This window comes from Vulpes vulpes, chromosome X (assembly GCF_048418805.1).
Source record: "Vulpes vulpes isolate BD-2025 chromosome X, VulVul3, whole genome shotgun sequence".
Classification (NCBI taxonomy): domain Eukaryota; kingdom Metazoa; phylum Chordata; class Mammalia; order Carnivora; family Canidae; genus Vulpes; species Vulpes vulpes.
The window spans coordinates 120,361,880-120,485,458 of record NC_132796.1 but is presented as its reverse complement, the minus strand read 5'-3'; the positions used below and the strand labels follow the sequence as shown (position 1 = coordinate 120,485,458).

The 123,579-nt window shown below is 54.7% G+C and overlaps 5 protein-coding genes, 2 long non-coding RNA genes and 1 pseudogene across 19 annotated transcripts; 4 read left to right on the top strand and 4 right to left on the bottom strand.

Annotated features, from left to right (window-relative positions):
• Nucleotides 1–48,746: 48,746 nt before the first annotated feature.
• LOC112911460 (small ribosomal subunit protein uS14-like) lies at nucleotides 48,747–48,910 on the bottom strand (annotated as a pseudogene).
• Nucleotides 48,911–55,108: 6,198 nt separating this feature from the next.
• Nucleotides 55,109–85,331, top strand: PDZD4 (PDZ domain containing 4). 3 transcript variants are annotated; one of them, XM_072744916.1, is made up of 8 exons: nucleotides 55,109–55,609; nucleotides 78,785–79,038; nucleotides 80,005–80,095; nucleotides 80,603–80,701; nucleotides 81,611–81,673; nucleotides 82,171–82,272; nucleotides 82,579–82,689; nucleotides 82,799–85,331. In XM_072744916.1, exons 1-8 carry the CDS (start codon nucleotides 55,550–55,552, stop codon nucleotides 84,323–84,325), a joined length of 2,307 nt encoding a protein of 768 aa, XP_072601017.1. In that variant the 5' UTR covers nucleotides 55,109–55,549; the 3' UTR covers nucleotides 84,326–85,331. The 3 variants fall into 3 exon arrangements, with proteins under 3 accessions (XP_072601017.1, XP_072601018.1, XP_072601016.1); XM_072744915.1 differs by having other exon boundaries at nucleotides 55,277–55,609; nucleotides 78,785–79,020; XM_072744917.1 differs by lacking the exons at nucleotides 78,785–79,038; nucleotides 80,005–80,095 and having other exon boundaries at nucleotides 55,216–55,609.
• Nucleotides 85,332–87,633: 2,302 nt separating this feature from the next.
• On the bottom strand, nucleotides 87,634–92,137 carry SSR4 (signal sequence receptor subunit 4). Of its 2 annotated transcripts, none has more exons than XM_025988014.2 (6): nucleotides 92,003–92,137; nucleotides 89,990–90,105; nucleotides 88,622–88,696; nucleotides 88,341–88,430; nucleotides 87,988–88,053; nucleotides 87,634–87,808 (listed from the first exon to the last, which is right to left on the bottom strand). In XM_025988014.2, exons 1-6 carry the CDS (start codon nucleotides 92,067–92,069, stop codon nucleotides 87,704–87,706), a joined length of 519 nt encoding a protein of 172 aa, XP_025843799.1. In that variant the 5' UTR covers nucleotides 92,070–92,137; the 3' UTR covers nucleotides 87,634–87,703. The 2 variants fall into 2 exon arrangements, with proteins under 2 accessions (XP_025843799.1, XP_025843798.1); XM_025988013.2 differs by having other exon boundaries at nucleotides 89,990–90,108; nucleotides 92,003–92,136.
• A 121-nt stretch (nucleotides 92,138–92,258) lies between these two features.
• Nucleotides 92,259–101,698, top strand: IDH3G (isocitrate dehydrogenase (NAD(+)) 3 non-catalytic subunit gamma). Of its 2 annotated transcripts, XM_025988012.2 has the most exons (13): nucleotides 92,259–92,513; nucleotides 96,188–96,226; nucleotides 96,511–96,522; nucleotides 96,735–96,832; nucleotides 97,205–97,317; nucleotides 98,767–98,827; nucleotides 98,928–99,060; nucleotides 99,202–99,335; nucleotides 99,670–99,772; nucleotides 99,864–100,010; nucleotides 100,968–101,062; nucleotides 101,147–101,207; nucleotides 101,493–101,698. In XM_025988012.2, exons 1-13 carry the CDS (start codon nucleotides 92,259–92,261, stop codon nucleotides 101,592–101,594), a joined length of 1,353 nt encoding a protein of 450 aa, XP_025843797.1. In that variant the 3' UTR covers nucleotides 101,595–101,698. The 2 variants fall into 2 exon arrangements, with proteins under 2 accessions (XP_025843797.1, XP_072601022.1); XM_072744921.1 differs by lacking the exon at nucleotides 96,511–96,522.
• Nucleotides 101,699–101,727: 29 nt separating this feature from the next.
• Nucleotides 101,728–106,243, bottom strand: SRPK3 (SRSF protein kinase 3). 2 transcript variants are annotated; one of them, XM_072744920.1, is made up of 15 exons: nucleotides 106,068–106,243; nucleotides 105,856–105,986; nucleotides 105,639–105,747; nucleotides 105,464–105,551; nucleotides 105,178–105,265; nucleotides 104,657–104,763; nucleotides 104,411–104,576; nucleotides 104,239–104,264; nucleotides 103,622–103,751; nucleotides 103,292–103,531; nucleotides 103,082–103,182; nucleotides 102,615–102,722; nucleotides 102,477–102,546; nucleotides 102,304–102,396; nucleotides 101,728–102,165 (listed from the first exon to the last, which is right to left on the bottom strand). In XM_072744920.1, exons 1-15 carry the CDS (start codon nucleotides 106,112–106,114, stop codon nucleotides 101,981–101,983), a joined length of 1,689 nt encoding a protein of 562 aa, XP_072601021.1. In that variant the 5' UTR covers nucleotides 106,115–106,243; the 3' UTR covers nucleotides 101,728–101,980. The 2 variants fall into 2 exon arrangements, with proteins under 2 accessions (XP_072601021.1, XP_072601020.1); XM_072744919.1 differs by having other exon boundaries at nucleotides 102,304–102,546.
• A 1,437-nt stretch (nucleotides 106,244–107,680) lies between these two features.
• On the bottom strand, nucleotides 107,681–123,371 carry PLXNB3 (plexin B3). 8 transcript variants are annotated; one of them, XM_072744908.1, is made up of 36 exons: nucleotides 123,246–123,371; nucleotides 121,668–121,791; nucleotides 119,087–120,127; nucleotides 118,569–118,748; nucleotides 117,815–117,943; nucleotides 117,629–117,729; nucleotides 117,039–117,168; nucleotides 116,722–116,878; nucleotides 116,518–116,626; nucleotides 116,321–116,435; nucleotides 116,096–116,221; nucleotides 115,910–116,026; nucleotides 115,533–115,626; nucleotides 115,280–115,449; nucleotides 114,922–115,073; nucleotides 114,557–114,662; nucleotides 113,768–113,898; nucleotides 113,341–113,517; nucleotides 113,039–113,234; nucleotides 112,667–112,906; nucleotides 112,422–112,583; nucleotides 112,179–112,330; nucleotides 111,918–112,018; nucleotides 111,616–111,839; nucleotides 111,323–111,501; nucleotides 111,090–111,156; nucleotides 110,526–110,853; nucleotides 110,293–110,396; nucleotides 110,110–110,203; nucleotides 109,590–109,768; nucleotides 109,318–109,478; nucleotides 108,987–109,134; nucleotides 108,729–108,814; nucleotides 108,586–108,661; nucleotides 108,394–108,468; nucleotides 107,681–108,094 (listed from the first exon to the last, which is right to left on the bottom strand). In XM_072744908.1, the coding sequence occupies exons 2-36, from the start codon at nucleotides 121,725–121,727 to the stop codon at nucleotides 107,990–107,992; spliced, it is 5,772 nt and encodes a 1,923-aa protein (XP_072601009.1). In that variant the 5' UTR covers nucleotides 121,728–121,791; nucleotides 123,246–123,371; the 3' UTR covers nucleotides 107,681–107,989. The 8 variants fall into 8 exon arrangements, 7 of the variants coding, with proteins under 7 accessions (XP_072601009.1, XP_072601011.1, XP_072601012.1 ...); XM_072744910.1 differs by having other exon boundaries at nucleotides 108,729–108,793; XM_072744911.1 differs by having other exon boundaries at nucleotides 110,526–110,808.
• On the top strand, nucleotides 112,853–114,922 carry LOC112911466 (uncharacterized). The gene is made up of 3 exons (XR_003233381.2): nucleotides 112,853–112,938; nucleotides 114,457–114,559; nucleotides 114,839–114,922. It is a non-coding gene; the product is annotated as an uncharacterized lncRNA (long non-coding RNA).
• On the top strand, nucleotides 118,059–118,434 carry LOC140596293 (uncharacterized). The gene is made up of 2 exons (XR_011998331.1): nucleotides 118,059–118,152; nucleotides 118,311–118,434. It is a non-coding gene; the product is annotated as an uncharacterized lncRNA (long non-coding RNA).
• Nucleotides 123,372–123,579: the final 208 nt, after the last annotated feature.

The window sequence follows — 123,579 nt, the reverse complement described above, 5'->3', positions numbered from 1 at the left end:
AGCACCGCCTGCAGCCCAGGGCGTGATCCTGGAGACCCTGGATCGAGTCCCACGTCAGGTTCTCTGTATGATGCCTGCTTCTCCCTCTGCCTGGGTCTCTGCCTCTCTCTCTCTCTGTCTTTATGAATAAATAAATAAAATCTTTAAAAAAATAAAGAAGAGTTAGTACCTACTCTTCTCAAACTATTCCAAAAAATATAAGAAGAAGGAAAACTTCCAAATTCATTCTATGAGACCAGTATCACCCTGACACCAAAACCAGATAAAGATACCACAAAAAAAAAAAAAAAAAAAAAAGATACCACAAAAAAGAGAACCACAGGCGAAAATCTCTGATTAACAGAGATGTAAAAACACTCAATAAAATACTGGCAAGCCAAATCAACAATACATTAAAAAGATCATTCGCCACAATCAAGTGGAATTTATTCCTGGGATGCAAGTGTGGTTCAATAGTCACCAATCAATCAGCATGATACATCACATTAATAAGAAAAGGATACAAACCGCATGATATTTTCAAGAGTTGCAGAAAAAGCATTTGACAAAATACAACATCCATTCATGATTTAAAAAAACTCAACAAGGTAGGTTTATTTTTTTTAAGATTGTTTTCAAATTTTGATTTATTTATTCATGAGAGACACAGAGAGAGGCAGAGACGCTGGCAGAGGGCGAAGCAGGATCCTTGAGGAGAGCCCGATGCGGGACTTGATCCCAGAGCCCAGGGATCACTCCCTGTGCCAGAGGCAGATGCTCAACCACTGAGCCACCCAGGCGTCCCTTATTTATTTATTTATTTATTTATTTATTTATTCATTCATTCATTCATTCATTCATTTATTTATTTCAGGCGTCCCTTTTTAAAAGATTATTTATTAATGAGAGATACAGAGAGACAGAGAGGCAGAGACACAGGCAGAGGGAGAAGCAGGCTCCATGCAGGGAGCCCGACATGGGGGCAGCCCGGGTGGCTCAGCGGTTTAACGCCGCCTTCAGCCCAGGGCATGATCCTGTACCCCTGGATCGAGTCCCACATCAGGCTTCCTGCATGGAGCCTGCTTCTCCTCTTTCTGTGTCTCTCATGAATAAATAAATAAAATCTTAAAAAAATAGAATGAAATTGGACAAGTTTCTGACACCAGGCACAAAAATAAACTCAAAATGGGTTAAAAACCTAAATGTGAAATCTGAAAACATAAAAATCCTAGAAGAGAGCACAAGTAGTTATTTCTCTAACATCAGCCATAGCAACATTTTTCTAGATGCCTCCTGAGGCAAGGGGAAAAAAAGCAAAAATCAAAACTATTGGGATTGCATCAAAATTAAAAGCTTCTGGGACACCTGGGTGGCTCAGTGGTTGAGCGTCTGCTTTCAGCTCAGGGCATGATCCCAGGGTCTGGGGATTGAGTGCCACATGGGGGTCCCCGCAGGGAGCCTGCTTTTCCCTCTGCCTGTGTCTCTGCCCCTCTCTCTGTGTCTCTTGTGAATAAATTAATAAAATCTTAAAAAAAAATAAAAGCTTCTGCACAGGGAAGGAAATAACCAACAAAACTAAAAGACAACCTACTGGTTGGGAGAAGGTATTTGCAAATGATGTATCTGGTAAAGGATTAGTATCCAAAAAATATAAAGAACTTATAAAAATCCAACACCCCAAACACAAATAATCCAATTTAAGATGGACAGAATGGGGTGCCTGGGTGGGTCAGTAGGTTAAGTGCCTGCCTTTGAATCAGGTCATGATCTCGAGGTCCTGGGATTGAGCCCCATGTCAGGCTCCCTGCTCAATGGGGAGTCTGCTTCTCCCTCTCCCTCTGCCCCTCCCCCTGCTCATGCTCTCTCTCTCTCTCTCTCTCTCTCCTAAACAAATAATAAAATCTTTTTATTTTTTTATTTATTTATTCATGAGAGACACAGTGAGAGGCAGAGAGAGAGGCAGGCTCCATGCAGGGAGACTGATGTGGGACTCGATCCTGGGACTCCAGGATCACACCCCAGCCCGAAAGCAGATGTTCAACCACTGAGCCACCCAGGTGTCCCAAAATAAAATCTTTGTTAAAAATGCACAGAAGACATGAGCAGACATTTCTCCAAAAGACATCCAAATGGCCAACAGATGCATGAAAAGATGCTCAACATCACCAATCAGCAGGGAAATGCAAATCAAAACTACAGTGATGGGCAGCCCGGGTGGCTCAGTGGTTGAGCACCTGCCTTTGGCCCAGGGTGTGATCCTGGAGTCCCGGGATTGAGTCTCACATCAGGCTTCCTGCATGGAGCCTGCTTCTCCTCTTTCTGTGTCTCTCATGAATAAATAAATAAAATCTTTAAAAAAAAATAGAATGAAATTGGACAAGTTTCTGACACCAGGCACAAAAATAAACTCAAAATGGGTTAAAAACCTAAATGTGAAATCTGAAAACATAAAAATCTTAGAAGAGAGCACAAGTAGTTATTTCTCTAACATCAGCCATAGCAACATTTTTCTAGATGCCTCCTGAGGCAAGGGAAATAAAAGCAAAAATCAAAACTTTTAAGATTGCATCAAAATTAAAAGCTTCTGGGACACCTGGGTGGCTCAGTGGTTGAGCGTCTGCTTTCAGCTCAGGGCATGATCCCAGGGTCTGGGGATTGAGTGCCACATGGGGGTCCCCGCAGGGAGCCTGCTTTTCCCTCTGCCTGTGCCTCTGCCCCTCTCTCTGTGTCTCTCGTGAATAAATTAATAAAATCTTAAAAAAAAAATAAAAGCTTCTGCACAGGGAAGGAAATAACCAACAAAACTAAAAGACAACCTACTGGTTGGGAGAAGGTATTTGCAAATGATGTATCTGGTAAAGGATTAGTATCCAAAAAATATAAAGAACTTATAAAAATCCAACACCCCAAACACAAATAATCCAATTTAAGATGGACAGAATGGGGTGCCTGGGTGGGTCAGTAGGTTAAGTGCCTGCCTTTGAATCAGGTCATGATCTCGAGGTCCTGGGATTGAGCCCCATGTCAGGCTCCCTGCTCAATGGGGAGTCTGCTTCTCCCTCTCCCTCTGCCCCTCCCCCTGCTCATGCTCTCTCTCTCTCTCTCTCTTAAACAAATAATAAAATCTTTTTATTTATTTATTTATTTATTTATTTATTTATTTATTTATTCATGAGAGACACAGTGAGAGGCAGAGAGAGAAGCAGGCTCCATGCAGGGAGACTGATGTGGGACTCGATCCTGGGACTCCAGGATCACACCCCAGCCCGAAAGCAGATGTTCAACCACTGAGCCACCCAGGTGTCCCAAAATAAAATCTTTGTTAAAAATGCACAGAAGACATGAGCAGACATTTCTCTAAAAGACATCCAAATGGCCAACAGATGCATGAAAAGATGCTCAACATCACCAATCAGCAGGGAAATGCAAATCAAAACTACAGTGATGGGCAGCCTGGGTCCCTCAGCGGTTTAGCGCCACCTTCGGCCCAGGGCATGATCCTGGGGACCCTGGATCGAGTCCCACGTCGCCGGGCTCCTGGCATGGGGCCTGCTTCTCCCTCTGCCTGTGTCTCTGCCTCTCTCTCTCTCTCTCTCTCTCTCTCTCTCTGTGTCTTTCATGAGTAAATAAATAAAAATCTTTAAAAAGAAGAAATAACTGAGAAAAAGACAAATACCGTATGATTTCACTCACATGTGGGGTTTAAGAAACAAAACAAATGAGCAAAGGAAAAGAGAGAGAGAAGGGCAAACCAAGAGACAGCCTCTTAACTATAGAGAACAAAGTGATGGTTACTGGGGCCAGGGAGTGCGGGGGTGGGTCAGGGTGAAATAGGTGATGGGAATTAAGGAGTGCACCCGTGATGCGCACTGGGTGATGGATGGGAACTGTCGAATCACTATATTATATACCTGAAACCAATATAACGCTGTATGTTAACTGTACTGGGATTAAAAAACAAATAAAGGGGACGCCTGGGTGGCTCAGTGGTTGAGCGTCTGCCTTTGGCCCAGGGCGTGATCCTGGAGTCCCGGGATCGAGTCCCACATCGGGTTTCCTGCGTGGAGCCTGCTTCTCCCTCTGCCTGGGTCTCTGCCTCTCTCTCTCTATGTCTCTCTTGAATAAATAAATAAAATCTTTTTTTAAAAAAAAACAAATAGGGGATCCCTGGGTGGCGCAGCGGTTTGGCGCCTGCCTTTTGCCCAGGGCGCGATCCTGGAGACCCGGGATCGAATCCCACGTCGGGCTCCCGGTGCATGGAGCCTGCTTGTTCCTCTGCCTGTGTATCTGCCTCTCTCTCTCTCTCTATGTCTATCATAAATAAATAAATAAATCTTTAAAAAAAAAATAAAAAAACAAAAAAACAAAAAAACAAATAAAACCAAAGGAGTTGATGCAAAAAGTCCAAACAACACCCCCCCCCCCAAAAAAAACCCCAAAGATGTCAGAACATCCCTGGCTTGATATAGAGACAGGACCCCAAAGGTATAATTCCTAGGGGCAATTACAAAGATTAGTGCCTTGAACCTGGACTGCACTTGTGATGATGTATCTCCATTGGTCTCCTTGACCCTGTGCAGAAGGTGGATGGATCTTGGAGAATGACTGTGAATTAACGCAAACTTAATCAGGCAGTGACTCCAGCTGCAGCTGCTGTCCCAGATGTAGTCTCTCCACCGAGACAGAGCATCACAACTCGTGGCTCGTAGTCTGCCCTGATAGCCTTTGCCCTATCCGACAATTTACCCCATACCAATGCGCGAAGTCCACCGGAAGCACTTTATTTTCACCTGGTAGGGCCAAAGGTGCATTTTACCAGTGCTGCCCAAGTTACCTTTCCTCTCTGACGCAGTACTTAGGGACTTCGATGGTCTTACCATTTCTCACAATATCCACTGGTCCAGTACATTGATGACATCATCCTGATAAAAGCTGATGAGTAAGAAGCAGAAAATACTATAGATGTCTTAGGGGGACATGGACAAACTAGAAGGTGGGAGATAAACCCCATGAACGTTTAGGGTAGTAAAACCTTCGTAGAGTTTCTGGAAATTTAGTGCTCTAAAGCACATAACGATATCCTCTTCGAGGTGAAAGGCTAGATGCTACGCCTGCACCAACTACCTCTAAAAATAATGTCCGGTGGACCCTTTGGGATTGTGGAATATATATCACAAGTGAGTGTGATACGATGACTCATTTACTGTGTAGTTCAAGGCTACCAGTTTGGCGTGGGGGAGCAAGAGACAACTCTGTGAGTCCAGACTTCAGGGCAAGCTACTCTTCCAACTGGACTTTGTGACCCAGCAGATCTCGTAATAATTGAAACGCCTGTGGAAAGTAGTGATATCGCACGGAGCCTCTGGCTAACACCAACAGTGGGATCACTGCGCAGACGTCTGGGGTTCTGTAGAAAGTCCACGCCTTTTTCGGACAACCACTGTCCTTCAGAGGAACGGATTTGGCTTCCTCCTGGGGCCTGGTAGAGAATGAATTCTTAAAAGTATGGGTGACCATGTGCCCTGAGTTTTCCATCAGGAAGGAGCTAGGTGTTTGCCTAAGGCATCCAGCCGTAGGTTGAGCATGTGCAGCAGCGAACCGCAGTGAGCAGAAATGGAATTTTAGAGACGGAAACTCAGGTGGTTTCAGAAAGTACAAAAAGCTGCATGAGCGAGGGCTTCTGATTCCCTTGGCAACCACCTGGAGCAGCATGACTTCCTCGCCCCTTCCATGTCTATACTTCAAAAGGAAGAAGTGTTGCTTTTTTAAAAAAAAGATTTTATTTATTTATCCATGAGAGACACACAGAGAGAGAGGCAGAGACACAGGCAGAGGGAGAAGCAGGCTCCATGCAGGGAGCCCGACGCGGGACTCGATCCCAGGACCCTGGGGTCACTCCCTGAGCTGAAGGCAGATGCTCAGCCACTGAGCCCCCCGGGCGCCCCTGAAATGATTCGTATGATCAGCGCACTGAGGAGGAAAGAAATTCAAACCTGGTTTATAGATGGTTCTGCACAATCTGCTGAAAGTAGATGGCTGCAGTGTTACAGCACCACTCATGGTGACCCGAAGGACAGTGGCAAAGGACAATTCTCCACATGGACAGACTCTTGAGCAATAGAGCACCTTGTCCATTCTTTTTTAAAAATTGTTTTCCAGGGACGCCAGGGTGGCTCAGTGGTCGAACGCCTGCCTTGGGCCCAGGGTGTGATCCTGGGGACCCGGGACCGAGTCCCACGTCGGGCTCCCTGCATGGGGCCTGCTTCTCCCTCTGCCTGTGTCTCTGCCTCTCTCTCTCTCTCTCTCTCTCTCTCTCTCTGTCTCTCATGAATAAATAAATAAAATCTTAAAAAAAAAAAAACTGTTTTCCAGAGGCTCCTGGGCCGCTCAGTTGGTTGAGCATCTGCCTTTGGCTCAGGTCATTATCCCAGGGTACTAGGATCAAGCCCTGACTCAGGCTTCCTATTCAGCAGTGGGTCTGTTTCTCCCTCTCTCTCTGCCCCTCCATCTGCTTGTGTGCATCTCTTTCTCAAATAAAAAAATAAAAACTTAAAAAAATTGTTTTCCAGGGGATAGAAGGTAGGCATGAATCAATCAATCTTTGCCAGCCTTATTGAGATATAATTGACATATACCATTGTGTAAATTTAAAATGTACGGGCAGCCCGGGTGGCTCAGCGGTTTAGCGCCCCTTCAGCCCAGGGTGGGATCCTGGGGACCCTGGATTCAGTCCCACGTCGGGCCCCCTGCGTGGAGCCTGCTTCTCCCTCTGCCTGGGTCTCTGCCTCTCTCTGTCTCTCATGGATAAATAAATAAAATCTTAAAAAAGTTTAAGATGTACAATGTGATAATTTGGTACATGCATATGTGCCAAATTTGCAGAATGTTTATCACACTAAGGTAACATAGCCTTTATTTCCTAAAATTACCATTTTGGGGTGCTTGGGTGGCTCAGATGGTTAAGCATCTGCCTTCAACTCAGGTCATAATCAACAGGTCCTGGGATTGAGCCTCACATCAGGCTCCCAGCTCAGCGGGGAGGTTCCTTCTCCTTCTCCCTCTGCCCTTCCTCCTCCTGGTGCTCTGTCTCTCTCTCTCTCAAATGAATAAGTAAAAATTCTTAAAAAAAATAAAATTACCATGTTGTTATTATGAAAACATTTAAAATTTATCGTCATAGCAACTTTCAAGTATACAAGAATGGGGAAAATTAACAAGGCAGGAAACAACACTTGTTGGAGAGGATGGGGAGGAAGGGGAACCCTCCTGCACTGTTGGTGGGAAGGTGACCTGGTGCAGCCGCTCTGGAAAACTGTGTGGAGGTTCCTCAAAGAGTTAAAAATAGACCTGCCCTACGACCCAGCAATTGCACTGCTGGGGATTTACCCCAACCATGCAGATGCAATGAAACGCCGGGACACCTGCACCCCGATGTTTCTAGCAGCAATGTCCACAGTAGCCACACTGTGGAAGGAGCCTCGGTGTCCATCGAAAGATGATGGATCAAGAAGCTGTGGTCTGTGTATACACTGGAATATTCCTCAGCCATTAGAAATGACAAATACCCACCATTTGCTTCGACGTGGATGGACCTGGAGGGTATTTTGCTGAGTGAAGTAAGTCAATCGGAGAAGGACAAACATTATATGGTTTCACTCATTCAGGGAATATAAGAAATAGTGACAGGGATTATAAGGGAAAGGAGGGGAACTGAGTGGGAAAAATTAGAGAGGGAGACAAACCATGAGAGGCTCCTAACTCTAGGAAACACACTAAGGGTAGTGGAAGGGGAGGTGGGCGGGGGGTGGGGGTGACTGGGTGACGGGCACTGAGGAGGGCACTTGATGGGATGAGAACTGGGTGTTATGCTATATGTTGGCAAATTAAATTTTAAAAAACTTTGAAGTATACAACACAGTATTTTTTTAAGATTGATTGATTTATTTATTTATTTATTTATTTATTTATTTATTTATGATAGACATAGAGAGAGAGAGAGAGAGAGGCAGAGACACAGGAGGAGGGAGAAGCAGGCTCCATGCAGGGAGCCCGACGCGAAACTCGATCCTGGGTCCCCAGGATCACACCCTGGGCCAAAGGCAGGCGCTAAACCACTGAGCCACCCAGGGATCCCACAACACAGTATTTTTAACCATAGTCACCACATTGTGCGTTCGAGTCCCAGAACTTATTATCTTATAACTGGAAGTTTGTACTCTTGACCAGCATCTCCTCAGTACTTGTCCCCCAGGCCCTGACAACCATCATTCTATTCTCTGCCTCTATGAGTTCAGCTTTTTAAGATTCCACATGCAAATAAGGTCATACAAAAATAAAAAATAAAAAATAAAAAATAAAATAAAAAAAAATAAATAAAAATAAAATAAATAAGGTCATACAGTATTTGTCTTTCTGTGACTTATTTCATTTAACATGATGTTCTCAAGGTCCATCCATGTTGTCTGAAATGACAGCATTTCCTTCTTTTTATGGCTGAATAATATATGAATACACACACACACACACACATAATATCATCTTTATCCGACCATTCATTAACAAACACTTAGGTTGTTTCCATGTCTTGGCTACTGTGAATAGTGCTGCAACGAACACGAGAGCGCAGTTGTCTCTTTCATTTTTTTTTAAAGATTTTATTTACTTATTCACGAGAGACAGAGAGAGAGAGAGAGGCAGAGAGAGAAGCAGGCTCCTCGCAGAGAGCCCGATGTGGGACTCGATCCCAGATTCTGGGATCGCGCCCTGAGCTGAAGGCAGACCCTCAACCGCTGAGCCATCCAGGTGTTCCCAGTTGTCTCTTTCAAATAGTGATTTCACATTCTCTGGGTATATACCCAGAAGTGGTATATCCATATATCCATATAGTAGGTTTAGTTTAGTTTAGTTTTGTTTTGTTTTGTTTTGTTTAGTTTTGTTTTTTTGAGGAACCTCCATACTGTTTTCCACAGGGACAGCACCAATTTGCATTTCTACAGAGAGTGTAAGAGGGTTCCCTTTTCTCTAGATCCTTGCCAACTCTTGTTATCTCTTGTCGTTTGGATGATACCTATTCTTTTTTTTTTAAGAATTTATTTATTTGTACCATCAATAAAGTATACTATACCCAGCCAAAAAAAAAAAAAGAATTTATTTATTTATTTGAGATAGAGAATGCATGAGCAGGGGGGAGGGACAGTAGGAGAGGGAGAAGCACACTCCCCACTGAGCAGGGAGCCTGACCTGGGGCTTGATCCCAGGGCCCTGGGATCATGACATGAGCAGAAGGCAGATGCTTAACCCACTGAGCCGCACAGGCCCCCCTTATTTTTTTTAAGTGTATCTTTTTTAGTAATCTCTACACCCAATGTGGCACTCAAACTCATAACCCTGAGATCAAGAGTCCCACGCTCTTCTGACTGAGCCAGCCAGGTGCCCCCCCATGATACCTATTCTAATGTGTGTGAGGTGATATCTCATTGTGATTTTGATTTGCATTCCCCTGATGATGAGCGGTGTTGAGCGTCTTTACATGTGTCTGGTCGCCATCTGTATGTCTTCTTCAGGAAAATGTCCATTGAGATGCTCTGCCCATTTTTAAATTGGATTATTTGGGGGTTTTGCTATTGAGTTGTGGGGGTTTTTCCAAAAAATATATTTTGGATACTAACTGTTTATCTTATATATGGTTTGCAAATATTTTCTTCCATTTTGTAGGTTGCTTTTTGGTTGTGTTGATTGTTTCCTTGGCTGTGCAGTAGCTATTCATTAATTAATTAATTCATTCGTTTAAAAGTAGGCTCCATGCCCAAACATGAGGCTTGAACTCACAACCCTGACACCAAGAGTTACATGCTCTACCAACTGAGCCAGTCAGGTGCCCCATGCAGTAGCTATTTATTTATTTTTAAAAATAATTATTTGAAAAAAAAAAAGAATTATTTGGGCAGCCCTGGTGGTGCAGTGGTTTAGCACCGCCTGTGGCCCAGGGCCTGATCCTGAAGACCCGGGATCGAGTCCCACATCGGGCTCCCTGCATGGAGCCTGCTTCTCCCTCTGCCTGTGTCTCTGCCTCTCTGTGTGTGTGTGTCTCTATGAATAAATAAAATCTTTTTTTAAAAAAAGAATTTATTTATTTGAGAGAGAACGCAAGCATGCAGGAGCAGGGATGGGGGGGCAGAGGCAGAAGCAGACTCCCCACTGAGCAGGGAGGCTGACTGGGCTCATGACGTGAGTCCCAAGCAGATGCTTCACCAACTGAGCCACCCACGTGCCCCTGCAGTAAGTATTGAGTTTGCTGTAGTTGATTGCTCATTCTGACGGCCTGAGAGAAGGCTAGAAGTGTGGGTCCACACTGGAAACTGCTAATGATTTGGGTGAACGATCACGACTTGGAAAGAATAGGGTTGGAAATTTGGTGACAGAGGTTTGGGGAAGAGGAATGTGGATGGACCTCTCAGAGGGCATCCACTGCGGAGGAGACTCTCAATACCCAGATGGCTTTGTGAATGCCAGCCAACCAGTCCCCCAGCCACCCCAGTATTTTCTCAATGGGCCCATGAACAAAGTGACCATGGTGACTGGAGGGCTTATGTATAGGACTTCAACAATATAGACTCTCCCTTGCCAAGGCCAACCTGGCCCTCACTGCTGCCGGGGCCCTAATCCACTAACAGCAGAGGCTCACACCGCCCCATTCGTGGCACCATTTGAGAGCAGCCGACTTCTGGTGGAGACAGCAGTCTGAAAGGTGTTCAGACCCTCAGGAATTAAAGTTGGAGAAACTCCACATATAGAACTGCAAGCAGCCAAAGTGCCAGCTGATAGTAAGAGAAATATGAAAAAGCAGAAGAAGGAAGTTATAAAAATCATAAAATCTTAAAAAAAAAATTGGGGCAGCCCGGGTGGCTCAGCGGTTTAGCACCTGCCTTCGGCCCAGGGCATGATCCTGGAGTCTCCGGATCGAGTCCCACGTCAGGCTCCTTGCGGGAACCTGCTTCTCCCTCCTCCTGTGTCTCTGCCTCTCTCTCTCTCTATGTCTCTCATGAATAAAGAAATAAAATATTAAAAAAAATCAATTTTGGACTGACCATTGATAGAAATAAGTGTTACAGCTGTGCACAATTTCTTCCTCTATTATATTATAATATAGTATGGTATAGACTAATCTCTTTTCTGCTTCCTCTCCTTTCCCTTTAGTACTTTATATGGCAATTGTTTTGATGAGTAATTTTACAATTTAATCTATGGGTCACAGAATATTCAAGCAGGGCTCTGACTTACTTTGAGCAGAAATCAACATCATCAATACTGTGGCTGTGATTGGGAGATGATTGCAAAGGCAGTCAGGACTTTGTGTCTGTCGACCTTGAAGACAGGGTGTGAGCATATTTTCATCAACAATGCTGGCATTTGGGGATCCCTGGGTGGCGCAGCGGTTTGGCGCCTGCCTTTGGCCCAGGGCCTGATCCTGGAGACCCGGGATCGAATCCCACGTCGGGCTCCCGGTGCATGGAGCCTGCTTCTCCCTCTGCCTGTGTCTCTGCCTCTCTCTCTCTCTGTGTGTGACTATCATAAATAAATAAAAATTAAAAAACATAATAATGCTGGCATTTTGTCAGACAGAAACAAAAAGTTCTCACCATTGCTGATAGAAGTTCAAACACACATAGAAGGGTTTGTACTGATGCTGAGATGCCAAAGGGGGTTGGGGATGGCAAATACACCACATTTGGCTTTGTGATGCTCGCACTGGAACTCAGCAACCACATGTCTTCCTTGTCTTCTGACTCTCTGTTAGGTTCCACCAGCAGGGACAGGAGAGGAAGACGGCAAGCCCGGAGAAAGGGGACAAGGATCTGTTCCTTCCTATTTGCTCTCTGTTCCTGTTGCTGTCCCCCAGCCTTGGTCCTCAGCCTGGGAGCATCAGTTGATTGCCAGCTAATTTCAGCATTCTCAGAACTAGTCAGAGGTCACCCTCCTTAGAGGTTGAAGTCCCAAACCTATGCGGCCCTTCCCCTAAGCCTCGGCAGGACAGGCAGCACCCATTCAGCACTCTCCCTCAGAGTCTGATTTCCTTTTTTTTTTTTTTTTAAAGATTTTATTTATTTAAAAAAAGATTTTATTTATTTATTCATGAGAGATACACAGAGAGACTGATAGAGACACAGGCAGAGGGAGAAGCAGGCCCCACGCAGGGAGCCCGACGCAGGACTCGATCCCGGGTCTCCAGGATCACAGCCTGGGCTGAGGACGGTGCTAAACCGCTGAGCCACCCGGGCTGCCCAGAGATGTCACTTTATACCCATTAGTTGGCAAATGCACCTCCACACCTAGAAACATATCTGACACTAAATGCTGGCAGAGATATAGGGATAGAGGAGCACTTGTACAGTGCTGCTGGGAATGTAGACGGGCACAGCCATTCTGGAGAACAACTTAGGAGTATTTAGTGAAGCATCTACCTGGCCTGTATATCTAATAATTCCACTTTCGGGTATACATCACAAAGTAATTTTTACACAAGATGTAAGGTGGCATGTGTGAGAAAGCTCATTGCAGCTTCATTTGCAGCGACTGGGAAGTACAGGCAATCTGGACATCCATCACTGAGGAAGCAAATAGGACATTAGGGAGCACTATGCAGTATTTGCAAGCAATATTATATGTAGATCCAGCAATCTAAAGAAAGCCTAAAAGCGTGGTGCTGAATAACTCCTGTGGCCAGTAAGGACAGAGTAAGTAATTTGAGCTAACAGTTCTCACTGAGAACAACATTTGTTTAAAAATATCCAAGTGATAGGGGTACCCAACTGGCTCTGTTGATAGAGCATGTGACTCTTGATTCGGGGTTGTGAGTTCGAGCCCCACATTGGGTGTAGGGATTACTTTAAAAATCTTAAAAAAGAAAACAAATCTTAAAGAGAGAGAGAGAGAGAGAGAGAAAATATTCAAGTAATATCAGGTAGTGAAGCATTATGGGGCCAACATATGGGAGAAAGGGGACACAGAGAAAGGTGAGCTTACCTACTGATTCCAGAAGACGTGGCTGAGAGCACGAGAAGCTGAGCAGTTGACTTCTGTGGCAAGGGATCAAGACTTGGAGTTCAGGGCCCACCAAAAAGGTGGCATCTCTTGCTTTAGGTTGAAAACCCAAAGGTCTAGGAGTAAGCATAAAGTATAAATAGATAAGCCCTCTGAAAGGACTGTAGCCTGTCCCTTATGGGACTGTAGTCAAGATCTGAGCCCTTTCAATACCTGGAAACTGGATTAAGGAAATCCAGGATTTCCATTGTCCTAGTTGCCTGCTGGAAGCAAATATAATATAATATAATATAATATAATATAATATAATATAATATCTTTTCTGGAGGAAGATAGTATCATCCTTGGCCTCAATTTATTGATGCAGTTTCCCATAGACAATATCCAACACTCACTTAAAAACAACCAGGCTATAGGGAGGGAAGAAATTGTAATAAAAATAAAGTTAGAAAAGCAGCAGATAAGAGTAGCAGAGGGGCACTTGGCTGGCTCAGAAAGTAGAGTGTGCAACTCTTGATCTTGGGGTTGTGAGTTCAAGCCCCACATTGGGTGTAGTGCTCATTAAAACAAACAGGGACGCCTGGGTGGCTCAGCGGTTAAGCATCTGCCTTTGGCTCAGGGCATGATCCTGGAGTTCCAGGATCGAGTCCCACATCAGACTTCATGCCAGGGGCCTGCTTCTCCCTCTGCTTCTGTCTCTGCGTGTCTCTCATGAATAAATAAATAAAATCTTCAAAAGGAAAAAAAAACCAGACAAACAAAATCACGGTAACAGAGCTACAGAGACTCCAATCATGGAATCATCCGATGCAGACTGTAAAATAATGAAATGCAATACATTCAAGGAAATAAAAAGACAAAATTGAGAAACTAGTAGACAGTTTGAAACTACGAAAAGAATAAAATAAAAATTCTAGAAATGTAGAGTACAACCACCAACATTAAGAGTTCGATGGGGGGCGCCTGGGTGGCTCAGGTGGTTAAGCATCTGCCTTCGGCTCAGGTCATGATCCCAGGGTCAAGCCCCGCATCAGCTCCCTGCTCAGAGGGGAGTCTGCTTCTCCCTCTCCCTCTGCCCATCCCCCCACCCCCTTGTTCATGCTTGCTCTGTCATTCTCTCAAATAAATAAATAAAATCTTAAAAAAAAAAAAAAAAAAGAGTTCAATGGGTGGTTAAACATGGTCTGGAGAGAAAATCCGTGAACCGGAGGCTATGTGAGAAGAAAACAGCCAGAACAAAGCCCGGTGAGGTATAAGGATAGTAAAAGACAAGGTAAAAGGAGGTGAGAGACGGAGGGTACCCCGAAAGTCTGCTGTATGTTTAATTGGAGTCCTGGAATGAAAGGAGAGGAAAAATGGGGCATAAACCACATTTCCAAAATTGACGACAGACATCCACTTACAGTTTCTAGAAATCCTATGAATCCGGAGCAAGATAAAACAAAACAAAACCACACCCAGGGACATCAGAGTAAAGTCTAGGAAAAGCGAAGACAAAGAGAAAATAGGCAGAGCAGTAGGAGAGGGGGAGCCGGATCACCTTTACAGTCATGCCATTAGCCTGACGCCAACTTCTCAGTACAAACTACAGAAGCCAGAGAGCAAAGCAAGGTAACGGGACGCTCGATTTGCTGACAAAAATGACTACGCGAGTGAGAGAAAATATCTGTGATGGATCACGAAAATTCTTCTTATTCCGTCTTTATACCCTTTTGTGCCATGACTTTGCAGCTCCTCCCTTTAAGACATGGAGTCCATTCCCGCAGGTTCGAATATGGCCTTGGCCATGTGACGTGCTTTGGTCAACGGGACACTAACGAGTGGGAAGCTTCAAAAGTGTTTGTACGTCAGGACCTTCTCCCTTGCTGCTCTCTGGGACGCTGTGCCCGCTACCACGTGAATATGCCTGGGCTGCTCCAGTGGAGACGCAGGCCCCAGTCACCCCACCGCTCCGGCCGCCCTGTCAGCTGGCTGTCACCACACCCGTGAGCCTGGGGGACACAAAGGAGGAAGCACGCAGCCGAGCCTGCCCTAAATCGCCGACACACAGTTGTGAGTGGATAGATGATTGTTCGTAGCAGAGCTGGCCGGCCAACTCTGAGGGACACCTAGGGGCCTCAGTCAGCGCGGCGGCGACGCGTCATGATTTCATGGGTCATGAAATCAACCCCTGACTCAGGCTCTGCACTGGAGGGGGGAGGCCGCCTGAAGACTCTCTCCCTCTGCCCCTCCCCCCTTTCTGTCTGTCTCTCTCAAATAAATAAATAAATCTTTTTTTTTTAAATAAATAAATCTTGGGATCCCTGGATGGCGCAGCGGTTTAGCACCTGCCTTTGGCCCGGGGTGTGATCCTGGAGACCCGGGATCGAATCCCACGTCAGGCTCCCGGTGCATGGACCCTGCTTCTCCCTCTGCCTATGTCTCTGCCTCTCTCTCTCTCTCTGTGACTATCATAAATAAATTAAAATTAAAAATAAATAAATAAATAAATCTTAAAAAAATAAACTTTGAGGAGGAAGTGAAATGGACACTTTCAGGAAGAAAACACCTGAGTGAATTCCTTATTAGTACAACTTTGCTAAGGAAAATCCTATGCTTTTTTTTTTTATAAAGATTTTATTTCTTTATTCATGAGAGACACAGGGAGAGAGACAGGCAGAGGGAGAAAGAGGCCCCAAGCAGGGAGCCCGACATGGGACCCGATCCCAGGAATCCAGGATCACGCCCCGGGCTGAAGGCAGGCGCTCAACCGCTGAGCCACCCAGGGATCCCCAATCCTAAGCTTTTGAAACATTAACGGCAACTCAGCAATGCTGAGACATCGAAATAGCATGATCAGTGGCCTTGCCTTGTGGGATAGGATGTGGGTCAGTTGTGATGCTGTCCAACTCGGTGGTGAATCCCATGCGGAATGTTAGGGATGCACAGCAGGACCAAGTTACAAGGTGCGTCTTAATATACTTTGTCAACTGTAAACCTTAAAGTATATAAAATCTGAATTCTAGGGGCGCCTGGGTGGCTCAGTGGTTGAGCGTCTGCCTTCAGCTCAGGGTGTGATCCTGGGGACCCGGGATCGAGTCCCACATCGGGCTCCCTGCATGGAGCCTGCTTCTCCCTCTGCCTAGGTCTCTGCCTCTCTCTCTGTGTCTCTTATGAATAAATAAATAAAATCTTTAAAAAATAAATAAATAAACAAAATATTAGTATTTTTGGTATTCATTCCACCATGGAAGGGGGGTGGTTTGTCTTTACTGGAACACACGCTGCTCAGGACATGGACGTGCCTCCCCAGCACACAATGCTCCTACCCCAAGCACCACCTGTGGACGTACAGAGTGCCTTATCCCCCCTCGTGGTCCTCCACACAGCATTGCTTCTGATCCAGGAAGTCACTTCACGGCCAAAGAAGTGTGTCCCTGGGCCTGTGCTCCCCGAACTCACAGGCCTTACCATGTTCCCCACCATCCTGAGGCAGCTGCGTTATTGCAGAGTGGCACGGGCTTCCGAAGACTGCGGTCCAGGCCTGGCTACGTGGCCACACCTTGCAGGGCTGGAGCCAGGTTCCCCAGAGAGCTGGACGTGCTGTGAGTCAACATCCAGTAACCGGCGCTCTTTGTCTCACAGCCAGGATTCACGGGTCCAGGAATTAAGAGGTGGAGATGGAAGTGGCACCAACGACCCACCAACCCCTAGCAAACCCCTAGGGGGGTACCCCTAGCGACCCACTGGCAAAACTTTTGCTTCTTGTTCCTGTGACCTTATGCTCTGCTGTCCCAGAAGTTCCAAAGGGAGGAAGGTCTTATTTCCAACAGGAAGCACAACACTGATCCCATTGAACTGGAAGCTAAGACTGCCACCCGGCCACTTGGACTCCTGGTGCCTGCGACTCAACAGGCCGAGAAGGGGGTTCCTGCGCTGGCTGGGGTGATGGACCTTGACTACCAAGGGGAAATTGGACTGCTGCTCCACAGGGGAGGTGAAAAAGACTGTGTCTACAATACAGGCGATTTTATACATTCCATGACATTTATTATAAGAAATTGGCTCCTGCAATTATAGAGGCTGAGAAATCCCATGATTTGAGGTCAGCAAGCTGGAGACGCAGGAAAGCGAGCGCTATATATTCCAGTCTGGCGTCAAAGGCCGAGAACCAGGGCAGCAGATGGTGTAAATCCCAGGCCAGGGGCAGGAGAAGACCATCGGTCGTCCAGCTTCCACAGTCAGGCAGAGAGAGCAGATTCTCCTTTCTCCGTCTTTTGGTTTTGTGCAGCCCCTCAAGGGATTGAACCATGGGTGCCCACATCGGGGAGGGCAATCTGCTTTCCTTTTTTTTTCTTCTTAAAGATTTTATTTATTTATTCATGAGAGACACAGAGAGAGAAGGGCAGAGACACAGGCAGAGGGAGAAGCAGGCTCCATGTGGGGAGCCCGACGCAGGACTCGATCCCGGGGCTCCAGGATCACGCCCTGGGCTGCAGGCGCCCAACCGCTGAGCCACCCAGGGGTCCCTCCTTGTGTTTTTAAATTGTGTTTTCCTGGAAAAAAAAAATAAATAAATAAATAGTGTTTTCCTAAGGATAAATAAGATGAGCCTCTTTATGTGCTTATTTTTCATTCCTAGATTTTCTTTGGTGAAATGTCTATTTAAATCTCCTGTTCATTTTTTTTAATTTTTAAATTTAAAACATTTCTTTAAACATTTTATTTATTTCTTTTTAAGTGATCTCTACACCCAGTGTTCGGTTCAGATCTACAACGCGGAGATCAAGGGTTCCATGTTCTTCTGACTGAGCCAGCCAGCCCCGTGCCCCTTTTATTCACTTTTTTTTTTTAAGATTTATTTATTTATGAGAGACACAGTCTGAGAGAGAGCCAGAGACATAGGCAGAGGGAGAAGCAGGCTCCTCGCAGGGATCCTGACACGGGACTCGATCCCAGATCCCAGGATCACGACCTGAGCCAAAGGCAGGAGCCCAACCGCTGAGCCACCCAGGTGACCCTCATTCACTTTTTATTTTTTTTATTTTTTAAATTTCTTTTTTTAAAAGATTTTTTATTTATTTATTCAGAGAGAGAGAGAGAGGCAGAGACACAGGCAGAGGGAGAAGCAGGCTCCATGCAGAGAGCCTGATGTGGGACTCGATCCCGGGTCTCCAGGATCACACCCCCGGCTGCAGGAGGCACTAAACCTCTGCGCCACTGGGGCTGCCCCCTCATTCACTTTTTAAGTTGAATTTTTTTAGTTTGAGATAATTGATGATTTATATGCATTACTAAGAAACAATACCAAGAGATCTCCTGTCTCCTGTATCCAGCTCCTCAATGGTAACATCCTACAAAACTGGAGTATTTTATTACAACCAGGTACTGACATAGATGCAGCCAACTATATTTCTCTCACCGTAAGGCTTCCTTCTATTGCACTTTTTAAAAAAGATTTTTAAAATTTATTTATTGATGAGAGACACAAACAGAGAGAGAGAGAGAGGCAGAGACCCAGGCAGAGGGAGAAGCAGGCTCCATGCAGGGAGCCCGATGTGGGACTCGATGCCGGGTCTCCAGGATCGCGCCCTGGGCCAAAGGCAGGCGCACAACCGCTGACCCACCCAGGGATCCCCCCCCCCCCCCCCACAGACTTCTGTGTGAACGTAACACTTCATTTGTCTAGGCTAAATGTCCCAGATTACAATCGCTGGGTCATGTGGTGGATCCATGCTTAGTTCTGAAACTGTCAAACTGTTTCCAGAGGAGCAGCTCAATTTTGTATTCCCACCAAACGATAGAAGAGTGACCCAGGTCTCTGCATCCTCACCAACATTTCGTGTTATCACTATTTTTTATTTTAGCCATTTTGATGCCTCATTACGTTTTTAGTTTGCATTTCCCAAGTGGATAATAACGTTGAACATCTCTTTATGTGCTTCTTGGCCAACCGTGTATCTTCTTGGATGAAATGTCTGTTCATCTGTTTTGCCCATTTCCTAATTGGATCATTTGTTTTTTATTGTCGGGTTTTGAGTTCTTTATGTATTCAAGATACCAGTCCTTTCTCAGATATGTGACTTGTTAGTACTTTCACCCAGCCTGTAGCTTGTCTTTTCATCTTCCTACTTAGCAGAATCTTTCAGAAAGCAAAAGCTTTTAATTCTAATGGAGTCTTTTTGTTTTGTTTTGTTTTGTTTTGTTTTTTTTTAAATTCTAATGGAGTCTAATTTATCAGTGTTTCCTTGTATGGATCATGGTTATGGGTCAAACCTAGGAACACTTTGCCTAGCCCTATGTTCCGAAAGTTTTCTATTTTTTTCTAAAAGTTTTACATTTATGTCCGTGATCCATTTGGAGTTAAAATTTTAAGATTTTATTTATTTATTTGAGAGAGAAAGAGACAGAACCAGTGGAGGGAGGGACAGAGGGAGAGGGAGGAGTAGACTCCCTGCTGAGCAGGGAGCCCAATGAGGGGCTCGATCCCACGACCCTAAGATCATAAGAACTGAAGGCAAACACTTAACCAACTGAGCCACCCAGGTGTCCTGAGTTAATTTTTGTAGGATGTGTGAGACTTAGATCAACGTTCGTTTTTTGGCTTGTGGATACGCAGTTGCTCAAGGACAATTCCTTGAAAGTCTATCCTTACTCCATGGAATTGCTTTTGCATCTTGATCAAAAATCATTTGGGAATATTTGTGTGTGTCTATTTCTGGGTTCTCCATTCTGTTTCTTTTTTTCTTTTTTTTTCTCCATTCTGTTTCATTGATTTGTGTGTCTTTCCTGTACCAATAACAAACCATCTCAACTGGTGTAAATATAGTAAATCTTTAAATTGGGAAAACTGATTCTTCCCACTTTATTCTTTTAAAAAATTGTTTTAGTTATTTTAATTTCTTTGGCTTTCAATATAGATTTTAGAATAATATTCTCTATATCTATAAAAATTTTGCTAGGATTTTTATAGGAACTGCATTAAATCTGCATGTCGATTTGAGGAGAATTGATCTTTTCTATGTTACGTCTTCCAACCCATGAATAGGTTATGTCTCTACATTTGTTTAGATCTTTCCTAAGCTTTTTATAATTTTCAGCATAAAAGTCCTATACATATTTTGTTAGATTTACACCTAGTATTTTTTGGGCTCTTGTAAATGATATTGTATTTTAATTTTGGTGTCCATATGTTCATTTGTAGTATACTGATTTTTGTATACTGAGCTTGTATACTGCAGCCTTGATGAATTCCTGTAATAGTCCTAGGAGTTTTTTGTAGTCTTTGAAATTTCCACATAAACATGCCATCTACAAATACATCTGTTATCTACAAATACAGACAGTTTTATTTCTTCCTTTCTGATCTGTGTGCCTTTTATTTCCTTTTCTTGCCTTAATGCATTGGCTAGAACTTCTAGCACTATTTTGAATAAGAGCAGACATCCTTGATTTGTTCCCTCTAGATCTTAAGGGGAAAGCAGTCTTTCACTTTTTTTTTTAATTGGAGTTCAATTTGCCAACATATAGCATAACATCCAGTGCCCATCTCATCAAGTGCCCCCCTCAGTGCCCGTCACCCAGTCACCCCCACACCCTGGCCACCTCCCTTTCCACCACCACTTGTTCGTTTCCCAGAGTTAAGAGTCTCTCATGTTGTCTCCGTCACTAATATTTCTAACTCATTTTCTCTCCTTTCCCCTTTATTCTCTTTCATTATTTTTTATATTCCCCAAATGAATGAGAACATATGTTTGTCCTTCCCCGATTGACTTACTTCATTCAGCATCATACCCTCCAGTTCCATCCATGTTGAAGCAAATGGTGGGTATTTGTCGTTTCTAATGGCTGAGGGATATCCCATTGTATACATAAACCACATCTTCATTATCCATCATCTGTCGATGGACACTGAGGCTCCTTCCACAGTGTGGCTATTGTGGACATTGCTGCTAGAAACATCGGGGTGCAGGTGTCCCGGCATTTCACTGCATCTGTATCTTGGGGGTAAATCTCCAGCAGTGCAATTGCTGGGTCATAGGGCAGGTCTATTTTTAACTCTTTGAGGAACCTCCACACAGTTTTCCAGAGTGGCTGCACCAGGTCACCTTCCCACCAACAGTGCAGGAGGGTTCCCCTTTCTCCGCATCCTCTCCAACATGTGTGGTTTCCTGCTTTGTTAATTTTCCCCATTCTCACTGGTGTGAGGTGGGATCTCATTGTGGTTTTGATTTGTATTTCCCTGATGGCCCGTGATGCAGAGCATTTTCTCATGTGCGTGTTGGCCATGTCTGTGTCTTCCTCTGTGAGATTTCTCTTCATGTCTTTTGCCCATTTCATGATTGGATTGTTTGTTTCTTTGGTGTTGAGTTGAATAAGTTCTTTATAGATCTTGGAAACTAGCCCTTTATCTGATACGTCATTTGCAAATATCTTCTCCCATTCTGTAGGTTGTCTTTGAGTTTTGTTGACTGTATCCTTTGCTATGCAGAAGCTTTTTATCTTGATTAAGTCCCAATAATTCATTTTTCCTTTTGTTTCTCTTGCCTTCATGGATGTATCTTACAAGAAGTTACTGTGGCCAAGTTGAAAAAGGGTGTTGCCTGTGTTCTCCTCTAGGATTTTGATGGAATCTTGTCTCACATTTAGATCTTTCATCCATTTTGAGTTTATCTTTTTTTTTAAGATTTTATTTATTTATTCATAAGAGACACACACACACACACAGAGGCAGAGACACAGGCAGAGGGAGAAGCAGGCTCCATGCAGGGAGCCCGATGTGGGACTCGATCCCCAGTCTCCAGGATCACACCCTGAGCCGCAGGCGGCGCTAAACCACTGTGCCACTGGGGCTGCCCCATTTTGAGTTTATCTTTGTGTATGGTGAAAGAGAGTGGTCTAGTTTCATTCTTCTGCATGTGGCTGGCCAATTTTCCCAGCACCGTTTATTGAAGAGACTGTCCTTTTTCCAGTGGAGAGTCTTTCCTGCTTTGTCGAATATTAGTTGACCATACAGTTGAGGGCCCATTTCTGGATTCTCTATTCTGTTCCATTGATCTATGTGTCTGTTTTTGTGCCAGTACCACACTGTCTTGATGACCACAGCTTTGTAGCACAACCTGAAACCTGGCATTGTGATGCCCCCAGTTCTGGTTTTCTTTTTTAATATTCCCCCGGCTATTCGGGGTCTTTTCTGATTCCACACAAATCTTAAGATGATTTGTTCCAACTCTCTGAAGAAAGTCCATGGTATTTTGATAGGGATTGCACTAAACATGTAGATTGCCCTGGGTAACATTGACATTTTCACAATATTAATTCTGCCAATCCATGAGAATGGAATATTTTTCCATCTCTTTGTGTCTTCCACCATTTCTTTCAGAAGTGTTCTATAGTTTTTAGGGTATAGATCTTTTACCTCTTTGGTTAGGTTTATTCCTAGGTATCTTATGCTTTTGGGTGCAATTGTAAATGGGATTGACTCCTTAATTTCTCTTTCTTCAGTCTCATTGTTAGTGTGTAGAAATGCCATTGATTTCTGGGCATTGATTTTATATCCTGCCACGCTACCAAATTGCTGTATGAGTTCTAGCAATCTTGGGGTGGAGGCTTTTGGGTTTTCTATGTAGAGTATCATGTCATCGGCGAAGAGGGAGAGTTTGACTTTGTTGCCAATTTGAATGCCTTTTATTTCTTTTTGTTGTCTGATTGCTGAGGCGAGGACTTCCAGTACTATGTTGAATAGCAGTGGTGAGAGTGGACATCCCTGTCTTGTTCCTGATCTTAGGGGAAAGGCTCCCAGTGCTTCCCCACTGAGAATGATATTTGCTGTGGGCTTTTCGTAGATGGCTTTTAAGATGTCGAGGAAAGTTCCCTCTATCCCAACGCTCTGAAGTGTTTTGATCAGGAATGGATGCTGTGTTTTGTCAAATGCTTTCTCTGCATCTATTGAGAGGATCTTATGGTTCTTATTTTTTCTCTTGTTGATATGATCTATCAGTCTTTCACTTTTAAGTATAATGTAAACAGTAGAATTTTTGTAGATGCTTGTAATTAAGTTGAGGTGTTCCCCCTCTGTTCCTATTTTTCTAAGAGTTTTTAATCATGAATAGGTGTTGAATTTTGTCAAATATTTTGTATCAATTAATACTATTATGTGGTTTTTATTTTTTTTAAGCTCTTAATATGGTGGATGGCATTGATTAATTTTCAAATATTGAACCAGCCTGCATCACTGGAATAGACCCTCTTTGGTCTTGGTGTATAATTCTATATTTTGCTGAATTCTATACATTAATATTTCTTTTTTACACTAATATTTCATTAAAGATTTCTATTTTGGGATGCCTAGGTGGCTCAGTGCTTTAGCACCTGCCTTTGGCCCAGGGCGTGATCCTGGAGTCCCGGGATCAAGTCCCACGTTGGGCTCCTTGCATGGAGCCTGCTTCTCTCTCTGCCTCTCTCCCTCAGTGTAAGTCTCTCATGAATAAATAAATAAAATCTTTAAAAAAAATTTTCTGGGTCTAGTCTAGAAGTTTCTTTTTTTTTTGGTGGATAGAGATTTTAAATCAACTCTATTTCCTTAATAGTTATTGGGTTATTCAAATTATTTTATATTGGGTGAATTATGGTAGTCATTTTTGAGGAATGAGTCCATTTCCATTTTTTTTTTTTGTCAAATATATGTGTATGAGTTTTTGGTAGAATTCTTTATTATCCTTTTGATGCGTGGAGGGTCTGCGTTGACATCCCCTATTTCATTCTTGATATTGGTCATTTGTGTCTTCTCTTCTTTCTTTGCTAGTCTTCTAGAGGTTTATCAATTTTATTGATCTTTTAAAACAACCAGCTCTTTGTCTTATTGATTTTCTCTTGTTTTTTATTGCTTTGGGTATCCTCTTTTTTTATTTTTTATTTTATTTTTTAAGCTGTATACCCAATGTGGGGCTTGAACTTGCAATCCTGAGATCAGGAGTTGCATGCGTTACTGACTGAGCCAGCAAGGCACCATGGATGTCCTCTCATCTTTACTGTTTCCTTCAGCTTGCCCTAGGTTCATTCTGCTCTTCTTTTTCGTTTTTTTTTTTATTTAAGATTTATTTATTTATTTATTTGTGATAGACATAGAGAGAGAAAGAGAGAGGCAGAGACACAGGAGGAGGGAGAGGCAGGCTCCATGCCAGGAGCCCGACGTGGGACTCGATCCCGAGTCTCCAGGATCACGTCCTGAGTGGAAGGCAGACGCTTAACCGCTAAGCCACCCAGGGATCCCCTGCTCTTCTTTTTCTAGTTCTTTGAGGTGGGAGCTCAAGTTATTGATTTGAGACTTACCTTTTTTCTAATGTGTGCATTTAGTATATAAATTTCCCTCTCAGCACTGCTTTAGTTGTTTCCCACACATTTTGCTATGCTCCATTTTCATTTTCATTCAGTTCAGTGTATTTTAAAAAATTTCCTTGACACTTCTTCTTTGACGTATGGATTGTTTAGAAGTGTGTGATTTAGTTTCTATGTGTTTGGAGGTTTTCCTGTTGTTTCTCTGTTATTAAAAAAAAAGTGTTAAGCTGATGGGTGTCAATACTGGAAAGGAGACCAAAATGCCATACTATCCTACATTTTTCTTGCCTCAATGCAAGGAAAACCAGCCTTTCCTATTTGGATGGCCAGAAAGCTGATGTCATTGAATAGCTACTTGGTACTCTGAGGTCATCCACTTGCCTTTTTTGTCATCTGATATTACCCGTTTAAAGCCTTCTTCTGGGGGCACCTGGGTGGGTCAGTGGGTTAAGCATTCAACTCTTGATTTTGGCTCAGGTCATGATTTCAGGGTTGTGAGATCAAGCCCCCCACCAGGCTCTGTGCTGGGCATGGAGCCTGCTTAAGATTTTCTCTCTGCCTCTCCCTATGCCCCTCCCCCCTATAAAAAAAATAAAGCCTTGGGGTGCCTGAGTGTCTCAATCAGTTAAGCCTCTGACTCTTACTTTCAGCTTAGATCATGATCTTAAAGTCCTGAGATCAAGCCCTGCATTGAGATCCATGCTGGGCGTGAAGCTTGCTTAGGATTCTTTCTCTCCCTCTGCCCCTCCCTTCCTTGCTTGCTCTCTCTCTCTCTCAAAAAAAAAAAAAAAAAAGAAAAGAAAAGAAAAGAAAAGAATGGTGAAAAAAGTAAATCCCTCTTTTTACTGTGCCCCAGAAGTTTGCAAAAGCACTTAGTAGTGTGTTTTCAATTTACAACCCCACACGTGGATTCTGCAACCAGAAGATGTTGCTCATTTGATGGAACAAGCATGTTAGCTTCTGGGCACCACATCAAGGGGTGTAGTGAGCAGGGGAAGCCAACTAGCAACCACTCCCTATAACTCTGGAAGAACTAAAGGCATTCAGAGACCCATTGAGAGGGGTTGCTGACAACCATACGTAAAAAGTGAGGTAAGAGAAGCTGCAGTAGCATACTCAGAAGATAGTGAGTCCCTTGTTTATTTTTGTCTCTCAAAATTAATTTTTATTTATTTATTTTATTTATTTCTAAAAAGATTTCATTTATTCACTTGAGAGAGAGAGTGTGTGCACAAGCAGGAGAGGAGGGACAGAGGGAGAGGGAGAAGCAGACTCCCTGTGGAACAGGAAGCCTGCCACAGGATAGACCCCAGGACCCTGGGGTCATGACCTGAGCCCAAGGCAAATTCCCAACCTACTGAACCACCAGGGGCCCCTGTTTCTCAAAATTTATTGTCATGGTTCCAAGGGTAAGTCAAAATCACTCTCTGGCCCTGACCACCTTTGTCTTGACTCTTGAAACTCAAATTGAGAAGACAAAGAAGAAAAAAGAAACTAAAAACTGCTGTTGCTCAGCTGGAACTCTTCTAAAGACAGTGACTTCTACTTTGGCCGACCTATAAGGAGGAAAAAGGAAGAAAGACACTGCATGTTCTTATCTGAAGAAACAAGGATGCTGGAAGAGGGATTGTAGAAGGAGACCGGAGGAGGCAGGAATCACAAGGACAGGAGATCAGGAGCCTACAGGGACAAGAGGCTCAGCTAAGAAACAAAAGGCTCCACACTCGGGCACCTGGCTGGCTTAGCCGGTGGAGCATGCAACTGTTGACTCTCTGGGTTGTGAGTTTGAGCCCCACATTGGGTGTAGAGATCACTTTAAAGTAAAATCTAAAACAAAAAACAAAAACAACAACGAAAACAGCTGAAAACTCAAAGGGTGAGGGAATCTCAGAGGTGAGAGCTGAGGAATCTATGTTTCAACAGAGCTTCCTAGGGTAATTCATCCTTGCCTTTTTGGTTAGGTACAGGTTGCTGGTATCTTTTTTGTAAGATTTATTTATTCATGAGAGATAGACACACAGAGACACAGGCAGAGGGAGAAGCAGGCTCCTCCCAGGGAGCCCGCTGTGGGACTCCATCCTGGAATCACACCCTGAGTTGAAGGCAGACGCTCAACGGCTGAGCCACCCAGGCACCCCAGGTTGCTGGTATCTTGAATTAGCTTTCTACTCTTCCTCTTCCTCTCTGTTTCCCACAAGATAGGTTCTCTGACTGGGGTTGTGTGTTCTTACTTTCTTCCCAATTGCCCAGAAACTTGCTGGGGAGAGGCTGCCCTACTCTCCTCCCAGAGGGGATGTCTGAAGAGCTCCTAGGGGAAGACACTTGCTTGGTTACTCTGCGCCTTCTGAAGGAAAAAGGGGATGGTAGAGAGTGGCCACCTCACACCACGCTGGAAAAGCTCCCCACGCTTAAACAAATTATTGCATCCTTTTGGGCCTTTGGTGGTTGACTTTGAGATACAGAACCAATAAAAAAAATACTTTACTGAAGAGATGAGCCATAATCATGTGTGAAACAATATCCTTTGTCAAAATCTCAAATAAAAGAAATAAAATCCATTATAAAAGAATTACAGGGCAGCCTGGGTGGCTCAGCGGTTTAGCGCCGCCTTCAGCCCAGGGCATGATCTTGGGGACCCAGGATCGAGTCCCACATCGGGCTCCCTGCATGGAGCCTGCTTCTCCCTCTGCCTGTGTCTCTGCCTCTCTCTCTGTGTGTGTCTCTCATGAATAAGTAAATAAAATCTTTTTAAAAAAAGAATTACAAAAACAAGAGAACATTTTGAAAAGACACTCACCCCCTAATACGTCCACACTTCCAATAAAAAAAGAAAAACATGCTTTAATCAGCTTCGGCTGCTATGAAAAAATACCAAAGACTGGGGGATTTTTTAACAACAGACATTTATTTCTCACAATTTGGGAGGTTGGAAGTCCAAGATCAAGGTGCTGGCAGATTCAGTTCCTAGTGAGAGCCCCAGTTCCTGTAGACAGCTGCCTTCTTGCTGTGTGCCCCAACAGCCCTTCCTGCAGATGGAAAGAACCGGATCTCTGTCTTCCTCTTCTCATAATAGTGTTAATCCCTTCTAAGGGCTCACTCTCCTGACCGCTTCTAAACTTAATTATCTGCCAATGTCCCCACCTCTAAATATCATCCCACTGGGGATTAGAGCTTCACCATATTGCTTCTTTTTTTTTTTTTTTTTACCATATTGTTAAAGCAGAAAAATTCAACTGAGTAAATTCGAGGGTGCACTTGGCTTTATTGATTCATGATTTGGGCAGCATCCTGTCTAGCCAGTAGAGGCTCTAAGGAACTGTACAAAATGGAAAGTTTTTGTAGGAAGGAAGGTAGGCCCCAAAAGTTATTAGCAAAAGAAAAGAAAGATTATTCCAGATAGGGTCACCTTCCCTTAGGTGGAAGGACAAGGAGTCTTATTAGGTGGATTGCCTAGTCTTCCTTCCAAGGAAGGAGAAACCCCACGGACGGACTCCCTTATAGGCACTGGTGAGAAAATTCCCCACTGACTGTTAAGACTAACATTTCTAGGGGAGGTTGAAACTGCAATTAGATAACGTATTAAGCCCTGGTTTGGTTACTTGGCCTAAGTAATGCCATTTGGGGCCTGTGGTTTTAAACAATTCTCCCCTTTTGATGAACTCAGCTTATCTGAGAGATGTGATTGAAATCTAAGGCATGGGATGTCTGGGTGGATCCATGGTTGAGCGTCTTCCTTTGGCTCAGGTCATGATCCTGGGGTCCTGGGATCGAGTCCCGCATCAGGCTCCCTGCATGGAGCCTGCTCCTCCCTCTGCCTGTGTCTCTGCCTGTCTCTCTGGGTCTCTCATGAATAAATAAATAACATCTTTAAAAAATTAAAAGAAAAAGAAAGAAATGTAAGTCGTTAGCGCTTCTTTCAACTATGGCTCTGTAGCTCTTCGAGCTTTCACTGAGCCTCTGTGTGACACTCAGAGGTTTGGGTTGTTGCTAAACCCCTGTGATGTTCACAGGCCACGAGTTCGGGTCGACAACCCTTTAGTCAGCCATTCTCTTCACTTTTCCTCTGAGGTTTCAGTCTCAGGGAGATCATTTGCTTGGTAGTTACTAGCAGTGGACAGGCATTTACCGCTTTTGAGAGGATACAATACACCAGGGAGATTATGGTAACTATAAGCAGGATAATTCCTAACGTTTGGAGTGCACTTCAGAGCCACGGTCTGCAAGACCCAAACCAATCAAAGAAAAACTCACTGAAGGAATCACATTTTTAAGCCAAGTGGCTTGCTCAGTGATTGTACGTAACTGGATTTCAGCTTCCCTGGAAGTGTTAATCCAGATATAACAGGTGACGTTAGCCACAGTACAGACACCTCCTTGCTCAGCTGAAAAATAATGAAAGGCTATCCTAGTAACAACAACTACTTGGGCTAGAGAATCTAAGGATCCTTAGCACCAGGTTCTTTTTAAAAATATTTATTTAAAGATTTTATTTATTTGTTCAAGAGAGACACACAGAGATAGAGAGAGAGAGGCAGAGACACAGGCAGAGGGAGAAGCAGGCTCCATGCAGGGAGCCCGACGTGGGACTTGATCCCGGGACTCCAGGATCACGCCTGGGCAGACGACGGGTGCTAAACTGCTGAGCCACCCAGGGATCCCCTAAATATTTATTTATTTACTCACAAGAGACACACACAGAGAGGCAGAGACACAGGCAGAGGGAAAAGCAGGCTCCCCACAGGGAGCCCAACATGGAACTGGATCCCAGGTCCCCAGGATCACGCCCTGAGCCGAGGGCAGGTGCTCAACCATTGAGCCTCCCAAGGTGTCCATTTAGCAGCAGATTCTGCAATAATTTCAAGAATTAAGGAAAAACCCCTGATTACAGCCTCATTTACATTTATCCCTACTTAGGGAAGTCGGGATAGGCCAAAGCAATGAATCCTAGTTCACGAAGAACACCTCCTGGTAGGTCCTTTCTAACTCAACAATGTAAATTCAGGGGAGTCAACCAATGAGATCTCATTTTGCTTGTGAAAAGTTGGGGGACATCTGGGTGGCTCAGCCGGTTAAGCTCTGCCTTCAACTCAGGTCCTGATCCCAGGGTCCTGGGATTGAGCCCTGCTCGGCAGGGAGCCTCCTTCTCCCTCTCCCCCTGCTGAGCCCCTTGCTTGTGCTCTCGATTTCAAATAAATAAATAACACCCTTAGAAAAAATTTGGGACAGTTACAATTTCTCTTCGGTTGAAATAAAAGGTTGGTCTAATTTCCAGAATTGACTTTCCCACTTAGCAATGGCCTGGGAGATACATATTAGGACATTATCTTTCTCCACTAATGCTAGAGTAAAGGAGAGGAAAAGGAGAAAGGGTTTCATTTTTTTTTAAGATTTATTTATTTGAGCGAGAGCGAGAGCGATCACAGAGGGAGAGCTTTGCAGCAGCAGAAAGCTTCCACCTGTCTGGAAAACACAGATATAAGAACAAGAACATATTGACAACCCAGGTTAAGTGGCAGCTGAATGAAGTCCAGCTGCAGGTGTTTTAAGGGGCCAGAAGGAGACCTGAAGCCTCAGACAACAAAACCAGCTTTTCCCGGATGATGGGCCTAACAGTTCAGACACAGCTGGTAGATTGTTTTTATGACTTTATAGAAGTCTTTCCACTACTATCTTTATAAAATCTTTAAAAAAAAGAAAAGAAAAAGTCAGGCAGGGATCCCTGGGGGGCTCAGCAGTTTAGTGCCTGCCTTTGACTCGGGGTGTGATCCTGGAGACTCGGGATGGAGTCCCACATTGGGCTCCCTGCACGGAGCCTGCTTCTCTCTGCCTCTGTGTGTGTGTGTCTTTCATGAATGAATAAATAAAATATAAAAAAAAAATTCAGGCAGTGAAGAGCCATGTTTTTTTTAAACAGATGTGTCTTCATGTAACCAAACCAACATGAGTCCACTCCTTGGGCCGTCACAGACACACCAGGTGTAGCTGTGGCATTAAAGGAAACTTTACTGGTAAGAAATAAGGAGTTGAAGGGGAAGACCTTCCAAAGCCAGGATTCCCCAAGCAAGGGTGAGTGGGTTCCTTTCCTTTAGGGGTTAGGATGAATATTTAGATGGGGAAGCCTTGGCACCGTGTGTAGAGATGGGCAAAAAAGCTGCTTGTGGGGAGCCTGGGTAGCTCAGCTGGTTAAGAGTCTGACTCTTTTTTTTTTGTTCAATATTTTATTTATATATTCATGAGAGACACACACATAGAGAGGCAGAGACACAGGCAGAGGGAGAAGCAGGCTCCATGCAGGGAGCCCGATGCAAGACTCGATCTCAGGACTCTGGGATCATGACCTGAGCTGAAGGCAGATGCTCAATCTCGGAGCCACCCAGGCGCCCCTGACTCTTTTTTTTTTTTTTTTAAGATTATTTATCTTTTTGGGAGTGGGGGGACTCGAGTGGGGTAGGGCAGAGGAAGGAGAGAGAGAAATATTCCTCAAGCCGACTCTGCACTGAGCGGGGGCCCATCATGGGGCTGATTCCAGGATCCTGAGACCACAACCCAAGCTCAATACAAGAGCCAGAGCTTAACCGACTGAGCCACCCAGGAGACCCCTAAGTGACTGATTCTTGATTGTGGCTCAGGTCAGGATCTCAGGATTGTGAGATTAAGCCCCAGGTTAGGCTCCCCTCTCAGCAAGGAATCTGCTCCAAATTCTCTCCATTTCCCTCTGTCCCTCCCCCTGCTTGGGCCCTCTTTCTCTCAAATAAATAAATAATAAATAAATAAATAAATAATAAATAAATAAATAAATAAATGCTTTAAAAAAGGTATAGGCTTCTAAAAATCATAAGATGTACTCAAACTTGCAAATCAAAAGAATCCTGGTGTATTTCACGATACTTTCTTGTTTTCACTAGAAATCAAGGTTTCTAAGATTTAAGAATTCTAAGTAATATAAGTAACTAAAGCTACTAGAAATAATAAGGGAAACAGCTTTGAATGCTACGAGAGTAGATATGCTTTTGGTAAGAGAAGGTATAAGGAATGGAGATGTATATATTTTTTATTGAGGGAAAAGAAAGCGATTTTGTCCTAAAGTGAGATTGATTGTTTAAGGAAGAAAAAACAAGGGTACCCAACTGGCTCAGTGGGTATAGACCATATGACTCGATCTCAGGGTTTTAAGGTCAGGCCCCACATTGAGTATAGAGATTACTTAAAAAAAAATCTAAAATAATAAAATGAAGAAGAAAACATAGGGTGCAATCAGAATGTGGAAAGGAATCTTTGACAGGGAATTTTATTTTTTATTTTTATTATTTATTATTTTTAAATTTTTTTTGACAGGGAATTTTAATGTGTGATCAAGTCGACTAAGTGTAAAATGAATTTATTTAAAAATGTGTATTAATATCAAATGTAGGTGGGGAGTTAGGGCCCCAGAAATCTGTACAAACAAACCTTGTTAAACTCACCTTTACCCATGTCTTGTCAATTTTTCAGGTGCATTTTTTTTCTTTGTATATAAGGTAGAAAAAGCTGCTTGCTCCGGTCACTTCCTCGGGTCTTCATGCTTCCCTGGGTACCTTCAAAAATTCAACAAAATCGGTGCTTTCTCTCCTGTGCATCTGCCTTACATCAGTTTCTTTTGTAGGCCCAGCTAGAGACCCAAGGAGAGTAGAACACAATCCCCTACGCACTCCCATCCGGGTCACCACCCCTTCCGAAGGGCACAGATGCATTTGCAAAAGCCCCTTCCAGGAGCCGCAGGAAAGGTGGGTGAGAAGGGTGGAAAAAACTGGGTGACGGGCACTGAGGGGGGCACTTGATGGGATGAGCACTGGGTGTTATGCTATATGTTGGCAAATTGAACTCCAATAAAAAAAAATAAAAATAAAAATAAAAATAAAAAATAAAAAATAAAGGAAGTAAATACAGAAAGTTGTTCTCGGAGGCCACAGCCAGGTCTGTGCGGAGCTGGTGGGGCCCGAGGCACAGAGGAGAGGATGGGCCCGTGGGAGAACTGGCAGCGGGATCTACTCACAACATCCCCTCCGCAGGAACTCACAGGATGCCTGTGTTTCAGGAAGCAACCGAGACCTGGCCCTGAGAACTTCCAGGGGCCCCCTTACAATTTAAAAGTAGCCCAGACCCGGTATGGATAAGCAAATGCCTCTGCCCTCAAGGGGACTTGCATTTCAATGAACTTTGGTTTTTAAGAGGAGTGGAAGGTTGCAAGAGAGAGAGAGAAAGGACAACATCCCCCCCGGCGGGACCTCGTTTGCATTTACTCCTGGAGGCAATTGTGATCTGACCCTAAGAATTTCCAAGAGCTTCTCTTAAAATTTAAACGTACCTAAGACCCTCGTGGAGAAGCAAATGCCCCCAGGTCCCCAAAGGGACTTGCATCTCCTTGCAACGTCCTTTTAAAGGAAGGGAGTACTTTGGTTGGCTTCCGGGCATTGTTAAAACAACAATCCAAACAGCCACCCTGGGCCTGGTGACGAGACCCTATAGAGCCCTCCTGAGCATCTTCAGCCTGGGAAAGTCTTTTTCTCTCCTTTCCTTTCTTTCTTAAAAAAAAAAAAAAAAAAAAAAAAAAAAAAAAAAAAAAACACTTGACTGCTGCCTGACACTATACACGAAATCAATTCCAATTGTATTGAAAATCAAAAAAAAAAGAAAAAAAAAAGAAAAAAAAAAGGACACAACAACAACGCTTGTAGAAGACGAAGAGAGAACATCTTAGAGATCTCGGGGTTGGGAGACATGTCTTAAGACACCGAAAGCACTAGCCCCAGGGAAAATGTTGATAATTTAGCGTCTTCTGAGCTCCGCAAGCACTGGGCCAACTCGGTGCTCCTCGGTGTAGACTGCCCCCCACCCCGCAGTGTGGATTCTCCGTCTCCATCCTCTCTGCCTCAGTTCTCCAAGCTGCTGTTTTCTGCAAGACATGGAGATTTCCCACCTCGGGGCGAGTCCCTCAGTACAGAAGTGTACTTCATTTCTGGTGTTTTCTTTTCTTTTCTTTTTTTAAATTTCTGGTGTTTTCTGAGAAGTGTTGCCCCTTGGCTGTTTTGCTATATTCTTTTTTTTTTTTTTTAAGTTGGGAGGGAGGGATCCCTGGGTGGCTCAGCGGTTTGGAGCCTGCCTTCAGCCCAGAGTGTGATCTTGGAGTCCAAGGATCGAGTCCCACGTCGGGCTCCCTGCATGGAACCTGCTTCTCCCTCTGCCTGTGTCTCTGCCTCTCTCTGTCTCTGTCTCTCATGAATAAATAAATAAAATCTTAAAAAAAATAAAGATGGGAGGGAGGGGCAGAGGGAGAGAGAATCTCAGGCACCACGCCCACCATGGAGCCTAACTTGGGGCTCGATCTCACTGACGAGGGGGCAGAAGGCGAGCTGAGGACAAAGCACAGGCTGACACCCCACCGCCTCCCCTCCCACACTCCTGGGTGCGACGCGTGTGACATTCCTCCAGGAAGCTCCCAACCGTCTCAACGTTAATGCCCCGCTAGAGGGAAAAACAACCTCACCCTGACAAAGGCAAGGCCCCCAGCATCTCGCAGGTCCTCGTTAGCATATGAAAGTTGTTTTGAAAACCTCGCTTGACCTTACGTGTCCCCACCCCCGAGTATATAATCAGCCACCACTCACAACCCCAGTGCAGCAGCTCTTTCTGCCCAGGGGTCCTGTCCCCGAGCTTTAATAGGAACCACCTTTGTGCACCAAAGATGTGGCAACAGTTCTTTCATGGGCATCGGCTCCGGAACTCACCCCACCAAGCCTCACCTGTGTTCCAAAACTACGTCGTAAGGCGCTCGAACTCGGGGCTTTGAGTCTTTAAATCTGGACTCTGAACTTCGGTGCAAAGCTGGTGAGTCTTTCCTTCCCTCTTTCTTTACTTTCATTCCAGGGGCTTTTCAAGGAGCACAGTCTTATTGGAGCACTTGATGCCAGTGGCTCGGGCTGCAATTCTCCAGCCTGTGGCTACTCTACGGGGAGGAGAAGGCCTCCCTTTTGGCTGGAAGTTAGTACCCTGGTTGGAATGGTAATAAGACCTACAGACTCAAAAAAAAAAAAAAAAAAAAAAAAGACCTACAGACTCTCTTTATTCCTGTCCCCCCTACAAAGCTGTCTGTCTTGGGCACAGGACAGCCACCTAAGTCACCAGGACGGCTGCCAATCTTAGGACCTCCGCGTGAGCTTTCCTCCTCACTGGTCTAGTATGATCCCCTCTACATCCCTGGTCTGGCCACTTCTGGCCCTGGCCGAGAGACCTCCACTGGGAGCCATCCCAAACCAGTACCCAATGGAATTAAAACCCAACTGGGGACCGTTTAGACCGTGATGGATTCCCTATCCTTACTGCTTTCCTCTGCTAACTACTTAAATTGCAAAATTCGGTCATTTCCCCTTGTAAAGCTTTTCTAGTGTTTTCTGTGGGTTAAAAATGGCAAGGTGATGTCGCAACCTGCAAGGCATAGGAAATAAGGCGTGATCCTCGTGGCAGGGTGATAATGTGGCTTTCAGGGAACGGGACAGCCCAGTATGGTATTTTATTTTATTATCTTTAAAATATTTTATTTATTTCTTTATTCATGAGAGACACAGAGAGAGGCAGAGACACAGGCCGAGGGAGAAGCAGGCTCCATGCAGGGAGCCCGAAGTGGGGCTCCATCCCGGGTCTCCAGGATCAGGCTCTGGGCTGAACCTCTGAGCCACCCAGGGATCCCAGAGCCACCCAGGGATCCCCCAGTGTGGTATTTTAATCCATTCCCCAGGCACCCATCTGTAGCCTAGGCCGTGATGGGGCAGTGGAGGGAAGCTGGCATCCCTCCCACGGGGCCTTTACCTTAGGAATGCCTTCATGGTAAGGTAGGATGGTGATCAACAGCGATTTTTCGTTTGAGGGACACTTCCAGTTGCTTTTGACACGCAGAACCTCTGACATACCCTGCGCGCGACGCCACTCGGGAGTGGGGGGGGATGGATTTAGGTAATGGGCCTTCTCTCCTTTTCTAGGACTATGGTCTCAGTAGGCTTCTTCAGTCCCCAAGGACTGTCCCTTGGAATGTCTTTTTCACCCACTGGAAACCATTTGGATTGCAAAATGTAGGAAAAGACTGAGCTCCTGTAAGGGGCATGGCCTCAGTGGGATCTATCTGCTAGATCTCTTCTGCAGGAAACAGGGCAAATGGACCTAGGGTACGTTCATTGCTCATCCCCAGGGCCTCCTTACTCTACACCAGGACCCCAACCTAAGGGCCTCTTGCAGAACACGTTTGCTGGTAACTGACCAGTAGACGCCCCTCCTGGAACATTGGATGATAACAAACCCAGGTTACTCGAGGAACCGTAGGCCCTCCCTAGCAAGGGGGATGCTGACTGCCTCTCTCTCGCTGTTCCTCCTCCTAATAGATGTGGGGCTTCTTCCTCACTTATCTCCCGGGTTAATGGCTATAATTGGAGCCAACTGAGGTTAGTCTGCTCGGGATGGGGACTTTAAGGAATATATCCAAGCAGCCGCCGCAACTCCCTTTGTTTTGGGGCAATTCCCTGTCTTCTGGGGCCTGACCTGGACGGCCCAATTCCCCCTTGCTGGTGGGAAAACATGGCATCGGATCCTCTGTTGGAGCTGATGAGCTCTGGAACTGGGAACCCTTGCTCTGCCTTCTGGCAGCACCTCCCCTCTTCTGTCCCCTCTCCCCCTGTTCCTGTTCTGGCACCACCTTGGGTGCGGCCTGCATAGCTGGCTTCTAGACCATTCTCAGTGCTTCTAGCGCCATTGACTCCTCCTATCCTCTCTATCAAGCAGCAAAGAACAGCACCCAAGGCAGAAAAAGAAATCATTAAATTTCCTTACTCCCTAGAGCCCATTGACAAGTCCTTGAAACGGGCAGTAACCTTCCTCTAGGAACCCAACTGCCTCAATGTTTATACTTTATACTTTGCTAAGGGCAAAAGGCAATCTTAGCCCAACCCCCAGGATCCTGTGGGTCCACTTTAACATATAAAAATTCCTTTAGAAGTTCCCTCATCTCTAAACCCCCCAAGATACATGTTGGCAGTCATCTCCCAAGCATATGACCCGCCCATACACATCTGAAGGGTCTCGTCCCAACACTAGCTAACCCCTCAAGGTCCTGGAAACCTGCCTTCCAGATTCCTTAGAGACTTAAGCTCTCCCTAACCCCCTCCCAACTTGAAAGAATGTAACGGGCCACTTCTCATGACCCCAGTGCAGCTCTTTCTGTCCACTAGTCCTGTCCCGGTGCTCTAATAACACGACCTTTTAGCCTCAAAGACATCTCAAAAATTATTTCTTGGCCATTGGCTTCAAACCCTAACTTTCCTATATCACCCTGGATTTAACACAGCCGCCTGCCCACCAGTGTCTCAGGCAAAAAAAATGACAATGGGGTTAAACAAATTGAGTTTTTTTTTTAATTTTTTATTTATTTATGATAGTCACAGAGAGAGAGAGAGAGGCAGAGACACAGGCGGAGGGAGAAGCAGGCTCCATGCACCGGGAGCCTGATGTGGGATTCGATCCCGGGTCTCCAGGATCGCGCCCTGGGCCAAAGGCAGGCGCCAAACCGCTGCGCCACCCAGGGATCCCAACAAATTGAGTTTTAAGTGGACCCAGCCGGAACATAATTCAGTATTTAAACTAAGTTAACTTCGTTGGCTTAAGGTAGACATGTTCTTTACAGTTCTTGGGATTAAACGTGAAACTTCCTCTACCAAGATTTGCTAAAGGTCAAATAAGCTCATGTTACCTCTGTAGCAATTTGTTAGTAAAAAGATGACTCAAATTATGTTAATTTTCCGTCTCAAAGTTTCCATGGATAACTGCCTTTTTTTTTTTTTAAATCTTATAATCTTATTTATTTATTTATGAGAGACACAGGCAGAGGGAGAAGCAAGCTCCATGCAGGGAGCCCGATGCGGGAGTCGATCCCCGGTCCCCAGGATCACACCCTGGGCCGGAGGCAGGTGCTAAACTGCTGAGCCACCCATGGGTAATTGTTAAGACAGCTTTCAAAGTCTTCAGTAGCCTGAAATTTTAAAGTTTTGCTTGGATGATAAATGGGATTTGATTCATTGGACATCTAGGTCTTTTCTAATAGGATAAAGTGCTAATCATTGATTACTAGACATAGACTTGTGCTTTTGACTTCTTATTGCAAAAAAGAAACTAAGAATACTTAGGCCTTTTGGTAAACATGCTTTGTGCTTAATCAGTTCATAAGTCTGCCATCTAAAGAATTCTGGTGCAACAGTTCAAAATCGCTTACTACTTAGCTTTCGCTGGAGATTAAGGTTTCCTTTTTTTAAAGATTTTATTTATTTATTCATGAGAGACCCAGAGAGAGAGGCAGGGACACAGGCAGAGGGAGAAGCAGGCTCCCTGTGGGGAGCCCGATGCGGGGACTGGATCCCAGGACCCGGGGGCACGCCCTGAGCCAAAGGCACACGCTCACCCGCTGAGCCACCCGGGCGTCCTGAGATTAAGGTTTCTAAGGAGTTAATATTTCTGCTAAATGTTATTAAGACTGATGGAAATAAAGGAAGCAACTCTATGTGGAAGACAGACATAAGGAACGGGAATGCATTTTTGTTGAAGGTAAAAAAAGGTAATTTTGTCCTAAATGAGACTGGTGGGTTGGAGAGACATGGCTTGGGACAAAATGTGAATGCAAAAAAAAAAAAAAAAGGTTGTAGTAGGTTTGTGAAGGGAAATCCTTGGAAAGGAATTTTAGATGTGGTCAGGACAGACTAAAATTGAAATGAAGGGATTTTTTAAAAAGTACATTGGTTAAGATTGAAATTATGCTTTTCTCTGTGTTCAAAAGAAAGTTTTCTTGGATCCTTGATCTGCTCCTGATAAGAAGATGTAAACAAAGTTGTTTTTTTTTTTTTTTTTTCCTGCCCAGAAAACCAGTTTCTCAGTTTTGTCAATTATCAGGTCTTCCATTGGCTAAAACTATTAAAGGAGCTAAGTTTTGCTTGCAACTATATAAGCGAACACATTTGCCTTTGGAGTCTCTTATTGTCACCCTGATTAAGCACATTTTGAGTTTTGTAATTATCTGTAATCCTATTTAGGTGTGTGCTATAACTTTCTGAGTTTAAAAAACAAAAAAACAAAAAAACAAAAAACCACAAACATCCCAAGATTTAAATTGTAAATGAAGTCTCTGACACATTAGGCCTTTTATTTGGTGTGTTAAGTTAGTCTAGAAGCACTGTAAAATAGTAAGCCTTCAGTTACCTTTGGGTAAATGCTAGAAGTATTCTAGAGGTCATATGCAATTCCTAAGGTTTTAGTGTTTTATTTTTTTAAAGATTTTATTTATTTATTCATGAGGGACACACACAGAGAGAGGCAGAGACACAGGCAGAGGGAGGAGCAGGCTCCCCGGGGAGGGAGGGGAGCCCCATACAGGACTTGATCCCAGGACCCCAAGATCACACCCTGAGCCAAAGGCAGATGCTCAACCACTGAGCCACCCAGGTGTCCCTATCATGTTTCTATAAGTCAGAGATACCTTAAGAGAAAGTTTCCTTAGTCTGGAAAAGCGAACATTACAAAACCAGCGATGTTTTAAACAAAAGTACAGAACTCTAATCATCTTCCTCAGTTCATGCCATGTTACTAATTCTTGTTCAGTTTGAATGCAACTTTAGTTAGTTCTGGAAATTCTTACCCATTTCAGTTTTAGGATTTTAAAGATATCAAAAACTTGTATTTGTCCTAAAAGTCCTTTTAATGAATCTCCTTGAAGATGAAACGTGGTTTTTTTTTTATTCTTTTAAAGATTTTATTTAGGGATCCCTGGGTGGCGCAGCGGTTTGGCGACCCGGGATCGAATCCCACGTCGGGCTCCCGGTGCATGGAGCCTGCTTCTCCCTCTGCCTGTGTCTCTGCCTCTCTCTCTCTCTCTGTGTGACTATCATAAATAAATAAAAAAAAATTTTTTTTAAATGTTTAAAAAAAATAATAAAGATTTTATTTTTTCATGAGAGACACAGAGAGAGAGGCAGGGACACAGGCAGAGGGAGAAGCAGGCTCCATGTGGGGAGCCCGACGCGGGACTCGATCCTGGGTCTCCAGGATCACGCCCCGGGCTAAAGGCAGTGCTCAACCACTGAGCCACCCAGGCGCCCCATTTATGGTTATTCTGATGTTCTTGAAAAGCTCCTTTCGGGATGCTGAGCTTCTGGCCTGGAGGGGCTGCTAAAAGTTCAACCTAGAGATTCCTTATAAAAAAAATTCCAGCAAAGCAGATTCTAAAAGATCTATATGATCAATCATTATTCTTGCTGAGCTTATGGAAGTCCTTAGGACCAGTTTGTTAAAACAGGACTTGTTAAAAAAAATAAATAAAACTGGACTTGTTTTACAAATGATTTAGCCCTAATTTGGCTATCTCTGATTTAATGAGAGGTTTTATAGAGAGAAAATGTTTCAAACACCCACCTGTGCTTTGCAATTGGCAACAGCACCTTGGCAGATGTTAAATCCTGGTTTGATTGCCCTTAAATGTTATTTACCTAAGTTAGACAACTGGGGTGAGTTTCAGAGAGATTGACACAATAGCTCACATAGGGACACATTTTGTGCTTTTTATTCTGCGGGGATAATAACAGGACCCCATGGGCATATAATTATTTGAACAGCTAAAAAAAAAATGGGATTGATTCCCCAACAATTGAATAACCTATAGTTCAGCCATCACCTTGGCCAAGTCTGTGTGGCTGGGATGACAAAATCGCTCCTTAAAAATCAGAGCATACCTCACCCCACTTCATGGGGTTAAATATGTACTTGTGGAGATAATGGATGACCCCACTTTCTTTATGATTGGATTGGATAATGCACTTTGGGGGTGCCCTTATCCCCTGAGACAAATCTCCCACTTGCCAATGAATCCTTGTAATTAGGATATTGTTAAGGCTGGACCGCTAACAAAAAGGGCTTCTTGATGGATGCATCCCTCATAGCCATATTTATCCTAGAAACCACCTCTCTCTCTCTTTCTTTCTTTTTTTTTTTTTTTTTTTTTTTTTGAAGCCACCTCTCTTGAGTTACAATTGCAGACAAAGGCTTTAGCCAAGCACACAACAGCCCTCCTGGTAAAAGCTCACCACAGAACAATCCCTGACTGTAATGACTTCACATCACGTCTGGAATGTTTTAGAGACCAGAGGCCACCAATGGATGATGGAAGGCCGACTTATTAAATGCCAGGCAACGCTTATAGATATACCTGAAAAATACTTAAAATCTGTCAAACTTCACTTTTTTAAACAATATTTTATTTCTTTATTTAGAGATAGAGACAGCACGAGAGAGCAATGGGAGGGAGGAACAGAGGGACAGAGAATCTGAAGCAAACTCCTCACTAAGTGCGGAGTCCAATGCGGGTCTCAATCTCACAACCCTGAGATCATGACCGGAGTCGAAATCAAGAATCAGATGCTTGCTTGGCTGAGCCACCCAGGAGCCGCCACCCCCCGCCCCCAGTCAAACTTTAAACCCACGTGCCCTTATGCCTGGGTAAGGGTACTTCCATAGAGCACAAGTGTTCAGAGATTATTGATCTTTATTCTAGTTGAGCAGATTTAAAAGATGTCCCTATTGAAAATGCAGATGACAGTTGGTTTACCAATGGCAGTAGTTTCGTGGAAAAGGGAGGAAGAAAAGCTGGGTAAGGGGCGCCTGGGTGGCTCAGCGGTTGAGCATCGGCCTTCAGCCCAGGGTGTGATCATGGGGTCCTGGGATCGAGTCCCGCATCAGGTCCCTGCATGGAGCCTGCTTCTCTCTGCCTGTGTCTCTGCCTCTTTCTCTCTGTGTCTCTCATGAATAAATAAATAAAATCTTGAAAAAAAAAAAAAAGAAAAGAAAAGCTGGGTATGCTAGTTAGTCTAACTCTGATTGTTGAGGCCAAAGCCCTGTCAGCAATCATGTCTGCCCCAAAAACAGAGTTCCTAGCACCCACCTGTGCTTTGCAATTGGCAATAGCCTTAAAAATTAACATTTATACTGACTCCAAATAGGCCTTCCTAGTCCTATATGCCCATGGAGCAATTTAAAGAAAAGGGGATTATTATCAAGCCATAACTCCCCAATCAAATATGGGCCTGAAATTAGGACCCAAATTCAAAGCCTGGCCCTCCAAAACCGTGTGGTCTTTGTTATCCTGAGTGCAGTTCAAGGAGACCCCAAGGATGGCTGTGTTCTGGCGGGGCCCCAGTGACACTGCGACTCTAACTTGTGTGCACGGCTCCCCCGGGCTGGATAGCCAGCCGCTGGACTCTGGGTTTGCCTGGATGCACGGTCGCATTATTAAAACCATCACCCACCCAGTCGGCCTTCCAAATTGAAAACCACAGTATCTCTGGGTGGCTGAGAGGTTTAGCGCCGCCTTCGGCCCAGGGCGTGATCCTGGAGTCCCGGGATCGAGTCCCACATGGGGCTCCCTGCGTGGCGCCTGCTTCTCCCTCTGCCTGTGTCTCTGCCTCTCTTTCTGTGTCTCTCATTAATAAATAAATAAAATCTTTAAAAAAAACAACAGTAGAGTCATTCTGTGTTTCATTGGTATGGCCACCTAGTTCCCTCTTTGGCCATCCTTATTCCCTCTTTGGCCATCCTTATTCCCTCTTTGAGATTGGACAATGGCATTTGGCACGCGGAAGCTCTTAATCAGTACCCAGTCAAAGCCCTAAGTGATACTCAAAGGAGCCTTTCCCTATTAAATGCTAAAGTAATACATATGCGTCAAGCAGTTTTACCAAATAGAGTGGCTTTCTCGATGTTTTAACAGTTACACAAGGTGGGCCTTGGGCTATCATAAAAAGAGAATGCTGTGCATACATTCCAGATTACCACAAAATACTTCTGGGTTTCCACCTTCCATCAATGCTCAGATTGGCCCTTTAAATGATCTCCTTTTCCTTTAATACTTGGTTGAAAGTCCTGGACTGGAGGAAATGTTCAAGCCTATTCAATTCCTATTTCTCATAATAATATTCATCTTTGTTGTCATTTCCCGTGTCTCCCTGCCTGGTGCCAAGACCTCTTCACTGCCATACCTTACAGCTGACAGATGATCTTTTCTTCTCAAGGACTTTGGTATATGTTGTCCGCTTTGGATTCAGCGGCCTGCCCTTTCATAACTCCCTTATATGTCCCCCAACTGACCAATACTGATGCATAAGTAGGGACAGCTCTATACCCCTGTGCAGCAGGAAGAAGCCACAGAAGATAAGACCTTCCATCCTCAGCAGCCTTAGAGATTTAAGGGTCAAAACTGCTCAGGGGAGAAATGACGAGGGGGCCAGCTGAGGACAAAGCACAGGCTGACACCCCACCGCCTCCCCTCCCACACTCCTGGGTACGACGCGTGTGACATTCCTCCAGGAAGCTCCCAACCGTCTCAATGTTAATGCCCCGCTAGAGGGAAAAACAACCTTACCTGGACAATGGCAAGCACCTCCCCCCCAGTATCTCGTAGGTGCTCGTTAGCATATGAAAGTTGTTTTGAAAACCTCCCTTTTCCTTACCTGTCCCCACCCCCAAGGATATAATCAGCCACCTCTCACAACCCCCAGTGCAGCAGCTTTTTCTGCCCAGGGGTCCTGTCCCCGAGCTTTAATAGAAACCACCTTTGTGCACCAAAGATGTCGCAAGAATTCTTTCATGGTCATCGGCTCCAGACCTCACCACCCCCCAACCTCACCTGTGTTCCAAAACTACATCATCACAACCGTGAGACCATGACCTGAGTTGAAATCAAGAGTCTGGACACTTAGCCAACTGAGCCACCCAAGCGCCCCTGGTTTGCTATGTTCTTTGCTCTTTAACTGCATATATCTCCTAAGTGGCTTCTGTTCTATCTCCTTCTAATGTTCCCGAGGTCCTATAGCTCTTGCTCTATGCAAGGGATTAGGTTTACCCCCCTTACAGTAAACCCTGTACTTAGACAAAGTGCGCTGGTCATATCTGGACTATGCTATCCTGAGACAGGCCCGCTCTTTCCTCGGCATCCCTGTCCCCTGTGGCTTCCATGCAAATTCTAGCTGCTTTGGGAAACCCTTACATTCTGCTTGGGGCTCCATTTTGCCGAAAATGGAGTTGGTAGGGGGTTTCCACACACCTCACTGGTTTTGTGACATCACCAGAAGAGTCAAAGCACTGTCTCTCTCCCCCACGTTCACGATTGTACTAGGTTTTAACCGAGTGAATGTTGAATTTTACGAAATGCTTTATCAGCACCTACTATTGTGATCAAATAGTTTCCTCTGTTTTCCTGAGTAATGACTTCCCAAGGTTGAACTATTCCTGTATTTATGAAGTAGACCCTACTTGGTCATATGTAGTATCTTATTTTGCTATATTGCTGAAGTCTTGCTTATCTTTAGAATGTTTGCATTTGTATTCAAAAGTGAGAGTTGTCCACAGGTTTTGTTTTGTACTCTCTCTTTTTTTTTTTTTGTACTCTCTTTTTAAAAAAGATTTATTTATTTATTTTTAAAGGTTTTATTAATTTATTCATGAGAGATACAGAGAGAGAAAGGCAGAGACACAGGCAGAGGGAAAAGCAGGCTCCATGCAGGGAGCCCGACGTGGGACTCGATTCTGGGACTCCAGGATCACGCCCCGGGCTGAAGGCAGACACCCAACCACTGAGCCACCCAGGTATCCCAGATTTATTTATTTTTATTAAAGACAGAGAATCCTCAAGCAGACTCCACACAGAGTGCAGAGCCTGTCTTAGGGCTTGATCCTAATACCCTCAAACATGACCTGAGCTGAAATCAAGAGTCACATGCTTAACCAACTGGGCCATCCATGCGTCCATGTTCTGAATCCTCTTTTTTTTTTTTAAAGATTTATTTATTTATTCAGAGCGAGAGAGAGAAGAGAGAGGCAGAGACACAGGCAGAGGGATTAGCAGGCTCCATGCAGGAAGCCTGATGCGGGACTCGATCCCGGGTCTCCAGGATCACACCCGGGGCTGCAGGTGGCACTAAACCACTGTGCCACCGGGGCTACCCTGTTCTGAACCCTCTTAAGTAGGTTTAAGTGTTACTTTTATTGTTGGCTTTATGGAAGAACAAAGGTCAAGACTAGGCAATACATGGGGCTCCCGGTTGGCTCAGTCAGAAGAGATCCTATTCTTGATCGTGGGCTCGTGGGTTCGAGCCCCATGTTGGGTTTAGAGATGACTTAAAAATAAGTAAATAGGGCAGCCCAGGTGGCTCAGCGGGTTAGTGCCTGCCTTCCGCCCAGGGCGTGATCCTGGAGACCTGAGATCGAGTCCTGCATTGGGTTCCCTGCGTGGGGCCTGCTTCTTCCTCTGCCTGTGTCTCTGCCTCTCTCTCTCTGTGTGTCTGTCATGAATAAATAAATAAAATCTTTAAAAAAAATAAGTAAATACGTAAACTTAAAAAAGGACTATGTAATATACCCCTGAGGAAGATGAATGAACAGAAGCTTGCCCAGCATATAACCTGACTTGTCATAAAGTCATAAAATTTGTATAAGAAAAGGTATCTTTCTGGCCTCGGGGTCAAGAAGATCTCTGAAACCAGACATAAAAGATAGTAATGCCCTAGAAAAGAAATTGGTACATTTAACTATGTTAGAATTGGGAACTTCTACTTACCAAAGATTTCTTAAGGTGAAAAGGCAAACCACAGACTGAGGGAATATTTGCAGTACCTGTAACTGGCAAGGGATTAGTATTCAGAGTATGTAAACAATTCCCACAAATCAATAAACAAAGGGAAGAAAATACAAAAACTGGAAGAAGACAAAGCCAGGTATAACACAGAACAGAAAACACATATGGCCAAGAAACCCCTGAAGAACCACTTGACTAGTAATCAGGGAAATGCAAGACTGTAGTGAGAGACCATTTCTACCCACCCACCCGGCAGAAACAGTCTGAAAATGCCAAGAGTTGAAGAAGATACAGATTCCAAAGCATGTTTTACCTCTTGCTAGGAGTACAAATTGGTAGGGCCACTTTGGGAAGCAACTGGGCCCCACCTATCACACTGAACACATGCAGGTTTTCCACTCCTGGGCATATATGGGAAGAAAAACTTCCCTCCGTTGCACTATGAGATGTGCAGACAAATGTTCACAGCATTGCAATAGCAACAAACTGGAAACAACTGAAATGCCCTTCAACAGGAAAATGGGTAAATAAATTATGGACTATTATGTATCAGTAAAAATGAATGAACTACGGCTACAAAAAAACATCATGGACAAAAATCTTAGTTATATAAGGTTGAGGAGAGAAAAGCAAGTCCCAGAAGACTACAGACAGAATTCTTTTTCCATAAAGTCCCAACATAGGTAACCAAGGGACACTTGGGTAGCTCAGTCTGTTGAGCGTCTGACTCTTGGTTTCGGCTCAGATCATGATCTCAGGGTTGTTGTTAGATTGAGCCCTGCATTGGGCTCCATGCTGGGTGTGGAGCCTGCTTGGGATTCTCTTCCTCTCCTTCTCCCCACTTCCCCTCAGCTCACTCTCTCTCTCTAAAAACAGAAATAAATGATAAAGGTATATTGAAAAAAAAAACAAGACAGAGAAAGATAAATGCCACGTAAGTTCACCTGTGCATGGAATCTAAGAAGCAAAACAGACAAACAGTAACAAGACTCATAAATACAGAAAAACTGGTGGTTGTCAGAGGGGAGGAGGTGGGGTGATGGGCAAAATAGGTTGGGGGGGGGGATGCCTGGGTGGCTCAGCGGTTGAGCGGCTGCCTTCAGCTCAGGGCGTGATCCTGGGGTCCTGGGATCGAGTCCCACATGGGGCTCCCTGCATGGAGCCTGCTTCTCCCTCTGCCTGTGTCTCCACCTCTCTGTGGGTCTCTCATGAATAAATCAATAAATAAAATATTAAAAAAATAGGTGAAGGGGATTGAGAGGCATAAATAAACTTCCAGTCATAAATAAGTCACAGGGTTGAAAAGTACAACGTAGGGAATACAGTCAATAATAATGTGATAATGTAGATGGTAACAACTACACTTAGTGAGCCTAGTGTGATGTACAGAATTGTCAAATGGCGATGTTGTATACCTGAAAGTAATATAACATTGTATGTCACTTTACTGCAGTTTAAAATTTTCTAAATAAATAAATAAATAAATAAATAAATAAATAATAAAATAAAATTTTCTTTTAGGGATGCCCGGGTGGCTCAGTGGTTGAGCATCTGCCTTTGGCCCAGGGTGTGATCCTGGGATGCTGGATGGAGTCCTGCATTGGGCTCTCTGCATAGGGCCTGCTTCTCCCTCTGCCTGGGTCTCTGCCTCTCTGTGTGTGTGAGTCTCTCATGAATAAATAAATAAAATCCTTAAAAATAAAATAAGGGGATCCCTGGGTAGCTCAGTGGTTTGGCGCCTGCCTTCGGCCCAGGGAGCAATCCTGGAGTCCCAGGATCGAGTCCCACATGGGGCTCCCGGCATGGAGCCTCCTCCCTCTGCCTGTGTCTCTGCCTCTCTCTCTCTCTCTCTCTCTCTCTCTGTGTGTGTGTGTGTGTGTCTCTCTCATGAATAAATAAATAAAATCTTTTAAAAATCATTTAAAAAATAAAATAAAAATAAATATTTCTTTTAAAAAATTAAAATTAAAAAATAAAACTAAAAGGTTGGGCAACATGGGTGAAAGGGAGTAGGAGGTACAGGCTCCCAGTTATGAGATAAGTAAGGTCATAAGAAGGCCACCTGGGTGGCTTAGTTGGTTAAGCATTTGACTCTTGATTTCTTTTTTTTTATTTTTAAAAAGATTTTATTTATTTATTCATGAGAGGCAGAGAGAGAGAGAGAGAGAGAGAGAGAGAGAGAGAGAGGCAGAGATACAGGCAGAGGGAGAAGCAGGCTCCATGCAGGGAGCGTGATGTGGGACTTGATCCTGGGTCTCCAGGATCACGCCCTGCACCCAAGGCAGGCGCTAAACCGCTGAGCCACCCAGGGATCCCCCGATGAGCTTATTTTTAAAATAAAATGGAAGTGCACCTTGAGTGAACAAATTTGATGCATAGTGAGTAATCAGATTCTGTGCATCTGGATTAAAAAAAAAGAAGAAGAAAAGGAAATACCCATGTTCCCATAAGCCAGGATATGTTCTCACACAGAACATGAGAAGCCCCCTGGGCCCCCCATTTGCTTCCTCCACGCTATCAACAGGGTTTTCAGTTTTGCCAAGTGGGATAGCAGGAATAGTCCCTTACAAATGTTGTCAACTTACCTTTGAGGAGCAAAAGCAATTCAGTGGAGAAAGGATAATCTGTTCAACAAATGCTTTGGGAACACCTTGGACATCCGCATGCAAATAAAATGAATCTAGACACAGACCCTTCACAAAAATAAACTCAAAATAGATTATAGACCAAAACACAGAATGCGAAAGAACAAAATCCCAAAAGATGATAACCAAGGGGAAGACCAAGACGACCTTGGGTTTGGTGATGACTTCTTTGGATACGAAGTTTCCGCTGCCTTTGGAGAGGGCACTTCTCACCACTTGAAGAGAAGCTGGACAGAGTTTCTGGGCTGGGGTCTGGCCTCAGCTTTCCTGAGAGTTCCCCTCCGGGGAAGCCAGTGGGCACGGTCATGAGTGACTACTGGGACACAGGGTGTCCCAGATGGGCATCTGGCACATTAGGGATGGGAACAGGAACCATATCTAGTGGGAAAATGATAAGTTAGCTCCTGACCCCCTTGCAGCAGTCAATGTTGGGTTTAAGTGGAACTCTTCTATAGGGTCATGTAGGGTGCTACAGTGTCCCCAGGAAATCCAAGCTTCAGGGCATGGAGGGAAAAGGGCACAGAGTCATGACAGGACCAGTCTGGATAAGAACTCAGGTAAGGCTCCCCTTGGCATTTGTATTCACACTAAGGAATGCGATAATGGCCATGACAGCCCTCCTGCTGTGCTGGGACGTCCCTCCACTCTCCTGCTTGCTGAGCACAGATCAAAGTAGCTACCCCTGGTTCAATCAACTGTCTCTTGATCTCTTCCTCCCCCACCGTCTTGGAAGGCTTTGTATTTGTTAGGATTTTGTTTTCTTTCTTTCTTTCTTTCTTTCTTTCTTTCTTTCTTTCTTTCTTTCTTTCTTCTTTTTTTAGTTGAAGCATTTTTATTTTAGGGACAACTGGGTGGCTCTGCCTTTGGTCCAGGGTGTGATCCTAGAGTCCTGGGATTGAGTCTCACATCCGGCTTCCCGCAGGGAGCCTGCTTCTCCCTCTGCCTGTGTCTCTGCCTCTCTCTCTGTGTCTCTCAGGAATAAATAAAATCTTGGGAAAAAAATAAGTATTTTTAATTTTATGTATAATGAGTTACTTAGCATTAAGGTAGGTATCTTGGATGACCCATTCAACGAAGCTCGCTTAATCCGACTTAATGAAGCCTGTATCCTTCGAGTATTGATGGAAACACTGGCGGCACGTATTGAGGCCTTATTTCTGGATCAGATCGTGCCAGGTTGAGCAGACACGGCAAGACCCTGGCCAAATTTCCTCAGATGGCTCCAGAAGAGCTGCCGGTGACCCATCTTGTTCTCGGATGCAAGGAGGAAAAAGGCTATAAGGATTTTCTGATTGCAAAAAGCAACCGACACTAACTCAAGAAAGAAAGGGGATGTACTTGGCATGATGCTGAGTAGATCCCTGAATTGATGGAATGTTTGATCAAGCAGGTCTTGGGGTGCGAAGACCTGTTTTGAGTGGGGCACAGAGCAAGAAAGGGTCCTGCAGAAGGTCTGGGCCGGGGTGCGGGGTGCTCAGCCATGACCCCCGCAAGACCTGTGGCGCGAGAGGACCTGTCCATGGTAGACCATGATGTTGTGGGGCGTCCGTGGGAAGCCTCCATGGAAGGATCCAAGCACAGACCCGTAGAGGTCTGGAGCTGGGCCCTGACTTCTGTGGCAGAGCTACTTACTATTCAAAAAGCAGCTGCTGTCACGCTACTGGGCTTTGGTGCAGGCTAAGAAGCCAACCGTGGGGCATCAAGGGTCCTTTTGACAGGAGCTGCCCATGAGCTAGGTATTGGCAGACTCACCAAGCCATGTGGCCAGGCAGGCACAGAAACAAGACAGTGAAGATGGCACCTTCAGGACCAGGCCCACCTGGAACCAGAGACTCAAGTCAGGTACATGGACAGGAAGTCCAGACCCCAGGTCACCTGTCCCCCTTGCACTGGTACTCCCTCTCCGGTAGCTCACACCTGTGGACTCCTCAGCGGTGGGAGGGGGAGTCACTGTCTGACAGGTGATGGGGAAACACTTCAACCTGGTTCATCCATGGGTCATCTTATGTCGGTACTAGTCAACACGGACTGCTGCCTTGCTACAGTGCACTCAGGGTGGCCCTGGGGACAGTGATGAGGAGAAACCCTCTCAGTGAGCAGTACACTTGGTTTTCCACTTGGTAGGGAGAGAGAAATGGCCTGAGATAAAGCTGTCCATGGAAAATGACTTGGAAGATTGGTCAGGGGCCCGGGAGGATTAAGAATGGAAGGTCATGGGACACCTGGGTGGCTCAGCTGGGTAAGTGTCTGCCTTCCACTCAGGTCAGGATCCCAAGGTCCTGGGACTGAGCCCCACATCGGGCTCCCTGCTCAGTGGGGAGTCTGCTTCTCCCTCTGCTGCTCCCCCTGCTTGTGCTCTCTCTCTCTCTCTCAAGCAAATAAATAAATAAAATTTTTATAAAAAAGATCCGAAGGTCAGTAAAAAGCCTCCTGCACCCAGTCCCAATGTGTGGTGGGAATTTTTCCAGGGCACCAAGCAATTCCTGGCCACCACGTGGTGCCCTATAATTTAGCTCAATTCTGCCTGGAGATAGCATCAGATCCCACAGGTTAAGCAGTCATTCTTTTAAGACCTCACCCCACTTCAGACACCCCACTTCATACTTTTAAGACCTCACCCCACTTCAGACACTTCAGTCTCAAATCCAGGTTTTTTTTTTTTTTAAGATTCTATTCATTTATTTGACACAGAGAAAGGGGCTTCCTGCTGAACAGAGAGCCTGACGCAAGGTTCCATCCCAGGACCCCGAGACCATGACCCAAGCCGAAGGCAGACGCTGAATTTACTGAACCACCCAGGCATCCCCCAAGTCCAGGTTGCTACCTGTACTTTTTACCGACTGGCCATAAATCAGAGGTTCCCAAGACCCCCTCTGCGGGTTGGATTAATTTGCTGGAGCAGCTCACAGGACGCAGAGACACTTACTCGATCACCAGTTTATTATAACTCGGTAACAGCCCGATTGAAGAGATAGGTAAGGGGCACCTGGTGGCTCAGTGGTTGAGCGGCTGCCTTTGGCTCAGGTCATGGTGCCAGGGTTCAGGAATCGAGTCCCGCATCAGGCTCCCTGTGGGGAGCCTGCTTCTCCCTCTGCCTGTCTCTGCCTCTCTGTGTCTCTCATGAATAAATAAATAAAATATTTAAAAATATTTTATTGATTTATTTTTTCATGAATGACACACAGAGAGAGAAAGGCAGAGAGAGAAGCAGGCTCCATGCAGGGATCCCGAATAAAATATTTTTTTTAAAAAAAGGAGATCTGCAAGACAAGGTATGGGGAAAAGGCACAGGGCTTCCATGTTCTTTTCAAGCAGGCCACTCTCCTGTACCAGCAATCCGGGTCTCTAAACCCTGCTCCCTTTGAATTTTAAAGGAGGCTTCGTTACAAAAGCATGATTGATCAGATCATTGGCCATAGATTCAACCTCCAGCCCCTCTTCCCTCCTTGGAGATCAGGGAAGGAGGCCCGAAAGTCCCAACCTTCTAATTATTCAGTTGCTTCTCCAGGCAACCATCCCCCATCCTTAGGTGTGGTCCCAAAGTCCCCTCATTCACATAACAAAAGACACCTTTATTGCTCTCATCACAGGAAATTCCAAGAGTTTTAGGATCTTTGGGACAAAACGGACAAAGACTAAATAATATATATTTTTTTCTTTATAAACCACAATGTTACAATCAGCGATCAGAAGGCTTGGAGGAGAGGTGTGCGGATATATCTAATGTACCTCGGGGAGTGCATAAGAAGGGTATGTGGAGGGACGCCCGGGTGGCTCAGTGGTTGAGCGTCTGCCTTCAGCTCAGGGCCTGATCCCAGGGTCCGGGATCGAGTCCTGCATGGGGCTCCCAGCAGGGAGCCCGCTTCTCCCTCTGCCTGTGCCTCTGCCTCTCTTTGTGTGTCTCTCATGAATAAATAAATAAAATCTTTAAAAAAAAGAAGGCTATGTGGGTTTCTGTGTCTCCACCAATGGCCCTCCGCACAGCAGGAACTCAAACTCCGCCACCAGGCAAATAGAGGGAACCCCATGGTGGAGGTCAACCAGCTTCTCTCCAAGGTGCAGTGGATCCATGAAGGCAGTGGCCTTGGTGGGAAGGGCTGGAGGTTCTGCACGGACCCAAAGGGAAGGGTTCTCTCTCAGCAAGGCTGATCCCCACACTGCCACTAGCAATGCCCAACCCAGCAGCAGCAGAGACCAATGCTGAGTTCTTGGTATGGCGCCATTCCTCAAGAGGACCAGCCAACCATTTGGTAGCAGGAAGGTTACCTCAGGATTCCTCTCCCCCCAGAGGGGGCAGTAATAATTCACGCGTTGGATTTGGATTTGCCTTCCCTGTGCACAACATCTTTGCTAGCAATCCATCCGAGGGCTTACACAACACCTGATCTAATGACATGGTATGCCACACAATACTTCGGAGCAGGGGACTCTTTCCAAGAACGATGGTGTGACAATAAGCACTTGTGCATGGGAGCCACTGGCCCTGCCCTATACTGCATCACCCAGAAGCACCCAGGGCCTATTGAAGGCTCGGCAAAGATTCTGGCTCAGGGAAAGCACCTTATGGCATTGGGGGACCTTACTCCACAAGGTGACAAAGGCAGTGAATTAATCATACATGGTGCTGTGAACCTAGGAGTGGCAGCAGGATTGGCTGCTCTCCCCATCATTTGCAGTGACCCACTTGAATTAGGGTTTCCCATTTCTGAAACCTTAGGCCTTCCTGGGCTTGAGGTCCTGCTTCTTGGGATAGGGGTACTGCTTCCATCAAGGGTCATGGTAAGGGCTCTGCTGAACTTGAAACAAAAGCTATAATCTGGGGGGGGGGGGGGCTGCCTGGGTGGCTCAGTGGTGGAGCGTCTGCCTTTGGCTTGAGTTGTGATCCCAGGGCCCTGGGATAGAGCCCAGCATCAGGCTCCTCGTGGTAAGCCTGCTTTTCCCTCTCCCTCTGCCTGTGTCTCTGCCTCTCCATGTCTTTCATGAATAAATAAATAAAATTCATGAGACACAGAGAGAGAGAGAGAGAGAGAGAGAGAGAGAGAGATCAGGCAGAGCGAGAAGCAGCCTCCATGCAGGAAACCTGAGGTGGGACTCGATCCCAGGACTCTAGGATCATGCCCTGGGCCGAAGGCAGATGCTCCACCATTGAGCCACCCAGGTGTCCCAATAAATAAAATCCTAACAACAACAAAAAAAGCTATTATCTGGTCAACATAGGTTCCTCATGCCCATGGACCATCCAGTCAAGGAAAGATTGTCATATTGGTGGGGCAGTTGGTCCCGTGTGCGTCAGGAGCTAGCCCTGCTGCTCTCTAGGGACAAGAAGTATGCCTGCCACTGAGGACATTCGATAGGGTGTCTCTGGGTGTTTTGTAAATAGACAATTGCACAACTGTGGCCCGCCAAGGAGGAAAGCAATGAAAGGTTCAGACCTACGTAGGATGAAGATCCAGTTCAGCCCTCCAGGAAAAAACCTAGCCTGGCAGTGAGGCTTTCCAGGGATGGGGGAATCTAGAACAGGTGATGCAGGTGCGGTCAATGGTAAAATGGCCACAAAGTCCTCCCATTCACGTGTTCGCAGACATTTACATTCCTATGCAACGTGGCTTCGTCCCTCCACTCATCAAGAAGCAGTCTGTGTAGTCCTTAAATCTCCCCTCTGCCCCGTGTGGTGGGTACAATTATGCCCTCCACAAAGTTCAAGTCCCAATCCCTGGTAGCTGTGAACGTGATCATATTTTGAATTAGAGCCCTTGAACATGTGATCAAGTTAGGAGGAGGTCATGCTGGAGTAGGGTGAGCCCTAAATGCAACCACCGGTGTCCTTATAAGAAAAGGGAAAGTTGGAGACGGGCACAGAGGAGACACGAGGGGAAGAAGGCCAGGTGAGGACAGATGCAAAGATTGGTGTGATGCCGCTACAAGCCAGGGAACAGCAAAGGTTGCTGGGAGCCACCAAGAAGGGAGGAAGGGGCAGGGAAGGACCCTCCGCTGAGCCTTCAGCGGGAGCATGGCCCTGCCCACACCTTGATTTTGGACTTGGGAACCTCCAGAACTGGAAAAACACATTTCTGTTGTTGTAAGCCACCAGGGTTGTGGTCCGTCCTAGCGCAGCAGTACGGTCTTTGGGTTTGGGGCCGAGAATTCTCAGATGCACTCTGTCCGCCCCCTGGCAGGGTCAAGTCCCGGCGGCTCTGAGCCCCTCCAACCTGAGTGTACCCTGTACCGGCTCTCGGCTCTCCTCCCCTAGGACCACCGTCAATGTAAGCACCGGTGCACCAGCCCTTGCCCCGGGGGCTGCTCTCCCCGACACTCCTTGCCCTTCTCCAGACCCCGCAGCAGGCCCGGCGTCCCGATTCCTAGCCTCTAACCCAGGAGTCGGCGAGGAAGAGGGCTTTGGAGGGGCCTTCCCCAACCGCTGCCGTCTAATTAAACGGCTCCGTGCGGTTAATGATCCCATCACTCGCCAAAGCCTGGAAATGAAGCGTGCGGCAATTTAATCAAGCGACCTTCCGCAGCCGGGGGCTCGGGCGCAGCGGCTCTGCCCGGGCACCCCTGGGAACGAGCCCCCAGTCCCACGCTGCTTCCCAGGCCAGGGCCTTCTCTCGGGCTGGTCCGAGGAGAGGGCAGGCAGTGGCAGAGAAGAGCAAGAGATGGGGGGACAGCCCGAGCGCGGGGCTGCGGCGGACACAGGTAGGCGGCGGACCGGGGGTGGGGGGCGGCCCCCCGCGCGCGGGGCTCCCAGGGCACCCCAAGCCATGTGGCGGGCTCTGCGCCCTCTCTTCCCCCCCTTCTTTTTATCTTATTTTAACAAAGGTGTCGGTGTAAAGGACAGCGAGGGAGGGCCGAGCGGAGGGAGGGAAGCAGTCACTGAAGGGAGGTCGGAGGGAGGGTAGAGGCACGCGGGCTGCGGCGTGGGGGCCCCGGGAAGCGGGCTGCGATCCGCCCCGAGCTCTCGGGGGACCCCGGAGGCGCCTTGCCGGGGCCAGGCCCCCCGCCTCCCGGGCCCGCCCCGCGGCGGCCGCGCGGCCGGGGCGGGGAGCCCGGAGAGCCGACGCCGTCGGGAGCGGGGAGCGGGGAGCGGGGCGCCGGAGCCCCTAGCACCCCGGCCGAGGCCCCGCCCCCGGCTTTCCGCGCCGGCTCCCGCGGCCCCCGCCGCTCGCGCTGCCACCCCGCCCCGCTCCCCTCCCCCGCGCGCGTGCGCCCCGTCCCCGCGCCCCTCCCCCCCGCCGCCGCCGCGCGCGTGCCCGTCGTCCCGGGCGGGAGCCGGAGACTGCGGGGCCGACTGCGGGGCCGACTGCGGGCCGGAGAGCGGGCGTCGGGAGCGCCGTGAGCGCGGCCGGGCGAGGCGGGAGCGTGGGCGCGGGCCTGGCCGCGGGCGGGGGCCGCCGCCGCGCCGCCGCCCCCCATTCGGCGGGCCGGGCCGCGGCGCCGAGCGCGAGGGCCGGGCTCCCGGGGCCGGTGGCCATGGGTGGGAGCCGGAGGCGGCAGCGGCAGCGGCAGCGGCAGCGGCAGCGGCGGGCCCCGCGGGCGGGGAGGCGCGCGGCCCACGGCCCCTGACGGCCCCCGGCGGCCCGGCGCGCCCCCGCGCCTCCTGGGGGGCCGTCGCCCAGCAACGCCCGGCGCGCCCGCCCATCCCCCGCTGCCCTTTTTCTCCTGGCCGGGTGCGAGGGAGCATGCCCGCGCCTGGCCTCCGCCGGCCGAGGTAACCGGAGGGGCGTGGAGCGGCCCCTCCCTGGGGGGCGTCCTCCCCTCCCCCGCTCGGCGGCCCGCCCCCTGCGCTAGGGTATGGCCCCCGGCCGCGGCCCGGGACCCGCGGTCCCGCGCTCCGGCCACTGAAAGGCGTCTTCCCGCGGCCGCCCTCCGCCCCTCGCTGGCCAGCACCATGGGATGTAATATGTGCGTGGTCCAGAAACCGGAGGAGCAGTACAAAGTGATGCTTCAGGTAGGGGCCGCCGCGGCGGGGGGCGTGGGCGCCACCTGGGGAGGCAGCCGGTCGCCGACCCGGGAGGGCTGGAGGGCGCGGAGACGAAGAGGTAGGGAGCCGTTCCCGCCCTCAATTCGGGGGGTGCTGGGTGTTGGCGCTCCGTGGGAACCGCGCACAAACGGGGGGAGCTGCGTGGGGATGGGGTGCTGCGCGCACCCCCCGGGCGCCCGGAGTAGACTGGGGGCCTGAACCCCGGGTCCGGATCGGCCTGGTTCGGGAAGTTGGGCTCGGCCCGGGGCCGGCGCGCTTGCACCCCGGCCGGGGAGCGGGGAGGCGCGGTGCTGCCGGCGCCGGCGCGGGATGGAGGTTGCATAGCAACGGGCTCCGTTCCCTGCACACGCTCGCCCCGCTGGACCCAGGGCGGGGGAGGGAGCTGGGCACCCGCGGCGCGGGCGGCGGCCAAATCCAGGGCCCCGCGGGCGAGGGGCGCAGGAGCGCGCGGGGGCGCTGGGGCCGGGGCGCTCGTCCTGGCAGCCGCTCCGCTCCGGCCCTGCCCAAACGGTGCGCGCCCAGGCCGGGTGCCGCGGGCTCCGCGACGGGGAGGCTGCCTGCGGGCAGCGGTGCCCCGCTCGCTCTCCGCCCTGCGGGGCCTCGGGTCCGGAGCCGCGCGGGGCGTGGGCCGGGGGGGCGCTCGGGCGGGCGGGCGGGAGGGGATCCGCCCGGCCGCGCGCGCGGAACCCAAGCCCAGCCCGGTGGCCCGGAGCGGGGCTTCCTTGCCTGTGCGTGGCGTGACTTCGTGAGTGCGTGCCTGTGCCCCGTCTGTGTGTGCGCGGAGGCTCCTCCGGCCCCGCGTGTGTGTACTTTCTGTGTGCGCTCAGAGAGGTGTCCAGGGAAATGTCCCGGATGGTGTGGCCTGAGACGCCCCCGGGGCCAAGTGGCGGGAGTTCAAGGTCGGAGGCAGTCGGGACCCAGGGGCGGACCGGGCGCAGACAGGTATGCACTTCAACTCCGGGTTTCTGGGTCACGACCGGGGAGCCGGCGCCGCTGGGCGCGGCGTGGGCCGGGGCAATGAGGTCTCCTTAGAAGAATGGGGGGAACTCCTGTAAGCATCCGCGGGGGCGCGGGGGGCGGGATCGGTGTCTGGGGGGGGGATGGGGAGGCCGCGGGAGCCCCGTTGAGGCCGCCGGGAGCGGGCGGGGGCAGGACGGGGAACCTTGCTCTGCCCTGGCCGCGCCACCCAGCTCCCCTGAAGCCCTGTCCCCGGGGCGCTCGCTGCCCCTCGCTGCCCCCCGCCTTTCTTCCATTCTCGCGGTGCGCCCCCGGGCTGTTCCTCTCGGCCTGTTCCCTGGAAATCTTGCCTGGCCATTGTCATTGCCCGCTCGTGGCCCCGGGCTCGGTGATGACCCGGGCCGGGACCGAAAGGCAGCCCGCGGGAATCCCAGTGGTGGGCACCCGGGCTGCACTGGTTGGTTGGTGCCGCCGTGGGATCCCACCCTCACCGCTTTCTTTCTTGGAATCTTCCACCCAACGGCCAGCGATTCCAAAGCTGTGCGCTCTTGACTTCCTCAGACAGGGATTGAGGTAGTATTTCGTGTAAGGCCGACCTCATGGGGATGCGTGGAGAGCGCCCCGCGCTCCCCTACAGGCTAGAAAGGAGCCTTCGTTGAGGGGCCACACTGAGGCGACCCTTGGGGCTCCCCCTGGCAGTGAGTTGGGGAGGCTGCCACAGTTGGGCTGGGACTGCCCTCAGGGAGGCTCCTTGTTGGAGGAGGGCTTGAGATGAACCCCCACACGAAGGTTCTTGAGAGAGAGCCCCAGGCTCTTGGGGACACATGCCAACTGCCCTCTGCAATTTCCTGCTCTGAGCCGCAGCCATCACAGGCCAGTGTCTGGGGACACCGCTCCCTTTTAAAGCTCCTGCTGAAGTTTGGGCAGAATCAGAGCCTGGGATGCAGTTTTAAAAGAGGGACTATCCGTGAAAATGAAGGGGAGGGGCGCCTGGGTGGCCCAGGCTCTTGATTTCAGCTCAGGTCCTGATCTCAGGGTGGTGACATTGAGCCCCACTTGGTGCCTGGGCATGGAGCCTGCTTAAGATTCTCTCCCTCTCCCTCTGCACCTCCCTCCCTCCCAAAATAAAATAAAATAAAATAAAATAAAATAAAATAAAATAAAAAAGGGGAGACAAAAGAAAGAGTGAATAAAAAGGAGCCGGAAAGCAGGGAAAACCATTAGTAGTCTGAGAAGACCCCGTTTCCGGGGGCTGGAGTCCCAGGCAGAGCAGGGAGGGGTTTCCTGGCCCAATCCGACCCTCTTCTCAGAGCAGAAAGAAGCTTTTGTCCCAAAAGACCAGTCGGACCCCTTGCCTGGCTCCCGTCCTCCCCTCAACACTGGTCCTCCCCTAGCGTCAGTGGTGCTTCTCCTGTCCGGTCTGTACGTGCCTGCGGCCTTGCACCCTGTGAGAGAAGGGGACCCCAGTGGGGTCCAGTGCAGCCCAGGGAAATGCACATGCACACCCGCATCACTTTGCCAGGGGACTTCCTTGTGCCAGGACCCGGACTCCCTGGGGCCTCTTCTTGGGTTCTCCACCCCCCACGTTAACGCCAGGTGTCTGTCCCAGCCTTGGGTTCCACGCCCTTTTCTCCTCAGGGCTCCCAGGCACAAAACAACCTACAGCTTTATTGAGCTAAAATTCGCACACCCCGGTAAAGTGTGCAGTCAGTGGTTTTTAATAGATTCAGAGACTTGTGCAGCCATCACCACTGTCTCATTCCAGAACATTCTCATTACCTTAAAAAGAAACCCCGCCTTTAGCACTCCCATACCCATTTCTCCCAACACCTCCCAGCCCCTGGCAACCACTCATCTACTTTCTATGGATTTACCTGTTCCAGACCTTTCATCTTAATGAACTGTATGAACCATACAATATATGATTTTTATGTGTGGCTTCTTTCTTTTATCATGTTTTTTAAAATGTTTTTGTAAAGTAATCTCTACACCCAACGTGGGGCTCAAACCCACAACCTGAGATCAAGAGTCAGATGCTTTTCCAACTGAGCCAGCCAGGCTCCCCCTAAAATTTCTTTTTATTGCCGGATAATACTCCATTGTGTGACTATACCACACAGTATCCATTCACCCGTTGGTGGACACGGGGTTTGCTTCCACCTTTTGACTATTGTGAATAATGCTGCTGTGAACATGAGTGTACAAATATCTGTTTGAGTCCCTGCTTTTATTTATTTTTTAAAAGATTTTTTAAAAGTAATCTCTATACCCAACGTGGGGCTCAGCCCCACAACCCTGAGATCAAGAGCAGTACACTTCACCGACTGAGCCAGCCAGGCACCCCGAGTCCCTGCTTTTAATTCTTTTGGGTATATAGCCTGAAATGGAATTGCTGGATCGTAGGGTAAATTCTGTTTCATTTTGAGAACCTGCCGAACCCTTTCCCACAGGGGCTAAGCTACTTCACACTCCTACCGGGAATGTCACACGGTTCCACTTTCCCCATATCCCCCCCAACGCACATTTTTTATTAGAGCCATCCTACTGTGCGTGAGGTGGTATCATTGTGGTTTTTTTTTTTCATTGTGGTTTTGATTTGCAGTTCCTGATGCCTAAGTGATGCTGAGTATTTTTTCATGCACCATTGGCCATTTGTTTATCTTTTCTGGAGAAATTCCTATCTTTATGCCAGTACCCCTCTGCTTTTACTGTGGATTTGTAAGTAAATTTTATTTTTAGGATCTTTAAAAAGATTTATTTATCTATTTGAGAGACAGACAGAGAGAGAGAGAGAATGAGAGCATGAGCAGGAGGAGGGGCAGAGGGAGAAGGAGAGAATCTCAAGCAGCCTCCATGCTGGGTGAGGAGCCTGATGCAGGGCTCCACCTCATGACCCTGAGCTCACCACCTGAGCACAAACCAAGAGTCCGATGCTTTAACCAACTGAGCCACCCACGTGCCCCAGTAAGTAAATTTTAAAATCAAGTGTGAGTCTTCCAATTTTGTATTCTTCAAGATTGTTCTGGTTATTCTGGGTCCCTTAAGTTTCTATATGAATTTTCGGGTCAGCTTGCCAGTTTCTCAAAAAAAGCCAGCTGCAATTTTGTAGGAATTGAATTCAATCTGTAGATCGATTTAGGTAGAGTATTACCCATGAACATGGAATATCTTTCCAAATGGGTCTTCAATTTCTTTAAACGAGTTTTTGTACTTTTGTTACATTTATTCCTTTTTTATTTTTTTATTTTTATTTATTTTTATAAAGATTTTTCTTTTTTAAAAGATTTTATTTATGTATTCATGAGAGACACAGAGAGTAGAGAGAAAGAGAGAGACACAGGCAGAGGGAGAAGCAGGCTCCATGCGGGGAGCCCGACGTGGGACTCCATCCCGGGACCCCAGGATCATGCCCTGGGCTGAAGGCGGCGCTAAACCGCTGAGCCACCTGGGCTGCTCACACTTATTCCTTTTTTAAAAAAATATTTTATTTATTTATTCATCAGAGACACACAGAGAGAAGCAGAGACACAGGCAGAGGGAGAAAGAGGCTCCATGCAGGGAGCTCGACTTGGGACTCGAGTATCATTGCCCTGAGCCAAAGGCAGGCGCTCAACCACTGAGCCACCCAGGCGTCCCTGTTACATTTATTCCTGAGTATTTTATTTTTTATGATGCTATTGTGAGTGGAATTGTTTTCTTTTTTTTAAAGATCTTATTTATTTATTTATTTATTTATTCATGAGAGACACACAGAGAGAGAGAGAGAGAGAGAGAGAGGCAGAGACACAGGCAGAGGGAGAAGCGGGCTCCTCGCATGGAGCCCGATGCAGAACTCGATCCCAGGACCCTGGGATCACACCTTGAGCCGAAGGTAGATGCTCAACCACTGAGCCACCCAGACACCCCTCTTTTTAAAAAATTTTTTAAAGGATTTTTATTTATTTATTCATGAGAGACACACACACACAGAGGCAGAGACACAGGCAGAGGGAGAAGCAGGCCCCACGCAGGGAGCCTAACGTGGGACTTGATCCTGGGACTCCAGGACTACACCTTGGGCCGAAAGTGGTGCTAAACTGCTGAGCCACCCAGGCTGCCCCCTTAAATTATTTTTAAAGATTTTTTTTTTAGAAGTTCATTTATTTAAGCAATCTCTTCACCCACCATGGGCTCAAACACATGATCCTGGTATCAAGAGCCGCATGCTCTTCTGAGCCAGTATTTTTTTTTTTAAGATTTGTTTCTTTATTTGGGGAGGGCACAAAGGGAAAAGGGAGAGAAACAGAGTCCTTGCTGAGTATGGAGCCCAAAGTGGGGCTCGATCCCAGGACCCTGAGATCGTGACCTGAGCTGAAACCAAGAGTCGGATGCTTACCTGACTGAGCCACCCAGTCGCCCTGGGAATCGGTTCAGCTTCCTTTCATCTTGCTCATTGGCACTGTGTAGAAGCGCAGTTGATTTTTATATATTGATCCTGTGTGCTGCAGCCTTACTCACCTCGCTTATTAGCTCTGATTGCTTCTTAGTGGATTCTTCAGGATCTTCTGTATGTGGGATTATGTCATGGGCAAATAGAGACCGTTTTACGTCTGCCTTTCCAATCCGGATGCCTTTTATTTCTTGCTCTTGCCTATTTGCTCGGGCTAAAATTTCCAGTACAGTGTTGAATAGAAGTGGTGAGAGCAGACATCCTTCCCTTGCTCCTGATCTAAGAGCGGGAGCCTCCAGTCTTTCACCAGTGAGTTGGAAGTTGGCTGTAGATTTCTCATAGATGCTCTTTATCAAGTCAAGGAAGACCCTTTTTTTATGTTTTATTTTATTTTATTTTTTAAGATTTTATTTATTTATTCATGAGAGACACAGAGAGAGAGGCAGAGACACAGGCAGAGGGAGAAGCAGGCTCCGTGCAGGGAGCCCGACACGGGACTGGATCCCAGGACCCCGGCATCATGCCCTGAGCCAAGGGCAGACGCTCAACTGCTGAGCCACCCGGCACCCCAAGGAAGACCCTCGTATTCCTAGTTTGAGTGTTTTTATGATATGCAGGGTTGTTAGACTTCGTCAGGTTTCTGGGTGGCTGTTGAGGCGCCCGCTGGTTTGGGCCCCTTATCCTGGTGAGCCGGCCTCCCGCAGGCGCCTCGCGCGGCTTGTCAGAGCTCCAGCTCCACTGGCATCGTGTCAGTCATGTCCTCCACCGGCTTTAGCCGGGCACAGGTGCCAGGCTGGGGGCGGGGGCGGCAGTGGGGCGACGCACTGACAAGCTTGCAAAAGGTAGAAAGATCCAGGGTGGGGGGCGGTCTTGCAAATTGAGTTAGGGAGAGGAAGGAACGGGCTTACGGAGGGTGGAAGGTGGGGAGGAAGGGGCGTCAGCACCAAGGCACCCAGTGCCTTCGGAGAGCCCTTCCCGGTGCCCTTGCTCGCCGGCATCCTTTCCTGGGGTCCCTCAACCCCTTTGTTGTGGATCTAGTGTTGCCCCACTCTGTTGGGCTTCTCTCTGCTTCTTCGTCTTTGCCCTGCCACCCTAGTCTTCTAGATCTTGGTCCCCCTCTCTGACATCGTCACGTGCTTGCTCGCAGGCCTGGTGCACAGGAGACCTATGTGACAAAGGCAACTAACTGGCCTCCGGCCCACTCCACCTGTTCCCAACAAGGTCCGGCCAGGCCTGTCCTCTTGTTTCAGCCTTGAGGCCGAGTGAGTCAGGACCACCATTGTCTCCTGTCTGTCTTCATCCAGAGAGGCCACACGACAGCCCCCCAGGTCTTCTTTCCTGCAGCTCCTGCCGGCTGAGCCCCACTGTGGCAGCCAGCATTCTGTGCGCTGAGGAGCCACAGACCCCTCCTTCCCTGGGGCCTTTTTATAATGGAAGAGACTGGCCAGGAACAAAGTGGCAACAGCTGGGGAGAGCAGGGCCCAGTGTGCTGCGAGAGCAGGGTGGGGGGCTGCGGGCCCACACTTGTCCCCTCTCTCCATCTTCCTCCGTCCTCCATGGAAGCCCCCCCCACATGCTCCCTGCCCCCCAAGTGGGGGCTTCCTGTGAGCAGGGGTTGGTTCTGTCGTTGTGCCTTGCTGCTGAGTGCCCTGCCTGTCCTGAAGTGGGCCCTCTGGAAATAATCGTGCCGTGGTGAATGGGCCCTGAATTCCAATAGCTATCATCTGCACCGGGTCACCACGTTTTCCCATTGTCTCAGAATTTTAAGATGCCCTTCCTTCCTTACCTCAGTTCCAAGTACTGGCTGAGGCATCAGTAGAAAATTCTAGAAAATGCAAACTAATGCATGCGATGGAAAGCAGATCAGCATTTGCAGGGATGGGCCGAAGGCAGTGATGACAAAGGGGGCATGAGGATCCTCGAGGACGATGGAAATGGTCACTGTCCTGATGGTGATGATGGTTGCACAGACATATTTACAAAACCTTAAAGTGTTTGCTCTAAATATGTTCATTTGATCATATGGCAATTACACCTCAGTAAAGCTTTAACAACGAGAAATACGAGAAATACGTGTAACACGCACATCAAAGGAAAAACACATCAGAGCACTTAGCCCAGCATGGGGGCCTTAGTAGGGTTGGGTGGGTCTTTCTTTCTTTCTTTCTTTCTTTCTTTCTTTCTTTCTTTCTTTCTTTCTTTCTTTCTTTCAAGATTTTATTTATTTACTCATGAGAGACACAGGCAGAGGGGAAGCAGGCTCCCTGTGGGGAGCCGGGTGGGGGACTTGATCCCAGGATCCTGAAAGCAGATGCTCAACCCCTGAGCCACCCAGGCGCCCCTGGGTGGGTCTTCCCTTGCTTGTACTTCGGGGTCCCCACAGGGGAAGACAGTGCCACGTGGGAATAAAGAGTGCCTGCCCCCCAGGGTCGCTGCTGGGGGAAATCAGCAAACTTTGCTCCTGGCACTTGGTCCCCTGGGGTCTCATTTGGCTAGAGGGTGGAGTTGCTGCCATTTGGTGGGTGGCCAAGGCGTGGCGGTGGATGGAGACAGCCTCACTCACGGACTGGACACACTTAATGTCCAGTGACGGAAGACCAGTATGATTCCGAGGGTTTCTGTAACGTGAAAGGGGAGAAAACACCCAGGAAGGAGAGCCCTGAGTTGCAAAGGAACGTCAGGCCTCAGACTAGTTAGGAGCCAGAGGGGGAAAGACTGAGGAGCTGGGGCAGCCTGCCTCTTGCTCGGCTTGCTTTGAGCGGCGGGGACGAAGGGCACCTCACAGAGACTCTCATCCTGATGACTCCTAGACTCGCTCGGCTCATGCCCTCGGGCCAGTCGGGTTAGCCCAGAGGTGGGCGGGTGATGTTTTCACTCGGGAGCTTACACCCCGAGGTGGATGTTTTTTTAAAAAACATTTTATTCATTTATTTGAGAGACACAGAGAGTGAACCCAAGCAAGGGAAGCAGCAGAAGGAGGAGAAGCAGGCTCCCCGCTGAGCAGGGAGCCCGATGCGGGGCTCAATCCCAGGACCCCGAGATCACGACCTAAGCCAAAGGCAGACGCTTCACCGACTGAGCCCCCCAGGCGCCCCCCTTCTACCCTGAAGGTTGATTTTGATGATGATCTTAGGAATTGCTTCGCTTTTTCACACAGGCCCTCTGGGGTGCCATTCCTTGTCAGCCACTTCCAGGCAGGACGTCAGGCCTGCCCTCACCTAGAAAGGCAGGGGACCAGGGCACTTGGACCAGATTTCAGCAGACCCTGGGTGGGCAGCACCATCCACTCAGCAGCTTTGGGGAGGGAAGGGTTGAGAGGGAAGGAAAAACCCTTTGAATCACTTGTCTGGTGTCTGAACCCCATTCAGGTATGTGTGTGTCCTTCCTGGTTCGTTGAGGGGGTGCTCTGGGCCAGCGCACCTCCACCCTAAGGCCCTTGTTAAACTGCAGAGTTGGGGCAGGTCCAGGGCCTGAGAGTCTGAGTTTCTCACAAGCTCCCAGGCGGTGTCCATGCTGCTGGTCCTTGGACCCCCCGCACCAGGGGCAAGGACGTCAGGAGGGATCTTGGGATGAAGAAGTGCAGCCTTGAATCACATCAACATCACCTAGGAAGTGAGTTTCCTACAAATAAGAGGCAAGGCATCACCTGGGACCTACCGATTCGATTTCCAGGGGTCATTGCACCAGTAAGGTCCCAAGGGACAAAGTGTGTTCCAGCTAAGCAAAGCTCCTTTCCCGCCACCCCCGCCCTCGCCGACATGCAGACAGCTCACCTGGGTACCCGGACCAGCATACCACTCCCAGACTACTTAAAAAGGCTTTGGAGATGAAGCCCTCCCATGCTTCCTTTTATTTCTCCTGCCCCTGGGCAAGAAGGGGTGGGCACAGTTCTGGGGTTGGATGCGTAGTTTGTCCAGGCAGACACCGCTCGGGCCAAGCCATTGGCTGGGCCAGTCTAGTGATGATGGAATAGACTGTGGTGGCCCTGCTACAATTCTTACAAATTAAGGCATTTTGTAGCCACCGATGCAATTCATTTAGGCAAGGATCATTGTGGGATGGTAAAACCATTACGTAGAGGTTGTTAGGGAACAAGATAGTCGCAGGGTCTCAAGGTGTTACCCCAGGTGTCTTGTAAATTAGGAAGGCAGAAGGAGAGACCTGGCAGCCATGACTTGGACCATGTGACCAAACCAAATCAAGGTCCCCAGCAGTGGGATGGCCTGATCCTGGTGTCTCCTGATGTTGTTCGTGGGGAGGGGGTAGGACCCAGCAATTTGTTAAAGCACTTGAGCTAAATCTAATGAGGGCAGATCCAGACTTGGGCATTCTGCAAGGCAGGTGCCCTGGACTCTGCCAAGAGGTCAGTGCCATGAAAGTCAAAGAAAAAAAAAAAGTGGGTTGTTTTAAAGGATAGTAGAGACCTAGCAAGCACGCGTGATGTGTGTGGTCCTCGATTGCATCCTGGGTGCAGAAAGAAAAACAAGCTGTAAGGGCCTTAGTGGTACATTTGTGGAGGGGTGGGGGGGCTGATGATGGCATCAGTGCTGAGTCCACGAGCATGTCAGGGTGGTGTGGTTTGCCCCCGAATGGGAGCCCTGGTATTGGCATCTTGCTTCCAACGTGTGTGTAGAAAGGAGAGAACAGGTGAGAGCATGCGCCCTCCGGGGGAGATCTGCCTGAAGGGCATGCAGGTATCCCCTGTCCCATGTTGCAAGGGCCCTGTGCGTTGACCCTTTCCAGAATCCAGGGTGGGCAAAATAGGAGCGACGACCGTGCTGGGCCATTGTAAAGGGCTGCAGAGAGCCGGCCCTTGGCTGCGGCTTCCCTTCTCTGCTTTCTCTGCCCCTATGGGTGTGGGGGCTCCCTGACACTTGGCTGAGCCCGGCAGCCGGACAGAGGTACGTCCAAGGTGTCCCTTGGACACGCCCGTCAGCGGAGCTGAGAGCCGTGGATCAGGACCTGGGCGCCAGGGCAGAGGGCAACTTCCAGTTTCGGTTGTGTCCTCGGTGTGTTTGTCCGTCCGCAGAGTGGGGTTAGGACGGTTGTGCTGTGGCAGCCGTGGGCCCCACTAGACGGTTTTTTTTTTTAAGATTTTATTTATTTATTCATGGGAGACACACAGAGAGAGCGAGAGGCAGAGACCCAGGCAGAGGGAGGAGCAGGCTCCACACAGGGATCCTGACGCGGGACTCGATCCCAGGACCCCAGGATCCTGTCCTGGGCCGAAGGCGGCGCTAAACCGCCAAGCCACCCGGGGATCCCCCACTAGACGTTTGTGGAGTTGACCCCCTCGTGGCCGCGTGGGCTCGAGCGAAGGGGCCTTCCGCGCGCGTCCGTGGGGCGCAGGCCCCGCCCGGACGGCCAGGGCTCTCTTCTCAGCCCCTTGCTCCCGCCTCCCCGGAGCCCCCACCCGCTGCAACCGCCTCCGCGGGTCGGAGGGTGGGCGAGGACTGGCGCCCACGGCCCGCCCTGCCCACGCTGCCGCCACCGCCACCGCCGTCGCCTTTGTCTGCGGCTCCGGGCCGGGAGGGGGCGGGGCGAGCGCGCCGGGGCTCCGCCCTCCGCCACCCGGGGTGCCGCCGCCTCGCGGGGGAGGGGGGAGGCGGGAGGAGGGGGCGCCACCGGGCCGCGCCTCCGCCCCACCCCCGCCCGAGATCGCGGCCCGCCGCGGGCTCCCCGCGATGCCGCTGTGTCCCCCACCCTGCCGCGGGGGTTCTCCGCCCCCGCGCCCGCTGCCAGCGCCGCCCACGGGCTCCGTGCCGGCCTCGGTGCCTGCCCAGCCTCTCCCGGTAGAGCCCCAAGACGGCGTTGTCCCCCGCCCCCGCCGCCGCGCCGGTGCTCTGCGGAAGCTCCCGAAGGCGAAGGCCGCGTCTATGCGGGCCGAGCCGCACTCCCCGCCCAGCCCCCCCGGGCCCTGTGCCCGGGTCCACCCCCGAACAGATGCCCACGCGTGCTGGCTGCCGCGCCCCCGTCCGTCCCCGCGATGCTCTGTCTCGTTCAGCCCTTCTCCCCAGCATCTCTCTGCCTGAGAAACTCTGGGTCTCGCTCTCCTGCGACTCAGTCGGCGGCCTCGTGGGCTCCGTGGGCCTCTTCGGGGACATTCCATCCCCCATTATCTCCTCCATCTCACGATTTTATTTACATTTTTTTTATATTAATGTAAACCCTAGGCCCAGCGTGGGGCTCGAACCTACCACCCTGACATCAAGGTTCGCGTGCTCTACCCGCACACACGGCCAGGCGCCTGGTCTCCTGCTTGCCTGCGTGCTTGCTTATTTTTTAATTACTTATTTTGGGACTCTGGGGTGGCTCGGTGGTTGAGCGTCTGCCTTTGGCCCAGATCATGATCCCAGGGTCCTAGGATCGAGTCCCACCTTGGGCTCCCCACGTTCTCCCTCTGCCTGTGTCTCTGCCTCTGTGTGTGTCTCTCTCATGAATACATAAGTTAAATCTTAAAGAAAAATAAGATTATTTATCTCGGAGAGAGAGAGATAGGGGCAGAGGAAGACGGAGAGAGAAACCCAAACAGATTCCGTGCTGAGTGCACAGCCCATCTCAGAGCTGGTTCCTCCGACCCTGAGATCAGACCTGACGCAAAACCAGTAGTAGTGTCTCAACCTCCTGCACCACCCAGACACCCCGCTACCCCCCAATCTCATGCTTTACAATCAAGAACAATCCCTAGTGGAATTCGGTGACAATGGTCACATGACAGGTGATTTGGTGGCGTGTGTTTGGGACACATTTAAGTGCAGTGGTGCATTGGAGGTGTTTGTTTTGGGAACTTCAAATTGGAAGGAAAAAAATTCCATTAATAAAGCATGCCCAAGGCCCATGTTTACCCCAACCCCTGCCTCGTCCCCACTGACCCGGACCTTGGTGGTCTCTGTGGATCGGCACGGCAGCCCTATATTTTTATTGAGGGGGAAAAGTATATGACATTAGATTTACCATTAGTGACATGTGCGTTCTCAGTGCTGTGCAACCATCACCACTATTTCCAGAACATGTTCATTACCCCGACAAGGGAACCTGACAGCCATTAAGTAGGCATTCCCCATCCTCCCTACCCCCAACCCCTGACAACCACCCCTCTGCTTTCTTTCCCTGTGCATTTGCTTGTTCTGGAATCATACAGTACGTGGCCTTCTGGGCCTGCCTTTCACTTGGCTACACTGTCTTCACGCATGTTCTTAGCATGTGTCGGGCCTCCGTCCCCGTCCCTTTATGCGGTGGAATGATCCACCTTGTGGATGTTACCACATTGCGTCTCTCCATCTGTTGGTGGACACTGACGTGCCTTCCAAACTGGGGTGTGATGGATAGTGCTGCCACGAACTGGTGTGTGCACGGTTTTGTGTGGATGCCCGTTTTCAATTCCTGCGGCATTGCTGGGTCTTGCGGGACCTCTAGGCTTTTCCGTACCCACTGCCACCTCTTGCACCTGCACACGCACATCAGCACTTCTCTTCCACTTGGTCATCCCAGCCATTCCTAGTACGTGTGTGTGGGCGTCTCGCCGTGGTGTTCACGTGCGCTTTCCTGATGGTGAGTGATGTCGGGCGTCCGCTCTGTGCTCGTCAGGCATCCTTCCTCCCTCCCTAGTCCTTGTCCCTGGCCCAGCAGCAGGTCCTGGCGGTCCCCATCTCCGCTGCCACCTCCATCCCGGACCAGGCCACCATGATCTCTGGTCCGGTCCACGGGTTGCCTGCTGCTCTTTCCTCTGTCTCCTCTTGGTCCCCTCCTCCACGTTCTTCATAGAGGCCGGGGTGAAGGCCGGCCTCTTCCGTGTGTGCACATTCTTCCCCAGCGGGCACCAAGGGCTCAGCGCTGGCTGGAATGTTCTTCAGAGTCCCTACCGTGGCGGGCTCCTTGTCATCACTTAGGTCTTAGGTCAAGTATCCCCTGGGAGTCCCCACTTTCACATTTTCCACCACGTAACCCAGGGCTCTAATGCGATCCGAAACGGCTCGTGACTTGTCTGGGTCCCGCTCCTGGCACTAGCCTCCCCGAGCACAAGGATCACGTCTGTCTTTTTTTTTTTTTTTTTAAAGATTTTATGTATTTATTCATGAGAGACAGAGAGAGGGGCAGAGACACAGGCAGAGGGAGATGCAGGCTCCCTGTGGGGAACCCGATGCGGGACTTGATCCCAGGACCCCGGGGTCACGACCTGAGCCGGAGGCAGCCGCCCAACCGCCCAGCCACCCGGGTGCCCACGTCTGTCTTACTTATGGCTGTTCTTCCCGTTTTTCCAGCACTCAGCTGGAGAAGGCAGTGGGCCTGCCATGTTCAGGAGCCTGTGCCTTCTGCCTTCCAGTGGTTCCCCACTGACCGGGGACACAGAGGGTCACCTGCGCACCCATCGCCCACATCACCTCTTCTGCTGGGCTCTCTGCCAACCCGGCTTCTGAAATGCAGCTTTGGCCCCTCCCCCTTGCACCTTCTGACCAGGCTTGGAGGAGTCTGCCTCTCAGCTTCCAGAAGGGTGCCCTGGGGCAGAGGGAGCCCTCCCTGAGCGGGCTCGTCCTCCACTGTCCCCCTGCATCCTGGGGAAGCCACATGGAGACCAGACACGTTTGTCCCAGGAGTCCCTTGTCTTCAGCTCGCTGGGAACAAGAGAGACCAGTGGGCAGTGGCCCGGTCGCCCAGGTCCATCCCTACTACAGCCTCTGACACCCCATCTCACCTTCCTTGCTCACCCTCAACACCTCTGATTGCTAGAAAGTTCTTCCCGCTCCTATTACAACTTCCTCTCCACCTTGCTTTAGAGCCTGGGTTGAGGTAGGTCCCTGCCCTAGCTTGTGTCTTGTCTCCTCAGCCCACTACCAGATTGGCTTGTCTGTTCGCTGGTGGGGAGGGGTCCCACCTCTGCGACCTGGCTTGCATTGAGGGGCCGGGGTGGGCACGGGCTCCTTCTGAAGGCAGGCCTGGGCATGTCCGCTCTGCCTCCCTGCCTCATTGGCTGGTGCTTATGGGGTCAGTGCTCCCCGACCCTAGGGGTCTCCTGTCCCCTGCTCACACGCTGGGGCCTACACCTTGATCACACACAGAAGGCCTTCTGGAGGGCAGCCTGGGTGGCTCAGTGGTTTAGCGCCACCTTCGGCCCAGGGTGTGATCCTGGAGACCCCGGATCGAGTCCCACGCTGGGCTCCCTGCATGGAGCCTGCTTCTCCCTGTGCCTGGGTCCCTGCACCTCTCTCTCCCTTTCTCTGTGTGTCTCTCATGAATAAATAAATAAAATCTTTTTTTAAAAAGAAGGCCTTCTGGAAATCCCACCTCCCACGGAGCAGTAGGAGGCAGGTAGAGGAGCTACGCTGGGGGCAGGAGGGTGTCAGCTACATGGTCGGGCCCTTCTTCCGTCTCCCAGAGCCAGTCTCCCAGTGGCCCCGGGGATGGGCGTGGGGCCCGCGTGGCCACCTCCTCTAGGGATGGGTGACTGCGATTTGTTCCCCCTCAACTGGAGCCCCCAGCCCGAGCTTCCCGGGGCCTCCTTCACTCCCTCTGGGACTCTAGCTCCTTTTTTGGGGACACCCAGGCGGGAAGTGGAAAGCAGTAGAGGGAGACAGCAGTGCCTCCTCAGATCGGGTGTGGATGTGGAGTGTGATGTGACTTCATTAGCGCTGCTCCCCTTTCATGGGCACCCAAGGGGCCTGAGCCCCGAGGCTACAGTCCCAGCCTGGGCTGCCCTGCAGCCAGGAGCACAAAGCAGTCGCCTGCCACAGAGTCTGGGGAAACTGAGAGCAACTCAGAATATATCATGGGCTAGAATGCTGTTGTGTGTTTTCTCTCTGATTACAAAAGCAGTGTTCGTTGGAGAAAATATGCTAGGGAAGAAAGAAAAGAAAAGTCTTTAAGGAAAGTGTTGTGTGGTGCTGAATGCACACGCGCATACCAATGAATGTATATGTGTAACGTCCACATCCATCCGTGAAAAAGACTTTCAAAAGCCTGTGAGCTCCGTGCACCCTCCAAACTAGCACATCTGTGGCAGCACGATGTCCCAGCTGCCTCCCTCGCTCCACACCTCTGCCCGAGCCAGGCTGCCTCCCACTCGCCCAGCTCCATGCTCGCAAAATTGGGATCACACTGGTCTAAGCAGGTCTTTGTGCTTAAATTTTATTGTGAGAATTTTCCAGCAATGGTCTTTTTTTTTTCTGTTCATAAACGCCTTTTTCCCCTCAAAAGTATAGCCGTGTTATGTAAAGTTTGGAAAGAAAGGGGGGGAAAATCTCAGATTTCCCTCACACAATGTTTTTATATGTTTCCCAGGCTTTTTCCATAAACATTTTATATGGTAATCATCCTAGTGCAAATGTGTCTTTTTATATCTTTTTTTTTTTAAGATTTATTTATTTATTCATAGACACAGAGAGAGAGAGAGAGGCAGAGACACAGGCAGAGGGAGAAGCAGGCTCCATGCAGGGAGCCCGATGCGGGACTCGATCCTGGGTCCCCAGGATCACACCATAGGCTGCAGGCGGCACCAAACCGCTGCACCACCGGGGCTGCCCAATATATCTTTTTTTTAAAAAGATTTATTTACTGGGGCGCCTGAGTGGCACAGTCAGTTAAGTGCTGGACTCTTGGTTTTGGCTCAGGTCAGGATCTCAGTTCCACTCATGAGATTGAGCACCTTGTGCTCCGTGCTCAGCACAAAGTCTGCTTGAGATCCTCTCCCTCTATACCTCCAGCTTGTGTTCTCTTTCTGTCTGAAAAATCAAAAAAATCTTTTAAAAAAAGATAATTATTTTAAAGATCATAATTTTATTTTATTTTTTAAAAAGATTTTATTTATTTATTTATTCATGAGAGAGAGAGAGAGAGAGGCAGAGACACAGGCAGAGGGAGAAGCAGGCTCCATGCAGGGAGCCTGACGCGGGACTCAATCCCGGGTCTCCAGGATCAGGCCCTGGGCCGAAGGCGGCACTAAACCGCTGAGCCACCCGGGCTGCCCAAAGATCATAATTTTAAAGGATTATTCGAGAGGGGTGGAGCAGAGGGAGAGGGAGAGAGTCTCAGGCAGACTCTGTGCTGCGCACGGAGCATGACCCTGAGATCCTGACCTGAGCTGAAACCAGGAGTCTGACACTTAATTGAGTATGCCGCTCAGGTGCCCCGTTCTGTCTTTTTTGAGAAACAGGATTGTTACTGGAAGATTCTGTGGTAGGTCAGCTGTACATTTTAATGAGGTAGACACTTAATGCTTAAGATGGTTGTAAGTTTGTTGGCATTTAAAATAATGCTGATACGTCACTGAGTTAAATGCAGAATGAGCATGGGCCCGGCAGTTCCCCTCCTAGGTATACATCCCAAAGATTTGCAAACAGTCTCAAAAACTTGCACACAAATGTTCATAGCAGCCTTCTTCACAGTGGGCAAAAAGTGGAAACAACCCAATGTCTATTGACGGATGAATGGATAAACCAAATGTAGTCCATCCATATAAGGGGATATTATGGAATACAATGGGATGTTATTCAGCCATAAAAGCCATGAAGCACTAATACTACAATATGGATGAACCTAGAAAATGTGTCAAAGAACGATGCCAAACACATCATACTACATGTTGCACGATTCCATTTATATCTGGACAGAAGAGAGAGTGGTGGGGGCGGGGGTAACGTGGAGAGAATGGGTAGAGGTCACTGGGGGACGAAATGTCCCACGAGACAGAGGTGATGGCTGAGAACAGTGTGAAGGAGCTGAATGCCACTTTCAGGATGGTCAAATGGCAAATGTTACGTCTGGTGTATTTTACCACAACAAAAAAAGCTGCTCTGAACATCCTTGTAATTCACGTAATAGTATTATTAATTAGGATCTCTTGCTTAGAGCAAGTTTATTGGATCCAGGGGGATATGGTGAACATTTGCAAGATCCTTAATCATTACTGACAAATTCCTCCAGAAAACTTGCCACTTTACAGTGTGTCAGACTGAGACCGAGACCGTGTGACTGGGTGGCAGGGTTAGCCAGGATGAGGGATGCTTAGTGCCCAGGGGCCTGGTGGTGGCCAGTGCCCTTGGGACCTGCGGAGACTGGGCTTGCAAGGCGCTTCCGTGCCTGCGGGCCCAGGGCAGCGAGTGCCCTCCCCGTGTGTATGCGGGGACCAGGCCATCCGCCAGGGGAGTGGGAGGGCCACCTGGGCCCCATTTGAGCAAAGGGGGCCTCTAGGGCTTGGATCCCCTCTCCCTGCAGTGGAAGTGAAGCGACCTCCAGCTCCGCTGGCCTCCGGTTAGAGCTGTGGGTGTCAGGTCAACCCGCTTGGGCGCATCTGGGCAGAGAACTGGATCCCTGCCTGGAGAGCCCCTGAGTGGAGAGCACGAGGCCTGTGAGGCGAGGCGGTGCTTGAGGGTTTGTTTGCCCTGCGAGCACGCTGTGAAGCAGCAGGACCGGCGGCCACAAGCTGGCTCCAGCTAAGGCGAAGGATAATAACGCCTGGCACCTGGCGCGGCTAGCAGCGCCTGCCGCGGGGTGCTCGAGGACACGAGAGTCCTCGGGAACTGGGGCGGGCGCGGATGTGGGACGTTCAAGTGGCCTTCAGGCGTATGTGGAGTGTTGAAAGAGGAAGCGGATTTCTTCTGGATTGCTTCAGAGGAGGGAGGTTTGGGCAGCATCTAATAATGAGGGTTTCCGACAAGGGGCTCGGCCTGCAAGTATTGCTCTCTGGGAACTGGAGATGACATTCCCCATGTGATGCTGATTCTGGATTCCTTCCGGCTATCAGAAGGTGCCCTGAGGGCGCCTGGGTGGCTCAGCCGGGGAGGCATCGGACTCTTGGTTTCAGCTCGGGCCGTGATCTCAGGGGTCATCCGATCGAGGCCCGCGTCTGGCTCTCGGGAGTCTGCGCGGAGATTCTCCCTCTGCCCTTCCCCCCACTCGATCCTCTCTCTCTCTCTCTCATATAAATGGATACATCTTTAAAAACGTTTTTTTAATTAAAAAAATTTAAAAGGCACCCTGGCTTCCCCTCCTGGCTGAGGATGAGGATGTGCTGTCTGCCCTCAGGCCCTTGCTGGGACTTTGAGCTCCGCTGGGCCTTCTCGGGCCTTCTCGGGCGGGAAGGTGAATGAGTCCCGCGCTTGGCCTCCTTGGCAGCCTGACGGGGTCAAGTCTCAGGGCTGTGGAGCCCTGCCCACATGCTGGGACTACCCGGGTCCCCTCTGTGCTCCGCTTTCTCCCCGGGTGGCCGTTGGCTCTTTTGTGACTCCCTCGACATATGCCCAGGAATGGGTACACCTGGCACCTGTCCTCGCGTGGCTGTAGGTGACAGGAGGGGGGGCAGGAAGTGATGAGCAGCTACTGAGGGAGGAAAGAAGGATGCGTGAGGGAGGGGACAAAAGAGAGCGGATGATCTAGGCCACCAGCTGAAGCGGGAGGTGGCAGGGGGAAGGAGGGGGAGAGGAGACCCTCTCCAAGGAGAAGAGGTTCAACACAGGGTCAGAGACCCGCCCCTATTACCACCCACACAAGCTACCCAGCCCCAGGCCCCCACCCCCATGCACAAAGGCCACCCTGACACATCACCCTACCCCCACGTCTGTGCTCACCCCCCCATCCCGCCAGCCCACATGCTCACGCCTTCCGCCCTCACCCCTCCCACATACCCCCAACCCCTGGGCCCCGAGAAGGCGCCCCGCCTCTCCCCTCGCCACCAGGGCTGGGCCGGTTCCTCCACCTCCGCCCTCCCCTTCCTGTGCTCCCACCGCGATGCACCTGTGCAGCCCACTCCCCGCAGCGCCGGGCAGAGCGGCCCGTTTGCGAGTGGGCCAGGGCTACACTTAGCACCCCCAGGCCGTGCTCCCGCGGATCCGGCCACGCAGGCTGCCAGGGCACCCCCTTCCTCTCCAAGAGCTGTGCAGCGGGCCTCCCTGGCCCCGGCTGCCCCTCCAGGTGCAACTGTGGTGAAACACTTTTTATCCTTTAAAGATTTTATTTATGTATTCATGAGAGACCCACGGAGAGAGGCAGGGACACAGGCAGAGGGAGAAGTGGGCTCCCTGCGGGGCTCGATCCCGGGTCCCCGGATCATGCCCTGAGCCAAAGGCACACGCTCAACCGCTGGGCCCCCCCAAAACACTTCTCAAGTCCAGAAAAAGTATCACATCATCTTGGCATCGGCCCGTACAGGCACCCACCTCAGTTCTGGCCTGTGGGCCTCAGGCATTTTTCCCTTAAAAAGGTGGATTTGGAGCCGCCTGTGCAGACTCATCCCTGACCCCATTCCTTTCCCTTCCCTCGCTTTGTCATTCTGATGCCTGTTTTTTCCTGTTCCTGCCATTGAGCTAGCGGGGAGGGCTTCCGGATACCCCAGGTGGGAACAGGGCCCAGGTGGGAACAGGGCCCGACTTAGGATCCCTCTGCGGATGGTGGGCCCTTGGGCTGTTTCCAGGGCTGGTGTCGCGGTGCTGCTGCTCACAGCCCAGCTCCCTCTTCTGTGACCGCTGGTTCTCCTACCGTATTGGTTGTATTTTCTTACTGTTTGGTTGGAATTCTTCAGAGAATATTCCGGATAATCCTTTATCAGTTCTATGCCTTGTACGCATCTTCTCCTCGCCTGTCTTACCTTTTCACTGTGTTTATGTCCTTTGTTCAGAAGTTTGACCTTTTAACATAGTCAAATTTATGTCTTTTCCATTCTTCCTTGCCCACTGTTCGTCTTAAGAATTGCTTCTCTGTTCCAACATCAGTGACATTGTTCTCTCACCTCCAAGGTAGGCAGTTTTGCTTTGTCCATTTAGGACTTTGCTCCATTTCGGATTGTTTGTCGGGGGCTGGGAGTGGTGGCGGCAGAGGAGGGAGGTGGTGAGCAGGAGTGGGTCTTGGCAGGACGAGGGCAGGGCTTCCGAGGAAGACGTGTTAGCAGAACGCTGGGTCGATACTGTGTGCCTGGCCCCTGGACCCCGGCTGCTTTGCTCATCACCCCACACTTCCCCACCGTGCCGGTAGCGCTCATTGGCTCTGGCAGGGGCTCACTTCCAACTTGTCACGGCCTGTCTCTGCCCCACTTATCTTCATTAGCTTGGGAGCACCCCCTGACTGAGGAAGAGGAGCTGAAGGAGCACATGGGTCAAGGGAAAGGCTGCCGGGCGTCCCGGGTGTCCCGGGCGTCCCGGGCATCACCGTGATGACCCCATCCTCCTCTTCAGGTCCCAGCCCACCCTGCATCCCCCCCCCCCACTGTCTGGGCCCAGTTTCCATAGCAACGCGGCTGCAGGAGAGCCAACAGATGCCAGGGAGAAAGACATTCCTGCGTTTCTCACTGTCACCTGAGCCTCCCCTTGCACACTTGTGGCTCTGCTCCAGGACTTTCGGGGAGACACCTAGCCCTTGGAGATCTCGAGGACAGCCCAGCCCTTCTGCGTTTTAGGGAAGCCCTTGAGTTAAGGGCAGTGGGGAGCTGGTGAATGTCCGAGACAAAAGGCCCTGGTCTGGAGCAGTTGCTGATTTCCGTGGTGGAAATAAATACTCCCATTGTGGCCACCAGCATGGTGTCCCTCAGCACGGAAAGAAATGCACGGGCACACGCCATCGTACAGTATCTCCTGTCTCCAGACACACGAGGCGTAAGTCACCCTAACGGTGCCAACAGGAGAGTGGAGTAAAATAATTAGAAAGCCATGAGCTTGGAGTACTTACTGCCTTTGTTTTTAATATAATTCATGCCGTTGGAAGATTATTCCATCACATGTTGGTAACGGCTGCGCTGAACAGCTGGCTCGCAGATTTCCTGACGCTTCACAGCCAGCTCTGCTAGGGTCTTCGAGGCCATTGCTCACGTTCCCTCTCTCTACAGCCTTGCCCCCGGCGCCCTGCCCACAGCTTTCCAGATTTCTCCTTGTGTCCCCCGCGCCGCCTCCCCGGTGGGACCGAGCTCCTGCGTCTCCCCTGACCACACGGTCACACTTAACCTTTACTTGGAAGCTAATACCTTCTTGGCTGATTTTTCTTTTCTTCCTTATGGTTTTCTGTATTTTTCAAAGATTCAACAATGAACCTGTGTTTCTTTTATAATCAGACCACATTGGTTAAAAAAAAAAATCTTTTCTGACCAGGGAAAGTTTGTAGGGAGGGGAGCCATCGATACCGAGATTTTCTTCTACAAAGACATAATCAAGTAGCAGATATTTGGGTTCCATGCCTCAGAGGAGCCATCGGTTGGCCAGGGGGTCGTGGGACTCTTAAGACGGCCATCTCCCCGGAATGACATCCAGGGCTGGTCTGTTGAGTGGTGGCCAGGAGAGCCGAGTTGGATCGGGCATCTCCATGTAGAACTCCCGTCCCCCTGAGACCCCCGGGGACAGAGGTGGCGCTGTGGGAATTCGGAGACTGGGACGACCCGGCCACTGTGCCCAAGTGCGGCGCTTCTCCCCTCATCCTGCGGAAGGTCTGTCCACGGGCAGGTGATGGGTAGAGGTGCCGGGTCCACGGGCCCTGCATCCTCTGTGCTGACTGGTGAGGACTCCGCTTCCACCTGCAAGCAAGCCTCCCTCTCTCCCTTCCCCTGATGCGGGCCAGGTGCCCCCCACTCAGGGAGCCTTTCCTACCCGCCCCCTAGGTGGGGTGTGGCCGGCCCTCTGCTTCCTTAGGGGCCTCCCAAAGGTCCGGTTCCGTGGTTACCCACTGGGCGTAGCCATTTGGAGTATCCCCTGGTGGGTGTCCTGCCCGGGCCCAGAACAGCCCTTCCACGAGCTGCTGAGTGAACCAGGAGACCCTGCCGTGCCCCCTCCTGCAGGACCCGCTTCCTGATTCCCACCTCCCACCCCTCACCGGTCTCCTGGCACATGCCCTAAATTCTGGCTGTGTTTGTTTGGTCCTAAGTCTACTGGCGTCCACACCAACAAGCCCCTCGAGGTCGCACTCACCCGACAGTGACCATCCCAGGGCCCGGTGCATATAGGCTGCTGCAGAAATCAGTGTCCGGACTGGGGCCAGCCTTGTGTCCCCAGTTCCCTTGAGGGCGCATCTTGCTCCACCCAGCTGGGCCCGGAAAGCACTGCACCCTCCACCCCCCACCCATTGTGGTCCTGCTCTTCCCGGGAGGCTTCACCAGGCCTGCCTTCTGCCCAGCTCTGACCACTACGCAGCCTGGTCCGGCTCATGACCTTGACTCACTGCCTTCGTTTTTGCTAAACTTCGCTTTCCTCATCTGCACAGTGGGTTCTTGGGGTCAGGATTCAGGGGAGAGACGCACGTCGGGTGCCCAAGAAATGGTGGCGGTCTTATGAGGGTCACTTCCTCGGCCCCTCCCTCAGGTCGCCTTGCCATGTCAGGACGCTCTGTGCGTGTCCCCCTTCTCTTCAGCGATTCTGTTGTTGCCTTGAGGACAGAGGTCCTGTCCTTTGTGTCTGTGTACTTTTTCCAACCCTCCCGCCTGAACCCATTTGTTGACTGACTCCCATTGGGAGAGGAATCAAGATCTTCTCCAGCCCTGACGGCAGATGAGCACAGCTGGTGCACAGTCGCTGCCGAGGGCCACTCTCCGTGGATCTTCTAGACCCTAGCTCTGGCCTCAGTGCTGCTTGAACGACGAGCTGGTCCCGGAGCGAGGAGGATGGGAGCGTGGCTGGCTCCCGAGGGAGGAGAGCTGGAGGATGTTCTAGTGTGGGGGCCGAGCCCCCAGACCCGGTGCATAGTCACGGGGGCACCCTGATCCCCAGACAGCCCTGTGTAGGGGCAGGGCTCAGGAGTGGGGCTCACCAGGGTGCGGGTGGGCGGGTTCTCACGGGGGCGTGTCTCTGCCACAGGTGAACGGGAAGGAGCTCTCCAAGCTGTCTCAGGAGCAAACCCTGGAGGCCCTGCGCTCCTCCAAGGAGCCTCTGGTGATCCAGGTGCTGAGACGCAGCCCCCGCCTCCGGGGGGACAGCTCATGCCATGACCTGCAGCTGGTGGACAGTGGCACCCAAACCGACATCACCTTTGAGCATCTCATGGCGCTGGGCAAGCTGCGCCCGCCCACCCCGCCCATGGCCATCCTGGAGCCGTACGTCCTGTCTGAGCTGTGAGTCGCCCTCAGGAGGGCCCCGGGCCCTGCCTCCAGAGAGGGCACGCCACCCAGAGGCTCCGTTGCCGCAGCTCTGGGCGTGGCGGGGAGACCCCGAGCGGCAGGCTCCTTGGCCTCCAGAGCTTGACCGTGGCATCCCAGGGCTCCGAAATCTCTAGGCCCTCTGCAGCCTCCGGCTGGACAGCAGCCGCTGAAGGGCCCGGGGAGGCTGCCACACAGGCTCCCTAGGGCATCTGCCCCCCAGGGCCGGGGGAGGAGCATCCCGGGACCTGGCTTCTGGAAGGTCGCGGGCCTCCGCTCCTCCTCCTCCATCCTCTCTCCTCCTCTGCCGTCCATCGTCTTCTGCCTCTCAAGCATCCTTCCTTGAATCTTCTCACATCCTTGTCTGTCCCATCTCTCCCCCCACTCTGAACTTCCTCCATCTCTTCGGCTTCCTTGGCCCACTCGGAAGAAGGGCCTCTCATCCACGCCTGGTGGCTCATTCTGCTAATCTAAACCCCGTGCTGCAGGGCGGTGGTCCCGGGATCCCCTCCTCCGCAGAGAGTGAGGCCCCTGGCCGCCGGCAGCCACGCTTAGCCGTGGGGCAAGGAGGGCTGCCCCGGAGGTAGCGTGGGTCCTCCTCTACTCCCCAGCAGTCCTCTGAGGCCTGGATAACTCCTGGGGGCGTTGCATGAGTGGGGCCAGTGCCGGGCGGGAGGGGCACCTGCACTTCGGAGAGCTCGGTACCCTGCCGGCCGGGCTGGGCGACAGGGCGGGATGGGGTGGGAGAGCTAGGCATGCCTGTGTCCTCCGTGCAGCCCCCTGCACACCCCCGTTCAAGAAGCATTCCTGGTCTTTGCATGGATGCATGTAGCTCAGACGGAGGGGCTCCACGCTGAGCTCACTGGGACCGGCCAGCCCGGGAGCCGGGGCTAGGGCATTAGAGGAGCAGATGGCTGGCCTGACCCCCCTTCTCCTGGGCAGCCCCCCCATCAGCCATGAGTATTATGACCCGGCGGAGTTCATGGAGGGCGGCCCGCAGGAGGCAGACCGTATGGACGAGCTGGAGTATGAGGTGAGCCGGGCGGCCAGGCCAGGCCAGGGCCCCCCGCCAGCTTCAGGAGCCAGCCCCCCGCTGGCTGGCTGTAGCCCAGCCCGGGCCTGGCTCCCGCTGTCCCCAGGCGGCCGAGTCCCGTGGCCCTTGCCCACGCGCAGCTGGTTACTCAGGCTCACAGGCCACACTGGGTCGAGCCGGGCCGCGTCGGGGAGGGCGTGGGTGAGGTCCTTAGTCAGTCTGTGTTGGTGAGTCTGTGTCCCACGCATGTCTGTGTCCTGTGTGTCCCGTGTGTCTCGTGTGAGTCTCGGGTGTGTCCCGGGCGTGTCCTGGTAGGGGAGACCACGGCACACGTGCGCCGCTTGGGATGGTAAGAGACCCTCCGAGCCGGAGGCTGCGACCTGGGCTCTGGTGACGCGCTGCTGGGGTCGGAGCCGGGCCGTGGCTGCCGCCCCTGTAGCGTGCCTCCTTGCTCACGTGTTTTGGGGCCTTTCTTCCTTTGCTTCTCTCCCCCACTCCCTGTGGCAGGAGGTGGAGCTGTACAAGACCAGCCACCGGGACAAGCTAGGCCTCATGGTCTGCTACCGTACGGATGATGAGGAGGACCTGGGCATCTATGTTGGAGAGGTAGGAAGGCGGGGTGCGGGACTGGGGTCTTCTGGGAGGCGGGGGAGCTCGGTGCCTCCTCCTCGTGTGTGAGGACACCCAGGCTGGACTTTGACAGCGTTCGTCTGTCTGGCACCTGCAGTGGGGGCGGGAGGGCACCGTGGTGGCAGGTGCTGAGGCGGGGTCTGGCACACGGAGAGTCCCCACGCCGTCTCATCCCTGTGGCCTCTCCATGCCACCCAGGGCTCTGTGGCTGCCCGTAAAGGCCCGGCTGCCCGGGGTGGGGCCTGCTCAGCATGGCACAGGGCAGCTAATGGCTTCAGTGCGTGTTCATCCAGGAGACTTGTGCCCAGGCTGGGACAGTGAGCAAGGCTGAGGTCCTGGCCAGGCTTCGTTGTCCCTCCCACGTTCTGCGGCCAGCCCCTCCTGGGACTTGCAGTGGTTGTGCTTCCCCACTTGTCTGTGGTGGACACACATGTCCACAGGAGGGTGGGTGGCTCGCCAGCCAACCCCCAAACTCTGGCCAAGTCAACCTCTGTATGAATATCTTAATAGCCATCAAGCCCCAGGACTGGTATGTGTGTGTGTGTGTGTGTGTGTGTGTCCCCATCCATCCAGCTTCCTCCATTTACCCAGCCTCTGAAAGGGAAAAAAATGGTTTTTCATGCAGAAGAGTATATGAGTGCCAGTGGGGGGTGTGGGCATGGGCCTGGGGGTGATAGGCAGGGGCTGGGGAGAGGTGATTAGCCCAAGACCCACCGTTTTGTCCCCTGCCTCATGGAGCTCGGAACCTTCTGGTCTGAGCTGAAGAGGGAGCAAGCAAGGAGACCTTAGCTTGCTTCGGGAACCCCCAAGGTGAGGTTGCCCCCTGTCACCAGAAGGGAACCTGAGTGAGGAGTGCCAGGTCCCCATGATGCATCTGCCTTGCAGGTGAACCCCAACAGCATTGCAGCCAAAGACGGCCGGATCCGTGAGGGAGACCGTATCATCCAGGTGAGTGGGGTGTGCAGGCCTGACCGTGGTCCCCACTGCTCCGGCTGCCCAGCGACCTCTCGGTAGCCAGTCCAGCTCTCTCCTGCTGAGAGCCTCCTCCGATGGCCAGGCGTCCTGCCGTGCCTGAAACCAGGGCTGGGTCTCCTCTCTCTCCCGTACAACTGCCCCGGGTGTCTCCCACGTGTCGTCAGACCTGCTGGCGTCAAGGGCCTGTGCTGCGGTGGCACCTGGCCAGCCTCTCCCTCCATCCCCCAGATGTGAGCATGTGTCCCACTATACACTGTTCCCGGGGCACATGTGCCAGACAGGAGCACAGGCCAGGCTCTCGTCTCCCTGGGCACTTCCACTTGGTTTCCGTACTGTCAGAGCTCAAGAACCCTTCCTAGCCCAGGGTGCTCTGCTTGCAGCTCCCTACGAAGGGGTCCTTGCGGTTCAGCCGGGGCCCACCCCAGAGCCGGTGCCGGCATTCTCTTTGATTGTCCCTCGGCTTGTCACAGATAAATGGTGTGGACGTCCAGAACCGGGAAGAGGCGGTGGCCATTCTGAGCCAGGAGGAGAACACCAACATCTCCCTGCTGGTGGCCCGGCCTGAGAGCCAGGTGTGTGTGTGTGCCCGGCAGGATGTTCTGGGACCCCTGACAGCGGGCTTTCTGTGGGAGCTGCTGATCTGTGACCAGGGCACAGACATGCCAACAACCTGGCACTGGTGGAGGGTGGGTAGGGTCTTTGGGGCTCATTTCCCCTTCCGGCCTCTGATGGCCGAGTGTGCTGGGACCACCCTCTCTCTTGGGTCATTCAACTTGATCGAGACCGGGAGGCCGGGTATGGGACCTCGAGGCCCACTGGTGGGTGGTATCCGGGGAGGTCCTTAAAGCCGTGGGGACAGCACAGCCCTGTCTCTGCAGCTGGCAAAGCGGTGGAAGGACAGTGACCGGGATGACTTTCTGGATGACTTTGGCTCCGAGCATGAGGGGGACCTGCGTGCACGGAAGCTGAAATCGCCCCCTGCCCAGCAGGTGAGGAAGGAGGCCGGGTGGGTGGCAGGGAGGGTGAGCTGGAGGCCCTTCCCATCCCGACCCCTGCCCGCGGGACCCACACTGAGCGCAGCTCGTCTCTCTGCCCCAGCTTGGCAACGAAGAGGAGAAAGGGGTCCCCGATGCGGGCCCGGGCCTGAGCAACAGCCAGGAGCTGGACAGTGGGGTGGGCCGCACGGACGAGAGCACCCGCACGGAGGAGAGCTCCGAGCACGACCTGCTGGGCGACGAGCCCGCCAGCGCGGCCAACACGCCCGGGGCCCTGCGCAAGAGCCGTGACCTCCACTTCAGCATGGACTCCCTGCTGGCCGAGGGGGCCGGCCTGGGGGGCGGCGACGTCCCGGGCCTCACCGACGAGGAGTACGAGCGCTACCGCGAGCTGCTGGAGATCAAGGGCCACCTGGAGAACGGCAACCAGCTGGGCCTGCTCTTCCCCCGCGCGTCGGCGGGCAACGGCGCCCTGGACGTGAACCGCAACGAGAGCCTGGGCCACGAGATGGCCATGCTGGAGGAGGAGCTGCGGCACCTGGAGTTCAAGTGCAGGAACATCCTGCGGGCGCAGAAGATGCAGCAGCTGCGGGAGCGCTGCATGAAGGCCTGGCTGCTGGAGGAGGAGAGTCTCTACGACCTGGGGGCCGGCGAGCCCAAGAAGCACGAGCTGTCCGACATCTCCGAGCTGCCCGAGAAGTCGGACAAGGACAGCACCAGCGCCTACAACACGGGGGAGAGCTGCCGCAGCACCCCGCTGCTCGCGGAGCCCCTGCCCGAGAGCCCCCTGCGGCGGGCCGCCGCCGCCACCGGCAACTCCAACCTGAACCGGCCCCCCTCGGGCCCCGCCGCGGCCGCCCACCCCAAGGCCGCCGCCGCCCCGCAGGGGAGCCCCGCCAAGTTCCGCTCCCTGTCGCGCGAGCCCGAGGTGGGCCGGAGAGCGCACCCGGAGGAGCGCGTCCGCCGAAGCCCCAAGACGGGCGCCACCCTGGAGCGCGTGGGCCCCGAAGGCAGCCCCTACCTGGCCCGGCGCCACCGCGGCCAGGGCCAGGAGGCCGAGCACTACCACAGCTGCGTGCAGCTGGCCCCGCCGCGCGGCCTGGAGGAGCTGGGCCACGGCCCCCTGGGTCTGGCGGGCGGCCCCCGGGTGGGCGGGGCCGCGGCGGCCACCGAGGCGCCCCGCATGGAGTGGAAGGTCAAGGTGCGCAGCGACGGGACCCGCTACGTGGCCAAGCGGCCGGTGCGCGATCGCCTCCTCAAGGCCCGGGCCCTGAAGATCCGGGAGGAGCGCAGCGGCATGACCACGGATGACGACGCGGTGAGCGAGATGAAGATGGGCCGCTACTGGAGCAAGGAGGAGCGCAAGCAGCACCTGATCCGCGCCCGGGAGCAGCGGAAGCGGCGCGAGTTCATGATGCAGAGCCGGCTGGAGTGCCTGCGGGAGCAGCAGAACGGCGACAGCAAGGCCGAGCTCAACATCATCGCCTTGAGCCACCGCAAAACCATGAAGAAGCGGAACAAGAAGATCCTGGACAACTGGATCACCATCCAGGAGATGCTGGCGCACGGCACTCGCTCCGCCGACGGCAAGCGGGTCTACAACCCTCTGCTCTCCGTCACCACTGTGTGAGCCCCTCCCGACACCCCGGCCCCCACCCTCCCTTAGAATCTAGTGTGTGTCTGCGTGTGTGTGCACAGGACTGTTACCAGACAGCGGCCCCCGAGGAGAAGGGACACTTCTCTCCATCGGCCACTTCCTGCTCCCCAAGTGCAGCCACCACGTTGACACCTGGCACGGGGTGGGGGGAGGGGGGCAGACGTGTGACAGGCACCCCTCCAGCTCTGTGCGGGCCGTGTGCGCGCACACACGCCCCACCCCACCCCCGACCCCCAGAGCTCTCAGCGTGGGTACTTGGGGACAGGAACGTCGGACTGGAAAGGAGAGGCGGAGGGGACTGTCCTAAGCACAAGAGAAGGCCTGGCTTCCAAGCTGAGCACAGCCTCGCCCCCTGCCGGGAGCCTTGGTTATTTGTTAGACAAAGGCAACCCTGAGTTTTGTGGTTTTTCTCCCTTTCTGTGCTTGCCAATTGTTGTTTTTCTGTTTCGTGGACCTGCTCTGGGGGCTGGCAGCTCCTTCAGGCAGCCTGACAAAAAAGTGGAACCCCCGGTGATGGCTGGGAAGGAGGTGGGTGGGGGGAAGGAAGAGAGGGAGGGCTGGGCTGGGGCAGGGGGAGGGAAGGGTTGGGGAAGAAGGGGACAATGGGAAGCAGCTTTCTCGGTGGTCTCCACTCTGAGGCGTGGGGACGGGGAGCCTCTGTGTGGCTCGGGAGGCCCACCCTGGGGGCCACTTCCTTCCCCGATGACCGAGGGAGAGCCAAGACGGAAGCAGCAGTGGAAGACCTTGGTGGCAAGACCCACGCCGAGCTGAGGGAGAGGCCTGGACCCGAGAGAGACGGGCCCGGCCAGCTGGGCTGACTGGGGAGAAGATGCTCTGCACCCCACTCTGCAAGCGTGGACCAGGCCCAGCCCCCAGGGCCCCTGCGGCTCCGAGAGCCTCAGACTGGAGGCAGACAGGCTGCCCACCCCTGCCCCCCATCGGCATTGAGAGAATAAAGCAAGCTGCCTTTTTGAGGTGACTCCTGGCGTCTGTGTTCATTCTCACCGGGCGGGTTTGGCGGGGGTGGGGGGGCCGGGGTGGGCAAGGCGCGCCTCTGTGCTTCCCCTGTCCTCGAGGGACGGCAAGGCCTTCTGAAGTACCCGGAGCACAAGCCAGTCCACCCGAATGATGTTAGAAGTGTGCCGTGGTCACACGGGTGACCCCGAGGCAGGCCTCCGCCCCGCGAGGCCAACCCTGGTGTAGTGGAGCCTTGAGAAGCGGGTTCTGGCCTCCTCTACGCCCCAGTTCAGGAAGAGCCCTAGAAGAGGCACGGAGCCGAGACCCTCTGGGAGGCACAAACTACCCTTGCCTGGGGACCCGCACGGTGCCCAGCACGGAGATTGCCGAGTAGACGCCTTGTGGCCAGATGCCTGAACACCCGGGTGGCCGCGGAGGACCCTTCCGTGTTGGGAAGGAACTCCCAGCGGGGCAGCCAGATGCTCGAGGTTCCCTTCAGTGCAGCAAACCACTGGGCATCTGCTAGGTGCTGGGTGGGGCCCTGGGGCCCCAAAGAGTGCCATTCCGGGAGCCCCAGCTTGCGGGGGTGTGTACCCCCTGGGGTGGGCGGCTGCCAGCAGCTGAAGCGGGCAAAGATGCATTAAGATTCTAAGGAAACATCCGCGCAGGCCTCTCATCAATTCCCCTAATTTGCTGAGATGGGCGTGAGTGAGAAATCCGAGAAATCCAAGCAAGTGTTCCCAGAAGCCTGGGCCCTGCAGGGCAGGCTGGGCCCTGAGGGTGGCCGCATCTGTGGGAGCAGCTGGGCGTGGGGGGGGGGGGGGAGGCCCGGAACAGTGGGAGGGACGAAAGCGCTTGTTGGTGACAAGGAGCCGAAGGGGTTGGGGGGGGCCCTGGGAGGCCTCTGGAGCCCAGCTCCGGGAAGATGGCACATCTTCCTCGGGAGGGGTACCTGGGTCCCCGAGCAGGCCCTGTGGAGGCGGGGGCCCCAGGGGCCCATCCCTGCTGCAGGAAACCGGCTGGCCTTGCTGCAGGCTCACCTGGTCAGCACCAGAGGCGCTCCGTTCTTGCCCAGTGCTCCTGGGATGGGGGCGACAGGCTGCTAACCTGCAGTCCCCTGCCGCCTAGAAGCCGACACTGGGGCTCTGAGACGCTGGCGCCAGGAGGGCCATTAGCTACAGCTGCCCTGGAGTAGTGACTTCACATCGGGGCCCTCTGGCCGCTGAGCAGAATCAAGAGCTGCCGAGCGGCCAACAGCTGCCATTGTCCACGCTGCCTGCCCTGCACGGGCTGCTGGCAGAACGGGAGGACCAGTCTCCTTTCACTCCTTGGCAGTGAGGGGGAGCAGCAGGCACCCCTTAATTACCACCGTGAGTCTGATTCCAGAAAGCTCTCTCTGCCAGGAGTCGTAGCCTGGTCGGATTATCAGGGGACTCAGCCCCAAGGGTCCTGCTGCAGCCCTCCCTTGGGGAATAAGGAGCCAGCTCCTCCCCACTTCACCCCACTTCCAGAGGAGTGAGGGACAAGGAACCGGGAGAGGGTAGTGTCCCCCAGTCTGGAGGAGGTCCCCAGGCAGTGCCGGCTCACAAGCCACCCTCCACACACCCGGCCCCCTCAGTGCTAAGAGCAGTGGGTGCTCAGGGGAGGGGACAGAGAAGGCGCCAGGCCAAACTGGAAGCTGGCTCTTCAGAGATGGGGAGGGGGGCCCACGTCATCTTTCCGACGTCCTGGGCCTTCTACGTGTCCCACCCGACGCCATGCTTTGAGAACCCACTGGGAGGCAACACAGAGGAGGTGGGGTGGAGGGCGTGGAAGGAGCACTCCTCAGCCGCCAGGCGTCATGGCTTCAGCTACAGGAGTAAGCTAGGGGGACCCCTGGCGTTCTACACGACCAGCAAGGGAGGTTGTCGCCCCTGCCCAGAACTCCACACGAGGCACTCGGAAGGCAGCTCAGGCTGCATCTACACATGTTGCCAACTGCTGGACCTCAGGGAAGCTGGGGGCGGCCCGACCTTGTCTGGCACTTGCCCTTCCAGTGGCAGGAGGTCGGGGCAGACCAAGGCAGTGGCAGGATGAGCCCACACCCCGCCCAGCCCCATGCAGGCAGCTGGGAGAGACCAAGGCAGGCACCGGGGGCAGCAGGCAGGGCAGGCTGAAGTGGGGGCCGAGGAAGGAGAGGCTGCGACGGCCGAGCATGCAGCACACATGCGAGGCGGGGGAGCTCCGGCCCCGTCCCCACTCAGAGCCTGCGCTGTCCAGGTGGAGCGGGGCACCAGCTGCCAGCCCCTGCCGGTGTGTACATGACAACAATGCGAGGCAGGAGCTCGTGTCCTGAATACTGGTGAGAGCCAGCAACTGTTTATTGAAAGTAGCAAGAGCCCAGGGGTGCCACCTTCAGGCCTGGATGTGACTCTTGGCACTGAAGGCCAGGTAGTAGATCACTAGGCCGATGGCTGCAGCCAACACCTCCGTAGAGACCCAGGGCCCGTTCCAGGTGCCCTGTGAGAAAGGAAACCAGAGTTAGCTCGGGGCAGAGCGGGGCAAGGAGCCAGCTCACCCTAGTCACTCTCCCTCCAGGGCACAAAGGTACACTGGCCAACCAAAGCCTGATCCCACCCCTCAAAAACGGCGAGGCTTGCTGTGTGTTCCCTGCTTCCCCTGGAGACTGGGCCACTCACCCGATGGTCCACACTGACCGTGAACAGGGGTGGGATGATGGAAATGTCCTCATTATTTCTCTGAGCCTGCAAGGGAGATGCTGGGGTCAGGGGTGCTGCCAGGTGGGGCATGGAGGGGCCGGACAGGCAGCAGCGTTGGCCCGACGCATGGAAGAGAGAACCAGGCAAGAGACGAACATGGGAGATGCAAGGACAGGTGTGGCAGGCGGTCAGGAAGGTGCCCACCCAGCCGTTGTAATCTGTGAAAGCGAGGTCCCTGCTAAGAGGGGGCTGCAGGGTGGAGATGACTGTGGAAGTGGGGTGTGCCCTCCCTCCTGGAGGCCTGGGCGGGGCCCTGGGTGACTGATCCTCACCTTCCTCAGGAGGCTGTAGGACTCCTCATCGAAGAATCTGACCTCGTAGGTACCTGCATGGGCGCTCTTGTGGTCTAGGCTCCAGGATACCTGGGTTGGGTATGTTCGGCAGGGGGTGAGCACAGTGGACACACCAAGGTCCCCTGCTAGTGGTGACAGTACCACTACCAGCATCACGAGTCACAGAACCTCAATCCTCCACCGGGCCACCCCTGCACCTTCAAAGTTGTGCCTGTGAGCCGATGGCCTCCCCTCAAAATGACAACTGCGGCATCCCTTACCTGATAACGCCCCACGTCCTGGCCCCGGGTGACAGGAAACTGTTTTCCACTGACATCAGCATAAAGAGCCATGTTCTGGGAGAGGGAACAAAGAGAGAGTCACCTTCTCCCCTCTCTGGTGGTCAGGAGCCCCCAATGTGGGGCCTATGGGCAGCAAGGCTGCACACAGTCAAGGACTGGAATGTGTCTGGCAGGGGGCAGCACGTGAGAACCATGGAGGTAGCCTGCCATGACCCAGAGAAATGCCAGGAAGCCAACACCCAGATGCTGTTCCTGCCTCTCCGCATGTCTCCCCTATGTGGGGGGCACATACCCCACCGTGGCCTAGCCTCCCTAACCCACAGCAAGCCTGTTAACTGTGAACAGAGGCAGGATGACTGAAGCATACTTGTTATTCCTGAGCCTGGAAGCAGGTGTTGGGGTCAAGGGGTGCCCAATGAGCCACCCGAGGAGTGTTGTACCCAGAAAGGCCACCTTGGCAAACCGCAACCAGAAAAGGGATTACAGGAGCCTGGGAGCTGGCTATACTCCTGCTGTTTCTTACTTCAGCGTCTGCTGTTATAAGGTACAGCGAGAGATCTACCTACGTATTTCGCATCTAGGCCGATCAGATTAGGAAAACGTTCTTTTAACACCTCCTTTATTTATTTTAGAGATTTGTTTATTCATGATAGAGAAAGAGAGAGAGAGAGAGAGAGAGGAGAGAGAGGAGAGAGGAGAGAGACACGGAGGAGCAGAGACACAGGCAGAGGGAGAAGCAGGCTCCATGCAGGGAGCCCGACGCCGGACTTGATCCGGGGAGTCCAGGACTGCGCCCTGGGCCAAAGGCAGGCGCTAAACTGCTGAGCCACTCAGGCGTCCCCCCCCCCCTTTTTTTTAAAGATTGTATTTCTTTTTTCATGAGAGATACACAGAGAGAGAGAGGCAGAGACAGAGGCAGAGGGAGGAGCAGGCTCCACACAGGAAGCCTGAGGTGGGACTTGATCCCAGGTCTCCAGGATCACACCCTGAACTGAAGGCGGTGCTAAACACCTCCTTTAAAGAGCCTGGCCTGGAGCAGCCCCGGTGGCTCAGAGGTTTAGTGCCGCCTTTGGCCCAGGGTGTGATCCTGGAGACCCAGGATCAAGTCCCATGTTGTGCTCCCTGCATGGAGCCTGCTTCTCCCTCTGCGTGTGTCTCTGCCTCTCCCTCTCATGAATAAGTAAATGAAATCTCTAAAAAAAACCAGCCTGGCCTGGCTGTGCCCTGACCTTTCTCTCCTCACCCTCTGTTCACATGGGTCTGACCCTGCCAGTGAGGAATTGATGTCCCAGGCTCAGTGCCCACCTTTTGCCCCACACTCTCCTGGCTGAACCCCCACTGCCTCACCTGGACCCTGTTCTTGCACGTCAGGGAGATCTCCACGATGAAAACAGTCTCAGTGGAAATGACGGCATCCGAGGTGGTGTAGTAGGAAGGGGTGATCTGGGGCTCCACGCAGGCCTCTGCTGTGGGGAGGTAGACATGCCTACGTAAGGCCCAACTCGTGGGTGTTGGGCTGGGGGGCAGGAGGGACCACTCAGACCCACTTCCCAGACCTTGTCAGCTGGCACATGGGGCCCTTTGCAATCTGTCAGGTGGGGTGTGGGCAACAGATCCAAATGCTCAGTCAGAAATGCAGCAGTAAGTGGGGGGAGGGTGAGACAGTTTTGAAGGAAGGCTAGGCAGATGGGGCAGATAGAAAGGCTATTTTCAAAAGAAGAGCAAGGGAGAGAGAGGGAGGGAGGAAGGGAAGAGAAAGAGAAAAAGAGTGTGTGTTTATTGGGGAGAGGGGCAGCAGCAGCTGGATAGATTCACTGGAAAACTGGTGCCTATGCCTCGACCTATGGACAGGGAAGCCATGCGATGATTCTGGGCTGCAGCCTGCCCTGGAGCACCCCAAAAGCCCTAGGGGAGGGGCAGACAGACCTCAATTCAGAGCCACGCATGGCCCTGGTCAGTTTACTGAAGGCATCCTCCGCAGACAGCAAGCGTGGTGCTGCCTGCAATGCATGCAGGCTTGAGATGAAGGGGTCTCTGGCTCCAGCCACGGGTGATAGAAGGCCAAGACTGGACCCAGCATTTCCCAAGGGAAGGAATGGGCCCAGTTTGTCCCCTTTAACAGGGCTGCCGGGAGAGAAAGGATGCTGCCTCAGCCACTTCCACATTGCTGGAGACTGAACTGCTACAGGTTAGGAAGGGCACTGCCTAAAACACAGGGTGCCAAGCAGATGCTAACCAGTGGGGAAGTTGTCAGCCAACTGCTCTTGGAATGTGTCCTGGCAGAGCCATGCATTAGGCTGAGACAGAGAAGCTCCTGAATCTGGGCAGGAGGAAGATGCCTGGGAACATCAGTAGGGAGTGATTGTCTGGAGCCACATATGTGGCTTCCACTAAGCTTGGCCTTTGCCCTATGGACCCTGAGGAACATCCAAGAGTTTCACAGCCAAGTTTGTCCTTTCCAGACATCGCAGGCTACAAGGTGGGTAATCCCCAAGGGGGAAGGTGAGGGGGGTGCAGGCAGGAATGCCAGTTAGGCTGATGAAACACTCCAGGCACCAAATGCTCTGGCCTGAGCAGGGCAGGTGAAGTGAATGTGAAGAAGGCATCCCCAACCGAGCCTAAGCCCCCCCAGGCTTAGCAGTGGTTCGGGCAAGGATCTCCTCCTAAACACACTTCTGGACTCTGGTTTGAGCTCAACCGTGCCACCAGGTGTTAAGAATCTCTCAAGAATGTTCATTGATCTGACTGTGGCTCAACTCTGTTGAAAAGCCCCTTACCAATACACCAGGACCTCAGGGAAAAAGTCAAGTCTGGCCTGGCACCCCAGCGCCGCACCCCCCAATCTCTTCTACCTTTTCCCCCTCTTCTGATGCTATCTAACTTGCCCATGCTCATGGTCCCTCTGCCTGGACCGTCCCTGCTTCCTCTCTTTACAGCTCCCTGCCTGGGGAGGCCTGGTCTCACCTCACCGGGTCAAGTGGCTCCTCTCCCCCCAGCCCAGTTTCTCACTCCGATCGCACTGCGCGGCAGAGTTTTGCTCTGGTCCGCCCCCCACCCCCGCCCTCCGGGACTGGGAGCTCCGAGGGGGAACAGGGACGTGTGTCACTTTCCTTGCTGGGGCTGGGAAGCGGGCGCACAGGGCAGGCTCTGGGGCTCTTCCTCGCGGGAGGAGACGGAAGGAATCTCTGGCTGTTTCCCCGGGAGCCTGGCCGCTGGCTAAACGGTCGCCGCGACCCGAGGCCACCTGCCTCTCGGAGGAAGGCGGCCCAGAACCCTGCTTCGCCCGCACCCCTCCTCCCCCACGCACCACCAGTCGTGGGAAAGAGGCTCGCCAGAAAGGAGCCCCGGCCAGGCCGCTACCTGAGCAGCAGGAGAGGCTGGACAGCAGGAGGAGCGCCAGGGCGCCGAGGGATGCCAGCGCCGCCATCGCCTCTTCTCGGCCGAGGGAAAAAAGAGACCGACTCCCCTCAACACGAGGGACAGACGAGGAAGCACGACGCGTAAGCAGCAACGGCAGCCAATCAGGCGCCCGCGGGCCGGGCGGGCCTGTGACACCGCTGGCGGCACTGACGTGTCCCCTCCCCAGACCAGAGGCCCAGGTGGCCGCCCCACCAAGATGGCGGCGGCGGCGGCGGCGCTGTCCGCGCCGGAAGGGGGCGTGAGAACCGGCGCGGCCGTGCGCGTGCGCACTGCCGGGTCCGTGGCTCGCTTCCGGCACTTCGCACCCTGCCGAACTCTCGCGAGAGCGGTGTCTCTGTGTGTGGACGTGCGACGGCTCTCACGTTCCGTCATGGCGCTGAAGGTGGCGGCGGTCGTCCGCGGCGCTCCAAAGGCGGTGCTCAGACCGGCTCTCCTCTGCCGTCCTTGGGAGGTGAGAAGGGGCAGCGGGCCGCGGGGACAGCTGCGGCGCTCGCTGGCAGGCCGCAGGCTTGCAGAGCGTCTTGGAGCCTGATTGGCTGTGGGCCCCACGAGGGGCGGGGAGAGGGCTACGCGCCGCAGTTGATTGGCTGCCTCTGCTGTCAGTGAGGGGCTTGGGTAAAGTTGGCCCTCGTCCGGCTTTCCCAGGGGTCTGCATCTTGGGCGGGGGGAGCTCCGGACCGGCGAGGAGAGTGGGCAACAACGGGCCAAGTGTCACCTCCTAGTGTCATTGTGGGAGCCTCGGGATCTTTGGTCCCGAGGCGGTCACGTGTCCCGGCCCGCCTGACTCTTGCCGTCTTAGGAATCCCGTTCCCAGTCTCCGTTTCTCCTCGGGATTTTCTCTTACGGACCGCTTCGTCGCTTGTCCCAGTGGAGTTGGAGAACCGGACTTTCCCGTTATCCCTGATACCACACCCTCCCCCTGGACATCTTTATAGCCCCAGATGCCTTCTCCCCGCAGGCGCCTGAAATGGAAGTGAGCTAGATTTTCTGAGACTGGGGACGTGGGAAGCCGGGGGGGCTTTGCTTCCTCAGTTCTTCGTTTAGGATCTTGGTTATTCAGGTCTCATTCCTCTTTCTTTTCACACTTAAGCGAGGATAGTTTACTCTGGGTGAGTCAGAAGCCATCGGAAGCATCAGAGAGCCCGGACTGGCTCTAGGGGTCAAGACGTATGACCTCCAGGCCTGGCTCCCCCCACTGACCCACAGTATGGCCACCCTCCTGTCTCTGAACTCCAGTTTCCCCTCCGGCTCAAAGGAACTAGCCAACCTTGACCTTCCAGAATCCTGTGACTTTGCTAACACACCTTGTGGACACATTTGCTATGCTTCTGCCGTCTGACCCCTCAGGAAAGCTATCCTGTGATAGTTTACGCTTTATCAAATTCTGATTTCTCTTAACTTGCTGAGGAGGGGTTTTCCAGAGGCCCTGGCGGCTCTGGCAGTTAGGCTCCCACGGGGTCTTGGTGAAGACATTTGTCTCTTCCCTGATCTCCTCTTCTTTGTGTGCTTGTGCCCATGTTGGGGTGGGGATGGAGGAAGGCAGCAGTGGGTAGCTGGGCAGTGCCTTGCCCTGAGACCCTCCTGGGTATGGAAAGCTTTAGGGATGAACCCCAGATCTTTGGTCCCACCAATTGGGGTCTTGTGGGAAAACATGCAGCCACCTTTGGCACTTGATCTAACAGAACACGCTGAAGAGTGAAGCCTCACTAAGATTTGGAATGTGGAAATCCTTTTGCAGGGACACATACCACCCTGGGCTCCTTTCTTTCTGTGGCACTGTCAGAGGATGACTGAGAACCCACCCTCCCGCTTAATGCTCGAGCAGTAGCCCTGTGCATATATCCCATCCTGCCTTAAACGGGGCTTCTTTGACAAGTGGCTTCAGAGGGCGGCGTAGGTGCGAGGCAGAACCCTTATAACCCCCTGAAGGAAGGTGCCTGTATCTGTCCAGAGCAAGGTAGGGAAGTCAGTCTTGAGAGCTCTCTGGGTCTTTGGCTAAAGCCTGGAAGAAACATCTAGCATAGGGACCAGGTGAAGGAGAGGTTTAGCTTAGGTGGTGATGTCATCCAAGGGAGAGGGTAGGAGTGGGGGTGGTTACCAAGATACAGAGCTAGGTGCAGGTGGTGGCTCACCACCATGGCCAAGTTACTTGCCTGGTGCCGTTGGACTCCTAGGAGGAATTACTTGCTGGGAGCTGCAGGGGTCCACCCAGTGCTGAACACCGGCTTGAGGAACTGGTGGGGTGAAGGGGCGGGTGTGCCCTGCTGGGAACCAGATGACTTGCTGCATCCTCCCAGCAACCACATAAAGTGGGCATCTCTATTCCATAGGTTTCAGGTAAGGACAGGAAGTTCAGCCAGGTTAAGCTGTTTGTTACCAGAAGCGGTGGATGGTGGGTTTGGACCAAGGCCTCACTGGCCCCCCAAACCCACCACCCTTTCCTTCAGTTTCTCATGTACTTGTTAATTTGGGAAATGTTTCTTATGTCCAAGCTCTGGACCAGGCCTTCTGCTAGGTCTTGGGATGACAGTATGGAACTGGACAGACGTGGCTTCTGCCCTCAGGGGCTTAGGGGTTGGGGACGGAGCAAGGCATTTGATAGGGACAGCCTAGGGAGATTGTGGTTGGTGGGGGAGGGAGTAGGTAGGGCTTTGGGAGCCCAGAGGGACCTCCAGTTCCACAGCCTTAACAAATCAGGGAAGGCTTCCTGGAAGAAGGGCAGTGGGAACCTCCTTCTATAAGTCGAATCAAGAGACTACAAATAAGATGAATTCAGATACTGACAAGTGGTGGAAAGGAAACTAGGAAAGCCTTGAGTGTGCCTTGCCTGTCACTGCAGGCCCAGGGGCCACATGGATAAGCAGGTACCTGCAGCCTTTTGTCTTAGTGGTCACTGCCCTCCTGGCCTCTGGCTTGGGTGGGTGACCGGCACACCAGTGCTGCCGGAGCTTGTGTAAGGGGATGGCTTGTGAATACCAGCCAGGTAGACCCCAAGGGGATTGTCAGTCTCTTTCTGAGCTTTCTAGACTTCTAGCAAGAGGGCATGGCTCTTTGCAGAATGGCCGGGGGATTATGCTATTGGCTGGAGCACTCTGCCTTCCCAGTAGGCAAGGGGCAAGGGCATCTCAAGGGACAAAAGGGACCTTGGTTCTGTCCCTTCCCATTTGGGTTGAGGGACACCTGGGTGTGGTCCCAGGTGGGGCATAGCAGGGAGGAAAGTGTGAGGACCTGTAGCCCTACTGTAGAGGGACCTGGCACACAAGCTTCTGCCTCCAGACAATGTGGGGGACTCTAGATGGATCATTTCTCAACACCTGTCTCCTTTGGCCCAGATAGCTTTTACTCTGAAGCTGTCAGATGTGAGTGGTGTGGCTAAATGTGGCTGTTTCGGAGTCAGGGGGTTGGGAACATTTATCTTCCATGTAGGCCACGAAGCAGTTTTGCAATCCTTTATGAAACCCTTCTAAAAGCTGGGTGTCTGTGATTTTTCTAAAAATGGTTAGGTTTTCCGTGGCGTGTTTGCTTTGGACTTGTGATTGTGGAGGGTCGTTCGCCACCGTGCCAACCGTGATGGTCTCTGGGCGGCCAGGGGGCTGGGTGCTCTCTTTTTCTTTTGATCTCCCTGTTAGGACTGTATGCTGATTTTGTAATAAGGAAAAAAGATTTTAAAAAAGATAAAGTGGTTGTTGTGAGGGCCTTGTGGTTGGTTATAATGATTTCCCTATCGTTCCACATTTAGTGTGCCAACTTTCCCGCGTTACAGATAGCACACATCACTGAGCAGGAATAATCGGCAGATAAAGAATCACACAACAAAAGGGGGAGGGAGACACATTTCTTAACTGACTGTGGAACTCAAGGAAGCATAAAGGGTTGCAGCGACCCTCCCGGGTGCTTTGACGGGCTGGTGCTTGGGAAATGGAGGCTCTGGAGCCATTTGTGTGGGCACGTACTCTGTGCTCTTCACCAGATGGTGGTGCGTGGTTGAGGTGAGCGGATGACACGTGGGGCCTGTCTGGGGATGTGGGGACAGTCCCTCTCCCCTGCCAAGAGTTCAGCTGGCCTTTGCCAAACTGACTTTCTGGGCTCGGCAGCAACCTCTGGCATCTGGGTTCTCTTTCCCAGGTTCTAGGTGCCCATGAGGTCCCCCGGAGGAGCGTTTCGGTAAGTACCCGCCAGGGTGTGTGCTTGCATTCACGTAGACTGCTGTTGGTGTGTGTACGCCCATCTGTGCGTGTGAAGGTGTGCACGTGTGCGTGCTGTGCCTCTCTGTTCCCTGGCCCTTGGTTTCCTTCCCTCGGAGGCGTGGTCTCCAGAGGTCGCCCACCCCTCCTCACATGAACTGTGCTACACAGTGTCCCCAGGGAAGAGGCCCTGTTCCCTGGGCACAGCCTTGTTCCTCCAACCTTGGCTGACTAGTGTCTTCTTCCTTCCTGTTCTCTCTCTAGCAACAAACAATTGTGAGTATTCTTCTCATCTGCCTTTTAAGTTTTGGGGCTTTTAATTGCTGTCAGATTGACCCAAGTCCAGGTGGGGGTTGGGGCTGCTTCTGCTGCTGTCCCCCTGAGCAGCGAAGCCCCCAGGAGTAGCCCTGTCTGGGGTGGGGTGGGGTGGCGGGGTAGGATACCCCAAGCTGGCACCCGGTCCCACCTTCAACCTCCCCTCCTTCCAGCCTCCATCGGCTAAGTATGGTGGGCGGCACACAGTGACCATGATCCCAGGGGATGGCATTGGGCCAGAGCTCATGTTGCATGTCAAGTCTGTGTTCAGGTAAGCAGCGCCTGGGCCCACTTCCCCTTGACCTGTAGCCCCAGGGGAGGTTGTATCCCGGGCCACGGGTGAGGGGTGGCTTGAGAACCGTGCCAAGAGGGGCAGTAACCCCAGGCCTTTCATCCCAGTGCCTGTGATCCTGCCAGGCTGGCCTGGGCATGGGGAAAGTGCCAGCAGTCCTGCTCACTGTGTTGTGGAGTTTGAGTGTCTCCCTGTTAGTTGGTGCAGATGGGCCTAGTCTCCTCTCAGCCAGAGCCAGGTCAGGGTGGGCAACAGCAGTGGAGGCCTCTGCACCCAGTGGTCCGGGCAGGCTTCCGGGAGGGGGCCTGGCGTTCGCCTGGGGCCAGCTCCCTTGACCTGCTTCTGCCCCAGGCATGCGTGTGTGCCAGTGGACTTTGAAGAAGTGCACGTGAGCTCCAATGCTGATGAAGAAGATATCCGCAACGCCATCATGGCCATCCGGCGGAACCGTGTGGCCCTGAAGGGTGAGTTCAGGTCGGGGGTGGGCACAATGTGATACCATGCATGATTCCTTTCACTTTTTTTATTATTATTTATGAGACACACACACACACAGGCAGAGACACAGGCAGAGGAAGAAGCAGGCTCCTCGAGGGGAGCCCGATGCGGGACTTGATCCCGGGACCCCAGGATCACACCCTGGGCTGAAGGCAGGCGCTAAACCGATGGGTCACTCAGGGATCCCCTGATTCCTTTCACTTTTAAGCTGACACTTGTCCCTAGGACCACACGACTCTGACCTCAGGGTTTTTTTGGCTAGGGAAGACCCTTGTGCTTGGAGAATGGACAGAAACTTCCAGGGTCCTGTCCACTCTGCGGTTCTGAGATCCTGGTGGCTGTAGACTATGTGGGAGCCTGTTTAGTCAAGGGCTTCTGCCCACCCCCTTCCCTCCTGGGATGGCCCTCTCTGCTGGGGTCAGCTTTGACCCTCAGAACCTTTTTCACAAACCACATGTCGCAGAGATGCAGTGTTAGCCCTCTGCCTGCTTCCTCGGCTCTAGCCACCACTACCGTGTGGGTGTTACACACGGGAATTCTAGCCCTTCCTGAGGTCACCTCGGTTTGGTACATGTCTTTAAACTCTTTGTATTACTCATTTTGTAAGCTAGAGCCCATCACCTGCTCTGTGTGAGCAAAGCCAAACCCGGCTAGAGTCCAAGGCCCTGGCAGTCAAGAGGCGGAGCTGACGTGGCATCTGCAAGGTGCCTAAGACACTGGGCGAAGGCAGCATGGGCAGGATGTGACTCGGAGGGGGCCATGGGCCCCGTGGGCTCTGAGGAAAGCCTGCTCGGCACCCTTGGGAGAACCGCCTTTTCCCAGCAGCCACTGGCCCCCTGCTGCTCCGTTCTCTTTTGCCCTGGGTCCAGCCCGGGCCAAGCTATAGTCTTCTCCAGGCAGCCCCCATGTGCCCCTGAGCTGGGGCTCATGTGGCACCTCGACACAGGGCCTGACAGTACACTGGTCAAGGTCACATTGCTGGCGCCAGCCTGGCTAGCCAGCCTGTTAGTAAGCAGGAGTGGTCACTTTCTAACCAGCCAGACCCTGATCTTGCCGTTTCCTGCCCAGGGTCTGGCAAGATCTCTTGGCTAGCTGCCAGCCCTTGTTCATTCATTTGTTCATTCATTCAGTCAGTGAGTGTTTATCAAGTGCCCGCTATGTGCCAGGTGCTGCTCTGGGTCCTCGGAACCCATCCATGAAGCAAACACATGCACACACGCACACCCTCTGCCCCCAAGGGGCTTACGGTGCAGGTTACACTCTGGCGTTCTGTGAACTATTTCTGCCGTTGAAAGCCATCTTCTCTCCTGGTTGGAGCTGCCTCTGGCATGCGTTCCTTTGTTCAGGGAGGGGAATACGGTGGTATGGCTGAGCCTGGGGGCTCCCCCTCCAGCCTGTCTTCGTCTGTCTTGCAGGCAACATCGAAACGAACCATAACCTGCCACCATCCCACAAATCCCGAAACAACATCCTTCGGTGAGAACCAGGTGCCCAGGGTCGGGGCTCAGTGCAGGTGTGGAGCGTGCCGGCAGACAGTTGTGGAATTGGCCATCTCCTCTTCTCTCTGTGTCCCCAGCACCAGCCTGGACCTCTATGCCAATGTCATCCACTGCAAGAGCCTGCCAGGAGTGGTGACCCGGCACAGGGACATCGATATCCTCATTGTCCGGGAGAACACAGAGGGCGAGTATAGCAGCCTGGAACACGAGGTGGGTGAGACCTGGGCTGTCCCCTTCTCCCCTCGGGTCATCGGGGCTGGGGACAAGCCTGGCTGGGGTCTACAGTAACGAAGGCCAGGCATCGAAGAGAAACCTGGGCCAGAGGGTCTCTTCTCCCTGTCCCTATCCCAGAGTGTGGCTGGGGTGGTGGAGAGCCTGAAGATCATCACCAAGGCCAAGTCCCTGCGCATTGCTGAGTATGCCTTCAAACTGGCCCAGGAGAGCGGGCGCAAGAAAGTGACTGCTGTGCACAAGGCCAACATCATGTATGCCCCGCCGCTGCCGTGCTCCTGCCCGTTCTGCAGGCGCCTGGGAAACCGCTGAACCGAACACGCTCCTGGGGCCCACTCTCAGGGACTTGGAGCCCGGAGCCCTGGCCGCCCACCGAGGGGCCACACTCAGGGCTGTGTCCCCTTGCCTGGTTCCCGGGCGAGGCTCTACCGCACTGCATGCTTCGGGGAGGGCAAGCGGGATTATGCCTGTCTCACAGGCAGGGGGCTGGTCGGAGGTTGGAACCCAGCTTCTGTGGCCATCCGCACACCCCATTCCTCCAGCTGGCTGTTAGAGTGGCCAAGCTGGTGTCTTGTGTCCCCCTCCTAGGAAACTGGGCGATGGGCTTTTCCTCCAGTGCTGCAAGGAAGTGGCAGCCCGCTACCCACAGATCACCTTTGAGAATATGATCGTGGACAACACCACCATGCAGGTAGCTGGCCTGCCGGGCCCCATGGCCGCCTGCCTCGGGCACCGTAGGCTTCCCGTGCTCACGCTCCCGTCTGTCTCCTCCTTTCCTGTAGCTGGTGTCGAGGCCACAGCAGTTTGATGTCATGGTGATGCCTAATCTCTACGGTAACATTGTCAACAATGTCTGCGCGGGACTGGTGGGGGGCCCTGGCCTTGTGGCCGGGGCCAACTATGGCCACGTGTACGCTGTGTTTGAGACGGTGAGTGGCGCCAGGGCTGCTGGCCCCTGGGTGCTCTATAGCTCGCAGACCATCCAGTTCACTGGAAGTGTGAGGATTCAGTGGTTTTAGGTTATTCAGAGTTGTGCAACCATCACCATTGACTCGTTCCAGGACGTCGTCATCCCCCCAAAAAGGAAAGCCTCGTACTTGTTATTTGTCACTGTCACCCACACCCCCCCCCCCGCCCCTGGCCACCACTCATCTGCTTTCTGCCCCTGTGCATTGGCCTCTTCTGGCCATCTCCTACAAATGGATGTGGGTGTTTTTTTTTTTTTTAAGATTGATTGATTGATTTGAGAGTGAGAAGCATAAGTGCACATGAGTAGGGGCAGAGGAGAGGAAGGAGCAGACTCCCTGCTGAGCCACACATCATGGCCTGAGCCGAAATCAAGAGTCAGACGCTAGCCACTCAGGTGCCCCTACAAATGGAGTCTTATGGCATGTGGCCTTTTATGATTAGTTTCTTTGCCTTAGTGGAGTTTGTTTTTTTATTTTACCCCAGTCTAGTGTTTTTAAGGCCCATCCACGCTGTAGCAGAGTTCAGAGCTTCGTTCTTTTTTATGGCTGAGTCATGTTTCATTATATGGAGAAACAGACAACATTTAGTGGACCTATTAGTTTCTGTTTTTTAGTCTTTTTTTAAAAAGTGAGGCAAAATTGACGTAACAGAGAGAAACTATTTAAAATGAGCAACTCAGGTATTAAGTGCACACATGGTGTTGGGCCACCGTCCCTTCTGTCTAGTTCCGGAGCATTTCCATCACCCTGAGAGGGGACTGTGGCCACATTCACGAGCATCCCCGCCCCAGCCTGGGGCACCCACTGACTTGCTCTCTGTCTCTGTGGGCTGGCCTGTTGTGGAGGCTTTGCGCCAGCACAGTCACATACCAAACACTGTGACCTTCGCCACCGCCTCCCCTGTCTCACCCCTTCTAGGCTACAAGGAACACAGGCAAGAGTATTGCCAATAAGAACATCGCCAACCCCACGGCCACGCTGCTGGCAAGTTGCATGATGCTTGACCACCTCAAGTAAGTGACTTCTCGATGCCCCACTGGCAGCCCCCCTCGCAGCCCCTGGCCCCAAGGGTTTGAAAGCTGCTCTCCCTCCTTTAGGCTGCATTCCTACGCCACTTCCATCCGTAAGGCCGTGTTGGCATCCATGGACAACGAAAATGTGAGGCTCCGCTTCTCCCCTCCCCTGCCTTCCCCCCAGCCCCTTCCCCCAGGAGGGCTGGAGCTGGTGTGCCATCTGAGGGGCAGGAAGTGGTGACCTGGCACCTCCCACTGCCCCCAAGGGGAGGGCGGAACCAAACAGGGTAGGGCTTTCTGGACCTGAGCTGGTCCCGCTGCCCCTCCAAGCCATGGGAGATAGTGGGCCACCCTCGGGCTGCCTACAGGGTGGGGGTCAGGTGTTGGCAGGTCCCGGGTGTGTGTGCCCGAGCCTGCCTGTCTCCCGCAGATGCACACCCCCGACATAGGAGGCCAAGGCACTACGTCAGAAGCCATCCAGGACATCATCCGCCACATCCGCATCATCAACGGCCGGGCCGTGGAAGCCTAGGCGGTCCCTGGGACTGCCTCCACCCGCTACCCCTTCCCACTGCCGGCACTGCAGCCAGGTGGGTGGGCAGACCGAGAATAAACCACCCTCTGTCCCCTCTCTCAGCCGCCGCGCTCCTGTCACTCCAGGATGCTGACGTTTCAGCTCACACTTTATTAAGAAAAGAAATACACACACTTCCCACTCAGGGCCCTTTGTGAGGGTTGGGGGCAGAACGAATTCTAAACGGTGGGCCAGGCTCCAGCATCTCCCTGCCCTGCCACGGGCTATGAGAAAGCTGGCACCCAGGAGGGTGGCAGGAGGCATCCCGCCTTCCCTGAAGGCACTGGGAGGGGCATGAGGGTGAGCAAGGCCCGCCTCAAGCTGCACAAAGTGCCCGTCGAGGCCTAGGGGTTGAGCCAGGGGTGCTGGAGGCAGTCGGCGGCGCTGGCCCGCTTTTCGGGGATGTATTCCATCATGGGCAGCAGGAAGGCGCTGAACTGCGTGGCCTGCTCCAGGGGCCACTCGTACTTCTCCATGAGCACCTCGTACAGGCCCCAGTGCTTGAGGTTGTGGATGTGCCGCAGCTCTCCTAGGGAGTGGAGGGGCAGTGGCCTTGGGTGAGGCTCTGCCGGGAGGGTCCCCGGGACCCGGCACTCCCCCTGCTTGGGAACCTGTGGGCCCTGCCCTACCCTGGACATCCAGGAGAACGGAGCCTGCTCGGTCCTACCTCTCCGGTTGAAGAACTCCCGGGAGTAGCGGCCTGAGAGGGCAAAGGCTGGGGGGATGTCTCCCAGAAGCTCCACAATGTGGGCGATGTGGTCTGTAGACAGAGAGGAGGCTGGGGGGCAGCCGGGCGGCTGGGAGGCCCCGAGGCTGAGCCCAGGGCCGGCCTCCCCCTACCCTCGTCACGACTGTAGTCTTCTCCAGAGTGAGGCTCGAATAGGTAGTCGCCGGTGGCCAGCTCGAAGGCCTGGAAGGGGGAGAAGGTGAGGCTGCCAGCCGGTGGGCCGGCCCTGGGCAGCAGCAGCTGAGGCATACCATGCACGCCGTGCTCCAGATGTCGGCGGGGGGCCCGTATTCCGCTCCGATCAGCACTTCCACAGCCCGGTACTGGCGAGTCTGGATGTCCTCGGTGAAGTGCTTGTGCTGGAGGCAAGGGGAGCCCTGGGGAGCAGCCGGGGCCACAGCCGGCCTGCCCCCACTGGTCCCCACCATCTCCCACCGCCTCTGGGCCCATGAACCCAAGGAGCCCAGTGGGGTTCGCTCAGCCTCAGGGTCCCCAGAGGTCCCGAGAGGGACTGGCCTCCCCGCCCCTTGCAGTGGGTCCAGTTCCGCTGACTGGATGGGACAGATGCTGGTCTGGGCCCAGTCCTGGGTCTGAGTCATAAGGCAGACCCTGGGGTCTGGTCGAGTGGCACTGTGGGCCCCAACAGGCTCCTTGGGAGCGGGCCTGCGCCCCTGCCCTCAGCAGGGTGCCCAGCTCTGCTCTCCAGGCCAGCTCATACCACCCAGCAGGCGTTGCCCAGGTCTGCAATCTTGATCTTGATCTTGTCTGCGTTTTGGGGCTCTAGGGGGTTCACCAGGAGGTTCGAGGCACCAAACGGTGCTGGAGAAGGAAGAGATGTGGGGAGAGACTGAGCTGGCCTGGGGTGGGGGCAGGCAGCCCTGCCCGCCGGCCACCCACCAAGTCTACCCACAGGCCCTGCCCAACTTACTGCTGGGTGACAGGAGGCCCCCGGTCTCCCGTTGGTTGGAGGAGCCTGAGAGGATGGAGCACGAGGCAGGAGAGAAAAGGGAGCCGGAGAAGCCTGAGGTCTGGGAGCCCGGGCTGAGGCTGCGCTCACCCCCTCCAGCGGGGGAAGAGGAGGCAGGGGAGAGGCCAGCCCTGGTCCCCCCAGGGTGGCAGCCGGAAGAGGAGGTGGAGCCGCTGCCCCCCTCTAGCCTCGAGCCGGCGTCTGGGGAGATGGGCAGAGGCGGCGTGTGAGCAGAGGCCCTGGTGGCTGTGCTTGGGCACGCCCTTGGGCCCTCACCCTCGGGGCCCTCACCCTCAGCCTGTGCCGCCGCCTCCATGGCCTCCAGCCTCTGCAAGTCCCGCAGCCGCTCCTCCAGCAGCCGCTTCTGCTGCTTCCGTTTGCGACGCATCTTCTTTCTCTTGTTCTTTGACAGCTTACCGGTCTGCCAGTAGAGCCAGGGTCACCCCTGGGTTCCCTTCACCCACCCCCTGACCAACCCAAGCCTCTGCCGGTGGCCTGCATGCCTCGCAGGGGCCAAGGCCTCTGGACCCCAGGGCTACTTTGGGTGACCAAACATCACCAGACTCCAGCCCCCGACCCCTGGCACCAGCCCTTCACCTGCTTCCTGTCTCCATCCCCCTCTGGTCTCCCCAAAGCTGCAGTTTGCAAAGGAGCTGATGGGTCTGCCTCTGGGGTGGGGGGGCTCCCCTGAGGATGCTCTGGGCCCCACCTGGCCCTAGATGCAGCGTTCTTCCATTGAGGCAGTGGCAAGCCCAGCAGCCCCCGAGGACAGTTTAGGGTTTGTGACCCACGGTGTGTGTCACCCTCATCCTGGGGGGAGAGGTGGGGGGGGTGGGACCAGAGACCCAAGGAGGGAGCTCTGAGGAGGCAGGGAGAGTAAGCCCAGGGAGAGGGGCACCCCAACTTACCAAGACCTCCTGGGGGGCAGTGCTGACTGGGGGGGCAGGGGAGCATTGGGGGAGAGAGAGGAACAGACTCAGGCAGGGGCTGAGGCCCCCCACCCCCACCCCCCCCCCCACCCCCCCACCCCCCCCCCCCCCCCCCCCCCCCCCCCCCCCCCCGCCCACCAGCTTCTGCTACCTGTGGAGCGGGACGGGGGCGGTGCCCCTGACTGCTGCCACTCGGTGGCCTCAGTGGCCAGGCGCCTGATGTAGGCGTCACCCACACACAGCAGGATGTTCTCGGGTTTGATGTCCGTGTGGATGATCTTGCACTTGGTGTGGAGGTAGTCTAGGCCGTGCAGCACCTGAGGAGGGCCAGGTAAGCTCTTGAGCAGCCCCGTCCGTCTGCCTGTCACACTTGTCCCGCGGAGCACAGGACGCTCACCTGCCGCACGATGCTCTTGACGCAGGGCACGGGCAGGCCCTGGTAGTTGGACTTGATGATCCACCTGAGGAGCTGGTGGCCCAGGACTTCCAGCACCATGCACACATCTGGGGCTGGGAGTGAAGGGCGGCCAGCAGGCACAGCTGGGGCGCAGGCCCCACCCACCGAGGCTCTGCCCGTGCACAGTCACCACCCTCCTGGTGTCATTAGAGTGTCCCTGTCACTCTCAGGTGTGCCAGTTGGAATGGTACCTTCTGTGCTCGTCCCAGAGCCCGGGTGCGGCCACAGAGGCAGCTGCTGCCATTTGGGGTAACTCAGCAATGCCCATGAACGACCAGTGTCAACCTGGCCATCTGCTCCCCGCCCCCACATATAAACACAAACCCCCAAAGCGCTGGGGCTATTCTGTAGACTAGTGTCCCTGGAAGGGAGAAGCCCCGTCGCACAGATCAGGAAACTTGAGGACCTAGTGGCTGGGATGGCAGGAGCTGGCCCTGCTGTTGCCACACTGGGAAGGATACGGACCCCGTTAACCCCTGAGATCCTGAAGTCATCGATGAGCTGGACGATGGTCTCTCTCTTGGGGTCACTGGGGTCACTGTCTCGAACCTGGAGCGAAGGGGACACTACTGGCTCCGGCGTGCCCCGCGCCAGCTGCTGCCTGGGGCACCCCCGGGGCACCTCGGCCCTCGCCTCGGCCTCCGGGCCTGCCCCTGCCAGCTGGAGCCTGCCCCTCCGGGAACTCCGGGAACTCCGCCCCGCCAGAGCGGGGAGCGGGCGCGGGGAGCGGGGAGGGAGGCGCCTCACACATTTCAGGAGCTTGATCTCATCCACCGCCGTCTCCGTGTAGTGCCCCGCGCTCTTCACCACTTTCAGGGCCACGAAGCGCTTGCGCCTGCAACCCCAAGGCCTGCGTCGGCTGCCGGCGGGCCGGAGCCCGGGGCCTCGCGGCGGGCCCGGGGGCGGGGGGCGGGGTGCTTACTGGATGTCCCAGCAGAGCCAGACGGTGGAGAAGTGGCCCCAGCCCAGCTTGCGCACCACGTGGTACCGCCCATTGAACAGGTCGCCGATCCTCACCGGGTAGTAGCCGCCTGCGGAGGGGAGCCGGCGGCGGTGGGCGGCGGGCCCGGCGGGGCCCTGCGGGCGGGCTGCCGCCCCGGCCCACCCCTCCCGCCGCCCGGCCGCCCGCCGGGCCTCACCCTTGCAGTAGTCCTTGGGGTCCTCCTGCTCCTCGTCGTCGGAGCCCAGCAGCCCCTGCAGCATCCGGGGCGCCGGCGTGGCCGGGGCGAGTTCGGAGCCCGACGACTCGGGGCCGCAGGACGCCTGCGAGCTGCGGGTGCGGCGGGCGGGCGGGCGGTGAGCGCGCGGTGCCGGGGTGCGGGGCCCCCCGAGAGCCCGGGCCGAGCCCTACCTGCTGCTGCTGCCGCTGTCCCCGCCGCCGCCCGCGCTGGCGCTCATCCCGGCCGCGGCCTGCAGCTCCCGCGCCCCCGGCGGCTGCTCCCTGGGGCCGGCCGCCGCCCGGCATTTATAGGCTCGGCCTCGCCGCTGAGCTCACCCGCCTTTATAAATAGCCTCCCAGCTGCTCGGCTGTGGGCAAGGTATGCGGCGGGGAGGAGGCGCGGCCACCGGGGCCCCCCGCCCCACCCCCACTGGCGCTCGGCCTCCACGCTCGCGCCGACCGGGACCCTGGGGCACGGGGGACACCCCCGCCCCGGCAGGATGCCCTAACGCAGTGCCCAGGCTAAGGCCTTGTGGCGGGGGGGTCAGAGGGGGCCCACTGAGTGGGGGTGTGTCGGCGACCTGCTTCCCAGGCCGAGTCCCCACGCGGCAGAGCTGGAGCCAGCTGAGGGGGGCAGTGGGCAACCTGGTCCTCAGGCCGCCCCCCCGCCCCCCCCACAGAGCTCACATGCCCTAGGACAGCAGTGACACTTGGAACATTCTCCGGTTTCCTGCTTGGCCCCTGTGGTCGCCTTCCCAGAGGTGACCCTCCCTGTTCCCACGCAGACCCCATTCCCTGCGCACACTCAGTGCTCTTCCACCTTATGTGGCCTCTTGACCCTTTAGGCCGGCAGGAGCCCCCCCCCCTGCCCCCCCGGCCCTGAACGTGGTGGTGTCACTGGGGATTCTGGATGAATGAGTCAAGGCCTGAGCTGAGGGCAACTGTTTCCTTCCACCGGAGGTGCTGGGACCAGGTCAGAGCCTGGAAGCCTACCCGCTCAGGACTCCAGCACCGACCCCGTGTGCTCTCCCTTCCAGCTCCTCGGGGGCCCTGCAGCCATCCCCGCCTTCCTCGCTGGGCCCACCATCCACCTTGGCCTTGTCCTCGGGGGTCCTCCTCTAGGGACCAGACAAGCCCACAACTCTCACAGGACATGCCAGAGGGATACCAGGGTCGGGTCCAGCAGAGCCCTTTGGAGCCTGTGACTTGGGGCTCCATCCAAGGGATGGGGGAGCATTGGCTCCCCAGGAAGGGTAAGTGGGTAAGCGTCCAGGGAGTTGCAGGGCCTGGCTGGGGTGAGGCCTACAGCCCGACAGACAGGAGGACACCTCCTGGGCCAGAGTGGTCGGCAGGGGGGGTGGGGGAGGGAGGAAGGCTGGGAGGCCCCGGGCACTAGCCGGAGGCTCCCGAGGAGGCCGAGGGGCACTTGTGCTCTTTAGAAGGATCACTCTGGCTGCTCCTGGGAGGGAGTGGAGGCGCCAAGTGTGGAGCTGGGAGGCCAGCTAGGACTGTCGGGGAGTCAGAGAGGCGCCGAGGGGGCTCGGCAGTGACGCTGGTTAGCCTAGGATGGGAGACACTAGGTCGTATTGTCCCTGGGCCAGGAAAGAACTGGCAGGGCATGGCAGGCAGACAAGGGGGCTGGTGGGCCAGGGGAGACGAGGGCAGAGAGGAGAGCAAGGCCTGGGGGTGCCTGGTGACCCCCTCTTCCTTAGGCAGGGAGTCACAGCCACGGGGCTGGGGGAACGGCCAAGCCGAGGCCAAGCGCCGAGTAGACTCATAGGGCCAGGTGGGGCCTGGGGATCGGGTTTTTGCTAAAAAGATGTATCTCTACTTTATTTCCAGATGTGATTCTCCAGCAAGCAAATAAATACAGTGGGGGAGGTGGGAGAAGAGGTAAGGATTCCTATAAATTAGAAAGAAGCCCAGGGAGGGGAGCGAAGGGCCGGTGGCCGTGGCGGGAGAGGTGGCAGGTTGCCTCCTGGTGGGCACAACCCCCTGCCGCTCCCAGCCGGCCCCTCCTCAGTTGCTGGCTCCATCCAGGGGTCAGAAGGCACCGCGGTAGGAGGGCCTGCTTGCTCCTCTGCAGGCCGCTGGGCGTCTGCTATGGCCCAAGCTTACAGGTCCGTCACCTTGTTCTCCACCAGCGCCGCTACCTGCTGCAGACGGCAGGCCAGCTGCATCTTCTGGCCCACAGGGTCCTCCTCCAGGGCGCTGATGATCTGCCAGGGAAGAGGAGGGTGCCCTGCCTGACGCCTCTGCCCTCGGTCCATCAGCTCAGGGACACCCCAGCCCTGTGTCCGTCTCAGCAGAAGCTTCCGGATCCGGCAGGGGCTGCCCCATGCCTCCCTGAGGAGTCTGGACTGAAGTCACACCTCTTCCCCAACCTGGGCCCTCCCTCCCCTCCGCCTGTTGGGCCTGGATACCTCCTTCCATCCCACACCTCACTCCCATGGTTCCTGGGGCCTCCCTCTGGGCTCTGGGGGTGTGTCCCTCCCCCCTGGAGTACCGCAGGCCTCACCTGGTCATAATACCTGTGGATGTGGTTGTAGAGTTCTTGCAGAGCTTCCAGACAGTGGGGAGCAGACGTGTAGTTCTGGGGACCGACCGTGCAGAGGTGAGGCCCCAGCCTGGACCTTAAAGCCCAAGCCCCGCCCCTCACCTCTGCACCCACACAGATGTGCAGCCGTGTGCCCCCTGGGCCATGCCTCACCCCAGAGAGCTCGGCCAGAGCCGAGTTCATCTCCTGGTAGCTCGCCGGAGAGCTCTGGCGGATGTCGGAGTAGTATCTGGCAGAGGAGACGCTGTTAGGGGCGGGCAGCCCCTGCCCCCCGGGCCTGGTGCCCCGACACCTACCTCTCCACCATCTGCTTGTAGCGAGGGATCTCCCGGGCATACAGCAGTTTGTTCACTGGGGAGTCCTGCTCCGGGTAGGAGTGGGCCTGAGCGGGGAGGTGGGGGGAGCTCCGGCCCTGTCACCGGATGTACCACCAGCGCCCCCTCGCCCAGCCTCCTGGCCCCCGTTCTGTGCCACCCGTGCCCCAGCGCCACTCAGGGCTCTGTACTGAGCCCCCGCGGCGCTCACCCCGTAAGCCGGGGCGGCCCTGCCCTTACCCTGCCCACTTTATGCTCGGAGACCGTGCAGGAGTCGATGAAGGTTTGGGCGATGACGGCGAGGATGGCATCCACGTTGTCTGACACCCGCACGTCAAAGATGAGCTGCGGGTTCTTCAGGGTGTTCACCCAGAACCGCAACAGCAGGCTGGGGGCGGGGGGGCACAGGCCCGCAGACGCGCCGTCAGCCCAGGCCCCCCACCTGACTTCCACGGGGAGCTGTCTGCCAGCCCGCGTTCAGGGTGGCCAGAGATCCAGGCCGGGGGCTGCCCAGCTCGGCTCCCTGTGGCCCCCGCCCTCCGCACGGGGTGGGGGACAGCCGGCGACCTACCTGTTGGTCTTCCAGATGTGCAGCGTCTCTGGGTCCTCGATGCCGTGCTTCTCGGCCAGCTCGTCCAGGAAGTCGAACAGGTACTTGATGGCGATGGGCACGGGCCTGTTCACGCTGAGGATGGCCTGGAAGGTGTCATCCACGAACTTCTGCAGGGTGCCCTGGAAGGCGTGGGCGGGCCGTGTGGGCGGTGTGCGTTGGCGCCAGGCCTGACCCCCAGCCCGGTCAGGGGCCCCCCTGGGGGCGCCTTCCCAGCCCCGGAGCCCACCCACCTTCATGGAGAGCAGGCGGGTGAGGTAGATTTCCGGGATGGCCTTGGCCCGCGCCCGCTCCCGCTCCCGCTCCCTCAGGCTGCTGCGCCGGGCCTTAGCTCCTTCTGGCTCTTCGGTGCCTTTCACCAGGTGCCAGAGGTGGACCCCACCCTCCTCACCATCCTCCAGCATGGGAACGTCTGAGGGCCCGGAAGTCTGGCCTCAGTCCCGCGCCCCGTACCCCCTGCCCCAGCGCTGGCGGCAGTTGCCCAGCCTGCTCACCTGGCCCGGTGGGGCTGGGGGTGGCAGCAGAACCAGGGCAGCGGGAGGAGAGCTCAGCCCAACAGCCCCCGGTCCCAGAGCTGCCCGGCCAGGACGAGCTGCTGCCCTGGTCCGCCCCAGGTCCGTGGCCCTGCGTACAGCTTTGGCGGCCCACCTCCCCGGCAAGGTGTGGGGGACACCCAGGCGAGGCAGAAGGCAGGACCGGTTGTCCCGCCTGCCCGCTCCAAGCTCTGGGGGCACGTGGGGGCACAGGACTCACTCTCCCCCAGGGTGCAGTTCTGGGCCAGGCTCTGGGAGACGGCCCCTCCGTTGTGCAGCTGGGGGATGAGCCCCACGGTGGCTCCGTCCGGGACCTGGGGGGCAGGTGAGCAGAGGCTGGGCTCCTTCCTGGGCTGGCCTGGAGGCGGGGGCCTGCCCCCCCCAGCCCCTGCCAGCTTGGCACCTTGTAGTGTTGGAGAGTGTTGAGTCTCTTCCAGTGGTTGTGGGTCACTGAGGTCAGGTCCTCATCTGACAGGGTTAGGTGACCAGCAAGGCCCGAGCGCCACTCTGGGGGCACCCAGGGAGGCCAGTTAGCCCGCAGCCTGCTCTCCCAGTCTGCCATTTGGAGCCAGGCGGGGCTGAGCGTGTACAGGTGGGGACGGCCCCACGCAGGGACGGAGGGTGGTGGGCTCTCACCGAGATCTAGGGCGTGCGCTGAGGGCCTCTGGGAGAAGGGGGTGCCCTTGTAGACTTGCTCCAACACCTTCTCTTTGACCTGGGTGATGGTGTCTGTGTCGAGCACCCGGGCGGGCACGCGCTGCACCGCGCCGCCCCCTGCGGCCCCGCCAGCCCTGGGGCCCGCCAACACCATCAGCGTCAGGGGCCGGAACTCCACGTCCTCCCGAAGCAGCCGGCTGTCGTTCAGGGTCCGTTTTGCCTTGCCGGTCACAGCGTCCACGGGGCCCTTGTCCACCTGGTACTGTATGGCCCGGAGGAGCATGTACAGCGGTTCACCGGCCACCTCCTGCAACCATCAGGACGGGCCAGAGTCGGCCCCCGGGACAAGGTAGGGGCAGGGAGGGGCTGTCCACTGTGGAGGGGGGACGATGACAGCCGGCCTCTGCCTCACGCCTGGCCCTTCACTTCCCCACCCCTCATACCCCGAGGCCCCCGGGGAAACTGTGGGCACAGGTCAGGGAGGCCACAGCAGCAGCCTTCAGATGAGGGGAAGGCGACGGTGCCATCCCGGGCGCCCCTCACCTTCAGGAAGGCATAGAGACAGATGGACAGCCAGTTGGTAAGCAGCTTCTCCACCATGGTCTCTGTCCTGTGGGGAGCAGGCCCCAGGTCAGAGAGAGGGTGTCACTGGGCCACCCTGTCCCTGGGCTGACGTGGGCAAAGGAGGGAAGGCAGGACGGGGTGGGGGGTGGGGGTGCAGCCCAGCGGGGAGCCTCCACCCTGGCTGCCAGGCCCACGGTGGGGCCAAAGCCAACCTGCGCAGCATGAGCTTGGGGTTCTTGTGCACGTAGTGGGCAGCCAGGTCACTCAGCAGCGTCCTCAGGATGTCCGTCAGGTACTCGAGCTTGCCGTGCAGCGCCAGGGACAGCAGAGAAGCCACGTGGCAGCGGTCCCGCTGGGAGAAGCTGGGCTGCTCCTCCAGGGTGTGGATGAGCTGGCGGGAGGGGCGCCGGCACTCAGGGGAGGCCCCCACTGGCCCCCCCGCCCCCGTGCCCGCTGCCCCCCTTCCAGGCCCCGCGGGCGCCCCGCCCAGCCACGCAGCCCTCACTGTGAGGAGGAAGAGCTTGCTGTTGAGCAGGTTGGAGAGCTGCGTGAGGCCCTGGCGCACGGGGGCGCGGCGGCCCTCCTCCCCGGGCCCCTCGAGCGCAGGCTGCAGGGGGCAGCCGCCGTGCCCCGGGAAGAAGACCCGCTCAGCGTAGGTGTGGTAGTCCAGGAAGGGGATCCCGCTGGCCTCCAGGTCGCTGCTGAGGTCGGTCATCTCGGTCATCAGGTCTGCGGGCGGGGAGCCACCGAGGTATGCGCTCGGGCTCAGGTGGGCCCCCGGCGCCCTCCCCGCTGCGCTCTCCTCACCTGTGAACTCCTTGCGGCACTGGTCACCCACACCAATCTCCAGGTTCTCCAGTTGCACCAGAACCTTCTGATAGTCCCGCAGGGCCTGCTTGCTCTTGTGCCTGCAACCCGGGGGCCAGGTGTTAGTCACTGGCCCGAGACGGTGGGGCCCCTGAGGCCACCAGGCCTGGAAGCCCACCTCTGGCACCTTTCCCGAAGTGCAGAGGGGAGTTTGTGCAGGTGCCTGCGGCACCGGCACCGGCACCAGGAGGGGCCTCTCACCTGTACATGAGGGTGAGGAGGAGGACAGCGGTGATCAGCACAGCGGCGCCCAGGCCCAGGCCCACCTGGGCCTCCACGGGGAAGGCAGACAGAGTGGGCTCAGTCTCGTACTGGACGGGGCCCAGGGCCAGGCGCACGTTGCCCATCTGAACCTGAGGGCAGGGTGGGGGGCAGGCTCCTGAGTGGGGGGGGCCCCAGGGCTCCGCCTGCCCAGCCCCCCGTGCCCCTGGAGCCCCGGCTCACCACGAACTGCGGCAGGGCACTGGAGCCGTTGGCGGGCTGCGGGGCCCGGGAGGGCGGCTCGCAGTACAGGTGGGTGAGCGTGAGCGTCTTCACCAGGCACTCGCCGTCCCCGATGTGCACGCGCACCTCCTCCTTGCTAATCCCCAGGTTGAGGCCCTGGCCCTGGGAGAGAGACCCGAGCCTGAGCCGCGGTGCCCGGCCTGTGTCCCCGCTCCCCGCACGGAGCTCGCCAGCGGAGCCCTCACCTCCACGTCCAGGACGTTGCCCGGCTTGAGGCGGTAGGGGCGGGTGGGCTTCTCGCGGCTGAGGGGCGCCAGACGGGGGTTGGGCTGGTACTGGAAGTCCTGGCCCCCGTTGGCGCTGGCAAAGTCCACATGCACGTTGTCTAGGGTGAAGAAGACCCGCTGGGGGTGCACCCCATCTGGCACGGCAGGGCTCTGGCACAGAAGGAGGCTGGACGAGTTGATGGAACAGACAGTGGAGCACTGCGAGGCGGCAGGGGCCGGGACAAGGAGGGGTGAGCCGGGGCTCCCTTGCTCGCCCCCAGGGGCAGAGTGGCCCACCCCACCCCCGCCCCGGGTGTGACCAGCCCTGCCGCCTGCCTGTGGGGTGCTCACCTGCAGCAAGCCCTCCCGAAGCTGGATACAAGCCTGGGGCGCTGCGGCGGGGCCCCCACAGCTCGTCCTCGGGGTTGGGTTCCGGGGCTCGACACCTGCAGCCTGCACCTCCGCCGTGGCCGCCAGCCACACCGACAGCAGGGGCTGCTGCACCACGTCCAGGCCCGTGCCCCTGACTCGGATCAGCCGCCCGCCCCTGTGTCAGGGTGGCAGTCAGCAGCGGTGGGGGTGGCAGGTGGCCCGGCCCGGCCCCACCTCCCCGGCCAGGAGCAGAGGCTGCCTTGAGGGCGTGAGGTCCTCACCCCCGGAAGCTGACGCTGGGCTCCGCCGCCACCAGCTGCGGGTTGGCCGTGTACTGGAAGGGGCTGGTGAGCAGCGTGCGCTGGGCGTGGCCAAAGACCACTCGAACCACAGCTTCTCCTGGGCTGGCCTGGGACATGGTGTGGCACACTATGGCCTCAGGACACACCGGCTCCTGGCTGCAGGGCGGAGGGGCTGGCATCTCGGGCTCTAGCCTGGGCCTGGCCACCCCCACCCAGAGACCCACTTGCCACCCTCAATGAGGGCACCACTAGGGGTGGGCACAGCGACCATTTCTCTTGGACTCGGCGGGGGGCCTTAGAGAGCCCCGCGCCCACTGCCCCCACGTACACGAGGGGATGATGAGGCCCATGGCGCATACCCCCAGCTGACAGCAACTCGGTGGGGACCGGGAGGAGAGATACTCACATAGGGCAGGGCTGTGCACCCACAAAGGCACTGATGTTGCCTCCCGTCTGGAGGTGCTGCCCGTGGATAGTGAGCTGGGTACCCCCTGCCTGGGGGCCCCAATGGGGACTCAGGCTCAGCAGGATGGGGTCCTGGGGGACAGAGCAGGCTGGGGCAGCCATGGCAGCCTGGCCTGACACTCACCCAGGCTCCAGTCCCCGAGGTGCTTGGCCTTTATCCCGTGGGCTACAACTGACCTCTCCCTCCCCTGACCTCACAGCTCTGCTCTGCCCCTCAGGAGGCCTTGTCCTCTGCCGCGGGCCTCCGCCTCCCGCCCCCCCCCCCAGCTCTAAATCCTGAGATGCGGTCGCCAACCTGGGGGGCTGCAGACCCCTTGGTACTAGCCTGTCGCTGCCTCCCACTGCTCCCGCCCTGGGCCTCCTGGCTTCCGCTCTCCCTCAGTCCCCTGCTAGGCCTGTAGACACCAGACGTGCAAGTCCCCACCACTCTGAGTCCTGCAGTGGCTCCCTTCCCTTGTCACCCCCACCCTCGCCCTGGCCTGCCTGCCGCACTCGCTGCTTCCACTGCCCTCCTTCTGCCTGGACAGATGCCAGCAGTAGGGTCCCCACTGTCCTACTGCTGCCCCTCGCCCGTCCTCCACTCAGCGGCCGGAAGGATCGATCAGATCACATGCTTTTCCTCCTGGACAGGTGGGAACTCTGCCCGCTACCCCGAGGCCAACCTTGAAGTCCTCACCTAGGTTTCGCTCTGGCCCCTCCCTCCTGCTGCCCCCCCGGGCTGGACACTGACCTGGTAGGTGAAATGTTGGGTTGAGATGCCTGGTGGCCGATTCTTAATGGCCACTTGGATTGGCCCAGTGGTGCCATTGGGGGCGGGGGATGTCACACACACGATCCTGCAGAATGGAGGCCCCGGAGCGGCTCAGGGCTCGCATGGACCAGGCCCCTGCCTCAGTGGGAGCCATGGGCCACCCACCAGCCACTGCTCAGAACCTCCCCCGTCCACCCCTCTTTCCCTCCCCTGGCTCATCTGTTGGCGCTTCTGACCCGGGCCCACGTTTCTTGGCTGCAGGTTGCCCCTCTCTCTCAGTAGCCACTCTCCGAGGGCTTCCCCAGGAAAGCAGCCCTCAGCTCCTAGCAGCCAGGATGGCTCACCGGGCAGAGGTGCGGTAGAGAGAGGGCTCGGGGCTGCAGGGGCGGCCGGCCACGTTCACGGCGTCTTGCACCTCAGCGAAGTCCCGGCCCAGGTTGGAGCCCCAGATGGTGAGGGCCAAGCCGCCCTCGGGGGGCCCTGTCAGGGGCTCAATCTGCAGTGGGGAAGGATGGTGATGGAGTTCCCCGAACCCACTCCCACTGTGCGGTGGGGGTGCCCCAGCAGCCAGCACCTGGGGTGGGCCAGACCTGCTAGGGCTTGGGGGCTTGAGCTGGGGGAGGCCAGGAAGGCGGGGGGCGGGGGGCAGGGAGGGCAGACGGGGGGACAAGGCTGGGCAGGGAGGGAGGGCTGGAGGCTCACTCTGTCGATGCGGGGAGAGGGACACAGCAACTCCACGGCCTCCGGGGGGCAGAGAGGGCCATAGCGACAGGCGGGCTGGCGGTGGCTGCACCACACGCAGCCCAGGCTCCCATTGGCCGCCTGGCAGCGGCTGCAGTCAGGGTGGCCCACAGCGCAGTCGTACAGGGTCACTGGGGAAGGGCAGGCAGCGCGCTGAGGCACCTCCCCTCTGCCACACGCCCTGTCCGGCCGGCCCTGCCGCCCCCAAGCTCACCATGAAGAGTGTGGGCATTGTCCAGCCGCTGAGCCTTACCCCGGGTGACATAGATGGGCACCCGGAGCTCCTGCTGGGCCACGGACGGGTGGAGCTGTGGGTGGAGGGTGGGGTCAGGCCGGGCCCGGCTCGGGACACCCCGACCCCCGTCTCCTCCGGGGCCCTCCTCCCAGAATGGGTGCCTTTGTTCCGTGCCCCCAGCTCCCACCAGACTGCAAGCCCGGGGCGGAGGCCGTGGGTGCCGTGTTCCTGCCGCGCGCCCAGAGCCCGCTCCGAGCCTGCCTCACGAGGGACGGCGAGACCCTGACAGCTCGGAACACTGTGAGGTGTGGGGCACGTCTGAGGGCGGCAGGTGAGGCTGTGGGGCGGCCACACACCTGCTGGGCCTGGCAGGAGATGAGGCCCACGTCCCCGGACGTCTCCTCCAGAGAGGCCGGCAGCCGTTGAAGTTTTCCGGGCAGCTCCAGCCAGCAGTGGTAGGAGGCAGGCAGGCTCTGGGAGGGGACACTGTCAGGCCGCTGGACACGGCACGCCACCCCCACCCCTGCCAGTCCCCCACTCACTCCGAAATGCTGAAGGTTCCGCACACGCAGGGCCAAGTGGCTCTTCCAACCCACGGGCAGCAGGACGGGGCCGGCCAGGCCCTCCACCCGGGGACAAGCCCCCGGGCCACGCACCTGGACGTCCGCCTGGGGAAAGGAGACCCTTTAGCCCTCCAGAAGTTGAGAGGCTCGGGCAGGGCGTGGGGCGGGTGTGCGGCGGTGGTCGGGGAGGCCAGGCCCACCCACCTCCTGGGCGCTGTAAATGGTCCCCTCGCCCTCTGGGCAGTGCTCCCCGTACACACAGCGGCTGCTTCGGGGGCACCAGTGGCACCGCCATATGCTGCCCACACAGGCGCGACACCTGCAGGGGAAGGGGGGTGCTGCTCAGGTCGGGCTCCATCGGGGGTCGCCACCCCTCCCCGGCCGCCAAGCCCAGCACTCACGGGGCGGCCACCTCCAAGGCCTGGACAGCACTGCAGTCGTAGAAGGAGAAGTTGGTGGCAGCCACAGCCACATCCTCAAACATCAAAGCCAGGGGCAAGGTGATGTGGTCTGGGGGTGGGGGTGGGGATGACGGTGGCACAGCGGGTCATGTGGCTCCTGCCCCAGCCCCCCCCCCCCGTCCCCTTGCCCCAGGGGCCCCTCACCTGTGCCTGGAGGGTTAAGCGGCAGCTGGTCTTGGGGTGGGGTGACACAGGCCACGTGGGGCCCTTCCACGTGGGCCAAGCTGTCATAGTCCCCAAAGGCACAATGGAAGTATTCATCCGCGGCCAGGGTGGGCAGCCGGGGGACAGACAAGGTGACCTGGGATACATGCAAGGAAAACAGAGCAGGCAGGGGCTTCTGGGTAGGGGGGGTGCGGCTCTGTCGTCGAAGGAGCTGGAGCTAGGGCAGAGTGGGGTAGGAGCAGAAGCAGGGGGGAGGAGGAGAAGGACGGGGGGCAGCCTAGGGGCCGGCAGCTCACCTGGCCCTGCTCCTGGCGGGGGCGGTAGGCCGGCAGCAAGCTCTGGACGTGTGGGCAGTGGCTGTCCTCGTAGCTCCACAGCCACTGGTTGGCCTGGGCTGCCCGCCCGCATTGGCCCTTGAGGGTGCACCTGTGGGCAGGGGCCCGTGGGGTCACCATGTGGGTCTCAGGCTCCCCCCAGGTGATCGGAGGCACGAGGGTGGGCAGGGTGGCCCCGCCGGGGAGTGGGAGCTGGGGCTCGTGGGGGGGAGCACAAGAGGGAAGGGCCAGTGTGCAGGCTTGGGTCTTGACCTGAGTAAGAGGGGGCCACCGCTACAGAGGGGAGGGTTGCCGGAAGGGGTTCCTGGAGCCCAAGTGGGTCTGGGAGCACCTGGGCGAGGCGACAGAGGCCTGACGGGGGGTGGGGCTGGGAAACGAGAAGAGGACAAATGGGGCCACGTGGGGCGGGACGCAGGGACTGCACAGTGGCCCTGCACCTCCACCTCAGGAGGCCAGGCTGGCCTCCCGGCACGGCCAGGGCCACTTCCAGGTGTGCCCTCCCCGCACACGGCGCCTGTTGGCCCAAGTCCAGGCGCAGGCCTTGTGCTCACCTGCCCTGGAGGACGCACCAGCCACACAGCGGGTCCCGGGCCTGGAGGCAGCTGGTGCAGTCAGGGAACTCGGAGCAGGCTGCCACAGGTACCCGGTCCACCTGGATGGGCAGTGAGGGACAGGGGCAGTGGGTGCAGAGACTCGTGCCTGTGTGCTGTCCCCCCCATCCTGGGGACAGGCCTCACCTGCTGGGCAGTGAGGACATAGACGTGGCTGCCGTTGCCGTCCACCAGCAGGTCTGGGCTGATAGCTGAACCCCGAGGCCCCACTTGCTGGGAGTGGTACACGTGGCCGTGGGAGCCATTGAGGAAGACCTGGAGGGACGACGAGGCCTGCTCTCGAGATGGCCACGGGCTGACCGTTCAGGACACGTGCTCTCCCCTTGGTTGGGGCTCCCGGGGAGCATCCCGTCCCACGGAGCCAGCTCTCCTTCCTGCTACCCCAGGGAGGCCAGGCCAGGCCCCTGGGCATCCTGCTCTGCTTGCATCACCTCCCCCCGTTCACCATCGCCCAGCCACCCTGGGTAAGGAAGGGCCTTGGGTGCCAGGGCAGGCGGGCAGCTGCAGGGAGATAAGCGGGCCAGGGGGAGACAAGACTTCTGGGGTCAGGCGGGCTCTGGGGACCAGGCACTGCCCAGCCTGCCCCGTGGCATCCCTGCCCACCCTGACTGCTCTTGGCTAGAGAAATCGGGAGCCTCCTGGCAGTCATCCTAAGTCATGCAAGGAGGAGCCCCGAAAGGTGGCACCCGGCCAGCCAGCGGCGTGCGGCATGGCCTTTCAGCCTGCCGGCAGGAAACAGCCCAAGAGGTGGAAGGTACCGGGACTCCCGGAGCCACGGTGGGGCAGGGCACACCCAGGCAAGCCAGCAGGCCGGGCCTAGTAGAGCAGTGGGAGGGCTTGGTGTCTGGGGTCCAGGCCTGGGGCGGCCCGGTCACCTCACCTTATGCAGCTGACCCTGCGTGTCCCCCAGGAAAGCGATCGTGTGCCCGTCTGCCTGGAGGCCGGCCACGGCGCTGATGGGCTGCTCGAGCTGCAGCAGGGGCTCGGCCTCCAGGGGCTGGCGGCCAGCAATGGGGCTGGGGGTGTGCTCGTCGCCGCAGGGGTACGACTCAGGGGAGTCCTGGGTGGACAGGGAGGGCAGGATCAGCCCCTGGAAGAGGCGGGGGGTGCCTTTCCCGGGCCCAGAGCTAGTCAGGGCCGCAGAGCAGGGCCGGGAGCCCTGGGGGATCCGGGCCACAGTGGTCGCGCCCCCCACCCGTGGCAGGACAAGCCGACGCGTCGGAGGAAGAAACACAAGAAGCCGGCCCAGGGCAGCCGGGAGCCGGCGCCTCCTTGACATCCTCTACCCAGGCGGTCACACGCGGCTGTCACACGACAGCGCCCGGCCACCCGCAGCCCGGGACTACGGCGGCAGCCCCCCCAGACCGCGCGGAGGGACCGGGCGGGAGGGGCACTCACGGCGGGCAGGGCGGCGCAGCGGGAGGTGACTCCGTACTCCACGGTGGCTTCCTCGGCGCCGCCGGGGCCGCGGCCACCCGCCGTGTAGCACAGGCGCCGCGCGTGCTCCATGCTGGCGTCCAGCCGCGCCAGGGGGAAGGCGCACAGGGCGGCGCCCGCCCCGCCGGGGCCCGCGGCGAATGCCCCCAGCAAGGTGCTTGGCGTGACGGCGGCGGCCTGGATGAGGCCCTGGCCCCGGCAGGCGAGGGGCACCTCCACGTACGAGTAAAGGTTGGCATCGCCCAGGCACACGCGGGCCGCGTAGGAGCGGTAGTCGGCCTGCGCCCGCGCCCCGCGGCGGCGGAACACGAAGTAGGCCGAGCGGCCGGCCGCGAAGGCCCCCACGTAGCTGTTGTTGTAGTCGGAGAGGTCGCCCACCACCAGGCGGCCCAGGCCCTCGCTCGAGAAGGGCTGCGGCCCCGCCAGCTGGCGCACGGTCAGGGGCGGCACCCCCGCCGACAGCTTGCCCGCCAGGCCGCGGGCCACCAGCAGCAGGTCCCGGTCCGGCGCCTGCACCACCAGGCCCACCGTGGCGACTCCCGGGGCGTTGGCGGCCACAAACTGCCCGTCGCCGGGGTCCTCGGCCTGGTACAGCACGTGGGCCACGTCGTCCAGGCGCCGCTTGTCGCACACGCCCTGGCGCACCTGCCCGCAGGCCACGAGCTCCCGCGCGCGGCCGCTCACCAGCAGCAGCTGGTTGGCGTTGTCGGTGAGCCGCGCGTGCGGGCAGTCGGCCGGGTCGCGGAAGGGCACGCAGTCGGGGCTGTCGAGGACCGGCCCGGTGACGGCCACCGCCTGCAGCCGCAGCTCGGGGCTGAGCTGGAAGAGGCGGTTCACGGCACCGACGTAGAGTGTGCCCGGGCCCGGCGCCAGTGCCAAGTGGTTGAAGGTGGCGTTGGGGGCCGAGAAGTGACGGGCCCGCGTTGGGGGCGGCGGCAGGCTCAGCAGCAGCGCGAGCAGGAGGTGGGGGCCGAGGGGAGGCCGGGGAGCCATCGCAGGCACCTGGGGGGGCGCGGAGCAAGTGAGGCCCGGTGGGGAGAGCACCCCCGGCCTGCGCCGCCAGGGCGGCCAGAGGCCCAGAGGAAGGGGGCGGGGAGAGAGCCCCAGAGGGAGGGAAGACCCCAGGAGAGGGACAGCTACAAGGGAGGGAGAGGACAGAGCAGACAGGGGCAGACGCGGAGGAAGGGAGGGCCGGAGAGGCGGAGAGGGTGGGGGCCCCCCACGTGTGCCCAAGGAAAGAAATGCTTTCATCTCCTACTTTTTCTGCATCTAGGTGGTTGGAGGAGGGGCAGATCCCGGACAGCCGCAGAACACGGACAGAAGGACTCCCGCGGACAGAAGGGCGGTGGGAGAGGCAGGGAAGAAGCCAGAGGTGCTGATGGGGAGAGGCCAGGGGAGGCAGGGGGTGGGGCGAGGGGAAGGGAGGGCAAGGACGAGGATGTGGGACCAGGAAGGGTGGCGGAAGGCATGTCACGGGGATCCTGTGCCTGCCACTCAGGCAGGAGGCCACCGTGCTGGGGGGCCATCCGTAGCGCAGGGGACATCAAAGGCGGGGAGAGAAAACTCAGCCTGGGCAGGCAGGGCCAGCTGTAAAGACTGGACCCTTGGCGGTGGGGACAGGCAGTGCCGGGCATGGGAGAGACAGCCAGGGAGAAACTGAGGCAGCCAGAGACCGGCAGGCGGAGACCGCCCGCAGCAGCAGGGGCAGAGCGGGGGCTGGGGTGGGGGGAGATGTGAGAGCCAGACAGAGCGGGGGCTGGGGGAGGTGGGGAGGGGTGCAGGGGGAGGCCTGTGGGCCCCAGCCCCTGGGGGTGTTGACCTGGAGGCATGAGAGAAAAGAGGGGCGAGCCTCGCTGAGGAGGGGGCAACCCCCCCCACGACCCATGTGGAGCTGTTCGTTCACACCACAGCGGTATCTCCCGTGGGCCTTGCGGGGGGCGGGGCGAGGGGTGCAAGCCTCCAGAGAAGGCTCGAGCGGAGCGGGGCCCCTGCTGTGGACCCACACCCCACCTGCTGGCCGGGGCCGTGGGCAGCCACCCCGCTCAGCCACCTGGGCCCCAGCCGGCTGTCTAGGGGACCAGGCGCCACAGGCACAGAAGGAGAGCCCGTGCCGGCCGGAGCTGCTGGGCACGGACCCACGGAGAAGGGGACAGAAGCCAGGGCCCGCCGTGAGCTAGGGTCCTGCACAGCCGGCCACGTGCGCCTGTGTCAGCGGGGTAGGCCCACCGTCAGTCCGCGCCCTGCAGCCTGGCAGCAGAGACAGAGCCGGGGCCCTGGTGGGTGTGCCAGCTGGGGGCAGGGCCCCGAGGGGGGCCCCCAGCCCCTTATCTCCAGGACACAGGCAGGAAGGTCAGGCCTGGTCTGAGGAGAGGGACATTTCCTCTAGATCTGGGATATTGGCAGCAGCGTCTGGGGCGTGTGGGTGTGGGGGTGGAGGGACAGCATCTGGGGCCCCACGTCCAGGCCCCCCTGTGCTACGGGGCCCAGCCCGGCCCTGGACCTCCCGGGGACATCCGTGCAGACGGGGGCCCCAGGCACTTACCGCCTCGCAGGGGGGCAGCGGAGGGGTCTCCCGGGCAGTGTGGCACCAAGGGAGGCGCATCTCCTCAGTTCAGCTGGCCCAGGGCAGTGGTGACGGGCACGAGACGGCTGTGGGGGGCATTGTCCTGAGCGGGAGGGAGACAGTGGAGGCTTGGCCCTGAGGGAGGAGTGAGGCCAGGGGGGCCAAGGGCCTGGCGGCTGGGCTCCACCACAGCTGGCAGCTTTGTCAATAGTGGCCCTGCCTCCACCCCAACAATGTCCTCTCTGTCCACGGGCCCAGGCCAGGGACTCACTATCTGGTGCTCTTACCCCCACCCCCGGGGCTGTTCTGGCCAGGGGGCTCCCTGCCACTCCCCACCCCCAGAGAGACACCCCCTGGGACCTGGGGACAAAGGACAGGGTTTCTTCCAGCCAGAAAAATGGGACCCACACAGCCCGCCCTGCCCCGCCCCACTCCCGCCCCGTGCCAGCCAGCGTGGTCCTCTCTATCCCCCTCCCGGGTCCTCGCCAAGGGCGCAGGGTAGGCCACCGAGCCTCCGCGGGAAGGTCAGGCTGCTGAGCCCCTGCCATGCCAGCCTTAGCCTTGGTAGCCTGGGTGCCTGGTCCAAGTGCCAGTCGTGGCCCTCAATGCCTGCCTTTGTCCGGGCTGGGGGCAGGGAGGTGCTGACGAAGGCAGCGCGTCCAGGAGACCTGCTACCCCCCTGCTACCCGCCCCCCCGCCGCCCCCTCGGCCGGGAATAAGACTGGCCAGAGAGCAAGGGACCTGTCTCCATGCAGCCCCGCCCTGGGGGACCCGTAAATCGTGCCAGGTACGGCGTGATGGGAGTGGGCAGTGCCAGGGGAGGATGCTGCTGGAGGGGCCGAGGCAAAGGGGGTGCACGGGAGGGGTGGGGGCCCGGTCCCCAGGAGCCCAGCACTTGGCTTCAGGCATGGCAACTGGTTGCCAGCTGTTCCCTCCCCCCCAGCCCCCAGGGGAGCAGCATCCCAGGATGCTGGGCTCCCCTCTGAGCGCGGGGTGCCAAGGGGGTGGGGGAGGGAGTGGCGACCGGCAGCTGGTCTCCTGCCAGCCGCGCCGGGCACCGTCTGCCCACGAGACTGGCGGCGCAGGGGCTCCGGCCTGTGGCGCAGGGGCAGGTGCATTCAGGTTGGGGTCCCCGCTTTCTCCGTGGCGCGGCGGCGGCCACGGCAGGCTCCACCAGCTTGCTCCGGGGCGAGGTGGCAGCAGTGGGGCTCGCTGCCACCTGGCTGGGCCGGTTGGGTGGCTGTGGGGGTGGGGAGCCAGGCGGGCCTCCTCCCTACCCTATGCCTTGCCCCCCGCCCCGCGAGCTTTCCCATGGGGGTTAGAAGCCAGGGGTCCTCCCCCAGCTCCAGGGCCACCGCCTGGAGGGGTACCGGGCCCCTGAGGCATCGGGGGGTGTCGTCCCGGGGCTTGGACTGGTGCCCGAGGGCCTTTGCCCTGTCGGGCGAGGCAGCTCTGCAGACCCCTGGCTTCTCCCAGGTCCCAGCACGGCCCCGTGGCGGTGCCCCGCGACGCGGCTGCCCCAGCCCCCGCGCCCCCGCCAGCCCAGCCCCTGCCTACCTGGGTGGGCCGCTGGCAGGGGTGAGGAGCAGCTGGCAGTGCCAGAAGTGCGGCCCGGCGCAGCCCCGGCCTCCCTCCCCACAATGCAATCGCGCCCAACCCGACTTATCCTGGCGGGGCCTGCCGGGGTGCCCAGCCCCTCCCCGCCCGCCCAGTTGCCTGCTGGGGCAGGGCGGGGCGCTGCTGCCCCCTGCCGGCCCTTGTGGGCACCTGGCCGAGCAGGTGAGGGCCTCTGGAGGGCGCCAAGGCGGGGAGCCTAGTCTCCGGGAGAGTGAAGCTGACCTTGCACCGCACACTTCTGCTCCTGCTGATGTCTTCCTGACAACCGGGGCCG

What these genes read in the sequence shown, in the direction of transcription:
- IDH3G (XM_025988012.2), top strand. Translation starts at nt 92,259, where the DNA reads ATGGCGGCGGCGGCGGCGGCGCTGTCCGCGCCGGAAGGGGGCGTGAGA. An exon ending in TCCCGAAACAACATCCTTCG is followed by an intron (nt 98,828 to 98,927) that starts GTGAGAACCAGG and finishes CTGTGTCCCCAG; the next exon opens with CACCAGCCTGGACCTCTATG. An exon ending in GTGCACAAGGCCAACATCAT is followed by an intron (nt 99,336 to 99,669) that starts GTATGCCCCGCC and finishes TCCCCCTCCTAG; the next exon opens with GAAACTGGGCGATGGGCTTT.
- SSR4 (XM_025988013.2), bottom strand. Translation starts at nt 92,069, where the DNA reads ATGGCGGCGCTGGCATCCCTCGGCGCCCTGGCGCTCCTCCTGCTGTCC. An exon ending in AGGACGTGGGGCGTTATCAG is followed by an intron (nt 88,431 to 88,621) that starts GTAAGGGATGCC and finishes TACCCAACCCAG; the next exon opens with GTATCCTGGAGCCTAGACCA. An exon ending in CGGTCAGTGTGGACCATCGG is followed by an intron (nt 87,809 to 87,987) that starts GTGAGTGGCCCA and finishes CCTTTCTCACAG; the next exon opens with GGCACCTGGAACGGGCCCTG.
- PLXNB3 (XM_072744908.1), bottom strand. Translation starts at nt 121,727, where the DNA reads ATGCGCCTCCCTTGGTGCCACACTGCCCGGGAGACCCCTCCGCTGCCC. An exon ending in CAATGCCCACACTCTTCATG is followed by an intron (nt 115,450 to 115,532) that starts GTGAGCTTGGGG and finishes GCCCTTCCCCAG; the next exon opens with TGACCCTGTACGACTGCGCT. An exon ending in CCCAACATTTCACCTACCAG is followed by an intron (nt 113,899 to 114,556) that starts GTCAGTGTCCAG and finishes TCTGTCCCCCAG; the next exon opens with GACCCCATCCTGCTGAGCCT.
- PDZD4 (XM_072744916.1), top strand. Translation starts at nt 55,550, where the DNA reads ATGGGATGTAATATGTGCGTGGTCCAGAAACCGGAGGAGCAGTACAAA. An exon ending in AGTACAAAGTGATGCTTCAG is followed by an intron (nt 55,610 to 78,784) that starts GTAGGGGCCGCC and finishes TCTCTGCCACAG; the next exon opens with GTGAACGGGAAGGAGCTCTC. An exon ending in TGGGCATCTATGTTGGAGAG is followed by an intron (nt 80,702 to 81,610) that starts GTAGGAAGGCGG and finishes TCTGCCTTGCAG; the next exon opens with GTGAACCCCAACAGCATTGC.
- SRPK3 (XM_072744919.1), bottom strand. Translation starts at nt 106,114, where the DNA reads ATGAGCGCCAGCGCGGGCGGCGGCGGGGACAGCGGCAGCAGCAGCAG. An exon ending in GACAGCGGCAGCAGCAGCAG is followed by an intron (nt 105,987 to 106,067) that starts GTAGGGCTCGGC and finishes CCGCACCCGCAG; the next exon opens with CTCGCAGGCGTCCTGCGGCC. An exon ending in TCAAGAGCATCGTGCGGCAG is followed by an intron (nt 104,577 to 104,656) that starts GTGAGCGTCCTG and finishes GGCCCTCCTCAG; the next exon opens with GTGCTGCACGGCCTAGACTA.